Consider the following 132,535-nt stretch of genomic DNA (forward strand, 5'->3'; position numbering starts at 1 on the left):
CCTCTCCTGTGAAGTATTGACGTGCAACATACAACCTAGTTTTCTGAAACGAGACACAAATATACGTTTTTTTTCTCTCTCCCCCAAACAGGGTATGTTGTAGGAAGTCAAACTATGAAGGGATTCCAGAAGCACGGATTCCCCTAAGAGAACAGGATGATAGCGCTTTTCAATTTAGACTATCACCAGTGTGTGTATGTGCATGCACGTCTATACTAGAAGTGCTTCATCCAGGTGATTGTCCTTACTGTAACTGTTATATCATTTTCATTGTAGCAAAAGTAACTACGTGTCATGCAAGTGCAACAGTATAGCTTCCGTCCCTCTCCTCGCCCCTACCTGGGCTTGAACCAGGGACCCTCTGCACACATCGACAACAGCCACCCACAAAGCATCGTTACCCATCGCTCCACAAAAGCCACGGCCCTTGCAGAGCAAGGGGAACAACTACTTCAAGGTCTCAGAGTGAGTGACGTCATCGATTGAAACGCTTTTAGCGCGCACCACCGCTAACTAGCTAGCCATTTCACATCGGTTACACAAGTTTGTACCAATGAGGCCTGTGTCTCAGCACATTCTTACAATGGCCAGTGCAGCAGAGATCAGTATCCAAATAAACTATTGTAATACTTTTACTGTGAAATCCCTTTCTTTCACTGTAAACTGCAGCCACCTATTGATTTAAGCTTAAGCCTACAATAAATACATCAATCATGTCATTGAATAAATAATAAAAAATTGTGATAAACACAATTATCTACTGTAACAGTTTAATCTCCTGTGACATCTTTTCAGTCATCTTCTATTGTGTTGGCAGTTCTCACAGGGACCAATTCAGACTCCGGAAGATTTCCACAGACTGATTAGCATGCTTTGCTATTTGTGATGTGGGAGAGTGAACAGTTGGGGGGGGGGGGGGGGTATGTTTAATCCTGCAGAGCAGACACAAATGCTCCACCACCTGTACCACAAAAGCCTTGTGAAGAGGCAGTAGAACACACACTGTTATAGTTCCCTCTATTTCAAGAATTGTTATTGAAGACAAAGGCTCCACCGTGAACTGTTGAAAGGCAGCGATATCACCAGAATTCCACCGGTCCCACCAAGGTGGACTCAACTTATTACCATGTTATTAGTTTAACATGCAGAAGAGTACATGTAAACATAGTATTGATGGCTTTGACCATTGTTAAGAACCTACAGTAACTAGACATGTCCTCGACTTCTGGACAAGAATTGTCTAGAAACTGAAAGCTGATCCATGTACAGATGTTTGTCATTTGTTGTATTGTGACTTTCCGGTGTTGATTTTCCTGTATTTGCAAGTCAGCAGGTAAACAAAGAGACAACTGCCTCCCGTTAAAGCCAGAGTACTGTTCGTTCATGTTGTTATTTCCTAAACTATGTATTGTGGCTGCTGTTGGGCTTAAACATAGACTCCAGATGCTGAACATTGAACTTGGACCGAACACATCGTTCCCTTAAAGGGGAAAGTTGCTGTTCGAACAATAAAGACACTGATTTGGTCAATAGTTGAAGGATGGGGCTGGAGAAATGTAACCAATTTCAAATGTATAAAGTCATGAATGGTCAATGCTTGCATCCATAGCTATCAAAATTATAGTTTGAACCATGTTTTGTGGTTATACCGTGTTTGTTTACAATTACATTGAATACAAACAAAAGAGTAAAACAATCTTATATTTTGGGTTCTGATGGGGTAAAACAAACATTAGGAACACCTTCCTAATATTAAGTTGCACTTCCCTTTTGTCCTCAGAACAGCCTCAATTCATCGGGGGCATGGACTGTACAAGATGTCTAAAAGCGTTCCACAGGGATGCTGGTCCATGTTGACGCCAATCTTTCCTCACAGTTGTGTCCAGTTGGCTGGATGTCCTTTGGGTGGTGGACCATTATTGATGCACACGGGGAAACTACTGAGCGTGGAAAGACCCAGCACAAACCAGTGTGTCTGGCACCTACTACCAGACCCTGTTCAAAAGCACGTAAATCTCTTGTCTTGGCCATTCACCCCTCTGAATGGCATATACACAAAATGAATGTCTACAATATCTCAAGGCTTAAAAATTATTCTTTCACCTGTCTCCTCCCCTTCATATACAATTGTTGAAGTGGATTTAACAGGTGTCATCAATAAGGGATCATAGCTTCACCTGGTCAGTCTATGTCATGGAAAGAGCAGGTTTTCTTTAATGTGTGTATACTCAGTGTAAGTTATATTCTTCAAGAATCACTGGGTATATACAGTGCCTTCAGAAAGTATTCATACCCCTTGACTTATTCCACGATTTGTGTTACAGCCTGAATTTCAAAATGGATTAGATTTATTCTCTCACCCATCTACACACAATATCCCATCATGACAAAGTGAAAACATGTTTTTTTAGAAATTGTTACAAATTTATTGAAGATGAAAGACAGAAAAATCTAAATTATTTCATTATCAATCATTATCAAATCAGTACTTTGTAAAAGCACCTTTGACAGCAATTGTAGCTGTGAGTCTTTCTGGGTAAGTCTCCAAGAGCTTTCCACACCTGGATTGTGCAATATTTGCCCATTTATTATTTTCAAAATTCTTCAAACTCTGTCCAATTGGTTGTTGATCATTGCTAGACAAACAGTGGCGGTCGGTGCTGTTTAAGATTAGGGAGGATGCAAAACATTTTTATGAGCATGGCCTCATTTCTATTACAGCATATTGGATGACTGTCATTCATATTCCATTCATCCAGCTCAATGTAACGTTTACAGTCGAGAGACAAATTGGAGTAATCAAGACAGTGACACATTCAATACCACCTTGCACACTCTTGCCTGGATCTAGCTGGCCGAGGGTGTAATCATTCGTCCAAACATTTGCTAACAAGAGTTTCTATTGGATAAATTCAGGTAGGTTTATCCCAGTTTTGCTTCCGTTTAAGAAACGTTTTTCAACAAAATCAGCGGAATGAATACACCCCTGATCACCCGCACACACAGTTCAATTTCATAGTAGCATCATCACTTTGGTTGTTGTATATTTACTTTTCGCATCTATGCGGTCTCCTCCTCTCACTTTTTCCCTTCGCTTGTGGACTTCAGTGCACAACACATCAGCTGTCTGTGACCAGGTGAAGGAACCTTTCCAAGCCAAACCTCATGTCATAACCGCTAATCACAGCCTACATCGTTGTCAGCATCTTAGCTAATGTCATAGTCAACAACCCGCTACAATTACGCAGTACAGTGTACAGCTAGCAGTTTAGCAGTTACACCAGCAGGCCCCAGTGGCAATAAATGAATAAAACCGAAAGCTTACCTTGACTTGGAAGAGTTCCAGTGTTGAATAGCCTTAAATAGCCTTCCTCTGTTTGACCCGGGTGTTTAAGTAGGCTAAATTAGCTAGCTGCATTGGTTAAGTAAGTGAAAGTAAACACAATACAATGAAATATAGCCATTTGAACGAATACAGCTCTCTCTCTGCTGCGTCTCATTCATTTTTGAAGAAATTAATTTGTTCAAAATATCTAAAGTGAAACTGACTGTAACGGCTTTCATCCTGGGATGAAGGAGAGGACCAAAATGCAGCGCAGTTAGTGTACAACATGTCCCCAACACAAAACAAGCCACCTATATATGATTCTCAATCAGGGACAACGATTGACAGCTGCCTCTGATTGAGAACCATATTAGGCTGAACGTGACACTGACAGCATTTTAGAAAAATCGAATTGTATTTAAATCTGTTCATATACACCCGCAGGACGAATGACACCTTTTTAACCATTTTCTCACAAGCAAGCAATTAGATATGGTAATTTTCACGTTTTCAAAAATTCTTTAAAATGTTTGGGAATTACGTATACTAAGGCATTTGTGAAAATTATATAGCAATATAGAGTGGGAAATGAATAGACACTGCAGTAAATTAAACCTAATAAAAACATATGTCTCGCCTGAGACCGGAGTCTACGCAGACCGGTGCGCCATAGCAAATCAGAGCTACAGTAGGCCTTTATGCAAACAAGCCATTTGCCACACAGGCCTGCAATCATTCACTTTGAACTGGACTGTGTGTTTACAGGCAGGTGCAACAGCGCAACTTTATATCTTTATAACGCATTCGCCAAAAGCCACCTGAATGGATATCTGCAAATATGTAAATCTCACTCTCCTCTTACATTTGGATACTTTACAGTCCTATTGATCTAACAACCATGAACAGGTAGACTCTCTCCCTCAGTTATACACACCAACAACAACAAGATCAACAAATAATGCTAGCCAGAGCAAGATGAGCTAAAATCGAACTAATTAATATTAGATAAACCCTCAAACTTTTTAAGCTAGTTGCCCATCAAAATTGCACTGATAAACGATGGGGAATTGTAAATGAATTGCCTGATGATGTATTAGTTCTTGTCCAAACCAAGCATCCACGCTAACTGTCAAAGTTGGTAGCAGAGCTGGTTAGGCTGTTTACATGTTATCTAGAGCGTTCTTGACTAACTATTGACTTTTTTTGCCTACGTTTACTGACACCGGTCATATTCAGCAGGTGTTGCGCGTTAGTAAATGCATCAGTTGTTCTGCGCTCTGGCAAACTCAGACGAGAGTGCTCTGAAATCAGAGTAGATAGCCAGAATGAATTTTCGAACACAAGAGACATGCTAACTGGATAACAGACGTTCAAGTTCTTGCTAGCTAACCAAATGATGCCTGAATCCCTAGCTGTGTAGAGCCACCAAAAAACAACGAGGGGAACAAGTCAGTCACTCACCCCCTTCACCAATGACATTACATGACATCCTCCTAGCAACTAGCTAGCTAGCGTTAGGCTCCGTGTTTTAGGTTGCTACATAAGTAGATACGCTAGCCTATAAGCCACATTATGATTGACTTCTGATCATTGCCCTTGCTAGTTTGATTTTATTGACATTCCCAGCCTTAGTTACATTTGTCCATTTCAGTCCAAAATATGTAGTCATTGAAACTGAAACAGTACATCCCGAATGGAGGCAGCAAACAATGTACGAAGCCAACTGTGATTTACAACCTGATAGCAATATTTTTTGGACTACCAAGAAATGTATTGGTGAATTATATTAATCATGCAGTGAACTGCATCCATCTATTCTGCCAACAATGCCTTAGTGTTCATCATGGAATGTTGAGTCAAAGTTAACCTCTTTTTTAAACCTCTTATCAAGTCGGTTTTGTTGCATGAATTGGGGATATTATATTTTTTACTGATATTATGGTTGTCTGTTTCCTAACTGCAACGTATCTGCAAAGTAGTTAAAACACGGTCAGTTCCACTTCTAGCATTCATTCTCATGTCCTTTGATTGGGTGGGCAACATGTCAATTCATACTGCAAGATCTCTGATAAGTTGGAGGATGTTCTCCGGAAAGTCGTCATAATTGGATGGGGGTGGGAACCATGAGCCTCCTAAGTTTTTAACTAACGTTTCACTAATTAATTGTGAAATTCACAGAGTAGGATGGTCCTCCATTGCTAAACAACCATTTTCAGGTTTTTCCATAAATCTTCAAGTAGATTTAAGTCAAAACTGTATCTCGGCCACTCAGGAACATTGGTCTTCTTGGTAAGCAACTCCAGTGTAGATGTGGCCTTGTGTTGTAATTTATTATTCTGCTGAAAGGTGAATTCATCTCCCAGTGTCTGGTGGAAACATTTTTTGTTTTACATTTCATCTTTTCATGTTTTATTAATTCGTGAACATTTCTACAAACATAATTTCACATGGACATTAATGATAAAGTGCTTTCAGAAAGTATTCACACCCTTTGACTTTTTCCACATTTTAAAATGCCAAAATGTATGCAGCAATCGCAGATTGCTCCTTTATTAGATAAAAGCTACTGTGAATTTTAACGTAATCAACATCTGTTTCATTAACATAAAATACCTGTGGTCTTAAAAGCCCTATTCACATGGGACAAGTATTACTAGAACATCGGCTATGTAATTATAACCCCAGCATGTCCGTTTTCCAGTGAACGATTTGGACGGGAATAGTTCTACAAACTGCCCCTGTAATATTTTTCAAAATTGACCGTTTTGACGGAAGCCTGGAGGCCCTTCTAGGTGTGAAGATATTTCAAATGTCTAGGTTTAGTCTAATATTGAGCTAATGACATTCAGTTCACATGTCTAGGGATAGTCTAATATTGACCTAATGACATTCAGTTCACATGTCTAGGGATAGTCTAATATTGACCTAATGCTTCCAGTTCACATGTCTAGGTTTAGTCTAATATTGACCTAATGCTTCCAGTTCACATGTCTAGGTTTAGTCTAATATTGACCTAATGCTTCCAGTTCACATGTCTAGGGATAGTCTAATATTGACCTAATGCTTCCAATTCACATGTCTAGGGATAGTCTAATATTGACCTAATGCTTCCAGTTCACATGTCTAGGGATAGTCTAATATTGACCTAATGACATTCAGTTCACATGTCTAGGTTTAGTCCAATATTAACCTAATGGCCTTCAGTTCACATGTCTAGGGATAGTCTAATACTGACCTAATGACATTCAGTTCAAATGTCTAGGGATAGTCTAATATTGACCTAATGACCTTCAGTTCAAATGTCTAGGGATAGTCTAATATTGACCTAATGACATTCAGTTCAAATGTCTAGGGATAGTCTAATATTGACCTAATGGCCTTCAGTTCTGAGAAAGGCTAAATAATAATGCATATCAGTGAGCACCATGAACTGTAACCTGCAGACATTTAATTACCTGACGGATTTGGCAATTTATCAATTCATTGGCACAATATCGTCCACTTCATGTATGTATGTCACTAGGAAAGTTCATATGTGGAAAAAAACTGTTCATTAATCTGTAGGCAATGTGTATAGCAATTTGTTTTAAGCATCATTTTCTTCCTATGTTTTTACCCAGACTGAGTGTAGGACCTGTTTCACTCTGTAATATCCCTCGAAAAACACAGCTATGACGATTCTAAAGGGTTAAGAATTATCAGAGGACCTGGGAGTTTGCCTGAAAAAACAGTAGGTTTTTACGGCTGGGATAATAACCTTCCTGCCAAGTAAAAAATGACTGACATGGCAGATTCGGACAGGACTAAAATGACAGATGTGGTGATTTGCGCTCTGCACATAATAACATTACCTGAGCTCCCCCAGTAAAACTGATCCAGTCCGAAATAGTGCTTTATTATCTTATAAACATCCTGGAATTAACCAAACCAACGGCTCCCCAATATTATAGTTCTCCAATGAGCCTGACCAAGGCAGATTTAGAGTAGGTTTGGTAAATGCATTACTACATCGTGGTCTCCATACTTAATATGAACAGTCCAAATAGCACAATGCTTTCATTTTGGTTTACAATTTGTTTTCCTCAAAGTGATTAAGGCAGTGATATGATTTTTTTTTGTTGCTATAAGTTGGATTGTCTGGACATGGTGTGGTTATCTAGTAAAAACAATAGCACAATAGTGCCTTAGGAAAGCTGGGTATTGTGCACAGCTTAATTTATTTGGTATTCTAGAATGGTAGTTTTTCGATTTAAAGGAGTGAATGGGGAGCTGTGGCAGACTGACTTGCAATTAATTGAATCAGAAGCTATTGTAGCCTGATCTAATTATCTTCTATTGTAGCCTGATCTAACTCTCTTCTACTGCAGTCTGATCTGTCTTCTATTGTAGCCTGATCTAACTGTCTTCTATTGTAGCCTGATCTAACTGTCTTCTATTGTAGTCCGATCTATCTGTCTTCTATTGTAGTTTGATCTAACTGTCTTCTATTGTAGCCCGATCTAACTGTCTTCTATTGTATTCCGATCTAACTGTCTTCTATTGTAGCCTGATCTAACTGTCTTCTATTGTAGCCTGATCTAACTGTCTTCTATTGTAGCCTGATCTAACTGTCTTCTATTGTAGCCTGATCTAACTGTCTTATATTGTAGCCTGATCTAACTGTCTTCTATTGTAGCCTGATCTATCTGTCTTCTATTGTAGCCTGATCTATCTGTCTTCTATTGTAGTCCGATCTATCTATCTTCTATTGTAGCCCGATATAACTGTCTTCTATTGTAGCCTGATCTAACTGTCTTCTATTGTAGTCTGATGTAACTGTCTTCTATTGTAGCCTGATCTAAACATCTTCGATTGTAGCCTGATCTAAACATCTTCGATTGTAGCCTGATCTAAACATCTTCGATTGTAGCCTGATCTAACTGTCTTCTATCGTAGCCTGATCTAACTGTCTTCTATTGTAGCCTGATCTAACTGTCTTCTATTGTAGCCTGATCTAACTGTCTTCTATTGTAGTCCGATCTATCTGTCTTCTATTGTAGTCCGATCTATCTGTCTTCTATTGTAGTTTGATCTAACTGTCTTCTATTGTAGCCTGATCTAACTGTCTTCGATTGAAGTTTGATCTAAACATCTTCGATTGAAGTTTGATCTAAACATCTTCTATTGTAGCCTGATCTAACTGTCTTCTATTGTAGCCTGATCTAACTATCTTCTATTGTAGCCTGATCTAACTGTCTTCTATTGTAGCCTGATCTAAATATCTTCTATTCTAAACTTCTTTCCTCACCACAAGAAAAGTCTCAGCAAATGAATTGTCATTTCAGCATTATCCATCTCTAACTCTACTGCCAATCTCTACTGTGATCAGAGTTTCAATAGGGGTGGATGACCCTATACATCACAAGGGACCATTCTCCATCTCCTTCTGGTTAGGTAGTTTCATTCCAGTTGTTTAAATGGATCCCTTTTGTGCGGGGTGTGCTTTTGTTACGGGACGAGCAGATGGTTATTGGGAGGACAGCAGGTAGTGAAGCAGAGGGAAGACTTATGCACAGGAGAGGGAAAATCTATCAGAGAGATGACCCGAGGGACCGTGACACATTTCCCAGTCTATTATAATTGTTTTAACTGCCCTTCTATTTCTGATAACAAATCTCAATCTGATCGCCCAGTAGATACATTCCTTGAGAATATACAGAATTCATTGGTCAAAACACAGTAGGAGTTTAAACAGACTATCAGTCAGTAGTATTTGTGCCTGGTTGCCCTTGAGACAAACTGACTGAGTCTTGGTGATCTGTATGTTTCTGGAGTGCAAATGGCAACGTAATGTTACAGATCTGGCAACCCGTACTTCAGATAAATATGAAGTGGATTGTCATATTTTTATCCCATTCGCATGTCTGATTGATATATGCAGCGCTACAAATGTAGTGTACGGATAAACATGACACAGAAAAGATGGATTGCTTCCTGCTGTTCTCAGTGCACCGATGTATTTTTGTGCCACTTCAATTGTACACGGACAAGTGACCATGGGTTGCTATATAAAGCAGGCAGACAGGCATCAAGACATTCAGTTACTGTTCTATTGAACGTTAGTATGGGCAAAACAAGTGACCTAAGCAACTTTTACCATGTTACAAGGCACGCCGGTTCTAGTATCTTAGAAACGTCCGGCCTCCTGGGAATTTCACACACGACAGTGTCTAGGGTTTACCGAGAATGGTGTGACAAACAAAAAATATCCAGTCAGCAGCAGTCCTGTTGGCGAAAACAGCTTGTTGATGATAGGTGGAAGGAGAACGGCAAGAATCGTGCAAGAGTCGTGTGTAGAACGGCGTCTCGGAACGCACAACTCGTCGATCCTTGTCAAGGATGGGCTTTTGCAGCAGATGACCACAACGGGTTCCACTCCTGTCAGCTAAAAACAAGAAGAAGCACGCGATCACCGACATTGGACAATTGAGGAGTGGAAAAACCATTGCCTGGTCGGACGAATTCCAGTTCCTTCTGCGTCATGCTGATGGCAGAGTCAGGAAGTAGCATGAGTCCATGGACCAATCCTCCTGGTTTAAACGGTACAGGCGGTGATGGTGCTGTACTGGTGTGGGGAATGTTTTCCTGGCGCACATTAGGTCCCTTGATACCAATTTGAGCAATGTTTCTATGCGCTGAAGAAGTCAGGCTGTTCTGGAGGCAAATCGGGGGTCCCGACCTGGTACTATATTGGTATACCTTAAGTGTATATCAGGGTAATAATATACAGGGTAATAAATAAAAAAAAGCATGTTTTATTGTCACATACTGGAGAGGTGCAGTAAAATGTCATAGTAGTACAGCACCCCTGGATAAAATTAGGGTAATATCAGGGTAATAATATCAGGGTAATAATATCAGGGTGACTATATTTTAGGGTGATAATATTTTAGGGTGATAATATATCAGGGTGATAATAGCAGGGTGATAATAGCAGGGTGATAATATCAGGGTAATAACATTTTAGGGTAATAACATATCAGGGTAATGTAATATCAGGGTGATAATATTTTAGGGTGATAATATATCAGGGTGATAATATCAGGGTGATAATAGTAGGGTGATAATATCAGGGTAATAACATTTTAGGGTAATAACATATCAGGGTAATGTAATATCAGGGTGATAATATCATGGTGATAATATTTTAGAGTGATAAAATATCAGGGTGATAATATCAGAGTAATAACATGTGAAAGTAATAATATATCAGGGTAATGTAATATCAGGGTAATGATATCAGAGTAATAATTTTTAGGGCGATAATGTATCAGGGTAATGTAATATCAGGGTAATGTAATATCAGGGTAATGTAATATCAGGGTAATATAATATCAGGGTAATGTAATGTCAGGGTAATGTAATGCCAGGGTAATGTAATGTTAGGGTAATGTTAGGGTAATGTAGTATCAGGGTAATAATATCAGGGTAATGTAATGTTAGGGTAATGTTAGGGTAATGTAATATCAGGGTAATAATATCAGGGTAATAATATCAGGGTGACTATATATCAGGGTAATATCAGGGTAATAATATCAGGGTAATAATATCAGGGTGACTATATATCAGGATAATATCAGGGTAATAATATCAGGGTAATAATATCAGGGTGACTATATATCAGGGTAATATCAGGGTAATAATATCAGGGTGATAATATTTTAGGGTGATAATATATCAGGCTGATAATATCAGGGTGATAATATCAGGGTGATAATATCAGGGTAATATAATATCAGGGTGGTAATATCTGGGTGATACTATTTTAGGGTGATAATATATCAGGGTGATAATATCAGAGTAATAACATTTTAAAGTAATAATATATCAGGGTAATGTAATATCAGGGTAATGATATCAGAGTAATAACATTTTAAAGTAATAATATATCAGGGTAATGTAATATCAGGGTAATGATATCAGAGTAATAACATTTTAAAGTAATAATATATCAGGGTAATGTAATATCAGGGTAATGATATCAGAGTAATAACATTTTAAAGTAATAATATATCAGGGTAATGTAATTTCAGGGTAATGATATCAGAGTAATAACATTTTAAAGTAATAATATATCAGGGTAATGTAATATCAGGGTAATGATATCAGAGTAATAATTTTTAGGGCGATAATGTATCAGGGTAATGTCAGGGTAATGTAATGTTAGGGTAATGTAATATCAGGGTGATAATATATCAGGGTAATAATATATCAGGGTAATGTAATGTCAGGGTAATAATATATAAGGGTAATGTCTCAAATTGGAATAATTGCATTCCCTTTTATTGACCAAAATGTTCAGACTGAAAATTTGTTTGGGCGGGATTTCTAGCCAATGGACTAGTTACCATGTCATAACCCATCTCATTCTCTTAATTCACTAGTGTCCATTTGTCAAGTGGCAGGTCTGGAACATATTACATAACTACACTACATGACCAAAAGTATGTGGACACGTGCTCATCAAACACCTCATTCCAAAATCATGGACATTTATATGGAGTCAGTCCCCTCTTTGTTGCTATAACAGCCCCCACTCTTCTGGAATGGCTTTCCGCTAGATGTTGGAATATTCCTGCGGGGACTGATGTTGGGCGATTAGGCCTGGCTCGTAATCGGCGTTCCAATTCATCCCAAAGGTGTTCGGTGGAGTTTAGGTCAGGGCTGTGTGCAAGCCAGTCAAGTTCTTCCACACCGATCTTGACAAACCATTTCTGTATGGATCTCACTTTGTGTACAGGTGGCATTTTCATGCTGAAACAGGAAAGGGCCTTCCCCAAACTGTTGCCACAAAGTTGAAAGCACAGAATCATCTAGAATGTCATTGTATGCTGTAGCGTTAAGATTTCCCTTCACTGGAACTAAGGGGCCTAGCCCGAACCATGAAAAACAGCCCCAGACCAAACTTTACAGTTGGCACTATTTATTGGGGCAAGTAGCATTTTCCTGGCGTCCGCCAAACCCAGATTTGACCGTCAGACTGCCAGATGGTAAATCGTAATTTATCACTCCAGAGAACTGTTCTATAGTCCAATGGCGGCGAGCTTTACACCACTCCAGCTGACACTTGGCATTGCGCATGGTGATCTTAGGCTCGGCCATAGAAACTAATTTCATGAAGTTCCAGACGAACAGTTATTGTGCTGACGTTGCTTCCAGAAGCGATTTGGAACTCAGTAGTGAGTGTTGCGACCGAGAACAGACGCTTTTTAAGCGCTTCAGCACTCGGCGGTCCCATTCTGTGAGCTTGTGTGGCCTACCAGGTCACAGCTGAGCCGTTGTTACTCCTAGACGTTTCCTCTTCACATTTACAGCACTTACATTTGACCAGGCCAGCTCTAGCAGGGCAGAAATTTGGCAAAATGACTTGTTGGAAAGGTGGCATCATATGATGGTGCCATGTTGAAAGTCACTGAGTTTTCAGTAAGGCCATTCTACTGCCAAAGTTTCTCTATGGAGATTGCATGGCTGTTTGCTCGATTTTATACACCTGTCAGCAACGGGTGTGGCTGAAATAGTTGAATGAACTAATTTGAAGGGGTGTCCACATACACTATACAAAAGTATGGGCACTGTCACCCTAATGCACGTGTCAAACTCCACGGAGGGCAGAGTGTCTGCGGATTTGTGTTCCTTCCTTGTACGTGATTGTTGAATTAAGGTCACAAATTAGTAAGGAACTCCCTTCACATGGTTGTCTAGGTCTTAATTGAAAAGAAGAACCGAAAACCAGCAGACACTAGGCGTCCATGGCAAGAGTTTGACACCCCTTTCCCTAATGTCAAGGAGCTTGACATTTGCCAATGAAATATTCATGAAGCTGTCATGACATGATGGGATGACAAATATTTCATGAAGATTATGAATTAGTCTTTATGCTAAGGGTTGACTCATTTTCCCACACTGAAGTGGAATGTGTATACCTAAACATTGTTACAGGCTTTGGGTTCTCTCTCCATTTTGAGGTTGGTTAGCACGTTAGCGTGTGAGCTGAGGCACGGACTGATTGGAGTCATCTCATTAGTCAGGATGTGTTTCACCTGTGCTTGCCCAGCTTGTATTTAAGACCTGCTGTCCCAGTGCACCACTTGGAAAAACAGATGTTAGGAGAGCTACTCCTCAGCGCTTCCACTTTAGGTAGCCAACTAAACCTGAATCTGGTCTTCTCTGTTTAGTTTGATCTGTATTCTTTGTAACTTCTGTGGTGTGTTTCTATTAGTTTGTCTTTTCTAAAGGCAATTCTAGTGGGTATCCACAGTGGGTGTCTTTTAGGTCTTTTACATGTCGTACACGTTGATCCAGAGCATCCCGAACATACTCAATGGGTAACCTGTCTGGTGAGTATGCAGACCATGGAAGAACTGGGACATTTTCAGCTTCCGGGAATTGTGTACAGATCCTTGCGACATGGGGCCGTGCATTATCGTACTGAAACATGAGTTGATACCAGCGGATGAATGGCATGACAATGTGCCTCAGGATCTCATCACGGTATCTGTGCATTCAAATTGCCGTTGATAAAAGCTTAAACCTGCCCATACCATAACCTCACCGCCACCATGGGGCAATCTGTTCACAACGCCCATATGACGCCATAGACGAGGTCTGAGGTTGTGAGGCCGGTTGGACGTACTGCCAAATTCTCTAAAACAATGTTGGAGGCTGCTTATGGTAGAGAAATTAACATTAATTTCTCTGGCAACAGCTCTGGTGGACGTTCCTGCGGTCCGCATACCGATTGTACACTCCCTCAAAACTAGAGACATTAGTGGCATTGTGTTGTGTGACAAATTTTAGTGGCCTTTTATTGTCCTCAGCACAAGGTGCACCTGTGTAATGATCATGCTGATTAATCAGCTTCTTGGTATGCCAAACCTGTCAGGTGGATAGATTATCTTGACAACGGTGAAATACTCACTAACAGGGATGTAAACAAATTTGTGCACACATTTTGAGAGAAATAAGCATTTCGTGTGTATGGAACATTTCTGGGATATTTTATTTCAGCTCATGAATCATGGGACCAACACTTTTACATGTTACGTTTATATTTTGGTTTAGTGTAGTTGCTTTGCCAACATTCAGTGGACATCCCCATGGGTGTTTTTCAGAAACCGTTTGAAACCCCTTCCGTTTTGGTTTGGTTGTCAGTGACTCTTTTGTTAGTTCCCTTTTCTGTTTAGTGACGACATCTAGGTTGGTCTTTAGAGAACATAAAACCACAAACGTATATTATTTAAGAAAAAGGATGCATTTGCATGTAATGGTGAAAGTCATACATACAGAACTATAAAATTACTCTGCAGTTCAGCTCCTGTTTGGTATTGACCTGTAGTACAGGTTTGATTGAATTCCAGCTAACCAGTTAAAACTAAAAGCTCTTCTTCCACCAATTCAGTGTACATTTGAATTGAATCGGGTATTGGTTAGGTCTGCACCTCCTCCTGTTGATAAAACTCCTTATTGGAAAACAGATCCAGCTCAATTTACGGTAAGTACCATGATGTTTTTTCCCCAAAAACTTTCGCAAGAAATCAATGGTGTTAAAACATTAAATCCTCAATTCCCTTGACACAGCTGTAGGTGACAAACAAAACAATTCTGAGACAGCAGAAGTTTTGGCCAATACATTTTTAATGCAGCTGCTCACCTCAACTGAGAAACTCTCTGGAGAGTGAAGTCATTCTATTTTACGGACTGCTGCTCTCAGCTCCTACCTTTTTTTTGTTTTGTTGTTCTTTTCTTTTTTTGAGGTCATTAGGAAGAGCAACATGGCTATGAGGCTGAGGGCACTGTTGCTGTAGCTAATTTGGGGATTTGGTCCTCTTAGGCCCCGGTACCACAGGCTGAAATTATATTTTTTTCCTCTACCTATCAATTTTGAGATTTGTTAGTATTTTGTTCCAATACTATTAGTATTAAAATGAACATGCATCAATAATGTCAAATCTCAATACGTTAAATTACACAATTTAAAAGCACATTTCAAAAAGAGAACGTTAAACTGGACTATATTTAGTATCTTACTTTGAAGAAATGGTGATTGGGTCTAAATTGGCATTTGGTAATCTATATACAGTGTCTTTAAATCAAATCAAATTTTATTTGTCACATGCGCCGAATACAACATGTGTAGACTTTACAGTGAAACGCTAACTTACAAGCCCTTAACAATGCAGTTTTAAGAAGAAAAAAAAAGAAAAAAATTAAAGTAACAAATGATTAAAGAGCAGCAGTAAAATAATAATAGCGAGGCTATATACAGGGTGTTACGGTACAATGTGGAGGCTATATACAAGGTGTTACGGTACAGAGTCAATGTGGAGGCTATATAGAAGGTGTTACGGTACAGAGTCAATGTGGAGGCTATATACAAGGTGTTACGGTACAGAGTCAATGTGGAGGCTATATACAGGGGGTACCGGTACAGAGTCAATGTGGAGGCTATATACAGGGGGTACCGGTACAGAGTCAATGTGGAGGCTAAATACAGGGGGTACCGGTACAGAGTCAATGTGGAGGCTATATACAGGGTGTTACGGTACAGAGTCAATGTGGAGGCTATATACAGGGGGTACCGGTACAGAGTCAATGTGGAGGCTATATACAGGGGGTACCGGTACAGAGTCAATGTGGAGACTATATACAGGGTGTTACGGTACAGAGTCAATGTGGAGGTTATATACAGGGGGTACTGGTACAGAGTCAATGTGGAGACTATATACAGGGGGTACCGGTACAGAGTCAATGTGGAGACTATATACAGGGGGTACCGGTACAGAGTCAATGTGGAGACTATATACAGGGGGTACCGGTACAGAGTCAATGTGGAGGCTATATACAGGGGGAACCGGTACAGAGTCAATGTGGAGGCTATATACAGGGGGAACCGGTACAGAGTCAATGTGGAGGCTATATACAGGGGGAACCGGTACAGAGTCAATGTGGAGGCTATATACAGGGTGTACCGGTACAGAGTCAATGTGGAGGTTATATACAGGGGGTACCGGTACAGAGTCAATGTGGAGGCTATATACAGGGTGTTACGGTACAGAGTCAATGTGGAGGCTATATACAGGGGGTACCGGTACAGAGTCAATGTGGAGGCTATATACACGGGGTACCGGTACAGAGTCAATGTGGAGACTATATACAGGGGGAACCGGTACAGAGTCAATGTGGAGGCTATATACAGGGGGAACCGGTACAGAGTCAATGTGGAGGCTATATACGGGGGAACCGGTACAGAGTCAATGTGGAGGCTATATACAGGGGGTACCGGTACAGAGTCAATGTGGAGGCTATATACAGGGTGTTACGGTACAGAGTCAATGTGGAGGCTATATACAGGGGGTACCGGTACAGAGTCAATGTGGAGGCTATATACACGGGGTACCGGTACAGAGTCAATGTGGAGGCTACATACAGGGGGTACCGGTACAGAGTCAATGTGGAGGCTATATACAGGGTGTACCGGTACAGAGTCAATGTGGAGGCTATATACAAGGTGTTACGGTACAGAGTCAATGTGGAGGCTATATACAAGGTGTTACGGTACAGAGTCAATGTGGAGGCTATATACAGGGGGAACCGGTACAGAGTCAATGTGGAGGATATATACAGGGTGTACCGGTACAGAGTCAATGTGGAGGTTATATACAGGGGATACCGGTACAGAGTCAATGTGGAGGCTATATACAGGGGGTAACGGTACAGAGTCAATGTGGAGGCTATATACAGGGGGTACCGGTACAGAGTCAATGTGGAGGCTATATACAGGGGGTACCGGTACAGAGTCAATGTGGAGGCTATATACAGGGTGTTACGGTACAGAGTCAATGTGGAGGCTATATACAGGGGGTACCGGTACAGAGTCAATGTGGAGGCTATATGCAGGGGGTACCGGTACAGAGTCAATGTGGAGACTATATACAGGGGGAACCGGTACAGAGTCAATGTGGAGGTTATATACAGGGGGTACTGGTACAGAGTCAATGTGGAGACTATATACAGGGGGTACCGGTACAGAGTCAATGTGGAGACTATATACAGGGGGTACCGGTACAGAGTCAATGGGGTGGCTACATACAGGGAGTACCGGTACAGAGTCAATGTGGAGGCTATATACAGGGTACAGAGTCAATGTGGAGGTTATATACAGGGGGTACCGGTACAGAGTCAATGTCGAGGCTATATACAGGGGGTACCGGTACAGAGTCAATGTGGAGGCTATATACACGGGGTACCGGTACAGAGTCAATGTGGAGACTATATACAGGGGGTACCGGTACAGAGTCAATGGGGAGGCTACATACAGGGGGTACCGGTACAGAGTCAATGTGGAGGCTATATACACGGTGTACCGGTACAGAGTCAATGTGGAGGCTATATACAGGGGGTACCAGTACAGAGTCAATGTGGAGGCTATATACAGGGGGTACCAGTACAGAGTCAATGTGGAGGCTATATTCAGGGTGTACCGGTACACAGTCAATGTGGAGGCTATATACAAGGGGTACCGGTACAGAGTCAATGTGGAGGCTATATACGGGGTGTTACGGTACAGAGTCAATGTGGAGGCTATATACAGGGGGTACCGGTACAGAGTCAATGTGGAGACTATATACAGGGGGTACCGGTACAGAGGCAATGTGGAGGCTATATACAGGGTGTTACGGTACAGAGTCAATGTGGAGGTTATATACAGGGGGTACTGGTACAGAGTCAATGTGGAGACTATATACAGGGGGTACCGGTACAGAGTCAATGTGGAGACTATATACAGGGGGTACCAGTACAGAGTCAATGTGGAGGCTACATACAGGGGGTACCGGTACAGAGTCAATGTGGAGGCTACATACAGGGGGTACCGGTACAGAGTCAATGTGCGTGGGCACCAGTTAGTCAAGTTAATTTAGGTAATATGTGCATGTAGGTAGAGTTAATCAAAGTGACTATGCATAGTAGCAGCAGCGTAAAAGAGGATGGGGGCAATGCAATAGTCTGGGAAGCCTTTTGATTAGATGCTTATGAGTCTTATGGCCTGGGGGTAGAAGCTGTTTAGAAGCCTATTGGACCAAGACTTGGCGCTCCGGTACCGCTTGCCTTGCGGTAGCAGAGAGAACCGTCTACGACTTGGGTGACTGGAGTCTTTGACAATTTTTGGGGCCTTCCTCTGTCACCGCCTAGTATATAGGTCCAGGATGGCAGGAAGCTTTGCCCCAGTGATGTACTGGGCCGTACGCAGTACCCTCTGTAGTGCCTTACGGTCGGATGCCGAGCAGTTGCCATACCAGGCGGGGATGCAACTGCTCAGGATGCCCTCGGTGCAGCTATATAACTTTTTGAGGATCTTGGGACCCATGCCAAATCTTTTCAGTCTCCTGAGGGGGAAAAGATGTCATGTCCTATTCACGACTGTCTTGGTGTGTTTGGACCATGATAGTTTGTGGTGACGTGGACACCAAGGAACTTGAAACTCTCGACCCGCTCCACTATAGCCCCGTCGATGTTAATGGGGGCCTGTTTGGCCCTCCTTTTCCTGTAGTCCACGATCAGGTCCTTTGACTTGCTCACATTTTGGGAGAGGTTGTTGTCCTGGCACCACACTGTGCGGTGGACTAAACAGGCTCCCGAGGGGCCCCAGTCTTGAGGATCAGCGTGGTAGATGTGTTGTTGCCTACCCTTACCAACTGGGGGCGGCCGGTCAGGAAGTCCAGGATCCAGTTGCAGAGGGAAACGTTTATTTCCTGGGTCCTTAGCTTAGTGATGAGCTTTGTGGGCACTATGATATTGAATGCTGAGCTGTTGTCAATGAACAGCATTCTCACATAGAGGTTCCTTTTGTCCTTGTGGGAAAGGGCAGTGTGGCGTGCAATTGAGATTGCGTCATCTATGGATCTTTTGGGGCTTTATGTGAATTGGAGTGAGTATAGGGTTTCTGGGATGATGGTGTTGATTTGAGCCATGACCAGCCTTTCAAAGCACTTCATCGCTACCGACGTGAGTGTTACGGGAAGGAAGTCATTTCAGCAGATTACCTTCGCTTTCTTGGGCACAGCAACTATGGATGTCTGCTTGAAACATGTAGGTAGTAGAGACTCGGTCAGGGAGAGGTTGAAAATGTCAGTGAAGACACTTGCCAGTTGGTCCGTGCATGCTCTGAGTAGACGTCCTGGTAATCCATCTGGCCCTGCAGCCTTGTGAATGTTGACCTGTTTAAAGGTCTTGCTCACATCGGCTACGGAGACCGTGATCATACAGTCATCCGGAACAGGTGGTGCTCTCATGGTGGTGGTGCTCTCAGTGTTGTTTGCCTAGGTAAAAATACACTTTATCTAGTCCTTGGCCTATATCCCAATCTGACTTTGGTACAGGTCATGTTCTTCACATTACAGTCTCTTGTAAACACACACTAAATGTAATAAAATCTAAATATATTTGTCACATGCATATGATACAGAAGGTGTAAATGGTACAGTGAAATGTTTATTTGCATAGTAGCAATATCAGAAAGTGAAAGTGTCCAGATAAAAATATTTCATAAGTATTAGATGACGTGTACAGTACCCGACACACTGGTCTAAATGGATGGGTCATGTGATGGAAATGCTACAACCTCCTCCCAGCCACATCTAGCTAAGTGGATGGGTCACTATTGTACAGACATGTACACATGTTCATGAAATACAATAGATGGCTGTAATCACCCCCAGACACACCTGGCTAACTTGATGGGTCATATAATTAGTATTTTGTTTAGGCGTGTAGCTAGCTAGCCAAACAATGAACCGGCATAATCCCAACTCATACTACTACCAATACAAACATTGTCATCGCTGTAGTATGAATCTGCAGGTAGTTAAAGAGATAACCAACTGGGTTCAATGTTCGCTAGCTAACATTGGGTTATAACTAGTAATGCTAGTGGATTTCTGATTAGAATAACATTACTACACAGATCATACACGTAACATTAGCTAGCGGGCCAGCAAGTTAACGTTCGCTACCTAGCGAACAGTACACTTTAACTTGCAATGAAAATGACTTTCTGACAAAATTAGAAACGTATAGTATCTGAAAATGCAGCTAGACTCGTATACACGGATGAATGCTTCCCGACTGACTTGAACCATTTAACTTAGTTTTGTTTGTAGCTACAACCTGTTTGACCAGCGTTGTGTCAAGTCACTCGCATGAAAATTCACACGTTCCAGAAGGCATTTCTGCAACAAAAAATTTGAACCAAATTGTGTTCAAATGCCTCTCCTGTGAAGTAGTGACGTACGACATAATCCTAGTTTCCTGAAACGAGACACATTTGATGTCATCTGCAACAACTCACAGCTTCTTACATGGAAGACTTTTGTTATGACACCGAGAGAACTGTTCAATGTCAGTGCAACTGACCCGTTGCATCTTTAAGACTAACAAGTGGTCATAGCCACAGGTAACAAAGTCCCATTAACTTAAGCAGACGGTGTAAATAACAGTGGTTTGGATTGGAGGAAAATACATGCACTGGTTGTATCTTAAATGGTCAGCAATGGGAGCTGTTACTGTTGGATATGCATTAACCAGGTAGACACACAGGAAGAATATATGGATGATGTGTTATTTGTTATTTGTTAATGGAGTAATTACATGGTTACTAGGTTACTACACAGGTACATGTAACTACTTTTAATAATAGACCATACTTCGCCTGAACCATTTTTTCAGGGGTCTTCCATTTTTCCAGCTAAACCTATTTTAAAATGCAAGACGTTTCATTTGATTCAATAGCTACAGATCATTATAAAGACACTAATGGACATTATTTCACAGAATTGGTGTGCATCTCGGCAGTCCACTTCAAATTACAGCAGCGTTTTATGTCCCAGCGGCGCACCATAATGGGATAATAATGAAAGAACACGGCTTCGGCAGTCCGCCCTGCTCTCCCTCTCATGTGTCTCAATAATTGTGAAAACCCCAATAAAAATGATCTTAAAAAAACAAAATGAAGGAACAGAGAAGGATTTCTTGACATCAACCGGCTTGCATAGTGTTGATGTGGTACATTCAGGAGACTGGAGACCGGTAGACGCAGTATGATTATTCTCTAACTATAGGATTTATGCATTTGTCATACTGCATACTTAACCAACAATAATTATGAAGAAAAACTAGATCCACATCTCTCACTGGGTCATTAGAGTGGGTAGTAGCTCCGGCCATTCACACTGCTCGTAACTCATCTCAATTGCAAACAAATCGCTAACCAAGCGCTGCTCCATGAAGTCAGTTATCATGCTAAATTAATCATTACTGCCTCCCTGGAATGGTTTTTACTTTGACTGTGGCTGGCAGGACAACCTCACTGTGGCTGGCAGGACAACCTCACTGTGGCTGGCAGGACAACCTCACTGTGGCTGGAAGGACAACCTCACTGTGGCTGGCAGGACAACCTCACGGTGGCTGAAGGACAACCTCACTGTGGCTGGCAGGACAACCTCACTGTGGCTGGCAGGACAACCTCACTGTGGCTGGCAGGACAACCTCACTGTGGCTGGCAGGACAACCTCACTGTGGCTGGCAGGACAACCTCACTGTGGCTGGAAGGACAACCTCACTGTGTCTGGAAGGACAACCTCACTGTGGCTGGAAGGACAACCTCACGGTGGCTGAAGGACAACCTCACTGTGGCTGGAAGGACAACCTCACTGTGGCTGGCAGGACAACCTCACGGTGGCTGAAGGACAACCTCACTGTGGCTGGCAGGACAACCTCACTGTGGCTGGCAGGACAACCTCACTGTGGCTGGCAGGACAACCTCACTGTGGCTGGCAGGACAACCTCACTGTGGCTGGCAGGACAACCTCACTGTGGCTGGCAGGACAACCTCACTGTGGCTGGCAGGACAACCTCACTGTGGCTGGCAGGACAACCTCACGGTGTCTAGAAGGACAACCTCACTGTGTCTGGAAGGACAACCTCACTGTTGCTGGCAGGACAACCTCACTGTGGCTGGAAGGACAACCCCCACCTATGGTTCAGACAAAGTTAGAAAACGAGCCTATCATTCATCTTCCTACATCAGCAAAAGATAACCCCATTTTCCTTTTGTAGTCAGATTAATACAATGCTTCTTCAGAGAGAGGACAAACAGATTTGCACTGAAAAGGGACAAACTTGGAGAAACAAGGAGCTTGCTTTAAAATAAATCCAGGGTAGCACGTTTTAAATGCCAATCCCAGGAAATAATAGGCTGGCTGCAAAGTAAAAAATTGGCTATACCAATTTGGGTTAGCAGTGTGGTTAGGTTTAGGTTTAAAATCTGATTTTAGTAACCACTAGTGGTGCTCAGGTCAGATGTTTGTTCACTGGCGCCTGCATGCAATTGCTAATAACCCACCCGTACCTGCCCAACAATACATGATTAAGTGAAAATCTGAGGTCCGCAACAGACTCTAACCCGCTTATATAGAAAATGCGCTGTAGGCTAGTCAGACTGCGGGAAGGATTTGAAGGGGTGCAAGTTTTGGGGGTTTTGTTGCCTGATTTAGATAAGTTTCTGCTTATAATTTCTGACATTTCAGTAGACTACTTTTTTGTCAACTTGTCTATAATTAGGTACATGCAGCTTCATCAAATCAAATGTATTTATATAGCCCTTCGTACATCAGCTGATATCTCAAAGTGCTATACAGAAACCCAGCCTAAAACCCCAAATAGCAAGCAATGCAGGTGTAGAAGCACCTAGAACCACCATTTATGAATATGTTATTCAATGCTTTTCCATGGCCTATAGTAGTAAAGGCCAAAATCAATATTTTATCAAGTAATTGGTTAAATATATATATTTTTTATACCTAAAGGGGTTCTACAATTCTAAATCAAATAGCTAAATGATCCTTGGTATGACCACCTTAAAACAATTCCATATGTTTGCTTAGTAGAATGCAAGGGAAGCCAGCGAGCATTTGGCCTCCAAATATAAAACAATAGCCAATCAGCGTTGAGCTAAACTGAGTGAGCTCAGCTGTGAATGGTCCTGTCGCACCAACAAACAGAAAAATGTCAAGAGAAGCCAGTTTGGATTTGGCTTCAGACCAATCAAATGACATCTTCAGACCAATCAAATTACATTTTTCTGTCATTGACTGAAAAATACTTGAATTGTTGTATCTAGTTGTTGTGTTGTTGTCCTCCGGTGGCTAGCTAGCTAGCTAAAAAAATCATCCCTTTCCTAAATTAGCCATGGAAGGAGATATGGATTTGGCTTTGTAGTTTTACATAATGCTCCGTACTGGCCAATGATTATAACGCCGATTCTGATCCAACCATAAATTCATACATTGTGCCCCTGGCCTGAGAGGATGTAAGTTCAACATGTAGCTAGATGTAGTATGCTAATTTTAACTAGCTGGCCTGGCGTATCTTTGCCTATGAAAGAAAGTTAGGCTAGCGAGCAAGAATTTTAGCCAGGTAGTCTAGGACAACAAAAACTAAAAGCGTGTTTACTGTATGACAGAGTGACAGACCGTTTAGGCAACATGAACGAGAGGAGGATGTCATTGGTGTTTCTCTACAGGTAGGGTGAGTCAACATGTTTTTTCTACTTGCACGCACACAGAAATCAGTATCATGGACAGCCACAGCATATTTAGCCTATGTTGATTGGACTAAATTGTTTTTGGTATCTTTTAGTTGTCACTGTGTTAGACAAAACATAGGTGATTAGATGATATTGAAATGGTGCAGCAATAGTGGAGGCAGCTTTACTTTGCGACTTGTGGTAACTCTCTGTGGTTGTAAATCAATAGCTGTTTAGAAGTCCATTACCTTGCTTGACCATGCTGTAGGTTAGGGTTCCCCACCTGGCGGCTCGTGGGTTTAACTTGCCCCCCCAAGTTTTCTGAGCAAAATGTTTTTTAATAAATTGTTGGACATAAAAGACTGTAAAAACACCATGAAATCAGCTCCAAATTATTTGAATTTAAGAAATCTGTTCCCAAGTATTGGATATTATTGGACCAGTCAGGATCGAGAGAAAGATGAACATAGTAAAGTACAAAGAGATCCTTGATGAAAACCTGCTCCAGAGTACTCAGGACCTGAGACTGGGACGAAGGATCACCTTCAGACAGGACAACGACCCTAAGCACACAGCCAAGACAATGTAGGAGTGTCTTCAGGACAAGTCTCTGAATGTCCTTGAGTGGCCCAGCCAGAGCCCGGACCTGAACCCGATCGCACCCCATCCAACCTGACAGAGCTTGAGAGGATCTGCTGAGAAGAATGGGAGAAACTCTCCAAATACAGGTGTGCCAAGCTTGTAGCGTCATACCCAAGAAGACTCGAGGCTGTAATCGCTGCCAAAGATGCTTCAACAAAATACTGAGTAAAGGGTCTGAATAGTAATGTAAATGTGATATTTCAGTTTTTTTTATATACAATTTGCAAAAATGTCTAAACACCAGTTTCTGCTTTGTCATTATGTGGTATTGTGTGTAGATTGAGTAGGGGAAAAAAATATTCAATCCATTTTAGAATGAGGTTTTAACGTAACAAAATGTGGGAAAAGTCAAGGGGTCTGAATACTTTTCCAATGCACTGTGTCACGATATCAAGGCATATAACCTAACAGGCTAGAGAGCAAACAATGAAATTATTTTCAACACAGGTTACAATATGGCCTTTTTTTCTGGCTTGGCTTTCCCTGTAATTTTACCCACGCACATCTACTGACTCTGCAGAGCTGCCTCCAGAACAAGATTCGTGACAATAAATGCCAACCTGCTCATTTGTCATGTCACGTACTTTATCTCAATATGTTAATTCCTAGATGTATAGATTTACTATACAGATGTATTTAGTAAAAGTACACAGATGAAAACATGAGTCTTTTTAGACAGTCCCCTGTGGATGATCCAAAGATGCCCAATAGATGCTTCTACAAGGAAATGCAGGAAGAAAGAAAATTCCAATATCCCCTTAGTATCACCGGAGTACTAGAGGAGAGAGGCTGGTCTCACTGCAAACTTCCTGTTGCCCCAATGTCTCGCCTGTGAGCTACTACTGCCTATTTGGCATTTAACTTGAGATAAGACCAATTTTTGGAGGCTGCTGAGGGGAGGACGCCTCATGGCATCAAACACAAGGAAACCATATGTTTGATGTATTTTATACCGTTCAACCTGTATAAAAGGTTGAAGCCTTCACCAAAAGCCCATCCTCCCCATTTTAAGGTGCCGCCAACCTCCTGTGATTAGAATGCGTGCACAATGCACTCCGTCATCCTATAAGTGACATGACTGAGTGGATGAAACATGAAGAACACCTTCCTGATGTTTCCTGCGCTACAGATGGCTACTGTATATCGGTCCGCTAATACAGGAGTTCGTAGATTTTTCAGGGACAGCACCTTCGGCACCCCTATTTACCGCGGCTATGAGCACTGGTACTTCCTGTACAGTGGGGAGAACAAGTATTTGATACACTGGTACTTCCTGTACAGTGGGGAGAACAAGTATTTGATACACTGGTACTTCTTGTACAGTGGGGAGAACAAGTATTTGATACACTGGTACTTCCTGTACAGTGGGGAGAACAAGTATTTGATACACTGGTACTTCCTGTACAGTGGGGAGAACAAGTATTTAATACACTGGTATTTCCTGTATAGAGCTCCATTCTTGTGTTGTTTATTTTATTCCTCATTTTACTATTTAAGTCTACACTAGTTTTATTCGGCGCATGTGACAAATACAATTTGACATATGGTCTTAACTATCAGCAAACCATTGACAACAGCCATGCCCTTTTCATAGTGTTTCCGGATGTAATTTGTGATGGCATTCTGGTTGTTGAGCTCCTTCCTGAAGAGCATGATGTAGCACTTGGGAACAAAGTGACAGCAGAGGACGCTGTAATTGGACACCAAGATGGCAGCCGCCTCGATGGCCTGCTGGTACTTCCCCGACATGTTGATGTAAACAGGGATGAAGATGATCCAAACCACCAGGAAAATCATCATGCTGATGGAGACAAAACTGGCGTTCTTATACAAATCTGGCAACTGCTTCCCTTTGAACGCAAACAGGAAGCAGACCACTGCCAGCAGGGCAATGTAATGTGGCACCAAAGAGCATCTTGGAACCTTTGTTGCACTCCAGAAGGATGGTGGCCTCGTCGAACCTGCTGCTGCTTTCGACAATGAACGGTGGAGCGTAGGTTAGCCACATGATAATAATCATGTACTTGTAGGCTAGCCCACAATATGTTGTTTTGAGGAGTATGCAGGATATATTTACATGAGGACGTTTGGCTTTGAATAGAGTTGTGTGAGAAACAGGTGTTGTCTGCCATAATGACACTGTTTGAAGCAGTCCACAGTAACCACACTTATGTAAATGCACTATTTGCTTACAGTCTGTTAAGAATTTACTGTAGATTAATATTGAGTTGCACACCCCGTTTTACACTCAGAACAGCCTCAATTGATCGGTGCATGGACTCTACAAGGTGTCAAAGCGTTCAATAGGGATGCTGGCCCATTTTGACTCCAATGCTTCCCACAGTTGTGTCAAGTTGGCTGGATATCTGTTGGGTGGTGGACCATTCTTGATACACACGGGAAACTGTTGAGCGTGAAAATCTCAGCAGTGTTGCAGTTGTTGACACAAACCGGTGCGCCTGGCACCTACTACCATAACCCGTTCAAAGGGCCTTAAATATTTTGTCTTGTCCATTCATCCTCTGAATGGCACACATACACAATCCTTGTCTCAATGCTTAAAAATCCTTTAACCTGTCTCATCCCCTTCATCTACACTGATTTGAAGTGAGTTTAACAAGTGACATCAATAAGGATCATAGCTTTCACCTGGTCAGTCTATGTCATGGAAAGAGCAGGTGTTCTTAATGTTTTGTACACTCAGTGTATATGCTGGTTGGAAAAACCTTGCATGGAGTTAGATTTTTCCTCAGTCAGAGGTTGTCTGATGAATTTCCCCATTGTTACTGTCATATAGCGTGCCTCTTAATCAGGGAGATTGTGCCTCAATGTGTCAGCATGTGACCATGATGGCCCTGGAGGAATGCTGACAAGGCAGCCACTTGGCAGGAGGGGAACTGAACTATGGCCTTACTGGAGAGACTACAGCCAGGTGGACAAGGATTATTTACCGCTCACACCTTGCGTCCCGTTTGGAAAGTGCAGAGAGGTTACCAAAACGTAATGTATTGTTCACCATACCTAGAGTGACATTTATTATACAACATCTATTTTTCCTATGTCCACCAGAGGGTGGGGAAAAGTTATGTGATGTAGCTACACAAGGTGATTGCCTTCTGCATTATTCCAAACTTGTTTCGGAGTTAAATGCAGTGGTGAGTACACTACGTGGCTTAAGTATGTGGACGTGCCTTCAAATTGCTGAAAGGTATATAAAATCGAGCACAAACCCATGCAATCTCCATAGACAAACATTGGCAGTAGAACGGCCCGTACTGAAGAGCTCAGTGACTTACAACATAGCACCGTCATAGGATGCCACCTCTCCAACACGTCAGTTCGTAAAATTTCTGCCCTGCTAGAGCCGCCACAGGTTAATTGTAAGTGCTGTTGTTCTGAAGTGGAAACGTCTAGGAGCAACAACGGCTCAGCCGCGAAATGGTAGGTCACACAAGCTCACAGAACGGGACCGCCGAGTGCTGAAGCGCGTAAAAATCGTCTGTCCTCGGTTGCAACACTCACTACTGAGTTCCAAACTGCCTCTGGAAGCAACGTCAGCACAAGAACTGGTCGTCGGGAACTTCATGAAATGGGATTCCATGGCTGAGCAGCCGCACACAAGCCTAAGATCACCATGCGCAATAACAAGCGTCGGCTGGATCGGTGTAAAGCTCGCCGCTATTGGACTCTGGAGCAGTGGAAACACGTTCTCTGGAGAAATTAATAGTTCCAGTGAAGGGAAATCTTCACGCTACGGGATACAATGATATTCTAAACGATTCTGTTTTTCAAACTTTGTGGCAACAGTTTGGGGAAGGCCCTTCCTGTTTTAGCATGATAATGCCCCCATGCACAAAGCAATGTCCATACAGAAATGGTTTGTCGAGATTGTTGTGGAAGAACTTGACTGGCCTGCACAGAGCCCTGACCTCAACGTCATCGAAAACCTTTGCGATAAATTGGAACGCCAACTGTGAGCCAGGCCTAATCGCCCAACAGAGGCCCACCCACTGGTGAGCCAGGCCCTGACAGGCCCAACCAATTAGATTGATGTGGTTTAAGCTTTGTTGTGGATATTTTTGTATTTTTTTCAATTAAAAATAATTTTTATAAACATAGGAAAACATAGGATCTTTCCTTCGCTAGGCGGGCCGTTTGGGAACTTTCAGGCAACATTAGAGTATACCCACTTCTCCAGGTACCACTACACCACTGCATAGGGCCGATGGAAAGACAGCAGTCACACACAACATGATGGTAAAGGATAAGCAGTCCATGAACTCGGACATACAGTAATAAGCCAGTAGGTCCCAATCATAAAAAAATACAAAAACACAACTATTTAGCATGGGCGGCAGGGTAGTGGTTAGAGCGTTGGACTAGTAACCGGAAGGTTGCAAGTTCAAATCCCCGAGCTGACAAGGTACAAATCTGTTGTTCTGCCCCCGAACAGGCAGTTAACCCACTGTTCCTAGGCCGTCATTGAAAATAAGAATTTGTTCTTAACTGACTTGCCTAGTTAAATAAAGGTAAAAAAAAAAAAAGCATTTCCCAACCGAAATGTACATCTATTACTTCCCATTGCAAAAAAGATTTCACGTTTAGCACACAGTGACCTAAAGTTTAAAGTGGAACTGACAGCATTTTAAGAGCAGCAATAATTTAATATAGCTGTAATGTGACATTTCCTATAAAAACGAATTACACAATAAAATAGCGTAGCTGGCGACGTAAGGTCCAAACTAATTTAATTGATTAATTGGAGATTTATATAAGATAGGAATGTGTCTCTAAAAGCCAAAGTGTGTGCACATGTATGATAGATATGGATGTTGTTGATAATGATCAATGTCTTTCACAATTCTTCTTTGAAACTGAGAGATGCTATATCTCAACTGTCAGTAGTTATAAAAATGACAACACAGTTTACTTTGGTCTACATTCCAAAATCAATCCATGCATGTTTAAAAAAAATGTTTTTTAACTATATATTATTTTATTACCTGCTAAAGTCTGAATCCATCAAGGCACACCTATCCAGGTGTAAATATAATGTTATAATGACACGCTACAAGGAAATCGTCATATGCACAATATACATATGAATCTGCTGTGCACGAGTGATGGATTTGGTCCTTGTCCAATTCTCAAATTGACATTCAATCTTTGAAAGCCAAGCTGTAATTTATATGTCACTATTCAATTACAAAACTTTCTCGACATTGACTACAGCTTACAAGGATCCCAGAAATTGAGCAGCACTAATTTCCTGAATAGTGGATAACCTTACATTTCAAATATTGATTCTAGGAGGGCACTAGCCTCTGACAATGCTTTTAGGGCCATGTGGCATGTTCTCCAGCTGAAAGCCTCACATTCTATGGCGCTTTCATCTCTGTCCAGACAATATCCTCTGCCCTTTGAGACATTATGGCAGAGAACCGCAACCCAGAGAAACACATTAGCCAAGACATTTATAGTATTTGATAAACCTTAAAGTGCTAGAGAGATGCATTACGCTGCCTAAGTGGAAAGAATCAAAAATGCATAATGATAAAACGCCACGAGGGCAAAACAACAAAAGTGGTAGAACGGAAGACTCAATAGGATTTCAGTAAAAAAACAATAAATCATGTTTAGTAATAGAGATTATGTCAACTGTCAGTGCTGACTCAAGTGTTTAGACCAGCATTAGACAAAGAAGAGTGGCAATGAGAATTCTCTGACCTTGGTACTCAACAAGCCATAAACTGTGCCTCTCACTGTACGGGTCCATATTACGTCAGACGTCCTGTCCTAATATGAACACATATCTTTACAAGTCCTCACTCAATCTTATGGAGTGCTAAAAAAAAAACGCGCAGAAAGGTAGTCGATATTGGAAGGTAATTAGAGAGAAATTGATTTTGGTGTTGCATTGATGAACGTCCTACGCGCTTTTACAGCAAACATAGCATGGGGAACAATAGCCACGATATGCTTTCCGATATGCTTTCCTCATGTTCTGTCAATGACGTTTTCCATCTGTCATTATTGTGAAAAATGTCATTAGTATTTTGGCTCTTTCCACAAATTCGGTGTCCTTTGAGAAATGTAACTTGGTTAAAAAAAAAACGCATTATTTCACCTACATTTTACATTCAGTCATAAATAGGACATTTCCAACTCAATAAAAAACACATTTCCCATCTGAAGGTTAAATAAAAAGTGACTATAGTAACTCCCTATTAAGTGCCAAATAAAGTAACAGGGTTGACCGTAACAGGGTTGACCGTAACAGGGTTGACCGTAACAGGGTTGACCGTAACAGGTTTGGCCGTAACAGGGTTGACCATAATAGGGTTGACCGTATCAGGGTTGACCGTATCAGGGTTTGACCGTATCGGGTTTGACCGTATTGGGGTTGACAGTAACAGGGTTGACAGTAACGGGGTTGACCGTAACAGGGTTGACGTATCAGGGTTGACGTATCAGGGTTGACGTATCAGGGTTGACCGTATCAGGGTTGACCGTATCAGGGTTGACCATAATAGGGTTGACCGTATCAGGGTTGACCATAATAGGGTTGACCATAATAGGGTTGACTGTAACAGGGTTGACCGTAACAGGGTTGACCGTATCAGGGTTGACCGTAACAGGGTTGACCGTAACAGGGTTGACCGTATCGGGGTTGACCGTAACAGGGTTGACCGTATTAGGGTTGACTGTAACAGGGTTGACCGTAACAGGGTTGGCCGTTACAGGGTTGGCCGTATCAGGGTTGACGTTTTCATCTTAAATCAGCCATAAATCCCTTCATGACGAGGGAAATGGAAGCTTGTTGTACGCAACAGGGAGGGGCAATTGAAGCTTCACAAAAAACATTTCTAGCCTGTCTATCTATGGGTAACAGGGTTGACTTGTTATTCTCCACCCGCTCAAAACAACAGAAAATGGCATAAGAGAGTAGAAGCAGCTCACCGGCATTTACACTGTGATTTGACTATTAGATGTTACATTTTTCATATTCACGTAACAGGGTTGACCTTAAAATGACTTTGTCAAAGCAACAAAATAACTATGATGGTGAAAACTTTGAGAAATGTTGGGAGTTAAGTGGGTTTAAATCTTCCTAGAAGTCGAAGGGTGCACGGAGGGACATGTCAAAATGCTGAAATCTGGCACTTTAGCATGTCTTAATTCATTGGGAAAAAAATGGATTTATTGAATTCTCCATGTGGTACATATTAAAGGGCACTTAATTTAATAAAACAGGAATTTAAAATGTAATATTGGTGCACAATCTGTAATTAAAGGAGGGCTGAACGGTTTCAATTATCCTCTTTTTTTTCTCTTCTTGTACTTTCACTCTGCTAAAACGTACAGCTATGAACATAACTACTGTTCCCTGAAGGAGGGAAGGAGGTATAACATACTATGGGGAGTCAACGACCAATCGTATTCACCTGAAAACTGAAATCACGCCCAACGGTCCAATGGATGGCAAAGCCCCGCCTTCCTGCCCCACCTTCCTGTCTATAATACCGGGGCTCACATTAATTTCCTTAATTCTGACTAGGCGGAGCCAAAACATGTTATACCTCATTCCCTTATTCAGGGAACAGTAGTTAAATGAATAACTGTACGTTCCATTTCACTCTGTATAACGTACTATGAGGGACATGCAATCACGCCCCAAGCCGGCTCAGAGGATACCAAACTACAGTAGGAGCCCCACAGCAGCCCAAGCACATACAGGTTCCACCGGCTCCGAAAAGGGGTTAAAGTAGCCACATTTTTCTCAAATAGTTTGCCAAGAAGCTTGAACTGTCTTAGCCTCCTGAGGCCTGAACTGTCAGAACCGCATATAGATGACCAGAACCTGCTGATACTTGGCTATGCGCACTGACACGCTGCAACTGCAGCCCAAATACACTACAAGTATGTGGACATCCGCTCGTTGAAAATTCCAAAATCATGGGCATTAAAATTGGAGTTGGTCCCCCTTTGCTGCTATAACAGCCTCAACTCTTCTGGGAAGGCTTTCCACTAGATGTTGTAAAATGTACAGTATGCTCTTGTGGCTGAATGGAAGCAAGTCCCCGCGGCAGAGGTCAGGTTCGGCGATTAGGCCTGGCTCGCAATCGGCGTCCCAATTCATTCCAAAGGTGTTGATGTCAGGACTCTGTGGAGGCTAGTCAAGTTCTTCTACACCGATCTCGACAAACCATTTCTGTATGGACCTTGCTTTGTGCACGGGGGCATTGTCATACACCACTCCAGCCGACACTTGGCATTGCGCATGGTGATGTTAGGCTTGTGTGCAGCTGCTTAGCCATGGAAACCCATTTCATGAAACTCAATGACGAACAGTTCTTGTGCTGACGTTGCTTCCAGAGGGAGTCTGAATCTCGGTAGTGAGTGTTGCAACCAAGACTGAGGATTTTTACTCGCTTCAGCACTCTGCGGTCCCGTTCTGTGAGCTTGTGTGGCCTACCACTTCATGGCTGAGCCGTTGTTGCTCCAAGACATTTCCACTTCACAATAACAGCACTTAAAGTTGACCGGGGCAGCTCTAGCAGGGAAGAAATTTGACGAATTGACTTGTTGGAAACCCTTGTCCTTTGCTGTCATACCCCAGGGAGAAATGAGTAAGACACTGCTCAGAAAGCGCCCTACCCTGAGCTGGATTAGCGAAACAAAAGCTGGTCATAAACGCAGATATCCTTGGTCCAATCCACTTACAGTAATAGTGAAAAGTTTCTAGGTTTTTCTTTATTTTTTACTATTTTCTACATTGTAGGATAATAGTGAAAACATAAACTCTGAAATACCACATATGGAATCATGTAGTAACCATAAAAAGTGTTAAACAAATCAAAATAGATTTTATATTTGAGGTTCTTCAAAGTAGCCACCCTTTGCCTTGACGACAGCTTTTCACACTCTTGGCATCCTATGGCACGGTTGGAGGTTCAAACTTGGCTGGTTAGCCTTTTTGAATTTACTCTTACCACTGGACACTTATTCTTAATCCTACCCAAGCAAAGAAGCATTAGCTACAGTACTCAAGCAGAGCAGAATGTAATTAGCTTTTAGCAGACACAAAAACCAAGACCCAAAACTTGCAACATCTAGGGGGACTAGTACTCTCTCCCCACTAACAGACACCTAAGTCAGAGTTGATCGTCGTAGTCTTCGTGTGCTTGAAAAGTTTGTAAATTACGTGACACGTTCTTCCTTCAGGCCAGCTGAAGATCAAATAATTTAGAAAATGAATACAAGCCCTGGTATTATAGCCAGGAAGGCAGTGCCTCTGAGGTGGGGCTCAGCATCCGTTGTCCCGTCGGGCGGGATTCGAGTTTTCAGGTGAATATGATTGGTCGTTGACTCCCCATGGTTTGTTATACTGAGTGATCGACTGAAAGGGAACAGTACACAGTTAGTCACTCACCATTCTTGATAACTTGAAACAGTCTAACCAGGTCTTGTGTCTGGAATTAGCCGAGATTAGCTTGCAAGCTAGCCAACATCTTTCGGCAATTAGATTCAGCCGGGCTGGTGTGTATCCGACTTTGAATAGCCCATCTGTGGGTGTAGTTACATGTTTGTGCCATATAATGGTTGAGCAGTTTAACTATTTCCGTCTGTTAGTATCCCAGATAGTGGTCAGTTCTACACCCTTTCCCTCACTTAAGCATGTAACAACAGTGGACAACATGCTCTTTGTATAAAACTGTGTAATAATATATTTATTATTTCGTTACATATCCAATTTCTGTCAGGGCGTGTAGAGTTAAACCATGCCATTTCACAGATGGACTGCCAGTCTTTTTATATAATCCTATAGTTATTTAAGAGTGTCTGGATTTCCACAGAGGACTTCAACCAATGATTTCCCAAACTTTCTTTCAATAGAAAAAACAAACTTTTGTTTTCATTCTATAACAACATTTCTCTGCACGCTACCTCTGTATGTTGGTTTGAGTTGAATGGGGGGGGGGGGGGGGTGGGGGTGATGTGACGCCCATGTAAATAAAGATGGATGCCAGACAGTGATGGTGATCCCTCAATGGGGCTAAGTGGTAGGGGAGCAGCAGCTGGCCTGGTCTCCCTACATTAATTCAGATTTTTAGACTTTAACCAATTTTCTCATATGTAAATTGTCAAACGTGATTGAATTGATGAGGTTCTTTTTTGTACAGCACTCAATAAAGGGATGCACCTCTTATGCTCAATTTCAATCAATATTCATAGACTTGAATGACAGTGTTTTGCCAATCGAAAGAACACTGCCACTGAACTCACGGAGGCCTATTATAGGGCACTTTCATCACAGAGTTGCCATTCGGAGGACCTGAGCCCTGGGACCATACATCGGGACTGCCGGGCGTGGTGGCTCCTTGCTGTCCCCAGTCCGCCTGGCCTTGCTGCTGTTCCGGTTTCAGCTGTTCTGCCTGCTGTTATGGAACCGCCACCTGTCCCAGACCTGTTGTTTTTCAACTCTTAATGATCGACTATGAAAAGCCAACTGAAAATTATTCATGATTATTATTTGACCATGCTTGTCACTTATGAACATTTTTGAACATCTTGGCATAGTTCTGTTATAATCTCCACCCGGCACAGCCAGAAGAGGACTGGCCACCCCTCATAGCCTGGTTCCTCTCTAGGTTTCTTCCTAGGTTTTGGCCTTTCTAGGGAGTTTTTCCTAGCCACCGTGCTTCTACACCTGCATTCTAGCTGTTTGGGGTTTTAGGCTGGGTCTCTGTACAGCACTTTGAGATATTAGCTGATGTACGAAGGGCTATATAAAATAAACTTGATTGATTCAAGGGCAACCAGATCACTGCTCTGTTTCAGACGGACCTGTCAAAAGTATTACATTGTTTTCACATGATCAAGTCAGAGACATTCCCATCACCAATGATCCTCTAAAATGTGTTATATTAGGTGCAGAGATAAGAAGATACTTTTCACATTGCCTTTTGTTTTGCGATTTGAGAAAATAGATACAGGAGATCTAGCTCACAGCATGACACCAGGCTATGATCCCTCGTTGGAGCTAACTTTCCATTTATGGTGTGAATTTTGTGTGTCGTATGAAATCCAAATCATATTCTCAGCCCACGACGGCCTATTTCCACTCACAAGGTTTGTTGACAGATATCTTTATCCACCAAGGGATAAATCAGAGGTGTCCGTATTGTTCTCGTGACCTTGAAGGTCTGGAATTGTTGAAGAAATCTCTGTGGCTGTTGTCTTTCGACAACTGCAAATGGACCTACAGATATAGGATCTTAATTTGACCAGTTTCTCACAGAAGTAAAAATAATCCTGCAGCAATAAAACATTTGAATTGTGTGGATATAGTGTGGATTATAATTGTAAGCGGTGAAACATTTTTCATTAGAGCAAACCAAGATGGGTTATGTTAAAGTGGAAATTACAAACTTTAGACGCCTTTTAAAACCTTGAATATACTACAAGTTTGCATTTTCTGCTGGGCAGAAATCCTGCAACAACAAGGTGATCAAATTAAGATTCTACATCTGTACAGCAAGAGTAAAGGCAGAAAGGAAGAGGCGAAGCGAGAGGTTTCACTTTCGCCAAAAATATGTCAAAAATAAGCCCAATGTGCTTCTATGGGCTTATTTTAAACCTAAGCTTATCGCCTGTCTTCCTGCCTTTGGGACAATGACTCCCATTGCTAGGGCGGAGACATGAGCATCTCATCATTATATACAGATCTCTGGTAACGGTAGACACACAGACAAGAAATGTGTGCAGCTGTGTGATATCCATATTAGGACAGTCACACCTTACTGTACATCTGCATGTGTAATCAGTCAGGTAGCATTTGATTCCAGATTCAATTTGATGATTAAACTACATTTTTCCTTGATCAGTAAGACATCTGCAGGAATCGTGCCTTAAGATTCTTCAGCAATTCAAACAATCGTAATAGACAAAGTAATTGATGCCATTCAATGTCATTTGACGTATTTGCTGCTTGGGTCTTAGCTAACACACTTAGCAATCTCTTTAGTGCCTCTGGATTCAGTGACATAACCGGTAACCAATAACCATAAAACCACACAACCTTTAACCATGTGAGCCATCCCTCCAGATTTCTAATCTATTTCATTCGGGGGATATCTCAAGCAAGCTGCTTGTAAAAGTGGGGAAATACCTGACATGATAAAAAGGGATTTCAGCGACTGAGATGGCAATAAATCAATACAATTCCCTGTTTTCAAGTTATGTAACCTCTATGATGCGTTTTGTATCATATGATGCTGTGTTTTACATCGTAAGATGCTGCGTTTTGTATCAGACGATGCTGTGTTTTGCATCATACGATGCTGTGTTTTGCATCATACGATGCTGTGTTTTGTATCATACGATGTGGCGTTTTGTATCAGACGATGCTGTGTTTTGCATCATACGATGCTGTGTTTTGCATCATACGATGCTGCGTTTTGTATCATACGATGCTGCGTTTTGTATCATACAAGGCTGTGTTTTGCATCATACAATGCTGCGTTTTGTATCATACGATGCTGTGTTTTGTATCAGACGATGCTGTGTTTTGCATCATACGATGCTGCGTTTTGTATCATACGAGGCTGTGTTTTGCATCATACAATGCTGTGTTTTGCATCATACGATGCTGCGTTTTGAATCATACGATGCTGCGTTTTGAATCATACGATGCTGTGTTGTGTATCATACGATGCTGTGTTTTGTATCATACGATGCTGCGTTTTGAATCATACAATGCTGTGTTGTGTATCATACGATGCTGTGTTGTGTATCATACGATGCTGTGTTTTGCATCAGACGATGCTGTGTTTTGTATCATACGATGCTGTGTTGTGTATCATACGATGCTGTGTTTTGTATCATACGATGCTGCGTTTTGAATCATACAATGCTGTGTTGTGTATCATACGATGCTGTGTTGTGTATCATACGATGCTGTGTTTTGCATCAGACGATGCTGTGTTTTGTATCATACGATGCTGCGTTTTGTATCATACGATGCTGTGTTTTGCATCAGACGATGCTGTGTTTTGCATCATACAATGCTGTGTTTTGTATCAGACGATGCTGTGTTTTGTATCAGACGATGCTGTGTTTTGTATCATACGATGCTGTGTTTTGCATCAGACGATGCTGTGTTTTGTATCATACAATGCTGTGTTTTGTATCATATGATGCTGCATTTTGTATCATACGAGGCTGTGTTTTGTATCCTATGATGCTGTGTTTTGTATCATACCTGGGATGATTTCTGTATTGTGTAAGATACATACCTTGAGTGTTGACAAGCAAAACATTTTGGGACTATGTCAACAATGGACTAATGAAACAAATACCAAAAGATAACTTGTGGGTGAAGGTTTCCTTTAAATAACTATCTATGTTATGTAAACATACCAAACGTAACATATCATACTAATTTGAGTGTCCTCGGATTTACATTTATGTTACGTCTATCTATGTTCCGTCATCTATGTTACGTCTAGTCTATGAGACCAGGCTGGGTAGAAACAAAAAACAGAAGTGTTTCGGCCCTCCAGGACCGGAATTGAACAGCCGTGATCTAGAAGTTATTTAAACTGTACCACACAGGAGAGCATGTTACCGTAGAGTATCTTCTCCTCCAGCTGTCTGCACTCTTTTGCCCTAATTTCAATAAACATGTGAATTTCAGGAAGAAGTATAAGGGAGTAAGTAGTATAGTGAATTTTGATTGTCAACTTTATCCGAACTTGATTTATTTCTGCTATCCTTAGCACTACATGGAAGCATCTTTGAGAGGCTGTCAACTTCACATCTGAACTCAGGGGCGCAACTTTGGTTTTAGTAGTGTGGGGGGGGGGGGGGGGGGGGTGAATATATATGGATAAATACTCCAAACAGCCTAACTGACGGCTCCGAGTCATCTGCACGGGCATAAAGCACACCGTTGCCTCGTTTGGTATCACATTCCAATGATAAAACGGGGGGTGGGACAAAAAATGCAATTTCAGAATAGGAGGGAGGACATGTCCCCTGCCCCATCCTCAGTGAAAGATGTCTGAACTATTAGTGCATCTCAAACACACTTCTTCGTTTGTCCAAAGTCTGTTGCTCACGCTCGTCTCCACTGCAAGCAAAATGGCACAGATGTTTCCAATGCTGTGGGGCGTCAGAGTCGCCCGACATTAACAGTGGACACAAAATCAATATCTCTTTAGCTAGAGGAAACGCCTCGGAGCCACTAACCTAGACATTTGTCTCTGTGAACATGTCACTTGGCGTCCTTTTTAATCCGCTTTAAGAACCTGTCCTTTAGTAGTACATGACAAACCCGGCGGTTCTTCTTCCAGGTGTGTCTGTGGTGTCTCCCACTGTACACCAAGTGGTATTTGGAAAAACTGCGTATTTGAATGGTGGCTACATTAGACAGTAATAGATACACACAGTTACACATTACTTGTATGTGTTATAACTATTTGCAGCAGGGCCCAATTTCATGGATTTGCTAAAACATTTAGACATGAGATAACTGGGCAATCTAAAACAGTAATTCTAGGGTAACGGAAGTTTGCGAAAGACTGACTGACTACATAGAACACTTAGACGCAGTGGTGTGAGTCAGCTGAAAAGGGCTCTGGTTGCTCGTGTGCCAAAAATGACCTCTCATGGGTTTTTCTTTCAAGACATTGCTAGTCGTTTATTGACATTTTGTCATTTGAGCCTGGCTGCAGTGCAATCAAATCAAATCAAATGGTATTGGTCACATACACATATTTAGCAGAGGTTATTGCTGGTGTAGTGAAATGCTTGTGTTCCTAGCTCCAACATTGCAGTAGTATCTAACGATTCACAACAATACACAGTAATCTAAAAGTAAAAGAATGGCATTTAGAAATATATAAATATTGATCAATGTCGGAGGAGCATTGACTAAAATACGGAAGAATGGAATATAGTATATACGTATGAGATGAGTAAAGCAGAATGTAAACATTATTAAAGTGACTAGTGTTCCTTACTAAAGTGGCTAGTGATTCCAAATCTATATATAATCTATATATATATATATATATATCAATGCGTATAAAGATTATTCTGTGTTAGAAATGAACAAACTATTTTCATGATGATGCATCATTGCTACAGTTCCATGGCTTTAATTAATAGCTAACTAGCAGAAGAACAAACTCGTCAGCCAGTATTAGGTAAGGGAGTATATGCAGTTTAAATGCTGTATCTACAACTACAAGAAATCTAATCTAACGTGTATCACACATACAGTGGCCATGTCCGAATACACATACTTGCATCCTAATAGTAGGCCGTTTGAGAATGTGGAAAAAATTATAATATGCAACATTTCGAAAATCGAGTATACTTTAAATGCCCGGATGTCATAGTCATTTTGGCTTTGACAACAGCTGATCAATTAGATATTGGGACGTGCTACCGAAATCAACGAATAGCGAAAAACAACGCAATCACGTGTGACAAAAATGAAAACGCAATAGTAACGTTTAGAAAATGGAGTATGGTTTAAATGCCAGGACGTTATACTCGTGTAGGCTGTCCATCTAGTAGGATTCGACGCACACTTTTCCACAATGCATTGGCTGCGAGTGGTAGGCCCTAGTTCTTTTCAAGTAGCCAACAACAAAACTAGGCTACCTAATTGGGAAGACGCCCAAAGCTTCTGCGCTGATGTTCAAATGTAGGCTTAAGTCGTTTTGGTTCTCCTTAAAATGAGCATCGCATCGTAGGCTACATCTTTGAAAATGTATAAATGTTATACCCAAAGTGGATTTCTATTTTTTCACTGAAAAGTGTTTTTTGTTTTTTTGTGGCATTCGTCAGAGCTTTTAAACTAAATAATAAACCATCTGTTGATTTCTGAATGTGTCGGTCCCGGGGACTCGGCATGTGGCTGCATCACTGATGTCATGTTGATCAGGCCTTTTGATTTGAACAGCTTGTTTTAGTTTTTGTAGGCTACTTATTGAATTATTTAATTTATGGGTCAAGCCTTAGCAATCATTCTGATCTTGTTCCCAATGATCAGTGCTTTAGTTGATGTATTAACCACATGCTGTCCGGTGGTTCCACGTTTTTCTGTGCAATAGCCTTTTGATTTGAACATTTGAAAAGTTTTAGTGTGTTTTTATTTTTTATATAATTTATATATGTTACAGCACTTTGGTTTCACTAATAAATATGTTGAAATGGAACCAAATGATATGTTTCTTTCTTCAATCGTTTTTAAATAGGATAGATGGGCTATATGGCAGAGGTGTGGACTCGAGTCACATGACTTGGACTCGAGTCAGACTCGAGTCCAAGTCGACTTTAACTTTAACGACTCTTGACTTTACTTGGACTCGAGCCTTATGACTCGACCTGACTTGATACCCTCCCCAAACCCAAATATAATATTTTAAAAAGTGTGCAGCGCATCAACTCTTCATTTAACTTCTTGTGGCTGCAGGGGCAGTATTGAGTAGCTTGGATGAAAGGTGCACAGAGGTGCCCAGAGTAAATGGCCTGCTCCTCAGTCATAGTTGATAATATATGCATATGATTATTAGTATTGGATAGAAAACACTCTGAAGTTTCTAAAACGGTTTTGAATTATGTCTGTGAGAATAACAGAACTCATATGGCAGGCAAAAACCTGAGAAAAAATCCAAACAGGAAGTGGACATTCTGAGGCTGGTCGATTTTTAACCAAGATCCCATTGAAATCACAGCGAGATATGAATGAGTTTGCACTTCCTACGGCTTCCACTAGATGTCAACAGTCTGTAGAACCTTGTCTGATGCCTCTACTGTGAAGAGGTGCCAAATGAGAGGGGAATTAGTCAGGTCTGCCATGACCTGACCATTCTTTGACCATGTGCGTTCACATAAGAGGGAGCTCTTCCATCGCTCATGTGAAGTCAATGTAACTCTCCGGTTGGAACGTTATTCAAGATTTATGTTAACAACATTCTAAAGATTGATTCAATACATCGTTTGACATGTTTCTACTGACTGTTACTGAACTTTTGGACATTTCGTCAGCTTTTAGGGAACGCGCTTCGTGACTTTGGAATTGTTTACCAAACGCGCTAACAAAAGTAGCTAATTGGACATAAATAACGGACATTATCGAACAAATCAAGCATTTATTGTCGACCTGGGATTCCTGGGAGTGCATTCTGATGAAGATCATCAAAGGTAAGGGAATATTTATAATGTAATTTCTGGTTTCTGTTGACTCCAACATGGCGGCTAATTTGACTATTGTTCAGAGCGCCGTCTCAGATTATTGCATGGTTTGCTTTTTCCGTGAAGTTTAAAAAAAATCTGACACAGCGGTTGCATTAAGGAGAGGTATATCTATAATTCCATGTGTATAACTTGTATTATCATCTACATTTATGATGAGTATTTCTGTTGAATCGATGTGGCTATGCAAAATCACTTGATGTTTTTGGAACTAGTGAACGTAACACGCCAATGTAAACTCCGATTTTTTTATATAAATGTGAACTTTATCAAACAAAAAATACATGTATTGTCTAACGTGAAGTCCTATGAGTGTCATCTGATGAAGATCATCAAAAGTTAGTGATTAATTTTATCTCTATTTGTGCATTTTGTGACTCCTATCTTTGGCTGGAAAAATGGCTGTGTGTTTCTGTGATTTGGCGGTGACCTAACATAATTGTTTGTCGTGCTTTCGCTGAAAATCCTATTTTAAATCGGACACTTTGGTGGGATTAACAACAAGATGACCTTTAAAATGGTATAAGACACATGTATGTTTGAAGAATTTTAATTATGAGATTTCTGTCGTTTGAATTTGGCGCACTGCACTTTCACTGGCTGTTGTCATATCGATCCCGCTACCGGGATTGCAGCCATAATTAACGGATTACAGTTTGAATCGGACAGCAGCCAATCAAATTGTGCCAGCTAAGAAAAAGTTGTGCGTGGCAGTGCAGAGGAACATAGGCGCGTGAATTCAGATGGAGCCCTTGGAAAGATGATACCCAAAATTATTATTTTCGGATACGAAGACGAAGCTGTATCAACAAAACGGATTGCAACTTTCAAAACATGCGGGAAGAAAATTACAGATGGAGACGCAACAATTTCCAACTTTGTTTGACATTTGAAGCTGCACAAAGAACGGTATGTCGTGGCTAATATAGCCGACAGCTATATATTTTATTATTTTACTAGTGCATAATGTAGGCTAACGTAACGTTAAATAAATGAGCCTCCACACAATCAATCAGTGCGGGAACGTGATCATTGCACCCACGATTGAGCTACAACTGGCTAGGCAGTTGGTAGCCTAAATCCTGCCTGATGTTACTGCTGTTCCTAAAACCATTGAAATACGTTAGCTTACTGTAACCACACAGTGTGTGTTTGTGTTAAGGTTGGGCGATTGTGTACAAGCCTACATCGCCCGATTGCGATCCTCGATAGTCATCACTATTAGAGGGGTGTGTCTTTCTCATGGCTACCCATGTATTTCCATGGAAATATAACATTTATTTGGAAAGTAATAAATATATAGATATTTTTAAAAGCATTCATGATTTGTGTAAATGTAATATATTATTACTCTTGTTAAAAATATGAAATGCTATTACATTTGGTGAAGAGCACATTATGACTTGTTTAGGACTCAAAACTCAAAGTTAAGGACTTGAGACTTGAATTGATACTTGACGGTCTTGACTTGAGACTTGACTCGGACTTGAGTGTTAAGACTTGAGACTTACGTGTGACTTGTAAAACAATGACTTGGTCACACCTCTGTTATATCGTCTACTAAGGTATAGGTCTAATGTGAAAGTCTGTCTATAACCAGCCTGAGTAGACCTATCACTCCATTCCTATTATATTCAGAGTTTAAAGAAACTAATCACATTGGAAATGAGCTGTTATCAGGATGGTTAATGTGATGCATGTCTGTTGAATTTGTAAAAATCCACCCTCACTTCGGCCCCGACCCTTCTCCTCAGCCAACCAGGAGCCGCTACTGCATTGCGACTGTGGCACACTGCATACTGTTTACTAAACACTAAATATTATGTGACGACGAGTATATAGTATGCAGTTGAAGTATGTAGTACGCTAGTATGGGTATTCGGACATGGCAAGTGCCTTCAGAAGGTATTCATACCCGTAGATGTTTTTCCAACATTTTGTTGTGTTACAGCCTGAATTTGAACTGGATTCAATTGAGATTTGTGTCACTTGCATACACCCAAATACCCAATAATGTCAAAGTGGAATTATGTTTTTAAGAAATGTTCACAAATTAATTAAAACATTAAATCTAAAATTTCTTGAGTCAATAAGTATTCAACCCCTTTGTTATTGCAAGCCTAAATAAGTTCAGGAGTAAAAATGTAACAAGTTTCAGTAGACATAGTATTGCTGGTATGAGGACATTGTCAATTATATTGCTCTGCTGCATACAAATATTGGTAAATAGATTAGGCTTATAATATTGTGGACGACAATAACGGTTTACTGCAGCTGTCTACTACAACTGTGATATTCAATCATCAACCAACCTCTGGGCCTACAATAAAAGGTCACGTCATGGATATCGCAAAAGGGGAATGACACACACTCTGCAGTGCTGATGTAAACGTTTGTTTGAATGTCAGTTTCATCACCAGACTACTTAGCCATCTCTGACAATTGCAGCTTCCTGCCAAAAAAGGCCAATGTCATTTCAATATACGTTCACATCGGTAGAACAGTTTGTGCTTGCCTTAGCTTGTCCTCATTTCAGTTGATGCTTCTCATGGTCTGTATTCACCGTTTGCTGTGGTGGATAAGAAATAGGGAAACATCTGCTAACAGAAAACAGACATTCTATATGTGAATACGTGTGCCTACTAAACAGTAACCCTTTTACTGCTTTTTCTTTCAAAGTCCCATCTTTGTTGCATTCATGGAATACTTCCAGACTTCCATTTTAAAGACAAATAACCTGTGTGTCTGGGTAAAACAGCCCAGCTACTCTGATGACCAGAGCTTTCAGACATTACAACAGTTGTGTTTGTGTGTTTTGGGGAGCAAACCTGAAGACAAAGTCTCAGATGGACTAATAATGTACTATTCAAGGTGATAAGCATTGTCAAACATGCTTTTTATGTACCTATACCAAACCAACCTCATTTACAACATTTTATGTGGTTCCGCTTCAGCCACGTTTTAGAGTAACAGGGTAGAGAAAAACATAATTGGCAGACGACACTAGTAAATACAGATTACTTTTATACTTGTAGAGAGTTACCTGCTGCGCCAGGTGCGATTGGAATTGAGTTGAGACACTTTCAATTTGATTTGAACAGAGACACTTTGATCAATGATCGCCTCCTAAATAAGATCAAATCAATTGGATTAACAGTGGCACTTGGGGAAGCACTTTTGTCTGGGTCATTACACTGTAACTCTTGGATGACCGCCTTAATGTTTGGCCTTTCTCTCTCTGATCGATCTGATATACACATCTTAATCTGAGAAAAGAGAGAGACGTCCCTCTGAGTGCATTCAGGAAGATCAGATGGATGGGATGAGGAGAAGTGAAAAAGAGAGACGAGAGAGTGAGAGAGAGAAATAGACAGGCAAAGCACATTTTATGCACCTACGAACAATATCAAGTTGTTGAAATTGCGGTAAATTAAAAATGTGTTCAAAACCCTTAAGCTACACAGGTGCGTAGAAAACAGTCATGTGTAACAAATGTTCTGTATGACTGTATGTTTGTGCTGTATGTGTGCCTGTCATATTTGCTGAACAGTGCCTTTTCTGGCATGGCTAACTGATGTGGGAAATATGTTATGACCTAAAACAGGTAAACGTGTCATAACTGATTGTTACAGTGCATCCAGACAGTATTCAGACCCTTCACTTTCCCACATTCTGTTAGGTTACAGCCTTATTCTAAAATTGATTAAATACATTTTGTCATCATTCTACACACAATACCCCACAATGTCAAAGCTGGTTTTTGGAAATTTTTGCACATTTATGACAAATAAAAAACAAAAATACCTTATTTACATAAGTACTCCTTTGCTATGGGACTCGAAATTGACATGTTTCCACAACTTGATTGGAGTCCACCTGTGGTAAATTCAATTGATTGGACATGATTTGGAAAGGCACACACCTGTCTATATCAGATCCAACATGTGACAGTGCATGTCAGAGCAAAAACCAAGCCATGAGGTCGAAGGAATTGTCCCTAGAGCCCCGAGAAAGGATTGTGTTGAGGCACGGATCTGGGGAAGGGTACCAAAAAATGTATGCAGCATTGAAGGTTCCCAAGAACACAGTGGCCTCCATTATTCTTAAATGGAAGAAGTTTGGAACCACAAAGACTCTTCCTAGACCTGGCCGCCCGGCGAAACTCGAGCAATCGGGGGAGAAAGACAACCATCTCTGCAGCACTCCACCAATCAGGCCTTTATGGTAGAGTGGCCGGTTGGAAACCACTTCTCAGTAAAAGGCACATGACAGCCCACTTGGAGTTTGCCAAACGGACCCTAAAGACTCTACAGACCATGAGAAACAAGATTCTCTGGTCTGATGAAACAAAGATTGAACTCGTTGGCCTGAATGGCAACCGTCACGTCTGGAGGAAACCTGGCACCATCCCTACAGTGAAGCATGGTGGTGGCAGCATCATGCTGTGGGGATATTTTTCAGCGGCAGAGACTGGGAGACAAGTCAGGATCCAGGGAAAGATGAACGGAGCAAAGTACAGAGAGATCCTTGATGAAAATCTACTCAGGACCTCAGACTGGTGCTAAGGTTCACCTTCCAACAGGACAATGACCCTAAGCACAGCCAAGACAACGCAGGAGTGGCTTCGGGACAAGTCTCTGAAGTGTCCTTGAGTGGCCCAGCCAGAACCCGGATCTGCAAAGAAGAATGTGAGAAACTCCACAAATAGAGTTGTGCCAAGCTTGAAGCGTCATAGCCAAGAAGACTCAAGGCTGTAATTGCTGCCAAAGGTGCTTCAACAAAGTACTGAGTAAAGGGTCTGAACACTTATGTAAATGCGATATTTCGGTTGTTTTTTATTTATTTGCAAAACTTTAAAAAAAAAACTATTTGCTTTGTCATTATGGGGTATTGTGTGTAGATTGAGGGAAAAAAATCTTTTATAAATTTTAGAATAAAGCTGTAACGTAAGAAAATGTGGAAAAAAGTAAAGGGGTCTGAATACTTTTCGAATGCACTGTATGTGGCACGCCAAAGTAGAGAACTCTGGGTTGATGCGATGGTGTCTTAAAGACGTGATGGTGTCTTAAAGACGAGCCACAGCTGTACAATTTCAAAGGTCATACTTTATATTACTTTATTAAAGCTCATACTTTATTACAGCAATCCCCCTATGCTGACTTTATCCTTAAAGCACACATACAATCGTCTCTTTCAACTATTAGCATAGAACAGAAATGCAGTAGCATGCCATGAAGTACATTTAGCCAGATATTACAAAATGTACTTCTGTTTCAGTCACTTTCTTCTTTCCCACTGGTTGAATCAGCGTTGTTTCAACATCATTTGTCAATGTATTGTGATGTGGAAAATACACTGAACAAAAATATAAACATGTAATGTGTTGGTCCCATGGTTTCATGAGTTGAAATAAAAGATCCCAGAAATGTTCCATACGCACAAAAAGCTTAGGAGTATTTCTGTCTGTAATAAAGCCCTTTTTTGTGGGGGAAAAACTCGTTCTGATTGGCTGGGCCTGGCTCCCCAGTGGGTAAGTTTAATTAAATCTGAGCATACTCATATCATAAATTATGCTATTTAGGTCTATACTGTATAGCATTTGCAAAGTCATTAACCGCAATTGTTTCAATTCAACAGAAAATGTAACTAAAAAATGGACAATACCATTTATTTTTTCATTAGGCAAGTCAGTTAAGAACAAATTCTTATTTTCAAGGATGGCCTAGTGTTTGTAGGCCATCCTTGGCCATTCTGCCCCTGAAATTGTTCAGGGGCAGAAAGACAGCTTTGTACTTTGTCAGCTCGGGGATTCGACCTTGCAACCTTTTGGTTACTAGTCCAACACTCTAACCACTATGCTACCCTGCCGCCCCACAATAGGCTTAAGGTTTCAAGCTCTGGGTGATTTCAAGTGTAATGATATTTAGTGATATTGGATTGTGTTTGGTTGTCAAGGATATTTATCTTCTGCTTGGATGGTTCCATCTGTACCACTGACTTAGTCTGGCTTTAACTCTAGTTTTTCTACAAATGAATAATTGATATGTCGCTTTCACTTCAACCATCTCAACCAAAAATCTAAGGTAAAGAATAGGATTGAATCAAATCAAAGTTACATTTAAAGTTTGATTTGATTTAGTCCTATTCTTTAACTTGGATTGTTGGTTGAGATGGAGACAAGAATCCAACATATCCATTATTCATTTGTAGACAAACTGGAATTAAAGCCAGACTAAACCAGTAGCTCAGAACCATCAGCAGTGGATTATTTTTATCTTTTACTTAACACTTATTTTTCTTAAAACGGCATTGTTGGTTAAGGACTTGTAAGTAAGCATTTCACTGTAAGGTCTACTACACCTGTTGTATTCAGCATTTCACTGTAAGGTCTCCCTACACCTGTTGTATTCAGCATTTCACTGTAAGGTCTCCCTACACCTGTTGTATTCAGCATTTCACTGTAAGGTCTCCCTACACCTGTTGTATTCAGCATTTCACTGTAAGGTCTCCCTACACCTGTTGTATTCAGCATTTCACTGTAAGGTCTACACCTGTTGTATTTGGCGCATGTGACAAATAAGATTTGATTTGAGATAAATCTCCTCCAAATGTTGATATTTGGTTGCGTTCTCAACCAAACACAATTTAATATTTATTTTCTAAGACAGTAAATAGCCTAAAATGATTAAGGCTGTTTTACAAACTAATGTAACATTCAACCTTAAAATGAGTAAAACATCTATGGCCACATTTAGAGGTGACTGTAACTATACATGTCTTCTTATGTAATCATATAAAGCGGCATGTTCAAGATAGCATGCAAAGGTCGCCACAGGTCAGTGGAGAACTCCACATTGCTGTAACAATCTGTCAGAATCTCGAACGTCATTGATCACCATGCAGTCCTGGTTGTTTGGTTCTGCTATTAGATGAAGCACAGTGACAACACATGAATCTGTTGTATAAATAAACAACATATCTGACATTGTTTTCCCATTTTAACTTTGCTGGGCTTTTAAATAGTTGAAAGCGCAGTGATAAACATTTGGGTGACAAATAAACCAAAAACCATACATTGTTTTTCCATTGGAATTTGGTTGTGAATTTAGATGGTTCAAGGCATAGTGATAACACATTGGAAATGCAACACATTTTTGTCTGTCTTTTTTGAGTGGGTGAATATAGTTTGTAATCTCATTGATCAACGTCTCAACCAAAAAGTGACCTAATTATCCATGTTGAAATGACGTGGTGTGCCCAGTGGGTTGTTTCAAACAATGGCTGTTTCGTTCCGTATGATTGGACAAAAAAAAAATATTGATTCAAAAGAAATGTTAACAGAAACTGCTCAACTTCAAAGTAGGTTCTCAAGTCATGGATGAAAAACAGGCCAATTTTTAGGCCTAATGGATCATAGTCTCTAAGGAGGAGAGTGTAGAGAGATCATAGTGTCTAAGGAGGAGAGCGTGAAGAGATACAGCTCACTTTCACCCTGAGAACCATAAAGTGCTTATTGCCATGTCCAGCTTATTTTAAGAAGCCTCAGGTGAAAACAGGGTGGCCCTATTTCACCTCCCTGCTCTCAACTATGGCCACACTGTCAGAAAGACAGCATCCACTGTTCCAGTCACCGACACGGAACCCACAAGGCAAAGGAAACCGTGGGAGACTAAGGAACACCCGGAGAAGATCTGCAGAGATGGAACTACTCATGGAAGGAACAAAAAAATAATAAGATCATTTGTGGATGACCTACAGTATGCTCCTCAATGAGTAAAAAAGGTTTAAGTCGAGTAAGTTAAGTTCTCAAGTGTCCCTCAGGATACAAGTCGTCTCTCCACCCTGGATGCTCGATGCGTCCGTATCTTCCTCACTGCTGACGCTGCTCCTGACAGAGATATTGGTGATGAATGAGTTCATCTTTAAGGTGTACTGGTCGCCGACATTAAAGTATGTTAGACTGGGGTCGGGGATCTTAATGTCGTTATTATTATTGCATTGGTCGGTCTCAGTATTGCTCTGATTGGCATCCATGGCCTTTTGCCTCTGGTAGTACATGGAGAACTTGTTGAAGATAATGGTGATGGGCAGAGCCACCACTAGTATCCCACAGACGATGCATATGGTGGCCACCAGCTTCCCTACAACCGTCACCGGGCAGGTGTCGCCGTAGCCCACTGTTGTCATGCTAATAGTGGCCCACCACCAGCCTACGGGGATGGTCGTTATGTCCGACTCTTCTGACTCCTTCTCCACAAAGTAGATAAGCGCAGAGAAAATGGATATACCCACAGAGAGAAAGAGAATCAGGAGGCCCACCTCGTGGTAGCTGTGCCTTAGCGTGGCACCCAGTGAGCGCAGCCCCACTGAGTGACGCGCCAGCTTGAGGATGCGGAAGATTCGCATCAGTCGCAGGATCTGAACCACCTTGCCCACGTTCTCCAGTTCCTCGTTCTCCTCGTCCACTGTCTCAAAGGCCAGTGTGGCGTAGAAGGGAACGATGGAAACAAAGTCGATGATGTTGAGAGGGTTGCTCATGAATTTACGGGCGCACGGCGCCACTGCCAGCCGCACCAGGAACTCCACAGAGAAGCAGATGACGCACACAGCCTCGAAGATGGCCAGCACCGGGTCTTCAATCTCCTTGTCGTTGAGGTCCACCTGGTGGAACTCGGGCATGCTGTGGACGCACATGGCCACGATGGAGGTCAGCACCACAGCCAGCGAGGCCACGGCGATCCCCTTGGCCAAACACGAGTAGCCCGGGTTCTCCAGGTGCAGCCAGATGTTCTTGCGGACCTCCGAGCACCAGGTACCCTCGAACTTCTCCAGGTCCTTGTCCATAGTTGAGAGCTCCTCCATGGACGAGTCAATGCTCCCAAACTGCTGCTGCTGCTCACCACTCCTCCGGTCCCAGTCCTTGTCCTCTGCAAACTGTCTCTGCTCCTGAAACTTGTTGCTGCAGCAGGAGTCCAGGTGGAGCGCCTTGATGCCCCAGTACTCAATCTCCTGGCTGAAGGAGAAGACGCACAGCTCCTCCATCAGGTGGATCTTGCCCGTGTGGTAGAAGTTCAGGACATTGCGGAAGAAGCACGGGTTGCGGTCAAAGTAGTATTCCCTGTCGGTGGGGCTGAAGTCGTCGCAGAGCTCCAGGATGGCCTCCTCAGAGACGCAGCACAGCAGGCGTCCCAGGCGAGTCCTGGGGAAGCGCTGCAGGATGCTGCGCTCCACGCGCTGCTTAAAGCCGCCCACGTTCAAGTTGAGGAAGCTATCGTCCGGGCCGCGCCTGTGAAGGATCTGGCCGTACTGCATGGTGGAACTGTGGCATGGGTGGTGCCTAACAAGAAGGTAGAGGAGGTCACTGCTCAATGCTGGCTCAGGTCACTTCCCAGCTGAGGATCCATCACCTACACAAGGAAACAGGATGTAGACATCAGTGACCGACACAAATCACAGCATTATTAAACTATATCTGTTTCAAACCGTGATATCAAGATGAAAACAAAATTATTTGCACACTTTTATAAGAAAAGCTACCCTCGTTTGATACATTGTGTGAATGAATACTTCTTGCACAAAAGAGTTTGGTTCTGAAACTCACCAAACAAATAGTACATTATTGGTGTACTGTATCAGAAATAATTGTATCTTATAAAACATTATATACTGAACAAAAATATAAACACATTATGTAAAGTGTTGGTCCCATGTTTCATGAGCTGAAATTAAAGATCTCAGAATTTTTCTCTGAAATGTTGTGTACAAATGTGTTTACATCCCTGTTAGTGAGCCTTTCTCCTATGTCAAGATGTCAAGATAACACATTCACCTGACAGGTGTGGCATATCAAGAAACTGATTAAACAGCATGATCATTACACAGGTGCTGAGGACAATAAAAGGCCACTCTAAAATGTGCAGTTTTGTCACACACAATGCCACAGATGTCTCACGTTTTAAGGGACCATGCAATTGGCATGCTGACTACAAACATGTCCACCAGAGCTGTTGCCAGATAATTTAATGTTAATTTCTCTACCATAAGCCACTTCCAAAGTTGTTTTAGAGAATTTGGCAGTACGTCCAACCTGCCTCACAATCGCAGACCACGTGTAACCATGCCAGCCCAGGACCTCCACATCCGGCTTCTTCATCTGCCGGATCGTCTGAGACCAGCCACCCGGACAGCTGATAAAACTGAGGAGTATTTCTCTCTGTAATAAAGCCCTTTTGTGGGGAAAATGTATTCTGATTGGCTGGGCCTGACTCCCCCGTGGGTGAGCCTATGTCCTCCAAGGCCCACCCATGTATGCGCCCCTGCCCAGTTATGAAATCCATAGATTAGGGCTTAATGAATTTAATTAAATTGACTGATTTGATTATGTGAACTGTAACTCAGTAAAATCATTGAAATTGTTGTATGTTGCGTTTATACTTTTTTTTCAGAATAGTACTGTGTCTTATCATTGAGCTTACATTATCTGTTCCACGGTGTTGGGTTCATTTAAACCCAAATTGAGATATCATGCAACAACAAAAAATGACGATCTGAAACAATAAATATCCCATATTCATGCTACAATAACTGTGCTTCATAAACGCACGCTATCCAACATTTTTTTTTAAATCCGATTTAAAAAGTATAAAAGATCAATTCTTTGAGTTTCTTCATTTATTAATTGTATCTTAAATAATGTATATAACAGACCCAGAGAGAAAATTATAAAAAGCAGTTCAGACCAAGAACGTACCTATATCAATTTAATAATGAACAATTCGAAATATTCAGAAGAGTTGCATCTGAAGTGAATGCGACACAATACAAACTATAATAAAACCAACAGCACAGTTCACTATCTAAGAAAGTTAATGGTAGACTTCCCACAAACAACAAAAACTCAACAGAGTCACATAGCCTACCTGTCTTTATATTAAATGACATTCTTCCAGAGGCAATATATACATTTTGGCAAACTTATTTTGCTGCAAGGCGCTTCAACTCGCGCTCCTGTTTCTTCCATGTCTCATCACACTGTTTCAGCCGGGATGCTCCGGGCGTTTAGAAGAGCAGCTAAGTGATTCAGTGGCCAAGGGCAGGATCAATGCGTCACTCTCTGGTCCATTTTCTAGTGGCGTGCGCGCTGCGTCCCATGAGCCGACGCACGCGGCAAATAAACTGAGTAGAAATCGAAGTGAGATCTCACGGATATAAGGTTTAGATTCAATTTGAAACTCGTAACGTGCAAGATATGCTGAATTTACAACTCCAAAAACAAGACAAAGCATTTTGCACGAGGGCTTGTTATTAGTTGACATTGACAAATCTTTCATGTTTAGGCTACTTATATGTTCGACTGCTTATTCACCCCAAAAACATGACCAATATCATAGTATAGGACAATTATTATGCTGTATAATATTAAATGCTATACCGCTACTAGTTCCTCCTATTTTCCGCATATTTCTTATGACATGAGCCTACCTATGTTTTTATCATAACATTACGATAGAAATATATTCTGTTTATGAGTGAATCGCCTATTATAAACTCATCTGGGGTCTTTCCACAATCTACTGACAGCAAAGCCAGCACTAACCGTGGCAAGACTGGGGATAACTGGCAACTGGGAAAAGTAAACCAATAGAAATGGGATCTTTGGTTGAATCAAGTTTCCAGTTCATTTGTCATGTGTAAAGAACATATTTTTCAAGCTGATAAATAAAGTAGCAAAGTGAACCAGGCCTATGCATCATCAGACTTTCAGTCAGCTAGAATCCACACTGCCTGTGGGTAGAAACTATCTCATGGGCCTTAAAACCTCTTATGGATCCATCCATTTAAAAAAAAACATTTTCGCCTTAAACAACATACCCAAATCTAACTGCCTGTAGCTCAGGACCTGAAGCCTGAAGCTCTTTTGCACACCAGTATCTCTACTTGCACAGTATCATCTGCTCATTTATCACACCCATGTTAATCTGCTAAATTGTAATTACTTTGCTACTATGGCCTATTTATTGCCTTACCTCCTCACGCCATTTGCACACACTGTATATAGACTTTCTTTTTTTCTATTGGGTTATTGACTGTACGCTTGTTTATTCCATGTGTAACTCTGTGTTGTTGTTTGTGTCGCACTGCTTTGCTTTATCTTGGCCAGGTTGCAGTTGTAAATGAGAACTTGTTCTCAACTAGCCTACCTGGTTAAATAAAGGTGAAATAAAAATGTAATAAAAAAAATTATATGTATATTATTGATACCATTTGAAAGGAAACACTTTGAAGTTTGTGAAAATGTGAAATTAATGCAGGAGAAAATAACACATCAGATCTGGTAAAAAGATAATAAAAGGAAAAACATGCATTTAAAAAAAAAAAATTGTACCATCATCTTTGAAATGCAAGAAATAGGCCATAATGTATTATTCCAGCTCTGGCGCAATTTAGACTTTGGCCACTACATAGCAGCAGTGTATGTGCAAAGTTTTAGACTGATCCAATTAACCATTGCATATCTGTTCAAAATGTTGTATCAAAACTGCTCAAATATGCCTAATTGGTTTATTCATACATTTTCAAGTTCATAATTGTGCACTCGCCTCAGAAAATAGCATGGTATCCTTTCACTGTAATAGCTACTGTAAATTGGACAGTGCAGTTAGATTAACAAGAATTTAAGCTTTCTGTCCAGGGATTTTTGTTTTGTTTCTTACAACCTCATGCTAATCACATTAGCCTACGTTAGCTCAACCGTCCCACGGGGGCCGATCCTGTAGGGGTTATTAATTAAAGCTGGAGTTCTTAATGGTGAAAAAGCCACATCCATTTGTGATATTACAATAGCAAAGAAATTACTGCAAACAATGAACACTGTTTCTCCCCAAGGACATCATCGCATGTCAAACAGAAGAGCACAATATGTGCTGCTTCACAACGCGGTTTTATCATGCCGCGAGATGCTCTACAGCTCCGGAACAGAAACCATAACAACGGTAGTGGTGTAAACAAACACTGTATAGCTTCAAAACATGGTTCAAACTATACGTTTTATCTCGTGGATGGCCAGCCTTTGCTTTTAAAAACTCCATCATCTATAAATTTGAGTGGTTACATTTTTCTAGCACTATCCCTCAGCTGTTTACCAAAACAAGTGGCGGGCAGCATGTTTGTTGTCTTCCTATTCGCTAACATCATCTTCTGGTTTGTTGAAAACAGTTATGACCGGGGTCCTTGATAATACAGAGGGTAGGGGTAGAGGGCAGGGCAAGAGCAGTTAGTGTATTGTCCTCTAGAGAAGGCAGCTTCCATAAATTAGCCTCTATCTCCATCTACAGGTTTAACATGGGACATGCAATGGTATCTTCCACAGCCTTCTACAGTCACCAAAAAGACTCTGGTATCCACAAGCGATGGTTGTTTTTAACAGGTGTATCATCTCCCCATCGACGGTAATAATAATACCACAACACTACACCCATACCACACAGTAACAAGATTGTTTATAAGGAGAGATGGTGTCCATTATCTCAGCATGCAAAAGATGCACTATTAAAGTAATTGTCAAGTGAAGATCTCACGTTTAAAAGTTCATATTCTGTTGACTCCTACTCAAATAATGTTGTTGACATCCAATACTCGTGTTTATTACCAAAGCATAAATTGGAGACAAAACACTTTAAAACACACTTCAAATTAGTATCTCAGACTTTTTCAAAAATGCTAGCTACAGTATGTCCTCATATAATTTGACATCACGTTGGCTCATTGGCTGAGCTGGCCAATCAGCTATTTAGTTGAATACTTTTAATGACTGGTATAGCACACTTCTTTTGATTTCTACATGATTCCATGTGTGTTATTTCATAGTTTGTCTTCACTATTATTCTACAATGTAGAACACAGTATAAAGAAAAACTCTTGAATGAGAAGGTGTGTTCAAACTTGACTAGTATTGTATGTATAAATATTTGTTTTTCACTTTTAAAAGTATTTTTGTCTGTGTCATAATGTTATGTTTAACTTACTTGATATTCCATATCTTCTTGTGCTGCATGGGGCAATCATGTTTGATTCTAGCTTTTTGTGTGGTCTCTGTTCTGTGGAATTGAATAAACCTGTTCATATTGTTACCCATGTAAATAATAAATAAAATTTACCCACACAATCAAATATCAATCAACCATATTTTATGCATTTCATGTTTTCCTCATTCGCCACTAGGAGCCTTTTTAAGTGTGTCAAAATACCGTTCAGCTCTGGATCAACCCAGTAGGATAAAGAAAAAGCATATATCTCTCACCAGAAATACTCACGAGATTGATTTCTGCTTTTTGAGACCTGGAGGAAAATGGACTCAACAATTAAAATGACTTGACCTAGTTTTCTACATTAGTGAATATACACTTCAAATATAGGCGGTTCCCCAGGCACCGACGATGTGGATGTCGATTAAGGCAGCCCCCCGCACCTCTCTGATTCAGAGGGGTTGGGTTAAATGTGGAAGACACATTTCAGTTGAATACATTCAGTTGGACAACTGAGTAGGTCCCCTTAATTTTTTTAATGTATTCTCTGTGTGATACCAATTGTGGACCATAGGTGGCAGAAATAGACTGTACACTAGGCAAAGATCCCACTCCTGTTGCCAGCCTGACCTTGATCAACCTGATTTGAAGTTGGCTGTGTTTCCAAGGCAACAAACAAAACAGGGAGGGAGTATCTGTATGAAACAATAATTTTCCATTGCGTGCTTGTTGAAGTTAATTACATGACCAAATCATTTATTTAACTAGGCAAGTCAGTTAAGAACAAATTCTTATTTACAAAGATAGCCTACCGGGGAACAGTGTTTTAACTGCTTTGTTCAGATTTTTAACTTGTCAGCTCGGGGATTCGATCCAGCAACCTTTAAGGTTACTGGCCTTATGCTCTAACCACTAGGCTACCTGCCACCCTAAGCAAAATTTATAAGAAAGTTTGGCAAACTCAGACCAAGCTCATTCCAGGAGATGAAATTCCTTCAACATTGTTTACATCAGTGGTTCATTTCAGTTAGACATTAAGACAATCTCTCTGATTAGCATAGGTGCTGTACCAGCAGGTAAAGGTGGATTTCAAAGTCTCCTGGTAAGTCCAGTATAAACCTCTTTCCAATTAACAAATAAAACATGCAACAAAAGGATTCATGTTATTTCATTTAATATACATTTTCATCAATATAAAAATGACATTCCATGTAATTATGTAAAGACAATATACTAAAATGGGTCCCTTTTTTCAATATTTTGTTCAGTAAAAATGAAGAGTAACAGTTTTATGAAACCAGTTGCACAAAATGTATATGCGTTGACACGTCACAAAAACATTTTAGTTTTTAAATCTTTAAAATTAAGAGAACATCACTGCTTAATAAGAATGTAAAAAAAATATGTGTAATATGTACTGTCAACAAACAAATGTAGCAAACCACATGAACATCAAAAACACCCTGGAAACCTTAGTGCTTAGATAAATGGAAAACAAGATTTAAATAAATTGATCATTATAATAACATTTTGAGTTCTGTATCACTATGTGAAGTATTTAATCTAATAGACAGAGCTCCATCATGTTGACACCCCATGCCAATCCATAATCAATACATTTGTTATGCAAAACAAATGAAGTAATGACTGGACTGGCTGACATGGTGGGTTTCATATTCACAGATCTCCGATAAAATAATAATCTCTGCAATAAGGACGGAATTACAGAGCCTTCAGAAAGTATTCACACCCCTTGACTTTCCCACATTTAGTTGTGCAACAGCTTGCATTTTAAATGGATTAAACTGAGATTGTTTTAGTCACTGGTCTACACAAAATACCCCATGTCAAAGTGGAATTGTGTTTTCGAAATTTTTACAAATCAATAAAAAAAATGAACAGCTGTCTTGAGTCAATAAGTATTCACCCCATTGTTATGGCAAGCCTAAATACGTCCTGGAGAAAAACTTTGCTCAACAAGTCACATAATAAGTTGCATGAACTCACTCTGTGTGCAATAATAGTGTTTAACATGACTTTTGAAAGACTACCTCATCTCTGTACCCCACACATACAGTTATGTGTAAGGTCCATCAGTCGAGCAGGGAATTTCAAACACAGATTCTACCACAAAGACCAGGCACCAAGGGAGGTTTTCCAATGCCTCGCAAAGAAGGGCACCTATTGGTAGATGGTTTAAAATAAAAAAGCAGACATGGAATATCCCATTCAACATGGTGAAGTTATTAATTACACTTTGGATGGTGTATCAATACACCCAGTCACTACAAAGATACAGGCGTCCTTCCTAACTCAGTTGACGGACAGCAAGGAAACTGCTCAAGGATTTCACCATAAGTCCAATGGAGACTTTAAAACAGTTAGTTTATTGACTGTGATAGGAGAAAAGGATGGATCAACAACATGGTAGTTACACCACAATACTAACCTAATTGACGGAGTGTAAAGAAGAAATTCAAATATTCCAAAACATGCATCCTGTTTGCAACAAGGCACTTCACTAATACTGCAAAAAATGTGGCAAAGCAATTAACTTTTTGTCCTGAATACAAAGTGTTATGTTCGGGGCAAATCCAATACAACACATTACTGAGTTCCACTCTCCATATTTTCAAGCATAGTGCTGGCTGCATCAGGTTATGGGTATGCTTGTAATCGTTAAGGACTGGGGAGTTTTTCAGGATAAAAAAGAAACAGAATGGAGCTAAGCACAGGCAAAATCCTAGATGAAAACCTGGTCCAGTCTGCTTTCCAAGAGACACTGGGAGATTAATGAATCTTTCAGCAGGACAATAACCCAAAACACAAGGCCAAATTTAAACGAGAGTTGCTCACCAAGAAGACACTGAATGTTCCTGAGTGGCCGAGGTACAGTTTTGACTTCAATCTACTTGAGAATCTATGGCAAGACCTGAAATTTGTTGTCTAGCAATGATCAACAACCAATTTGACAGAGCTTGAAGAATAAAATAAAAATGTAAAAAATGGCCAAATGTTGCACAGTACCGATGTGGAAAGCTCTTAGAGAGGTACCCAGAAAGACTCACAGCTATAATCACTGCCAAAGGTGCTTCTACAAAATATTGACTCAGGGGTGTGAATACCTATGTAAATGAGATATTTCTGTTTTTCATTTTCAATAAATTAGCAAAAATCTCTAAAAAACAGTTTTCACTTTGTCATTATGTGTGTAGATGTGTGTAGATGGGTGAGAAAAATGTTTTTTAACCCATGTTGACTTCAGACTGTAACAACAAAATGTGGAATAAATCAAGGGATATGAATTCTTTCTGAAGGCACTGTATTTAGTTAGCCTGAGTGTAGTTTGAGCCAATGTATGTGCCGTAGCTGCCCTGTTTTTGGGGCTTATCCTTGGAAACTCAAACGTTTGCAGTACTGATTGACTTAAAGATCTTGGACTTTATGCCAGCGAGCTGTGGCACAGAGGGCAGAAGTTGTGGCTGCCAATCTCGTTTTCCAGTGCACAGTGCTTACACACGCTGCACATCCAGAACTGGTACTCTGAGATGGTCCAGCCGGTCACAATGCAGGTGGGCAGCTTCACCTCAGCCCTGGAAGAGAACAGAATGATGGTTGGAGAAGATGAAGCTTTACTAACTACAGGCCTGTCACGTGGAACAGTGGACGTTTTGCTAATACTTTGTTTTACCGGTTAAAGCTGGTACCTTCCTGGTATGTATATAGTACTAACTAAGAAACTATGTGGCAACAATAAATACTATCTGGTACTTACCTGAAAGGATTCAACTCAATCAGTATCTACATAGTACCAATTGTTACCCGGGGATGCTTGTGTCACTGAAGCTCAAATTAAACCCAAGTGTAGAATGATCAGGTAATTACCATTTAACTAAGTAAGTATTACAATAAGACAGCCGTAGTCCTGTTATATTACATAGACAGAGCAATTACACAAGCCACAGTTGGAACCTGCGTAGGGCTTTTTCCAACATGGGGAAATGACCACAATGTATATTAGTAATCCCTGATGATCAGCAGCGAGAGAAAATGAGAGACGGAGAGAGAGAAAAGGAGAGCGTAACTGATAAAGAGAGAGAAAAGGAGAGTGTAACTGTAGCTATCAGTGGTACAACAGTCCAGACCAGGGTACAAGGACAGGGTTTAGCAGTCCAGACCAGGGTACAAGAAGGACAGAGTTTAGCAGTCCAGACCAGGGTACAAGAAGGACAGAGTTTAGCAGTCCAGACCAGGGTACAAGAAGGACAGGGTTTAGCAGTCCAGACCAGGGTACAAGAAGGACAGAGTTTAGCAGTCCAGACCAGGGTACAAGAAGGACAGAGTTTAGCAGTCCAGACCAGGGTACAAGAAGGACAGGGTTTAGCAGTCCAGACCAGGGTACAAGAAGGACAGGGTTTAGCAGTCCAGACCAGGGTACAAGAAGGACAGGGTTTAGCAGTCCAGACCAGGGTACAAGAAGGACAGGGTTTAGCAGTCCAGACCAGGGTACAAGAAGGACAGGGTTTAGCAGTCCAGACCAGGGTACAAGAAGGACAGGGTTTAGCAGTCCAGACCAGGGTACAAGAAGGACAGGGTTTAGCAGTCCAGACCAGGGTACAAGAAGGACAGGGTTTAGCAGTCCAGACCAGGGTACAAGAAGGACAGGGTTTAACAGTCCAGACCAGGGTACAAGAAGGACAGGGTTTAGCAGTCCAGACCAGGGTACAAGAAGGACAGGGTTTAGCAGTCCAGACCAGGGTACAAGAAGGACAGGGTTTAGCAGTCCAGACCAGGGTACAAGGACAGGGTTTAGCAGTCCAGACCAGGGTACAAGAAGGACAGGGTTTAGCAGTCCAGACCAGGGTACAAGAAGGACAGGGTTTAACAGTCCAGACCAGGGTACAAGAAGGACAGGGTTTAGCAGTCCAGACCAGGGTACAAGAAGGACAGGGTTTAGCAGTCCAGACCAGGGTACAAGATGGACAGGGTTTAGCAGTCCAGACCAGGGTACAAGAAGGACAGGGTTTAGCAGTCCAGACCAGGGTACAAGAAGGACAGGGTTTAGCAGTCCAGACCAGGGTACAAGAAGGACAGGGTTTAGCAGTCCAGACCAGGGTACAAGAAGGACAGGGTTTAGCAGTCCAGACCAGGGTACAAGAAGGACAGGATTTAGCAGTCCAGACCAGGGTACAAGAAGGACAGGGTTTAGCAGTCCAGACCAGGGTACAAGAAGGACAGGGTTTAGCAGTCCAGACCAGGGTACAAGAAGGACAGAGTTTAACAGTCCAGACCAGGGTACAAGAAGGACAGGGTTTAACAGTCCAGACCAGGGTACAAGAAGGACAGGGTTTAACAGTCCAGACCAGGGTACAAGAAGGACAGGGTTTAGCAGTCCAGACCAGGGTACAAGAAGGACAGGGTTTAGCAGTCCAGACCAGGGTACAAGAAGGACAGGGTTTAGCAGTCCAGACCAGGGTACAAGAAGGACAGGGTTTAGCAGTCCAGACCAGGGTACAAGAAGGACAGAGTTTAACAGTCCAGACCAGGGTACAAGAAGGACAGGGTTTAACAGTCCAGACCAGGGTACAAGAAGGACAGGGTTTAACAGTCCAGACCAGGGTACAAGAAGGACAGGGTTTAGCAGTCCAGACCAGGGTACAAGAAGGACAGGGTTTAACAGTCCAGACCAGAGTACAAGAAGGACAGGGTTTAACAGTCCAGACCAGGGTACAAGGACAGGGTTTAGCAGTCCAGACCAGGGTACAAGAAGGACAGGGTTTAACAGTCCAGACCAGGGTACAAGAAGGACAGGGTTTAGCAGTCCAGACCAGGGTACAAGAAGGACAGGGTTTAGCAGTCCAGACCAGGGTACAAGAAGGACAGGGTTTAGCAGTCCAGACCAGGGTACAAGAAGGACAGGGTTTAGCAGTCCAGACCAGGGTACAAGAAGGACAGAGTTTAACAGTCCAGACCAGGGTACAAGAAGGACAGGGTTTAACAGTCCAGACCAGGGTACAAGAAGGACAGGGTTTAACAGTCCAGACCAGGGTACAAGAAGGACAGGGTTTAGCAGTCCAGACCAGGGTACAAGAAGGACAGGGTTTAACAGTCCAGACCAGAGTACAAGAAGGACAGGGTTTAACAGTCCAGACCAGGGTACAAGGACAGGGTTTAGCAGTCCAGACCAGGGTACAAGAAGGACAGGGTTTAGCAGTCCAGACCAGGGTACAAGAAGGACAGGGTTTAGTACTCAACCATTAAGCCAGCCGGCAGGCAAGCTCAATCAAGCACAGCTAAAATATTCATAAAAATTATATATATCCTATTTGAACCCAGGCCTGTAATGCAGTGGTCATGGCCCTCACCCCTCAGGAGCGTTGTCCTGTCCAGACATGTGGTTGTTCTTGGGGCTGTGTTTGGTGAAGATCTCCAGGGCCAGGTCTTCGTAGAGCTGTCTCTGCTCAGGGCTCAGGCTCTCCAGGGACTCCAGCTTGATGAAGGCTCTGGAACACGTACTGAAAGCCCGGTTGGCTGACGAGCAGATGGCCAGCAGGGAGTAGATCTCAACCACTGGGATGATGTCCTCATAGTCCCGTAGGTGGAGAGCTGGTAAGGAGTGGAGATTGGTTGAGTAGAGGTTTATTATTATTATTATTGCTAAAAGGTACTGCATAGGTGTAAACATACTTTTTTTTTTAGAAAGAGACAGCACTTGTACAGCCTAAAAAAGTAGCAGAAATGTGCAGAAAGTAGTTTTTAATGCATTTTATTGAAGGGAAACAATAACAGTCTTGAACTTTTTTGGCAACATAGTGATATATTCTTCTACAATGAGGAATTCAACTACAAAATACTAGTCTTCTCCCATTTTATGAACCATTGCCCCCACCCACATGGTGTATAAACAACAACAATAAATAAGAATAAAATAAGATAATAGATACAAAACAAAAACGTGAAGACAATAAATCAATCCACTCTAATTAGCACATATAGAACAATTTGCAAGTGTGTGTGCATGGACTTTGCAGATGTATTTCTCACATGTGTAGCACATAGTATTTGTTTTACAGTCCTTTGAGTGGAAGAATTGGCATCAGCTGCAGCCTCAGGTGGATCAGGACAAGATTCAGCCTCCTGAACAGCTTTCACAAGCGCTGCAGAGGCTGCTGTGCAGGGGAGGCGCTCCCTTCTTTGAATGTGTGGGGTTACAAGTGCCTTTCCCAGCTGTTCCAGGAACACCCTCCTCTTGTTCCGCTTTTCAGGCATCCAGGTAGGGTTGATCTTGTTCCATATCATGAAGGCATTGTATGAGGACACATCAATGATGTTATGGAAGCTGACCAGGGGCCAGCGGGCAGTCATCCTCCTGCAGCTGTAAGTTCCAATCACCTTGTCCATGTTGTCCACGCCTTCTTTCTTGTGGATGTAGTCCAGGATGATGTCTGGCTTCCTGTCCTCACGATCAACGATCTCAGCGGTTTTGTGCAGTATGCTCAGGAGGACCACATTCTTGTTCCTCTTTGAGAGGTAAGAAACTAGAGTAGTGGTGGGGGTGCAGGGGGGAGCTCAGGGTACAAATGATCTTTGTACCCTGGTGGTGTACAGCTTTCATGGAAATATGAACAAAGGAGATGTTTCACTTTTTCTAATGTTGGGGTCACTCTAGGAAAAGTCATCAATTTTTTTGTTGAAAAAATATAATTTAGGGGGATTTCTCTGCTGTTAAACATAGTGGCGGGTCATGTTTGACCCTTAAGACAACACAAGGGTTAAGGTCAGTGCTGGTCAAACATTGTACAAGCGATTTATAAATGAATAGGTAACCTACATTTCTACAACACATCTATTTTCCAAGAAACTGACATGTGACCACATTCCGCAAACACCCTTAGAATACAGATACCTGTTCAGTTAAACCAAGCTAATCACACCCTGAATACAGTTACCTGTTCAGTTAAACCAAGCTAATCACACCCTGAATACAGTTACCTGTTCAGCTAAACCAAGCTAATCACACCCTGAATACAGTTACCTGTTCAGTTAAACCAAGCTAATCACACCCTGAATACATACAGCTGTTCAGTTAAACCAAGCTAATCACACCCTGAATACAGTTACCTGTTCAGTTAAACCAAGCTAATCACACCCTGAATACAGTTACCTGTTCAGTTAAACCAAGCTAATCACACCCTGAATACAGTTACCTGTTCAGTTAAACCAAGCTAATCACACCCTGAATACAGTTACCTGTTCAGTTAAACCAAGCTAATCACACCCTGAATACAGTTACCTGTTCAGTTAAACCAAGCTAATCACACCCTGAATACAGCTACCTGTTCAGTTAAACCAAGCTAATCACACCCTGAATACAGTTACCTGTTCAGTTAAACCAAGCTAATCACACCCTGAATACAGTTACCTGTTCAGTTAAACCAAGCTAATCACACCCTGAATACAGCTACCTGTTCAGTTAAACCAAGCTAATCACACCCTGAATACAGTTACCTGTTCAGTTAAACCGAGCTAATCACACCCTGAATACAGTTACCTGTTCAGTTAAACCGAGCTAATCACACCCTGAATACAGTTACCTGTTCAGTTAAACCGAGCTAATCACACCCTGAATACAGTTACCTGTTCAGCTAAACCAAGCTAATCACACCCTGAATACAGTTACCTGTTCAGCTAAACCAAGCTAATCACACCCTGAATACAGTTACCTGTTCAGCTAAACCAAGCTAATCACACCCTGAATACAGTTACCTGTTCAGTTAAACCAAGCTAATCACACCCTGAATACAGCTACCTGTTCAGTTAAACCAAGCTAATCACACCCTGAATACAGTTACCTGTTCAGTTAAACCAAGCTAATCACACCCTGAATACAGTTACCTGTTCAGTTAAACCAAGCTAATCACACCCTGAATACAGTTACCTGTTCAGTTAAACCAAGCTAATCACACCCTGAATACATATAGCTGTTCAGTTAAACCAAGCTAATCACACCCTGAATACAGTTACCTGTTCAGTTAAACCAAGCTAATCACACCCTGAATACAGTTACCTGTTCAGTTAAACCAAGCTAATCACACCCTGAATACAGTTACCTGTTCAGTTAAACCAAGCTAATCACACCCTGAATACATACAGCTGTTCAGTTAAACCAAGCTAATCACACCCTGAATACAGTTACCTGTTCAGTTAAACCGAGCTAATCACACCCTGAATACAGTTACCTGTTCAGTTAAACCGAGCTAATCACACCCTGAATACAGTTACCTGTTCAGTTAAACCGAGCTAATCACACCCTGAATACAGTTACCTGTTCAGCTAAACCAAGCTAATCACACCCTGAATACAGTTACCTGTTCAGCTAAACCAAGCTAATCACACCCTGAATACAGTTACCTGTTCAGTTAAACCAAGCTAATCACACCCTGAATACAGTTACCTGTTCAGTTAAACCAAGCTAATCACACCCTGAATACAGCTACCTGTTCAGTTAAACCAAGCTAATCACACCCTGAATACAGCTACCTGTTCAGTTAAACCAAGCTAATCACACCCTGAATACAGTTACCTGTTCAGTTAAACCAAGCTAATCACACCCTGAATACAGTTACCTGTTCAGTTAAACCAAGCTAATCACACCCTGAATACAGTTACCTGTTCAGTTAAACCAAGCTAATCACACCCTGAATACATATAGCTGTTCAGTTAAACCAAGCTAATCACACCCTGAATACAGTTCCTTCAGAAAGTATTCACACCATTTGACTTTTTCAAAATTGTCATGTGTTACAGCCTGAATTTAAAATGAATTCAATTGACATTTTGTGTCACTGGCCTATGCACAATATCCCATAATGTCAAAGTGGAATGATGTTTTTTAAAAGTTTTTACAAATGAATTACAAATAAAAATCTGAAATGTATTGAGTCAATAAGTATTCAACCCCTTTGTTATGGCATGTCTAAATAAGTTCAGGAGTAAAAATGTGCTTAAGTCACATAATGAGTTGCACATGACTTTTGAATGACTACCTCATCTCTGTAACCTCACATACAAGTATCTGTAAGGTCCCTCAGTCGAGCAGTTAATTTCAAACACAGATTTAATCACAATCTCTTCATTTTAGCTCAATCTCTTCATTCAAAGACTCAAATCATGGACTCTTCCTGACAGTTGTGGCTGCTTTGCGTGATGTATTGTTGTCTCTACCTTCTTGCCCTCTGTGCTGTTGTCTGTGCCCAACAATGTTTGTACCATGTTTTGTGCTGCTGCCATGTTGTGTTGCTACCATGTTGTTGATTTCATCTTGTGTTGCTACCATGTTGTTGATTTCATCTTGTGTTGCTACCATGTTGTGTTGTCATGTGTTGCTGCCTTGCTATGTTGTTGTCTTAGGTCTCTCTTTATGTAGCGTTGTCTCTCGTCATGATGTGTGTTTTGTCCTATATTTATATATATTTTTATTTTTAATCCCAGCCCGCGTCCCCGCAAGAGGCCTTTTGTTAGGCCGTCATTGTAAATAAGAATTTGTTCTTGTTACGTTCCCCAGTTTCTGTGTTGTTGTGGGTTTGTATGTGTGTGTATTTCAGGAAATGGTTTCCTGGATTCCTGAAGCAGCTGATTGGTCAGCCCATTGCTGATTGGAGCTCTGACCCTTCCCTCTCGTCAGGGGATACAGCGGTCTCTGCAATTACCAACTCCTTCTCCAGCTGGATAAAAGCCAGTGTTCCTTCCCCAGGGAAAATAGCTTATTTTTATGTCCTGTGTTGATTCTTGTGGCGGTCAGTAAAAGTTTTGTGGCTATTATTTTGTAGCCGCTCTTTCTGAGGTATGTGTATGCCAATAGGACTTAATGTTTTTGGTTAATTGAAATTGTTAATGTAAATTATTGGTAATTATTCTGTTTCATTTGTTCCCAGGGGGGGAAAGGGAATGCACCTTGTGAGTGTTTAGGTGAGAGGCCTACATCACCAGTAGTATTTAATCTGTCTATGCACACTAGGTAAGACCTGGGCGGACCACCCCCTGTATTTAGGTTAGAGCGCCAGGTGGTGCTAAAGGTTAGGTGGGAAGGTAGGAGAGGGGACTCCTTTACTTTTTACTTTCTTTGCTTTGGTTCCGTCCATTCCTTTTTCTCCACTTTACTGTGTGAAGGAATAATAAATTCCCTGTAAACTGTATTTTTCTCTGCCTCTGTCGTCATTCCCCGCACCTACGGTCACATACTTTTTCACTCCACGGGGAGTTGAGATATAACAGGGTGTTGCGTTCCCTCCTCCAAGAGGTGTACGTAACAGTTCTTAACTGACTTGCCTAGTTAAATAAACAAAGACCAGGGAGGTTTTCCAAAGCCTTGCACCTATTGGTAGGGAATACAGGAACCTGTTCAGTTAAACCAAGCTCATAAAAAAAAAGAAACCTTTCAAGGTGGTCTTGATAAATATAGACATTTACTCCGGTATAGGCTCTCCATTGAGATTTTGTTTGCTAATTCTGTGTGCTTTCAGAAAGAGTGGAGATAAACAATCTAATAATAATATGATGTATCATTTAACAGACGCTTTAATACAAAGCATTTTACGTACGGGTGGTCGCGGGAATCGAACCCCCTTATCCTGGCGTTGCACGCACCACGCTCTACCAACTGAGCTACAGCGGACCAGTTCATTTGATGGTGCTACAGAGTGATTTAATAGTTTGAATGTATGAACAGAGGGCTAGTAAAAAATAAATAAAAAAGAACCTCAAGGATGAATGAGAATGGTTTACGTGCACATTCATACCTCAGAGAAGGCATAGGCCTACATTCTTTTAACAAGCGTCTATTAAAGTGTGAGGACTCTCTTTGATATTTGCTGTGTCTTTTCATACCTGGTGAAGCGAGAAGGTTGTCAGGAACAGCAGAGAGAAGTATAGAAAATGTAACAAAGAGAGGGGGGTACCTGTCTTCATGGCTTTCACCATGTAGCCTTCGTACAGCTGCCTCTGAGCCAGCAGGAAGAAGTGGTAGGCCTCGGCCCCACGCCAGGCGCTGTCCACCATGCGGTTGTCTGACGAGGTGGCGTCCTCCTCCAGCAGGCCAGCTAGAGCAGATGTAGCCTGAAGGAAGAGAAGGGAGTAGCTGACAGGTTCAAAAGACATGGGAATGAATTCACTGAGAATTAACACTGTTGTACACCTGTTATTAGAGGGGAATTAAACACCAAGATATAGTATCAGTACATCTGTTATTAGAGGGGAATTAAACACCAAGATATAGTATCAGTACATCTGTTATCAGAGGGGAATTAAACACCAAGCTATGGTATCAGTACATCTTAACAGAGGGGAATTAAACACCAAGCTATGGTATCAGTACATCTATTATTAGAGGGGAATTAAACACCAAGCTATGGTATCAGTACATCTTAACAGAGGGGAATTAAACACCAAGCTATGGTATCAGTACATCTTATCAGAGGGGAATTAAACACCAAACTATGGTATCAGTACACCTGTTATCAGAGGGGAATTAAACACCAAGCTATGGTATCAGTACATCTGTTATTAGAAGGGAATTAAAGACCAAACTATGGTATCAGTACATCTGTTATCAGAGGGGAATTAAACACCAAACTATGGTATCAGTACACCTGTTATCAGAGGGGAATTAAACACCAAAGTATTGATATGCTTAATCTGTATTCCCTTTAGGAAAATAACAAGTGCTCCCTTTGCACTGGTGTAAACACTATATATATATCAGATCCTTGTAGCCAACAACTCCAACACATTGTAAATGACAGAACTGTTAGCATTAAATAGCTTTTTTTTTTACTTTGCATTATTGGAAAAGCAACCGTAAGTGAGCCTTTCACTGTTAGTCTACACCTGTTGTTTACAATGCGTGTGACAAATAACATTTGATTTGATAGCAGCCAACAAACCACAATGACATATAGGACCTAAAGGATTGCATGTCTTAACGATTGTGTGGGTTGTGTACCTCTGACGTCTTCCCCTTGGCCTTGTTCTGCTGGGAGATCTTCACTTGGCTGTGGTAGTTCTCCACTAGCAGGGCTGCAAGCACATAAAGCTTCTTCACCCTCAATGGGCGGGTCCTCCTCTTAGCCTCCTCATCCGCTATCTGACAAGTTAACAGAGCAGACGACAGATGTGTCTCTGACACCAGTGTACTGGAGAATAATAAGAGCTCAGCCAGGGGTCTTTGTCTAATCCGGTCCGAGGCACAATGTAGTTGAATACCTCTGAAGGTTATTAGCTAAGGACTGAATTGAATGATAAGTATTAGATTTTACTGTAGTGGGGAAGTGTGGTATTTACTGAAGTGGGGAAGAGTGGTATTTACTGAAGTGGGGAAGTGTGGTATTTACTGAAGTGGTGAAGTGTGGTATTTACTGTAGTGGTGAAGTGTGGTATTTACTGTAGTGGTGAAGTGTGGTATTTACTGTAGTGGTGAAGTGTGGTATTTACTGTAGTGGTGAAGCGTGGTATTTACTGTAGTGGTGAAGTGTGGTATTTACTGTAGTGGGGAAGTGTGGTATTTACTGAAGTGGGGAAGTGTGGTATTTAGTGAAGTGGGGCAGTGTGGTATTTACTGTAGTGGGGAAGTGTGGTATTTACTCTAGTGGTGAAGTGTGGTATTTACTGAAGTGGTGAAGTGTTGTATTTACTGAAGTGGTGACGTGTGGTATTTGGTGAAGTGTGGAATTTACTGTAGTGGTGAAATGTGGTATTTGGTGAAGTGTGGTATTTACTGTAGTGAGGAAGTGTGGTATTTACTGTGGTATTTACTGTAGTGGGGAAGTGTGGTACTTACTGTAGTGGTGAAGTGTGGTATTTACTGTAGTGGGGAAGTGTGGTATTTACTGTAGTGGGGAAGTGTGGTATTTACTGTAGTGGTGAAATGTGGTATTTGGTGAAGTGTGGTATTTACTGTAGTGGGGAAGTGTGGTATTTACTGTAGTGGGGAAGTGTGGTATTTACTTTAGTGGTGAAGTGTGGTATTTACTGTAGTGGGGAAGTGTGATATTTACTGTAGTGGTGAAATGTGGTATTTGGTGAAGTGGGGAAGTGTGGTATTTGGTGAAGTGGGGAAGTGTGGTATTTACTGTAGTGTGGTATTTACTGTAGTGGGGAAGTGTGGTATTTACTGTAGTGGTGGAGTGTGGTATTTACTGTAGTGGGGAAGTGTGGTATTTGGTGAAGTGTGGTATTTACTGTAGTGGGGAAGTGTGGTATTTACTGTAGTGGGGAAGTGTGGTATTTACTGTAGTGTGGTATTTACTGTAGTGGGGAAGTGTGGTATTTACTGTAGTGGTGGAGTGTGGTATTTACTGTAGTGGGAAAGTGTGGTATTTGGTGAAGTGTGGTATTTACTGTAGTGGGGAAGTGTGGTATTTACTGTAGTGGGGAAGTGTGGTATTTACTGAAGTGGGGAAGTGTGATATTTACTGTAGTGGGGAAGTGTGGTATTTGGTGAAGTGGGGAAGTGTGGTATTTGGTGAAGTGTGGTATTTACTGTAGTGGTGAAGTGTGGTATTTACTGTAGTGGTGAAGTGTGGTATTTACTGTAGTGGTGAAGTGTGGTATTTACTGTAGTGGTGAAGTGTGGTATTTACTGTAGTGGGAAAGTGTGGTATTTACTGTAGTGGTGAAGTGTGGTATTTACTGTAGTGGTGGAGTGTGGTATTTACTGTAGTGGGGAAGTGTAGTATTTGGTGAAGTGTGGTATTTACTGTAGTGGGGAAGTGTGGTATTTACTGTAGTGGTGAAGTGTGGTATTTACTGTAGTGGTGAAGTGTGGTATTTACTGTAGTGGGAAAGTGTGGTATTTACTGTAGTGGTGAAGTGTGGTATTTACTGTAGTGGTGGAGTGTGGTATTTACTGTAGTGGGGAAGTGTGGTATTTACTGTAGTAGTGAAGTGTGGTATTTATTATTGGAAGTGTTGCAGAATACACTGCAGATTTTTCTATTGGTTGATCATGTCCCCTTATGTGTGCCCTACCAATTACATTCCAACATTTGCCTTCTTTAGCCAGAAGCCACTTCAAAACAAGAATGTGACTTTACATGGTGTTAAGGCATAATCGTTGGCAGTACCTTGAACATGAGTTTAGCTGCTTCTAGGAAATGGTGGGCTTTACGGTACAACTCCACGGCCTCCAAAGGCTTGTTCTTCTCCAGCAGATGAGAGGCATACTTGGCCAGAAGAGAGTTGATCTCTTTCATGTTATGGTTTTTGGCCAGCTCCACAGCTTTGTTCCACTGTAAAAAAGCAAAAACAGTTATGAACTAATAAAATGCACCTGATATGAATGTATAAGTGTGAGACGGAACAATGTTGTGTCTTTGTGTTTACATGGTGTGTGGAAAGTAGTGTTTTGTTGTTAGGTAATTGTGATATGTTGGTATGTTTTGTGAATAAATAATTGTGTAATATACAGTACCCGTCAAAAGTTTGGACACGCCTGCCAAGAGTGTGCAAAGCTGTCATCAAGGCAAAGGGTGGCTACTTTGAAGAATCTCAAATATAAAATATATTTTGATTTGTTTAACACTTTTTTGGTTAGTACATGATTCCATATGTGTTATTTCATAGTTTTGATGTCTTCACTATTATTCTACAATGTAAAAAATAAAGAAAAACCCTGGAATGAGTAGGTGTGTCCAAACTTTTGACTGGTACTGTATATTTTCTTATATATTTGAAAATATAGAAATTAGATTGAAAAAAACAATATGTTAGGGCTTTGGAAAAAATAACCAGTCGAAAGATAATTTAAAAGCTATTGGTGTGAGCCTAATGCTGGAGGTCCTGGCCATATGTGGTTTTCAGCACAACAGGAAATGGGAGAAAAGTATCATGATTAAAGCACGTGTATCAGGAAAACTGTGGCCACAATAACATGCTTTTAATAGACTGCCTTGAGCTAAATGATCTATCACATACCCTAACACTTCTCTCCTGGTCACATTTACATCGGGCAATTCTGGTATGATGCCAAGCTTCAGTTACACTCAAAATCAGCAAAGTAGTACGATGCCTCAAAAGAAACGTGGCACATTAAAGAAAATAGTGTTGCTCATGTCTGTTGTGCTCATGCCAAAGACATCTGAAAAAACACACTTCAATAGTAAAAACCATTCACAGTGCAGTGACAAAACCATTCACAGTGCAATGACAAAAGAATTGACAGTGCAATCCTCAGAACAGAAAGTCCTACTGTGGTCTGCCACTGGTGCAGTGATATCATCTGGTGTAGTGATGTCAAAACCTAGTTGGTGGAGGACAGTGGGGACTGCCAGTTTCCACTTTCCAATTTGGAATCAGCACTGAATAGATAAAACTGTCCTAAGCTCAGAACCACAACTCCTCTGGAGGTCTCTGACCGTCTCGTTTGTCCGTCTCTCACCTGGTTTAGATGAACGCAGGCGTCGACAGCAGCTTTGGGCTGGTTGCACTTCAGGTAGGCGTTCACCGTCTGCTCACACATGCCTACGGTGACAAACATCTGGCCGATGTCCTACGACGTGCAAACATAAAAGATAGATGAGGAGAAAGGTTTTCTTTGTTCACGTGGAAATGGCTGAATGGGGGAAATTACCAATTGAAGCCTTTAAAGTTAAGGTGATATTTATGGATTTGAGTCCATTTAGTCAAGAAGTGAAATTCAATTCATCAATTGAAAATTGCCCATTGTTCTCCTTTTAATTTCATGAAGTGAATTTCAGGTATCACTTCCTGAATTGATTGGGTTGAAAATGAAAACCAAATTGACCCCAACCGTGGTAGAAACCTACTAAACACAGCCAGACGGACGGGTAGGAGAGGTGAGTCAGAGAAAGTGGAGAAGCAACACAAAACACTAGCTCAGGGGTGGCAGACAGACATTTACAGTCTCTTCACTCTATCCAGCTCGTTAACAATCAGAGAAACTTCAAAAATTCCCCAAAACAATTAAACAATGGATAGAGGACTATGTTTTGCACATTTTGATGGCGACGAAATATCACCAATTTTCAGTGCGGCCCTCCAGACCTCATTGAATACCGACGACAAGAAGTGGCCCCTGCACTAGCTTTTTAACTGTCACGTAGGTATAAAAGCACTACTGGACACTTATCTCATGTCCTCTCTTTTCTACAGGGCAGCCCTCACCGGTAGCAGTTTGTGGTTCTCAGGTAGAGAACTAGCCAGTCGTTCCAGTCCATCGTAATCCTCCAGCATGTAGTAACACTCTGCCAGCCTCTCCTGGTTGCGCCCCTGAAGGTAGTATTGGACCGCATTCACCCTGGAGAGGAACATTGGCAACAAAGCATTTGCAGACTACAATACTAGTACACTCACACGATTTTATGAAACCACAAGTGTCAAATTTTAAATGTCAACATGAGAGACAAAATGCTGAGGGAAAGGATCCTGGCAGACCACTGGACTATGGTCTGTTGTCTAGAATCACACGTGCAAGGATGGCCTCCCGAGTGGTGCAGCGTTCTGAGGCACTGCATCGCAGTGCTTGAAGCGTCACTACAGACCCGGGTTGGATCCCAGGCTGTGTCACAACCGGCCGTGACCGGGAGTCCCATAGGGCGTTGCACAATTGTCTCAGCGTCGTCCGGGTTAGGGGAGGGTTTGACCGGGGTGGCTTTACTTAGCTCATTGTGTTCTAGTGAATCCTTGTGGCGACGCCGGGCGCCTGCAGGCTGACCTAGGTCGTCAGTTGAACAGTATTTCCCCCAAAAGATGGCTTCCAGGTTAAGCGAGCGGGTGTTAAGAAATGCAGTTTGGCGGGTCATGTTTCGGAGGACGCATGACCCAACCTTCGTCTCTCCAGAGGCCCGTTGGGGAGTTGCAGCGATGAGACAAGATCGCAATTGGATATCATGAAATTTGGGAGAAAAAGGGGGTAAAATACTATTCACCATCTTGAAATATAAATACTGAAAGACCCGTACCACTTCTGTCGGTCTGCAAAGTAGTCCCCGATGGCATTGTACGCCTGCTCCAGCAGTGCATCATCACAGTCACCTGATCCCGTCTTCAGGAGTTGCAGGACACGGAACCAGTCCCCCAGCTTAATCCTCAGGCTGATAGCCAGGTCCCTAAAGAGAGAGAGATGTTATCTGTCGTTAGCTGTAAAGGTACGGCATCCATATTAGGACAGCATCACACGTCCATGGAAGTTAAGTCAATAGTGGAAAAACTTCAACACCATTTTACCAACTTGTGAACATTGCGTTAACATTCTAAAACATAACAAAAAGTAACAGCAAAACAAGGGTATCCTTTATTGTTTAGTGTCTTCAATACTTAGCATAAGCCATACAGGTAAAGCACAACATCCTACATGACATCCAACACCTTACCTGCGATCCATGTCCAGGTACATTCTCTCGGCCTCCTCGAACCTGCCGAAGTAGGCCGCCACCTCGGCCTGTTTCATGGCTTCGCTTTGCAGGTTGCCCAGGCTCTTGACGAACTCGATGCCCTGGTAGTCCTTACAGCGGACAAAAGCCTGCTCAGCCGTCTTCAGGTCCAGCTTCTGGAGGGCCGCCTCGGCCAACAGGCGCCTGGGAGCAGATCAATAGCAGGGTCAAGACTATAATTTTGTGAAATGTCTCTTGAGAAGGTTTACAACATTTATACAGGCTCACTATATGTGATTAGGGTTGTAAAATTCAGTAACTCACCCAAAATCCACATGTTTACCAGAAATAGCGGTTAGAGGAATCCGAATTCGCTCCTGATTCTGGGAATCTTCCAACCACGATTACTGTAATTTTGCAACCCTACATGCAAATGCAATACAATCATAACCTGTGGTATACCAACAAAACCCCTCCTGAAAAAACACACATTTTGAAAATAGTCCACACTTTAGTGTTGTCACACAGTTGAAGTCGGAAGTTTACATACACCTTAGCCAAATACATTTAAACTCTGTTTTTCACATTTCCTGACATTTACTCATAGTAATAATTCCTTGTCTTAGGTCAGTTAGGATCACCACTTTTTTTTTAGAATGTGAAATGTCAGAATAATAGTAGAGAGAATGATTTATTTCAGCTTTTATTTCTTTCATCACATTCCCAGTGGGTCAGAAGTTTACATACACTCAATTAGTATTTGGTAGCATTGCCTTTAAATTGTTTAACTTGGGGTCAAATGGTTCGGGTTGCCTTCCACAAGCTTCCACAATAAGTTGGGTGAATTTTGGCCCAATCCTCCTGACAGAGAGTCAGGTTTGTAGGCTCCTTGCTCGCACACGCTTTCTCCGTTTTGCCGACAAATTTTCTATAGGATGAGGTCAGAGCTTTGTGATGGCCACTCCAATACCTTGACTTTGTTGTCCTTAAGCCATTTTGCAACAACTTTGGAAGTATGCTTGGGGTCATTGTGGATTTGGAAAACCCATTTGTGACCAAGCATTAACTTCCTGACTGAAGTCTTGAGATGTTGCTTCAATATATCCACATATTTTTCCTTTCTCGTGATGCCATCTATTTTGTGAAGTGCACCAGTCCCTCCTGCAGCAAATCACCCCCACAACATGATGCTGCCACCCCCGTGTTTCACGGTTGGGATGGTGTTCTTCGGCTTGCAAGCGTCCCCTTTTTCCTCCAAACTTAACGATGGTCATTATGGCCAAACAGTTCTATTTTTGTTTCAACAGAGGACATTTCTCCAAAAAGTATGATATTTGTCCCCATGTGAAGTTGCAAACCGTAGTCTGGCTTTTTTATGGTGGTTTTGGAGCAGTGGCTTCTTCCTTGCTGAGCGGCCTTTCAGGTTATGTCGATATAGGACTTGTTTTACTGTGGATATAGATACTTTTGTACCTGTTTCCTTCAGCATCTTCACAAGGTCCTTTGCTGTTGTTCTGGGATTGATTTTCACTTTTCGCACCAAAGTACGTTCATCTCTAGGAGATAGAACGCGTCTCCTTCCTGAGCGGTATGACGGCTGCGTGGTCCCATGGTACTTGCATACTATTGTTTGTACAGATGAACGTGGTACCTTCAGGCGTTTGGAAATTGCTCCCAAGGATGAACCAGACTTGTGGAGGTCTACAATTTTTCTGAGGTCTTGGCTGATTTCTTTTGATTTTCTCATGATGTCAAGCAAAGAGGCACAGAGTTTGAAGGTAGGCCTTGAAATACATCCACAGGTACACCTCCAATTGACTCAAATTATGTCAATTAGCCTATCAGAAGCTTCTAAAGCCATGACATAATTTTCGGTAATTTTCCAATCTGTTTAAAGGCACAGTCAACTTAGTGTATGTAAACTTCGGACCCACTGGAATTGTGATACAGTGAATTAGAAGTGAAATAATCTGTTTGTAAACAATTGTTGGAAAAATTACTTGTGTCATGCACAAAGTAGATGTCCTAACTGACTTGCCAAAACTAGTTTGTTAACAAGAAATTTGTGGAGTGGTTGAAAAACTAGTTTTAATGACTCCAATCTAACTGTATGTAAACTTCCGAATTCAACTGTATGTCACAATAAGACTCTAGCTCCAGAGTGGCGTAGCTGTCTAACACGGAACCAAAACCAGCTGCGCACGTGTGCCATCATGCGTCATCGTGCATAAATTTATTTTGTCCCCTACACCAAATGTGATCACGACACGCAGGTTAAAATATCAAAACAAACTCTGAAACAATGACATTAATTTTGGGACAGGTCGAAAAGCATTAAACATGTATGGCAATTTAGCTAGTTAGCTTGCACTTGCTAGCTAATTTGTCCTATTTAGCTAGCTTACTGTTGCTAGCTAATTTGTCCTGGGATATAAACATTGAGTTGTTATTTTACCAGAAATGCACAAGGTATTCTACTCCGACAATTAATCCACACATAAAACGGCCAAACGAATCGTTTCTAGTCATCTCTTCTCCTTCCAGGCTTTTTCATCTTTGAACTTATATGGTGATTGGCATCTACACTTTTACCACGACAACCGGCAAAACATTTCGACTTTCAATCACCCACGTGGGTATAACCAATGAGGAGATGGCACGTGGGTACCTGCTTCTATAAACCAATGAGGAGATGGGAGAGGCAGGACTTTCAGCGCGATAGAAAGGAGTTCTATTTTAGCCCTTGGCATCGCAGGCGCTCGTTGGCGCGCACAAGCAGTGTGGGTGCAATAATTGAATAACATGGATTTCTAAATTTATTTTGCGTTGCTCGCACACGTGACGTGTCCAGTCTGGTCAGCATGTAAGGCACTGAATCTCAGTACTAGAGGCATCACACCTGGTTCGATTCCAGGCTGTATAATAACCGTCCGTGATTGGGAGTCCCATAGGGCGGCGCACAATTGGCCCAGCATCGTCCGGGTTTGGCCGGTGTAGGCCGTCATTGTAAATAAGAATTTGTACTTAACTGACTTGCCTAGTTAAATAAATGTAAAATTAAAATAAAAAATGACAATGGTGGAAAATGGTGGAGTGTCCTGAATCAGACTGGGGGTGTTGGGGTGGAGTGTTCTGAATCAGACTGGAGTGTCAGGGTGGAGTGTTCTGAATCAGACTGGGGATATTGGGGTGAAGTGTTTTGAATCAGACTGGGGTGTCGGGGTGGAGTGTTCTGAATCAGACTGGGGTGGAGTGTTGTGAATCAGACTGGGGTGGAGTGTTCTGAATCAGACTGGGGTGGAGTGTTCTGAATCAGACTGGGGTGGAGTGTTCTGAATCAGACTGGGGTGGAGTGTTCTGAATCAGACTGGGGTGGAGTGTTGTGAATCAGACTGGGGATATTGGGGTGGAGTGTTCTGAATCAGACTGGAGTGTTGGGGTGGAGTGTTCTGAATCAGACTGGAGTGTCGGGGTGGAGTGTTCTGAATCAGACTGGGGTGGAGTGTTGTGAATCAGACTGGAGTGTCGGGGTGGAGTGTTCTGAATCAGACTGGGGTGGAGTGTTGTGAATCAGACTGGGGATATTGGGGTGGAGTGTTCTTAATCAGACTGGGGATATTGGGGTGGAGTGTTCTGAATCAGACTGGGGATATTGGGGTGGAGAGTTCTGAATCAGACTGGGGATATTGGGGTGGAGTGTTCTGAATCAGACTGGGGTGGAGTGTTGTGAATCAGACTGGGGTGGAGTGTTCTGAATCAGACTGGGGTGGAGTGTTCTGAATCAGACTGGGGTGGAGTGTTCTGAATCAGACTGGGGTGTCGGGGTGGAGTGTTCTGAATCAGACTGGGGTGTCGGGGTGGAGTGTTCTGAATCAGACTGGGGTGTCGGGGTGGAGTGTTCTGAATCAGACTGGGGTGTCGGGGTGGAGTGTTCTGAATCAGACTGGGGTGGAGTGTTGTGAATCAGACTGGGGTGGAGTGTTCTGAATCAGACTGGGGTGGAGTGTTCTGAATCAGACTGGGGTGGAGTGTTCTGAATTAGACTGGGGTGGAGTGTTGTGAATCAGACTGGGGTGGAGTGTTGTGAATCAGACTGGGGTGGAGTGTTGTGAATCAGACTGGGGTGGAGTGTTGTGAATCAGACTGGGGTGGAGTGTTGTGAATCAGAATGGGGTGGAGTGTTGTGAATCAGAATGGGGTGGAGTGTTGTGAATCAGAATGGGGTGGAGTGTTGTGAATCAGAATGGGGTGGAGTGTTGTGAATCAGAATGGGGTGGAGTGTTCTGAATCAGACAGGGATGAAGTGTTGTGAATCAGACTGGGGATATTGGGGTGCAGTGTTCTGAATCAGACTGGGGGTGTCGGGGTGGGATTTTTTTTTTGTGCGTGTGTGTGTGTGTGCGTGCGTGCGTGCGCGTGCGTGCGCGTGCGTGTGAGTGACAAAGGTTATTCTTACAACTTTTGCTACACCTGAACTTCTGATCCTGAAAATGACTAGCTACCTTTGGTATCCGTCTTGTACACGGAGCACCTTAGAAATGGAACATTTGCGGGCAATACAGGCATGTCAAAATATCTGTGGCACATCAGGTCTCTACCACTACACCTTGTTCAGTCAATCAAAGGGACTTCTCACCCCTGACAGGTTGGTTTCAGCACCAAGGGGCGGAAAGGGACATTTCTTCCCCAAAGTTCCCAAATTCCTCGAGTCGGTGTGAAAAATGACACGGGGAGCCGAAGTCCTCTTTCAACCAGAATCCTTTTAGCTGAGTACTACCAAAACAGCGAGATAAATCAACCATACTCCGTCGCGCCAGCGTGGGGATTCTCCCACATAACCAGATGAATATTAGCCTTTGATAAAATAGGACAGTGATGCTTTCAACCTGTATCAGGGATGGAAAGCCCAGGCTCACCTCAAATGATGTTCTTCAAATACGAGCATACAACTAAACTGAAAATGTGACTAGGACTGATATTTTAAGGATAGGCCAAATCTCCTTCTGTAAAATCTCTGTGTTGTAAGACATTCCACATGCCACAGTTTCTCCTCTGTTTGTTCTTTGAGGAGAACATCATTAAAGAGACCATAAACTTGTAAAAAGCATTGAGTTCCCACCTTCTGACGTCACTAGGTCCTGCAAATATATTTTGACCCCCGACCCAACCGTCTTTGTGGCACGTTTTCTGAGCAAACTGATGCTTGCTGGGTGTGAGCGCCTACTGGAAAGGCTGCAAAGGCTCAGGGTAGACATTGATGTCAATACAAGAGTCCATTTAAACTGGGTAAGAATGGAGGACTGACTGACAGAATAGATTCTTGAAAGGCCTTAAAAAGACAGTTCACTCCAATATCAAATGATAAGTCATTTTCAGAGTTTAAAAGTAGTCTAATGTCAAGAAGAATCACAAGCCAAAAATCGTGTAGATCGAGCTGCATGCCTCAGAAACAAATTAAACACATTAAAAAAACTGGATATTGTGTTTATCTTTTCCATCCATTTTGGATTGAGGCATATAGCTGGATGTACACATCAGATGGCCAGGTCAGCATATAGCTGGATGTACACATCAAATGGCCAGGTCAGCATATAGCTGGATGTACACATCAAATGGCCAGGTCTGCATATAGCTGGATGTACACATCAAATGGCCAGGTCAGCATATAGCTGGATGTACACATCAAATGGCCAGGTCAGCATATAGCTGGATGTACACATCAGATGGCCAGGTCAGCATATAGCTGGATGTACACATCAGATGGCCAGGTCAGCATATAGCTGGATGTACACATCAGATGGCCAGGTCAGCATATAGCTGGATGTACACATCAGATGGCCAGGGACCTGGACTTATCTCAACAGAAGACAACTTATGAGGTGTTCTGAAAGCATCTGACAAACTATCATTTTGGAGTGAACTGTCCCTTTAAGTGGCTCATTGACATGCAGGGTTACTGTCTATGTAACCTTGTCCGCAGGCTTTTGCCCAAAGGGGGCCGGGAACAAGATGACTGTCCCATGTATTTACCAGAGTCTGGGGTGAGGGTTGTCTTCGATGAACTGGGAGGCGTCCTCGATGCCCACTTTCTCGATCAGCGCGCGGCTGTCGCGGAGGGAGCGGATCTCAAAGTTGATGAGGTAATCCTTGTTCGGCCTCTCCGGATCCTAAGAGGAAATCTGGGATCACTCCACATTCCCATTGCATCATGGGTATTCCGGACATTTTGGCATCCGACTCCATTAAGCAAAGTATACTTTACATAACTAACAGAAATAGACACGTCTTTGCTGTTGTTGTGCACATTCATTTCTGTTCTGCTGGGAGCCTGTATGTATTCCAATAGCAATAGTAAACATATGTTCCCATACAGCTAACTGCCTAACTTTGTTTGCTGTCATATTACCGGTATTACGAAAAGTGTGACTTTTGCATATGAAGAAAAGAAGTTTACCTTCATGATTTCATCTAGCAGGACCGATTTGATTTCCAGGTCTTCAAAGTTGCAAATGTATCCAGATGTTTGAATGGGTTCCTGATAAATATGGAATATTAAAATTATGAGAAATTGTATGTCAAAAAAACAAACACAGCAGAGTGAAGGAAAAGCAGCCAACAAATGCTCAGCCTATGTGGGAACTCCTTCAAGACTGTTGGAAAAGCATTCCAGGTGAAGCAGGTTGTGTGCAAAGCTTTCATCAAGACAAAGGGTGGTTATTTTGACAAATCTCAAATGTAAAATATATTTTGATTTGTTTAACACTTTTTTGGTTACTACATGATTCCATATGTGTTATTTCATAGTTTTGATGTCTTCTACAAATGTAGAAAATAGTAAAAATAAAGAAAAACCCCTGGAATGAGTAGGTGTGTCCAAACTTTTGACTGGTACTGTATGTCAGAGGGACACACCTCTGGGTCCAGGTTCCTGAACACGTACATCCTGGTCTTTTCCATCATGGCAAACAGATCAGGGTTGTCATTGGCCCACTGCATGTCCCAGACGTCCTTACGCTCAAACTTGGAGGGGTCGCCTGTCCCCGCCTGGCTTCCAGAGTCATCATCCGAAGACGAACGCACCTCCAGGTCCAAAAACGTCAGCACTCCCGAAATGTCAATAATCGCCAGGCGGCTAAAGAAAAACATGGGTTTTTATCAATACAAGATTTTACAATATTATTATTTTTTTTATTTTTTTTAAATAACGTCACTTTGTTTCTGCATGAAGTTCACCAAACAGCTTTCAGACCAGGTAATAACTGTTCAGATGGTTCATAGCAATACTATGTCGGTTGTACTTCTGTACTGAAAGCAATAAGCTTCATTGTTATAAACTCTTATCAAGATCTGCTACTGAAACACCACGTATGGTGTAATATTACAGTAACCAGCCAACAGTTCTGACCTGGAGGTACAGTTGAGTGAGAGCTGGTAGGCCCGGTAGTTTAAGGTGTATTTCTGCACCAGAGCGACGTTAGGGAGGCTGTATTTGTGGATGGTACCAGACTCACGGCCCTTTGATCACAAACAGACAAACACGGTAAAAAAAAAAACATTTCCAAACTGAACTTTTCTGACCCTTGATAGACTGATGAACTTAATACTCATTTAAAATCCTGAGAGAAATACCTACCACAATCAGTGTCTTGTCTGTTGCTGTGGTGCAACAAATGGGGTCTCGTGTTGCCTAAAACAGAAAAGGAAAATATACGAGGCAATGGGATAAGAATTAACGATTTCCATGCAACTTTATTGAATGTATTTTTGATAGCTCTATCTTGGAGTTTTAACAGGCATTGTAACCGAGAGTGACATATTCAGCTTGTGTTAACAAAGTGGGTGTTGTGTGCTTCTAAAAATGCAACTCACAGTGAAGGCCTTGGCAAAGTCCAGGGGGCCCTCAGTGGTCCCAGATGGACTATCATCAATATGATAAACCCTACAGAGAGAGACAGAGAAAATCCCCTGTATTAACATTAACAGCAGACAAATACAAATAAATTTCTTCAGTGAAAACAATGTACTGAGCAAATGTCAAATTGGCTTTTTAACAAATTATCGTACGACAGACCACGTATTCACCCTGCACACCCTAATTAACAAACAAACAAACCAAAACAAAGGCAACGTCTTCTCATGCTTTGTTGATTTCAAAAAAGCCAAATCAATTTGGCATGAGGGTCTGCTATACAAATTGATGGAAAGTGGTGTTGGGGGTAAAACATACGACATTATAAAAGCCGTGTGGGGTTAAAATTGGGAAAAAACACATTTTTTCACCAGGGCCATGGGGTGAGACAGAGATGCAGCTTAAGCCCCACCCCTTCAACATATATATCAACGAATTGGCGATGGCACTAGAACAGTCTTTACCACCCGGCCTCAACCTACTAGAATCTGAAGTGAAATGTGTACTGTTTGCTGATGATCTGGTGCTTCTGTCACCAACCAAGGACGGCCTACAGCAGCAGCTAGATCTTCTGCACAGATTCTGACAGACCTGGGCCCTGACAGTAAATCTCAGTAAGACCAAAATAATGGTGTTCCAAAAAAAGTCCAGTCGCCAGGACCACAAATACAAATTCCATCTAGACACCATTGCCCTAGAGCACACAAAAAACTATACATACCTTGGCTTAAACATCAGCGCCACAGGTAACTTCCACAAAGCTGTGAACAATCTGAGAGGCAAAAAGGCCATTCTATGCCATCAAAAGGAACATAAAATTGAACATACCAATTAGGATCTGGCTAAAAATACTTGAATCAGTTATAGAACCCATTGCCCTTTATGGTTGTAAGGTCTGGGGTCCGCTCACCAACCAAGAAATCACAAAATGGGACAAACACCAAATTGAGACTCTGCATGCAAAAATATCCTCTGCGTACAACGTAAAACCCCAAATAATGCATGTAGAGCAGAATTAGGCCGATATCTGCTAATGATCAAAATCCAGAAAAGAGATGTTAAATTCTACAACCACCTAAAAAGAAGTGATTCCCAAACCTTCCATAACAAAGCCATCACCTACAGAGAGATGAACCCGGAGAAGAGTACCCTAAGCAAGCTGGTCCTGGGGCTCTGTTCACAAACACAAACTGACCCCACAGAGCCCCAGGACAGAAACACAATTAGACTCAACCAAATCATGAAAAAACAAAAAGATAATTACTTGACACATTGGAAAAAATTTACAAAAAAAACTGAGCAAACTAGAATGCTATTTGGCCCTAAACAGAGACTACACAGTGGCAGAATACCTGACCACTGTGACTGACCCAAACGTAAGGAAAGCTTTGACTATGTACAGACTCAGTGAGCATAGCCTTGCTATTGAGAAAGGCTGCCGTAGGCAGACCTGAGGTGGAAACTGAGTTGCACTTCCTAACCGCCTGCCAAATGTATGACTATATCAGAGACACATATTTCCTTCAGATTACACAGATCCACAAAGAACTTGAAAACTAACCCAATTTTGATAAACTCCCATATCTACTGGGTGAAATACCACAGTGTGCCATCACAGCAGCAAGATGTGTGACCTGTTGCCACAAGAAAAGGGCAACCAGTGAAGGACAAGCACCGTTGTAAATACAACCCATATATAGGTTTATTTATTGTCCCTTTTGTCTTTAACCATTTGCACATCGTTACAACACTGTATATACATAATATGACATTTATAATGTCTTTATTATTTTGTAACTTCTGTGAGTGTAATGTTTACCATTCATTTTTATTGTTTATTTCACTTTTGCATATTATCTACTTCACTTGCTTTGGCAATGTTAACATATGCCAATAAAGCCCCTTGAATTTAATTGACAGACAGACATGTTGAGAAAGAGACAGACAGACAGACAGACAGACAGACAGACAGACAGACAGACAGACAGAGTGAGAGAGAGAGAGACAGGGAGAGACCAACAGAAAGGGAGAGAAAGAGAGACAGACAGGAAGAGAAAGACAGACAAAGAAAGACAGCTAGACAGACAGACAGGGAGAGACAGAGACAGACAGGATGCAAAAGAGACTGCCAGACAGACATAGACAGAGATGGGGAGGGTCAGAGAGACAGACAGACAGGGAGAGAAAGAGAGAAACAGCCAAACAGAAATGGGCGGGGCGGGTTCAGGAAGATATTGTGGTGCAGAGAGATGGGAGAGAGGGCATTGGGTGGGCAGAGACAGACAGCAAGAGAGAGAGACAGAGAGTGAGAGAGAGAGAGCATATTCGACTTTCCTTCAAGCTGATGTGTTGGCATGCAGACAGGAACAACCCTGGCAGGACAGTAGGTCCTATTCTTGCCTGTCTGTCTGAGGTCAGTATCACTGACTCACTGGTCAACCCGCTGTCTACTGGTTCAGGCAGATGAATGGACATTTTTCATATCAATGTCAACACCTTGCACAGGATCAAACAAGCCAGAGACTAGGGCGGCAGGTAGCCTAGCGGTTAGAGAGGGGAGCCAGCAACCGGAGGGTTACCAGTTCGAATCCCGGGTCTGACCAGAAAAATCTGTCGGGAAGTGAGCTGGAAATCCAAGATGTCATTGCCTGCCGTGCAAAGGTACTTAACCTCCACAACAAGTTCTTCATGAGTGCACAGTCCGGCAGTCCTCCACTCCGACCTGTACAGAGCCTTGCAAAAGTATTCATCCCCCTTGGCGTTTTTCCTATTTTGTTGCATTACAACCTGTAACTTAAATTGATTTTTATTTGGATTTCATGTAATGGACATCCACAAAATAGTCCAAAGTGATGAAGTGAAATGGAAAAAATTACTTGTTTAAATAAAAAAATAAAAATATGTCATACGGAAAAGTGGTGGGTGCATATGTATTCACCCCCTTTGCTATGAAGCCCCTAAATAAGATATGGTGCAACCAATTAGCTTCAGAAGTCACATAATTAGTTAAATAAAGTCCACCTGTGTGCAATCTAAGTGTCACATGATCTGTCACATGATCTCAGTATATATACACCTGTCCTGAAAGGCCCCAGAGTCTGCAACAACACTAAGCAAGGGGTACCATGAAGACCAAGGAGCTCTCCAAACAGGTCAGGGACAAAGTTGTGGAGAAGTACAGATCAGGGTTGGGTTATAAAATATCAGAAACGTTGAACATCCCACGGAGCACCATTAAATCCATTATTAAAAAATTGAAAGAATATTGCACCACAACAAACCTGCCAAGAGAGGGCCACCCACCAAAACTCACAGACCAGGCAAGGAGAGCATTAATCAGAGGCAACAAAGAGACCAAAGATAACCCTGAAGGAACTGCAAAGCTCCACAGCGGAGATTGGAGTATCTATCCATAGGACCACTTTAAACACTACACTCCACAGAGCTGGGCTTTACAGAAGAGTGGCTAGAAAAAAAGCCATTGCTTAAAGAAAAAAAATGTGGTGTTCGCCAAAGGGCATGTGGGAGACACTCCAAACATATACTCTACTCTGGAACAAGGTACTCTGGTCAAGTGAGACCAAAATGTAGCTTTTTGGCCATCAATGAAAACGCTATGTCTGGCGCAAACTCAACTCCTTATCACCCCGAGAACACTATCCCACAGTGGAGCATGGTGGTGGCAGCAACATGCTATGGGGATGTTTTTCATCGGCAGGGACTGGGAAACTGGTCAGAATTTAAGGACATGGATGGCACTAAATACAGGGACATTCTTGAGGGAAACCTGTTTCAGTCTTCTAGAGATTTGAGACTGGGACGGAGGTTCACCTTCCAGCAGGACAATGACCCTAAGAATACTGCTAAAGCATCACTCGAGTTGTTTAAGGGGAAACATTTAAATGTATTTGATTGGCCTATTCAAAGCCCAGACCTCAATCCAATTGAGAATCTGTGGTATGACTTAAAGATTGCTGCACGCCAGCAGAACCCATCCAACTTGAAGAAGCTAGAGCAGTTTTGCCTTGAAGAATGCGCAAAAATCCCAGTGGCTAGATGTGCCAAGCTTATTGTGTAAATCATGTTGTATAAATCAAATGATACAAACCCCTAAAAAAAATCTATTTTAATTCCAGGTTGTAAAGCAACAAAATAGGAAAAAGGTCAAGGGGGATGAATACGTTTGCAAGACACTGTATGTCTTTCAGAGGGGTTGGGATTAAGCAGAAGTCAAAATTTGGTTGGACCTTGTGTACAATTCACAAATAAAGTGATTTTCTACACCTGCATTGCTTGCTGTTTGGGGTTTTAGGCTGGGTTTCTGTACAGCATTTTGTGACATCAGCTGATGTAAGAAGGGCTTTATAAATACATTTGATGGATTGATCTTAATCTTAAACATCATCTGACCCCGGCAAAAACCTGCAAAACTCACTTGTTTCATGATATTAGTGCCACAGGCCAAATCAACAGTTCAGAATAACGTCATGTCGAGGGGTGGTTCCGTTCAGTTTATTTGGTTTCATTCTGGATATTTTCTCATAAATGACAGAAGATCTTATTCTGGTTTGTTGCTCTTGTGCAAGGTGTCTGAACTGTGCCACCTGGACTTCCTGGATAGAAACAGAATCAATAGAGCTGACATGATTCCATAATCTATCCTCTGAACAGGCCCGCTACCGGCAGCACTCACCTCTCCCTACCCTCCTTCCTGGGTCTAGACACCTGGTTGATCTCCATGGCAGTTAGCTTCTTGGCCACGCGGTACTGCCAGGTGTAGAAAGCCTCCTTGGACGCAGCGATCACATGGGTCTTAGTCATGGTCACGAACAGAGGATCTGTCGAGGTGACATGGTCCAAGGTTATTTTCAGTAAACTAAGGATCCTAAATTCAATCAAAATCTGTAACCGAGGTCGTGTTCAGTGGGACACACCGGAGCAAAACGTAGCAACAGAAACCAAAAATGTAATTATATCATTCATAAAATCAGTGATACAAGGAAAAACTTCACAGCTAAAATAATATTCTGACTAAAATAAACAATGACATTATAATTTTCAGAAACTAAAACAGTGACAGGCACATTCTTTCAATGCAACGCTCCAGGCCCACGAAGAGGTCTACTCAGGTCACAGTGAGGAGGATACACCACAAAGAGGAAGTATACATCATTCACTGTTGATTCAGCATGCTCTGACACGTGGATCTCATTTAGGCTCTCCCAGCCCTCTCAGGTGACAGACTTTGAACTGCCTCCGCTATGGTCTTGGGTAAACGTTTGGCCAGTAGCACAGACTTGGCTTGCAACGCGGCAGAAGGAATATTACAGAATGTGTAGGAAACCTATAGATGGGGGGGAATCTTCAGGGTGTATGTCATGAACAAGCCCATGAAAGGGAAGGATTGTTGGTGGGTAGAACCGCAGACGAGACAGCAGCTCTTTGAAACTGGGTGACAGATCAGCGGTAGGAAGTGTTGGGCTTTCTCATTCCAGAGGAATCTGGTACAAAGCCTGCCAAAGTGTTTAAAGTATTCACATGATCCAAAACGGCAAGGTGTCTCTCCACTGATGTGCACTTCAAGACATTTCTGACGTCTCCACTTTTGAAGTGTTATTAGGGAAATTGAACGAAACTATCGTTGATACATTGCGAAACAACACACTGTTCCAGTTTATTAAAACCTGCTTTAAACAGAATATTCTCATATCTTTCTAAAAAATGACTCACCAATGTCAATGTATTTTGAATCCAGCGGGGTCCCAATGGAGTTACAGAGAACCAGCACATACTGGGAAAACAAGACAAATGGTGTATTTTACCATCCAGGGTCATATTCAGAGGGTGTACATTACCATAGAAGGTGTACATTACCACACAGGGGCATATTCAGAGGGTGTACATTACCATAGAAGGTGTACATTACCACACAGGGTCATATTCAGAGGGTGTACATTACCATAGAAGGTGCACATTACCACACAGGGTCATATTCAGAGGGTGTATATTACCATAGAAGGTGTACATTACCACACAGGGTCATATTCAGAGGGTGTACATTACCATAGAAGGTGTACATTACCACACAGGGTCATATTCAGAGGGTGTACATTGACATACAGTCATATTCAGAGGGTGTATTTTACCATCCAGGGTCATATTCAGAGGGTGTACATTACCATGGCATTATTTCCCGACTCTACGTCAGCATCCTCCTTTGTGGCAATGAATTTGAAAACAAGAGAAGGCATGACACGCAGAGAGATACTGACATGAGACTGATCAAGCTACAAAGTTGTTTCTTACAGTACTTCCAAGTTCTACTTTCTCTTACTGCTTGTCACATTTGAGTAACACTTTACTTGGAACTGTTAAACAGTGTGATGCTTTGAACATAAATGTGGATGTTTGGTCAAGCCAAGTTCAATATGACGTGTCATTCAAGTAAAGTATTAGGCCTCTCCTATATCAACAACTACTCCCTTTGAAAATGTAGTCTTGATTCCATTCGACATAGTTGTAGTCAGTGCTTGGCGACCCGGCGAGGCTGCCGGTCCTTCTGCCTGTGTCAGTGTGTGTACCAGGTCTGTGTGTGTACATGTGTATGTGTAACTTTTATTTAACTAGGCAAGTCCGTTGAGAACAAATTCTTATTTACAATGACGGCCTACACCGGCCAAACCCAGACGACGCTGGGCCAATTGTGCGCCGCCTTATGGGACTCCCAATCACGGCTTGTTGTGATACAGCCTGGATTCGAAACAGGGTGTCTGTAGTGACGCCTCTAGCACTGAGATGCAGTGCCTTAGACCGCTGTGCCACTCGGGAGCCCTGTACCAGTGTGTACCTGTGTATGTGCCTGCCTGCCTGTGTGTGTGTGTGTGTGTCAGACAGTGTGTGTACCTGTGGATGTGTGTGTGTACCAGTACCAGTGTGTGTACCAGACAGTGTGTGTACCAGTGTGTGTACCTGGATGTGTGTGTACCAGTGTGTGTACCTGGATGTGTGTGTACCTGGATGTGTGTGTGTGTGTGTGTGTGTGTGTGTGTGTGTGTGTGTGTGTGTGTGTGTGTGTGTGTGTGTGTGTGTGTGTGTGTGTGTGTGTGTGTGTGTGTGTGTGTGTGTGTGTGTGTGTGTGTGTGTGTGTGTGTGTGTGTGTGTGTGTGTGTGTACCAGTACTAGTGTGTGTACCAGTGTATGTACCTGTGGGTGTGTGTCATCTGCCTTGGTGGCCAGGATGCAGAAGTCTCCGGACGTGGTGATGGACATGAGGCTCTTGACGTACTTGACAAACTTCTCGTTGTTCTTGGTGTCCCAGAACACCACACAGTACTCCATCCGGTCAGGCTTGGTGTAGGCATACACCACTGTGTTGGAGCAGTAGCCCCACTGTTGAGAGAGAGAAAGAGACAGAAAGAGATGAGATAGAGAGTAAATCAGTGGTGTGTATTCATGAATGCCAATGGAAGCCAGGCTTTCCCCAAACACTTGTCCAATAAAACAAATATATATTTATTTTTTAAATGATCTTTCGTCTTTCTGTGTTTTCATTATTTTCATGATTTCGCTGAATCTACAGTATCTCGCTGTAGAAATCATTCAAGAGAGGGAAACAGCACCTCTCTGTCTCAGTATGTGTAGACCATGTATCTGATGCTGTCTGGACAGGGAAACAGCACCTCTCTGTCTCAGTATGTGTAGACCATGTATCTGATGCTGTCTGGACAGGGAAACAGCACCTCTCTGTCTCAGTATGTGTAGACCATGTATCTGATGCTGTCTGGACAGGGAAACAGCACCTCTCTGTCTCAGTATGTGTAGACCATGTATCTGATGCTGTCTGGACAGGGAAACAGCACATCTCTGTCTCAGTATGTGTAGACCATGTATCTGATGCTGTCTGGACAGGGAAACAGCACCTCTCTGTCTCAGTATGTGTAGACCATGTATCTGATGCTGTCTGGACAGGGAAACAGCACCTCTCTGTCTCAGTATGTGTAGACCATGTATCTGATGCTGTCTGGACAGTGAAACAGCACCTCTCTGTCTCAGTATGTGTAGACCATGTATCTGATGCTGTCTGGACAGTGAAACAGCACCTCTCTGTCTCAGTATGTGTAGACCATGTATCTGATGCTGTCTGGACAGTGAAACAGCACCTCTCTGTCTCAGTATGTGTAGACCATGTATCTGATGCTGTCTGGACAGTGAAACAGCACCTCTCTGTCTCAGTATGTGTAGACCATGTATCTGATGCTGTCTGGACAGTGAAACAGCACCTCTCTGTCTCAGTATGTGTAGACCATGTATCTGATGCTGTCTGGACAGTGAAACAGCACCTCTCTGTCTCAGTATGTGTAGACTATGTATCTGATGCTGTCTGGACAGTGAAACAGCACCTCTCTGTCTCAGTATGTGTAGACCATGTATCTGATGCTGTCTGGACAGTGAAACAGCAGCTCTCTGTCTCAGTATGTGTAGACCATGTATCTGATGCTGTCTGGACAGGGAAACAGCACCTCTCTGTCTCAGTATGTGTAGACCATGTATCTGATGCTGTCTGGACAGTGAAACAGCACCTCTCTGTCTCAGTATGTGTAGACCATGTATCTGATGCTGTCTGGACAGTGAAACAGCACCTCTCTGTCTCAGTATGTGTAGACCATGTATCTGATGCTGTCTGGACAGTGAAACAGCAGCTCTCTGTCTCAGTATGTGTAGACCATGTATCTGATGCTGTCTGGACAGGGAAACAGCACCTCTCTGTCTCAGTATGTGTAGACCATGTATCTGATGCTGTCTGGACAGTGAAACAGCACCTCTCTGTCTCAGTATGTGTAGACCATGTATCTGATGCTGTCTGGACAGGGAAACAGCACCTCTCTGTCTCAGTATGTGTAGACCATGTATCTGATGCTGTCTGGACAGGGAAACAGCACCTCTCTGTCTCAGTATGTGTAGACTATGTATCTGATGCTGTCTGGACAGTAACACAGCACCTCTCTGTCTCAGTATGTGTAGACCATGTATCTGATGCTGTCTGGACAGTAACACAGCACCTCTCTGTCTCAGTATGTGTAGACCATGTACCTGATGCTGTCTGGATAGTGAAACAGCACCTCTCTGTCTCAGTATGTGTAGACCATGTATCTGATGCTGTCTGGACAGTGAAACAGCACCTCTCTGTCTCAGTATGTGTAGACCATGTATCTGATGCTGTCTGGACAGTGAAACAGCACCTCTCTGTCTCAGTATGTGTAGACCATGTATCTGATGCTGTCTGGACAGTGAAACAGCAGCTCTCTGTCTCAGTATGTGTAGACCATATATCTGATGCTGTCTGGACAGTGAAACAGCACCTCTCTGTCTCAGTATGTGTAGACCATGTATCTGATGCTGTCTGGACAGTGAAACAGCACCTCTCTGTCTCAGTATGTGTAGACCATGTATCTGATGCTGTCTGGACAGTGAAACAGCAGCTCTCTGTCTCAGTATGTGTAGACCATGTATCTGATGCTGTCTGGACAGTGAAACAGCACCTCTCTGTCTCAGTATGTGTAGACCATGTATCTGATGCTGTCTGGACAGTGAAACAGCACCTCTCTGTCTCAGTATGTGTAGACCATGTATCTGATGCTGTCTGGACAGTGAAACAGCACCTCTCTGTCTCAGTATGTGTAGACCATGTATCTGATGCTGTCTGGACAGTGAAACAGCACCTCTCTGTCTCAGTATGTGTAGACCATGTATCTGATGCTGTCTGGACAGTGAAACAGCACCTCTCTGTCTCAGTATGTGTAGACCATGTATCTGATGCTGTCTGGACAGGGAAACAGCACCTCTCTGTCTCAGTATGTGTAGACCATATATCTGATGCTGTCTGGACAGGGAAACAGCACCTCTCTGTCTCAGTATGTGTAGACCATATATCTGATGCTGTCTGGACAGGGAAACAGCACCTCTCTGTCTCAGTATGTGTAGACCATGTATCTGATGCTGTCTGGACAGGGAAACAGCACCTCTCTGTCTCAGTATGTGTAGACCATGTATCTGATGCTGTCTGGACAAAAAAGATTATGACATGTTGCCGTCGTCAAATTTGATTGATGCCAGCGAGCATTTGACCTCCCTTGACATTGAAATAAATAAATAAATAGCTCAACTGTGGTTAGCCTGGTGATGCAAAACACCCCCGAGGGAGGCCATTTTGGATTTGGAGTCACACCAACTGTAGGAGCCAAATAGATCATATTGTATATTTGCATGTTTCCAATTCATGATGCATTCCTGTTGTATGTGTGTATGTTTGCCATTGATCCCCTCTTCAGGCCAATAGAGAATACAGTTAAAAGGCATACCTGCTCCAAGGCCTACTGGAAGTGACTGGAATGGCAGCACAGTCTTTTCACCATACAAGATCATGTTTACCATGCTGTTTGTTTCTTTAGTTTAATGATAAGAATTTGTTTTGGTAGAATTCTATAAATGTTTTGTATCCAGAAGAACAACCAATAGATGTATTATTATTTTAAACTTGAATCCAACTCTGGATATTGGATACGTCTGCGTCAAGACAAACATTTCACCACTCTCCATTGTGGCTAAAGGTTCAGAACGGAAATTGTATTGGGACAATTGTATTGGACAATTTAACCACTACACCAACCAAATCACATCAAAAGCAAAACGTAATTGTTTCTGGTGTGCTTGTGTTGATGTTCTGCAGTAGCTAGCTAGCTAAATGGTCCCTTTCCTAAGCCATGTACGGAGACGGGGATTTGGACTTCATTCTCCATACAGGCCAATGATTATAAAGGTGATTCTGATCTAACTATAAATTAATATATTGTGCCACTGGCCTGAGACGATTGAAGTTCAATATGTAGCCTAGTAGACTCACGTTAACTAGCTAGCTAAATTAGCTGGTTCATTGTTGCCCATGCAAGGAAGCTAGGCTAGTAGGCATATTATCCAGGGAGCCTATCACAACAAAAAGTAAAAGCGTGTACTACTGAGTTTAGACGAGACTGACTTTATGACCTAAATTATCCTATTTACACTTTGTAGTCAACTAGAATTACTTTTTCCTGACTCATATCGATGCCACATAGCCCATTTTCAAAGGGATTCATTGCTTTTTAAAGGCAGTCACTCTTTAACCTGGGGCAACAGGTAGCCTAGTGGTTATAGCATTGGGCCAGTAACCGAACTGATAGGGTAAAAATCTGTCTTTCTGCCACTGAACAAGGTAGTTAACCCACTGTTCCCCGGTAGGCCTTCATTGTAAATAAGAATTTGTTCTTAACTGACTTGCCTAGTTAAATAAAGGTTAAATAAAGGATTAAAAAAATGTAATAATGTTTGAAGTTGAAACGGTGCTGGAGGTAGTGCTCCTGTTGTCTTTGTGCTGACTTGCAATAACTCTCTGGGGTTGTAAATCAGTTGTTTAACTGATTTAACAGAAACGTTCACTTGCTTGCCCATGCTGCAGGTCATGCAACTGTTTGTTACATGCTATAGTTGCTTTGTGGACCGGACTCTCCGGTTTTGTGATGAAACAAATGTATGTGTGGTTGAATTTATTCTGCCGCTGTGTAACTGTTGTCTTTTTGTTGTCTCTGCCTCATTGTACACTGCTCAAAAAAATAAAGGGAACACTTAAACAACACAATGTAACTCCAAGTCAATCACACTTCTGTGAAATCAAACTGTCCACTTAGGAAGCAACACTGATTGACAATAAATTTCACATGCTGTTGTACAAATGGAATAGGCAAAAGGTGGAAATTATAGGCAATTAGCAAGACACCCCCAATAAAGGAATGGTTCTGCAGGTGGTGACCACAGACCACTTCTCAGTTCCTATGCATCCTGGCTGATGTTTTGGTCACTTTTGAATGCTGGCGGTGCTTTCACTCTAGTGGTAGCATGAGACGGAGTCTACAACCCACACAAGTGGCTCAGGTAGTGCAGCTCATCCAGGATGGCACATCAATGCGAGCTGTGGCGAGAAGGTTTGCTGTGTCTGTCAGCGTAGTGTCCAGAGCATGGAGGCGCTACCAGGAGACAGGCCAGTACATCAGGAGACGCGGAGGAGGCCGTAGGAGGGCAACAACCCAGCAGCAGGACCGCTACCTCCGCCTTTGTGCAAGGAGTAGCACTGCCAGGGCCCTGCAAAATGACCTCCAGCAGGCCACAAATGTGCATGTGTCAGCATATGGTCTCACAAGGGCTCTGAGGATCTCATCTCGGTACCTAATGGCAGTCAGGCTACCTCTGGCGAGCACATGGAGGGCTGTGCGGCCCCACAAAGAAATGCCACACCACACCATGACTGACCCACCGCCAAACCGGTCATGCTGGAGAATGTTGCAGGCAGCAGAACGTTCTCCACGGCGTCTCCAGACTCTGTCATATGTGCTCATGTGCTCAGTGTGAACCTGCTTTCATCTGTGAAGAGCACAGGGCGCCAGTGGCGAATTTGCCAATCTTGGTGTTCTCTGGCAAATGCCAAATGTACTGCACGGTGTTGGGCTGTAAGCACAACCCCCACCTGTGGACGTACCACCCTCATGGAGTCTGTTTCTGACCATTTGAGCAGACACATGCACATTTGTGGCCTGCTGGAGGTCATTTTGCAGGGCTCTGGCAGTGCTACTCCTTGCACAAAGGTGGAGGTAGCGGTCCTGCTGCTGGGTTGTTGCCCTCCTACGACCTCCTCCACGTCTCCTGATGTACTGGCCTGTCTCCTGGTAGTGCCTCCATGCTCTGGACACTACGCTGACAGACAAAGCAAACCTTCTTGCCACAGCTCGCATTGATGTGCCATCATGGATGAACTGCACTACCTGAGCCACTTGTGTGGGTTGTAGACTCTGTCTCATGCAACCACTAGAGTGAGAGCACCGCCAGCATTCAAAAGTGACCAAAACATCAGCCAGGAAGCATAGGAACTGAGAAGTGGTCTGTGGTCACCACCTGCAGAATCACTCCTTTATTGGGGGTGTCTTGCTAATTGCCTATAATTTCCACCTGTTGTCTATTCCATTTGCACAACAGCATGTGAAATTTATTGTCAATCAGTGTTGCTTCCTAAGTGGACAGTTTGATTTCACAGAAGTGTGATTGACTTGGAGTTACATTGTGTTGTTTAAGTGTTCCCTTTATTTTTTTGAGCAGTGTATATCATAATGTATATCGCGGCAGGGTGGCCTAGTGGTTAGTGCGTTGGACTAGTAACCGAAAGGTTGCAAGTTCAAATCCCAGAGCTGACAATCCAACGCGCTACCCTGCCGCCCCAATACGCCACCGTGATATACAATGAGGCCGAGTTCTGCCACTGAACAAGGCAGTTAACCCACTGTTCCTAGGCCGTCATTGAAAATAAGAATTTGTTCTTAACTGACTTGCCTAGTTAAATAAAGGTAAAAAAATAAAAATTAACGAACGGGTTATAGAACAAACAACACAATTATCACAACACAGGTTGCAATATGGCTTGGTTTCCCCAGTGATTGTACCCATGCACTGCTACTGGACAGAATGAAAGCATTTTTAATCAAATACTACAGTAGGTACAGTAAGTACTGCTACAACAGAGCTGTGTCATCTCTGCTAGTGTTCATTTTGTTGGGGTCTCTAACAGGTCGATAGCTACAAGCAGCTCGCAGACCACCTATGAGTAGCTCCCCAAACAATTCTGAAACTACATGCAATTTTCATTTGTTCCACCGCAAACAACAAATCAACAAATCCCGCAAGCTCTCAGCTACTAACTAATCAACACAACATTGACATTATCCCACCCCTGGTTAGCAACTATTGGCTTAAAAAGCAAAACCTAATACAATATTTGCCAATTCATTTCCAGCAATATTTCCCATTTCTGTCTGTGTGGTGTGGGCGTTTCTCTATCATTCTGTGTGTAGACTGTTGTGTTTGGCTAGAGGTGTTCCTGTAAATGCCAACCGGATTGATGCAAATAATCATGATATGATTCCGACATGAAGGCTTTTTTTTTTTAGTTAACATTTAATTGAGAAGGTTTTCATGAAAGCCTTTCCATCTACCAGAAGACATTATCGTTAGATAGCAGTATGAGGGCTACGAGAGCGAACCGCAAACACATTCTCATGGCATGTTCGTTGCTTCCTCAATTGTATCAAATACTAAATCACTGATGCATTCTGTTCATGTATTATGAGAAACTTAAATAAAATGTTGCAATAAGTTTAATAAATGTTTTAAACAGCCACACTATGTTCTAAGCATCAAACGGTTTAACTGGTGAATTCTGTTTCAATGTCTGTATTCCGTGATTCCGTCTGCATTCTCCGCATCGCAGATTTTATGAGGCCCTAAATGGCTTACCTCTCACACTAAAATCATTTTCATTTCATATTAATCTCCATTTACAAACAGCTTGTGTTAACAGTTTTTAAACACAGAGAATTTAACAAAAATACAAGAAACCCCGTTACCCCTTCAAGCGGAGACGATTATTCCCCCAGATGGTTGTTTTACCTTGTAATCAGGCCTTATGTTGGCAAAGTAAATGTAGGAGTCCACAGCCAGTCCAATCCTCAGTCCTCCCCCTTCCCAAGCAACCTCTGTCATCTGCTTGCCAGGTACCTTCAAAGTTCGCAAATGCTATGCAAAAGGGAGTAAAAATTGCTTTGGTCAAATGCCATATAGCCTAATGACAATATTGTGTACTCTGTTGGGGCCCGAATCCTAACTGGAGATCTATGCAACTGGAGTCACATAAAATCCTTTTGACATCAATGGCGATCTGCCACAACTTTGTATCCATACAACTTATTAAATAACTTTTTATTTACACAAACTTCATTTATTTCGGTTAGTATTATTCAGTCTAACTCAGAAAGCCGGTTGACTGAAACTAAAAAACAAGTCATGTTTGCCTGCAACTTTCCACATTGACAGGGAACATCTGAAAGCTATGCTATGAGAGGTAGGTCGTCTGGGATGTCCTGGCTCTCTCACCTCTCCGAATGGGGTGTAGAACTGCACCACGTTGACCTCCTTCTCCATGCCCCTCAGGGAGCCTGCCACAGCCAGCACGCTGCCACACTGGTTCCACTGGATACTGGCCACGTTCATCAGTGTGTCTATGAACACTGGGCCTGGAGATGGACAGGAGAAAGGGTTACACGGGAAGAGGAATTGGCGGTAGAGCAAGGACCTTCATTGTCATTATCACGATATTACCCCAAACTTACTCAAATGTAACCAACTTAGCCAGGGGTTTCCACCCAGCAGGCAAAACTGATTGGAATGATGTTCAAATGAAAACATGTAAATATCTCTTTTACTGTTTAGACCTTGAGGTTCTGGCATAATTTGGCAATAAGACATTACAGCAGACATTTAACATTTAGGATTGTGCAATCTCCACAAAGCCCCATTTTCTCCAGCCGCATTCCGCTTCCCATTCCGCTCGCTCCCCATTCCGCTCCCTCCCCATTCCGCTCACCCCTTTCTAACTCCCCATTCCACAACCCCCCCATTCCGCTCGGTCCCCATTCCACCCCCCCATTCCACTCGCTCCCCATTCCACACCCCCACACCCCTTTCTAACTCCCCATTCCACCCCATCTTTTCAGCCTCCTGAGGGGGAAGAGGCATTGTCGTGCCTTCTTCACGACTGTGTTGGTGTGTGTAGACCATGTTAATTCCTTAATGATGTGGAACTTAAAAGTTCTCAAAATCGCTCTACTACGGCTTCGTCGATGTGGATGGGGGCGTGCTCGGCACGCCGTTTACTGCAGTCCACGATCAGCTCCTTTGTCTTGCTGACGTTGAGGGAGAGGTTGTTGTCCTGGCACCACACTGCCATGTACTACTGACCTCCTCCCTATTGGCTGTCTCATCGTCGTCAGGGATCAGGCCTACCACCGTCATGTCATCAGTGAACTTAATGATGGTGTTGGGGTCGTACATATTCGCTTATACATGCAGTTTAGGGTGAACAGGGAGTACAGGAGGGGACTAAGCACACACCCCTAATGGGCCCCCGTGTTGAGGGTCAGCGTGGCGGATGTGTCGTTGCTTACCCTTACCACCTGGGGGCGGCCCATCAGGAAGTGCAGGATCCAGTTGCAGAGGTAGGTATTTAGTCCCAGGGTCCTGAGCTTTATGATAAGCTTGGAGGGCACTATGGTGTTGAACTGAACTGTAGTCAATGAACAGCATTCTCACATAGATGTTCCTCTTATCCAGGTGGGAGAAGGCAGTGTGGAGTGCAATAGAGATAGTGTTATGTTGGGGCGTTATGCGAATTGGAGTGGATCCAGGGTGTCTGGGATGATGGTGTTGATGTGAGCCATGACCAGCCTTTCAAAGCATTTCATGGCTATAGATGTGAGTACTACAGGGCGATTTAGACAGGTTACCTTGGCGTTCTTGGGCACAGGGACTATGGTGGTCTGCTTGAAACACTAAGCGCAAACCAGATGGGATGGAGTATCCCACACCATCACACCTCCTCCATGCTTCACTGTGGAAACCACACATGCGAAGATCATCCATTCACCTACTCTGTATCTCACAAAGACATGTCGGTTGGAACCGAAAATCTCAACAGTTGGACTCAACAGACCAAAGGACAGATTTCCACCAGTATAATGTCCATTGCTCGTGTTTCTTGGCCGAAGCAAGTCTCTTCTTCTTATTGGTGTCCTTTAGTAGTGGTTTCTTTGCAGAAATTTGACCATGAAGGCCTGATTCATGCAGTCTCCACTGAACAGTTGATGTTGAGATATGTCTGTACTTACAAAACACCACTCAACGCCAACAGTGAAGAGGCGACTCCGGGATGCTGGCCTTCTAGGCAGAGTTCAGTGGCTGTGTTCTTTTGCCCATCTTAATCTTTTTCGCTGTTTCTGGCCATTTTGAGCCTGTAATCAAACCCACATATGCTGATGCTCCAGATACTCAACTAGTCTAAAGAAGGCCAGTTTTATTGCTTCTTTAATCAGCACAACAGTTTTCAGCTGTGCTCACATAATTGCAAAAGGGTTTTCTAATGATCAATTAGCCTTTTAAATGATAAACTTGGATTAGCTAACACAACGTGCCATTGGAACACAGGAGTGATGGTTGCTGATAATGGGCCTCTGTACGCCTATGTAGATATTCCATTAAAAAATCTGCCATTTCCAGCTACAATAGTCATTTACAACATTAACAATGTCTACACTGTATATCTGATGAATTTGACAAAAAATTGTTTTTCTTCAAAAAACAAGGACATTTCTAAGTTACCCCATCATGCTGTGGAGATGTTTTTCAGCGGCAGGGACTGGAAGACTAGTCAGGATAGAGGGAAAGATAAACAGAGCAAAATACAGAGAGATCCTTGATGAAAACCTGCTCAGGACCTCAGACTGGGGCAAAGGTTCACCTTCCAACAGGACAATGACCCTAAGCACACTGAATGTCCTTGAGTGGCCCAGCCAGAGCCCGGACTTGAACCCGATCAAACAACTCTGGAGAGACCTGAAAATAGCTGTGCTGCGACGCTCCCCACCTGACAGAGCTTGAGAGGATCTGCAGAGAAGAATGTGTGAATCCCCAAATACAGGTGTGCCAAGCATGTAACGTCATACCCAAGAAAACTTGAAGATGCAATCGCTGCCAAAGGTGCTTCAAAAAAGTACTGAGTAATGGGTCTGAATACTTATGTACATGTCATATTCTAGTTTTTATTTTTAATACATTTTCAAAAAATTCTAAAAACCTGTTTTTGCTTTGTCATTATGAAGTATTGTGTGTAGATTGATGAGGGGGAAAAACTATTGAATCCATTTTCGACTGTAACATAACAAAATGTGGAAAAGGTCAAGTGGTCTGAAAACCTTCCGAATGCACTGTATATAAACTCAACAAAAAAAGGAACATCCCTTTTTCAGGACCCTGTCTTTCAAAAATAATTTGTAAAAATCCAAATAACTTCACAGATCTTCATTGTAAAGTGTTTAAACACTGTTTCCCATGCTTGTTCAATGAACCATAAACAATTAATGAACATGCACCTGTGGAAAGGTCGTTAAGACACTAACACAGACTGTAGGCAATTAAGGTCACAGTTATGAAAACTTAGGACCATAAAGAGGCCTTTCTACCGACTCTGAAAAACACCAAAAGAAAGATGCACAGGGTCCCTGCTCATCTGCGTGAACATGCCTTAGACATGCTGCAAGGAGGCATGAGGACTGCAGATGTGGCCAGGGCAATAAATTGCAATGTCCGTACTGTGAGACGCCTAAGACAGTGCTACATGGAGACAGGACGGACAGCTGATCGTCCTCGCAGTGGCAGACCACGTGTAACAACACCTGCACAGGATCGGTACATCCGAACATCACACCTGCGGGACAGGTACAGGATGGCAACAACAACTGCCCGAGTTATACCAGGAACGAACAATCCCTCCATCAGTGCTCAGACTGTCTGCAATAGGCTGAGAGAGGCTTGACTGAGGGCTTGTAGGCCTGTTGTAAGGCAGGTCCTCACCAGACATCACCGGCAACAACGTCGCCTATGGGCACAAACCCACCGTCGCTGGACCAGACAAGACTGGCAAAAAGTGCTCTCCACTGACGAGTCGCGGTTTTGTCTCACCAGGGGTGATGGTCGGATTCGCGTTTATGCGGGAAGGAATGAGTGTTACACCGAGGCCTGTACTCTAGAGCGGGATCGATTTGGAGGTGGAGGGTCCGTCATGGTCTGGTGTGTCACAACATCATCGGACTGAGCTTGTTGTTATTGCAGGCAATCTCAATGCTGTGCGTTACAGGGAAGACATCCTCCTCCCTCATGTGGTACACTTCCTGCAGGCTCATCCTGACATGACCCTCCAGCATGACAATGCCACCAGCCATACTGCTCGTTCTGTGCGTGATTTACTGCTCGTTCTGTGCGTGAAGGAATGTCAGTGTTCTGCCATGGCCAGCGAAGAGCCCGGATCTCAATCCCATTGAGCACGTCAGGGACCTGTTGGATCGGAGAGTGAGGGCTAGGGCCAGTCCCCCCAGAAATGTCTGGGAACTTGCAGGTGCCTTGGTGGAAGAGTGGGGTAACATCTCACAGCAAATCTGGTGCAGTCCATGAGGAGGAGATACACTGCAGTACTTAATGCAGCTGGTGGCCACACCAGATACTGACTGTTACTTTGGATTTTGACCCCCCTTTGTTCAGGGACACATTATTCCATTTCTGTTAGTCACATGTCTGTGGAACTTGTTCAGTTCATGTCTCAGTTGTTGAATCTTGTTATATTCAAACAAATATGTAGACATGTTAAGTTAGCTGAAAATAAACACAGTTGACAGTGAGTGGACGTTTATTTTTCTGCTCAGTTTATATACATACAGTTGAAATCGGAAGTTTACATACACCTTAGCCAATACACTTAAACTCCGTTTTTCTCAATACCTGATATTAAATCACAGTAAGAATTCCCTGTCTTATGTCAGTTAGGATCACCACTTTATTTGAAGAATGTGAAATGTCAGAATAATAGTACAGTCGTGGCCAAAAGTTTTGAGAACGACACAAATATTAATTTTCTAAGTCTGCTGCCTCAGTTTGTATGATGGCAATTTGCATATACTCTAGAATGTTATGAAGAGTGATCAGATGAATTACAATTAATTGCAAAGTCGCTCTATGCCATCCAAATGAACTGAATCCCCCAAAAAAACATTTCCACTGCATTTCAGCCCTGCCACAAAAGGACCAACAGACACCATGTCAGTGATTCTCTCGTTAACACAGGTGTGAGTGTTGACGAGGACAAGGCTGGAGATCCCTCTGTCATGCTGCTGGAGATCCCTCTGTCATGCTGATTGAGTTCGAATAACAGAATGGAAGCTTCAAGAGGAGGGTGGTGCTTGGAATCATTGTTCATCCTCTGTCAACCATGGTTACTCGCAAGGAAACACATGCCGTCATCATTGCTTTGCACAAAAGTCTTCACAGGCAAGGATATTGCTGCCAGTAAGATTGCACCTAAATCAACCATTTATCGGATCATCAAGAACTTCAAGGAGAGCGGATCAATTGTTGTGAAGAAGGCTTCAGGGCGCCCAAGAAAGTCCAGCAAGCTCCAGGACCGTCTCCTAAAGTTGATTCAGCTGCGGGATCGGGGCACCACCAGTACAGAGCTTGCTCAGGAATGGCAGCAGGCAGGTGTGAGTGCATCTGCACGCACAGTGAGGCAAAGACTTTTAGGGGATGGCCTGGTGTCAAGAAGGGCAGCAAAGAAGCCACTTCTCTCCAGGAAAAACATCAGGGACAGACTGATAATCTGCAAAAGGTACAGGGATTGGACTGCTGAGGACTGGGGTACAGTCATTTTCTCTGATGAATCCCCTTTCAGATTGTTTGGGGCATCCGGAAAAAAGCTTGTCCGGAGAAGACAAGCTGAGCGCTACCATCAGTCCTGTGTCATGCCAACAGTAAAGCATCCTGAGACCATTCATGTGTGGGGTTGCTTCTCAGCCAAGGGAGTGGACTCACTCACAATTTTGCCTAAGAACACAGCCATGAATAAAGAATAATACCAACACATCCCCCGAGAGCAACTTCTCCCAATCATCCAGGAACAGTTTGGTGACGAACAATGCCTTTTCCAGCATGATGGAGCACCTTGCCATAAGGCAAAAGTGATAACTAAGTGGCTCGGGGAACAAAACATCGATATTTTGGGTCCATGGCCAGGAAACTCCTCAGACCTTAATCCCATTGAGAACTTGTGGTCAATCCTCAAGAAGCGGGTGGACAAACAAAAAAACACAAATTCTGACAAACTCCAAGCATTGATTATGCAAGAATGGGCTGCCATCAGTCAGGATGTGTCCCAGAAGTTAATTGACAGCATGCCAGGGCGGATTGCAGAGGTCTTGAAAAAGAAGGGTCAACACTGCAAATATTGACTCTTTGCATCAACTTCATGTAATTGTCAATAAAAGCCTTTGACACTTATGAAATGCTTGTAATTATACTTCAGTATTCCATAGTAACATCTGACAAAAATATCTAAAGACACTGAAGCAGCAAACTTTGTGGAAATTAATATTTGTGTCATTCTCAAATCTTTTGGCCACAACTGTAGAGAGAATGATTTATTTTAGCTTTTATTTCTTTCATCACATTCCCAATGGGTCAGAAGTTTACATACATTCAATTCGTATTTGGTATCATTGCCTTTAAATTTTTTTACTCGGGTCAAACGTTTCGGGTAGCCTGCGACAAGCTTCCCACAAAAAGTCGAGTGAATTTTCGCCCATTGCTCCTGACAGAGCTGGTGTAACCAAGTCAGGTTTTTAGGCCTCCTTGCTCGCACACGCTTTTTCAGTTCTGCCGACAAATTTTCTAAAGGATTGAGGTCAGGGCTTTGTGATGGCCACTCCAATACCTTGACTTTGTTGTCCTTAAGCCATTTTGCCACAGCTTTGGAAGTATGCTTGGGGTCATTGTCCATTTGGAAGAGCCATTTGCGATCAAGCTTTAACTTCCTGACTGATGTCTTGAGATGTTGCTTCAATATATTCACATACTTTTCCTTTCTCATGATGCCATCTATTTTGTGAAGTGCACCAGTCCCTCCTGCAGCAAAGCACTCCCACAACATGATGCTGCCACCCCCGTGCTTCACGGTTGGGATGGTGTTCTTCGGCTTGCAAGCCTCCCCCCTTTTCCTACAAACATAACGATGGTCATTATGGCCAAACAGTTGTATTTTTGTTTCATCAGACCAGAGGACATTTCTCAAATATGTACGATATTTGTCCCCATGTGCATGTGGAAAGCATTGTCTGGCTTTTTTATGGCGGTTTTGGAGCAGTGGCTTTTTCCTTGCTGTGCGGCCTTTCAGGTTATGTCGATATAGGACTCGATTTACTGTAGATATAGATACTTTTGTACCCGTTTCCTCCAGCATCTTCACAAGGTCCTTTGCTGTTGTTCTGGGATTGATTTTCACTTTTCGCACCAAAGTACGTTCATCTCTAGGAGACAGAACGCGTCTCCTTCCTGAGCGGTATGACGGCTGCGTGGTCCCATGGACCATTGTTTGTACAGATGAACGTGGTACCTTCAGGCATTTGGAAATTTCTCCCAAGGATGAACCAGACTTGTGGAGGTCTACAATTTTTCTGAGGTCTTGGCTGATTTCTTTTGATTTTCTCATGATGTCAAGCAAAGAGGCAGAGTTTGAAGGTAGGCCTTGAAATACATCCACAGGTACACCTCCAATTGACTCAAATTATGTCAATTAGCCTATCAGAAGCTTCTAAAGCCATGACATCATTTTCTGGAATTTTCCAAGCTGTTTAAAGGCACAGTCAACTTAGTGTATGTAAACTTCTGACCCACTGGAATTGTGATACAGTGAATTAGAAGTGAAATAATCTGTCTGTAAACAATTGTTGTAAAAATTACTTGTGTCATGCACAAAGTAGATGTCATAACCGACTTGCCAAAACTATCGTTTGTTAACAAGAAATTTGTGGAGTGGTTGAAAAACGAGTTTTAATGACTCCAACCTAAGTGTATGTAAACTTCCGACTTCAACTGTACATACACACATACATATATCTTTTTTAAACTTATTTATTATATTTTCCACAAACTTAACCACCCTTCTACTAATTGGAACAAACGAATGAACAACAACACCCAGGCTTCTACTTCCAGCTTATACATACTATATACATTTTATGAACACAACCCATTTTACAATAGTTCTATTTCGTCCTTCCTCTACCCTCAACCTCACCCATCTTTTTCTGATGTTCCATCCAGTTTGATTTCTATTTGCCATATATTTTTAAGTGTGCTGTTTCACAAAAGTTCTGAATGAATTCACTCACTTTCATCACTCTCGTATCGCATGACCTGACACCGTCCGTTATCGAAGCAGATGGCCAGGCAGGGGCAGTCTGGCTCCACGTAGCCCTCTGACCCTGCGTACCAGTGGATCCCTGCGATACTGATGGCTCCAGTCACGTTATGCAGACAGCTGACAGTCATCTTCATCTGCAACATAATGATTATCTCAAAGTCTCCTAGAACTAAGTTATCCACTCTTCAGAGGTGGAGTTGCATTAAACACTCTAAAACAATTGAAACGTGCACCTTTACTAAGTGTACAAAAAGTGCGATCCATTGTTACTTTTGGGGTGTTGCTATCTTTTTCAAAGGCTACCAGACTTACAATGAAGTTTCCCTGATTGTCGTAGATGTGGATTTCCCCATTGGCCATCCCAAAAAGGAGGATCTTGCTATCTGGCGACCAGGCCACGTGAGCGAGCTGAATTCCCTTGAGCTCCTTCCCCCAGATTCGGTTACCTAAAAAGACAAAAAACACATCCATTATAAAACAACCACGTGGCATATTCGTCATGATGCTTTTCTCATTACCATTACACTATACAACGGGTGTGAGAAATCAATAGCAATGCAATGACAACTTGTTCTGACTGTTAAAAACTGAAATAACCCGATGGACCCAGTGAATGAATTAGAAAAACAATTCTTAGGGCATCCTCTTTTGGAAGTGTTTCTTAGCCCAAGACTAGGCTTAATCTCTGTTCGGGAAAACGAACCAAACTGTCCAGACAGACGTGTTAAAGAGAGGAGCACTTACCATCTACAGATCCAACAATGACTGCCCCGTCCTCGTAAACAATACAAATCTTCTGGCCATCTGCATTCCAACTCATGCTCCTCACCACGGACTTGTTCCTGTTGTTAATCATCTCCTCGTACCAGCAGCCTATTCACACACCATATCATTATAATCATCACATAGTCCCACACCATATCATTATAATCATCACCTAGTCCCACACCATATAATTATAATCATCACCTATTCACACACCATATCATTATAATCATCACATAGTCACACACCATATCATTATAATCATCACCTAGTCCCACACCATATCATTATAATCATCACATAGTCCCACACCATATCATTATAATCATCACATAGTCCCACACCATATCATTATAATCATCACATAGTCCCACACCATATCATTATAATCATCACATAGTCCCACACCATATCATTATAATCATCACATAGTCCCACACCATATCATTATAATCATCACATAGTCCCACACCATATCATTATAATCATCACCTAGTCCCACACCATATAATTATAATCATCACATAGTCACACACCATATCATTATAATCATCACATAGTCACACACCATATCATTATAATCATCACCTAGTCCCACACCATATCATTATAATCATCACATAGTCACACACCATATCATTATAATCATCACCTAGTCCCACACCATATCATTATAATCATCACCTAGTCCCACACCATATCATTATAATCATCACCTAGTCCCACACCATATCATTATAATCATCACAGTCACACACCATATCATTATAATCATCACATAGTCCCACACCATATCATTATGTCATACATTAAATAGTCAACAGAAATGGACAACGCTTCAAGATGGCTGAAGTGTTTCTCTGACTTGACATATCCTTCAAGTGTAATACGCCTACAGTCTTTCTGACCACAGGCATCCTGATGGATCCTGTGTTTTACCAACCCCCCCCACATACATTATTATCAGTACATGTGACTATACAGTGTAGCCTACCTTTGTAGAGCATCCACACAATAATGAGACCATTCTGGTCACTCGTGGTAAGCTTCTGGTACTGCTCATTCCACGTCACAACCTGGACTGCACCTGTGTCATACCAAACAACAAACAGAGTTCAGAGGTCTCACTGGCTCCCAGAAAGAGGCATAATAGCACTTTACTTACCACTGTGGCCTTCAAGTGTCTGATTCATTGACAAATTGCTGGGTGCTGCAAGTCCTTTGAGTTTGGCATCGTCTGTTGAAAGTTCACAGCGCCAAAGAGAACAAGAGGTCATGTTTTTTTTGTGTGTGTTTTTACAATTACAGCGGCAACACTATTGTTTAGGCTACTTACATATATAGGACACTCCTAATTTCTTTATAGGATACTAGTACAGTAATTCCTAACACTAAGTCATTATTCCTTAAGTTTTTTTTTTTCTCTGGATACAAAAAGTGCCAATTTTTGCATGATTTGAAATGCTCAAGCCTAAACCAAGCCAATCTCGTCCATATATTTATATATCCAATCCATATATTTATATATTCTTAATTCCATTCCTTTACTTAGATGTGTGTGCATTAGGTATTTGTCGTGAAATTGTTAGATATTACTGCACTGTCGGAACTAGAAGCACAAGCATTTCGCTACACCCACAATAACATCTGCTAAACACGTGTATGTGACCAATAACATTTGATTTGATTATCTAGCCTATAGTGAGTTAAATAAGCCTGTCAACATCACAAGCTTCTTGAATCATATCATAGCTCTAAAGTAGCCTAATACAGAGAAGCCCGAGCAAATAGGTCCCTGACACCATTATACTGCACTTCCACCTAAGACGTACCCCACACCAGTGTTTTATGTTAATGTAGGCTCTAGTGTAATTGTGTTTCCATCGGGAGTGTGACACTAGAGACTTGGGGTGAGCAGAATCAACAGCCTCTGCATCATCAAGACAGTTGCTTTGTGACAAGGTGTTACAAGTCCACAGTTAGCCATTGTTCTGTAAATGCCAGCTGAAAAGTACCGGTGGCCAGGCCTTAGCCCCAAGTCAGAGCAAGTCCGCCGTGGCCATGGTCCCGTGAGACATGAGTGCCAATGGAAACAGAAAAGTCTGAGCCCTTTAGGTAACACACTGGGGTAAAGCTCAGATAGAAACTCACCATCCTACTTTCTAATTGACATAATACTGCTGGCAGAATATGTCTACTGTTGCCAAGCTGATTTTGGTTTTAAACTGTTTTTCACATACAATTAGCTACTCTAGTTTCACAAACATTTGGAATTAGGGAGGCAGGTAGCATCACGGTTAAGAGAGTTGAGCCACTAAACCTAATTGCTCCTGTAAGTCACTCTGGATAAAAGTGTCTGCTAAATAACTACAATTAATCTGAATCAAATGGGTTTGGAAACATTGCATAACATAGCTCAGATGGTACTCTCAGCAAATCTCAACTTAACAAGAGTTAACAAGAGTTCTCAACAAGAGGTAATTTGTGTTGGAAAGCCAGTCCACCTGTCTGTGTCTCCAGCTTCAGGACTTTGAGAAGACCCTCATCCCCTCCACAGGCTATAAAGCCTTGGTCTTTGTTCCATGACACACACTTCAGCCGTATGTTGTTGGGGATAGCTATCTGAGAGGGGAAGAGGATTGTGCATTTAGATCATATTGATTATAACTGGTTGTTACTGTTGTAGGTAAAAGGGACATTTCTTGTATTGCTTATGCCAACAGGCTCTGAAAAATGTGCCTGCTGTCCCAGTTAGTAACATGCACAGTATGACTAACGTTAGTTTACAGGTCTCACAACTAGCTAGCTAGCAAGCAGTAAATGGCTGGCTCAAGCAAGCAAGAGACTGTGTGCATGATGGTGATGAATACAATATTAGCCTAATCATAATGACATGTTGATGCGGCTCTCGTCTTGATAGGCAACAAGTGAGAGACTTATGGAAGCTTCACGCGTATCAACAAAACTATCTGACAGCTAAATGTATGCCTACCTTCTTACTGAGATAAATAAACATCGTTGCTGCCAAGTGACCCAACACACGTTCACTAGAATTTGCTTGCTAAGGCTAACATTAGCCAGCTAGCGATGTTAGAGAGCTAACGCAAGCAACTTGCTAGCTAGCTTATGGAAGTAACGTTAGCTAGCTGGAGATTCAGTCACCGTTGTCAAACAGTTTACAAACAAACTATTCTAGAATATAGCTAGCTAACTCCGCGCAAGATACATTCATAGTTGAGAATTTATTTCATCTCATAACTATGGGTTTCCTTCATAAACTAAATTCACAAGCCAGATTTTTTTGCAGCACTTCGACGTCGCTTTCATCGGTATCCCTGGTAACCACACACCGGAAAGCTCTTTGTCGAGGCTTCCGCTCTCAACATTGTGGTAATTGTAGTCCATCATTATTTATATCTGTGCTGTGTTGTAGTCCTTGTTCGTTGCACTCCCTTCTGCATGTTTGTCTCTTTACTCCAAGTTTATTATCTCCATGTGTAACAGTTTATCTTTACGTCCGTCCCCTCGTCCATACCCGCTAACTAGCTAGCCATTTCACATCCGTTACACATGCACTGTTCCCATTTGTGTATGTAAACACTTCTGAAATGGGAAATGCCAGAGCCATGTATTAGAATATCTACAGTATGGCTCAGTCTGGGAAATGTTTGGCAACATTATGTGCATACTTTTTATCATTAGGGCTAGTCTGTAAAATTCCTTGGTCATGTATGGCTCTCAGTTGGTAGGTCATGGTGCTTGCAACACCAGGGTTGAGGGTTTGATTCACACGACCACCCATACATGAAAATGTATTTACAACTGTATTCACTTTGGATGTAAGTATGCAAGCATGACCTAAAGTTGTTTTGGATTAAAGTGTCTGCGAAATGGCATATATGAACTTGACAATCCCTTTTCAATCTCTCCTTTTTTTAGGGGGGTTAATTATTCTCGATACAAATTGTTAAGTAGCTGGTGGACTTGGAGACAGCCAGCAAAGGTATTGCTTATGTTTTTTTTATATTGTGCTTGACGTATATACAGTATATGCATGTAGCACTTTAATCTTTATGACAAAAAAATATGGACAGAAACAATGTTAATATGAGATTTGTTCAAAATATGTATTTAATGTGTACATTTGTACAAATATCCAAAATAGAACACTAGAAAATAGAACAATAGAACACCATATATTGACAGAAATTACATTCCGTGTGTCTGTCATTTATCTTGCACCACAATAAGGAAACAAATCACTTGTCAGTGATGGAGCCTGTATTGCTTCCTCTTTATTATAGGTGATGTGGTGGAAGATGGAATGTTGTTAAAATGGAAAGGTGCCACCACGGGGAGACAAATATTGTGCAAAAAAAAGTCAACTTTGGTCTTTGTTCCTAGTTTTAAAAATGAAATGGGGGACATCTGTTGTGAGCAAATGAAACATTATTGGCCATGTCATTCAATGGTAAATACATTGTTTTAGATCTAAAAACACATATATTGAAGGAGGGTATACAGTACGATAACTCCAAAATGGACTGTTGTCAATAATGACGGTCGCTAAAAATAGGAAAACTATACAGCCATTTTAGATTGAGGTTAACTGGGTGAGCTCTGAATGGTCTCTCTGCAGCGTCCTCTTCTTTAGAATCAACGCCTGCCTCCAAACTGGGTCACTTTCCTCGATAGGTCATCAAGTGGAAATAACAGTCAAGGAAATGACTTGTCTTCTTCAATGCACATACTGAAGTGTAACAGTTCAAAGTAGACTAATATACACATGGCCATACAATATTGCAGCTGGTGGTAGTGGCTTTGAGATCTTGTGTAAAGCCCTACATAAATACGACCCTTACCCATTATAAAAACGACCGGTGAGGTTAAAAGGATATGTTTGTTGGTCAGCTGCTTTATGGTGGATTGCATCTTCATCTGGAACGCAATCTGAGCCTCACACATACAGGCGTCTTCACTCAGCTCATTCCCACTCATCTCATTCGCGTCCTCTGAAAAAGACATCAATGGCAATAATGAATAAATGCTACATTTTTTATGAAAAACCTGACATTAAGTTACTGCAGTTACCAATAAACAACTTATCTGTTAACTTTTCCTGTATTATTTTGGTTGTCTAAATATGATAGGCTACTCAGTATTACGCACAGGAGGTTGGTTGAGTAGGATGGGCTCGTGGTAATGGCTGGAGCTGGATAGGTGGAATGGTATCAAATAGAGCAAACACATAGTTTCCATAGTTTCCATGTGTTTGATGCCGTTCCATTCACTCCATTCCAGCCATTATTATGAGCCGTCCTCCCCTCAGCAGCCCCCTGTGTTACACAGTAGCTAGAAACATAAAGTGTCACTTCTTTCACACCTAGGGATCTATTAAAATCATTTAGGAAGGAAACGAATAGGAAACGAATTGTGTAGTTACAAATTGCACAATGCAATCAAATATTACATTTCCCTGTTACTATGAGGTTATTGGAGCAACGTAATGTAAAGTGTTACAACTAGTTCACTTAATGTAAAGTCAAAACTTCCAATACAGACAATGCATACAGTCAAGTGATGCCAAGTAGTTAGTCAAAGATCAGGTGAAGTTTTTTTAGATCATCGAGGGGAAGTCAATGGTAAATCAATTGGGTTTGGCAAAAGGTTAACAATCACTTCAAGGCAGTAGGGCCAGCCATTAATTCAAGCATTAACCAAGGCAGTAGGTCAGCCATTCATTCAAGCTTTAATCAAGGCAGTAGGTCAGCCATTAATTCAAGCTTTAACCAAGGCAGTAGGTCAGTCATTCATTCAAGCTTTAATCAAGGCAGTAGGTCAGCCATTCATTCAAGCTTTAACCAAGGCAGTAGGTCAGCCATTCATTCAAGCTTTAACCAAGGCAGTAGGTCAGCCATTCATTCAAGCTTTAACCAAGGCACTAGACAAGCCCCTTCATTCAAGCACTTGTTAACACAAACCCATCATGTATACTTTGATTTTTCAAGGTCTCCCGTAGATGTGAAACAAACCACAGGTGACTGCATGCAATTTGAAATACCCAGGCATCAGTCCAACAAACGTATGAGGCCAAACACAAGTCAGTCGACCAGGCTCCTCCTTTGGGTCCTTCTCCTGGATCTAGTTGTTGTTCCCCTAGCGGCTAGCTCATGCTGCACCTTCCCATGCGTATCCATTTCCTTCTTCCTTACAGTGGCAGAACTCGCTCTTTATGGAGTCCACGGTGCTAAAGTCAGCCGAGTGAACGTAATGCTGGTTGTGGGGCTCAGAGGCAATCTCCAGGAGCTCGCTCTCCTCCGTTTAACCCATCGCGTACATCTCCACACCTGAGGAAGGAGAGAAGGAAGACAGGACAGGACAAAGGTCACTCTTTAGACAAACTCAAAATTGTGATAGGGTGCATGATATACATCGGGTTGGATGTTTAATTATTACACAGCTACGGTAGGAGGAAACATACATTCATATAATGAACTCAAAAAATGTACTGGATGAACAAACAAAAAAAGTGAGTCATTTTAGAGTTTGGAGTTGTCATCTTACAATTTCAGATATGTTCAACTCAATAAAATGGTGTTACATTATACTTTTAAGAAAAAGGTCTCTCACCTTGCTCTTTAAGGTTCCAGGCATGCCCCGAGATGTCGTTTTGCAACTGTCCATCCGTCAGCACGATGGCCACCCGGAGCACTTTGGCCGGTGCCTTCTCCCTGTGTGAAGCTCCTGTCCAGCAGGTGGAGCAGGACCAACACGGAGCCCATGTACTGAACACCTCTCACTGCCTTCTTCAAAGCCTTGGTGGTGGTTTAAGGTGAACTAGGTCCGGACTGAGCTGGTGTACTGGATCAGGCCAAACTGGACAGTGCCAGCGCCGACTCATCACCAGCTCAAAGTTGTCCAGACGGACGCTCTTGGAACCGTCGATAACCAAGGCAGGTCGAGAGCTCTAGCCCTGCAGCCCGGGCTACTCTGCAGCTCTGTGGGTTTTAATGCTAAATAAGCCACGCCGACGCATCACAACAAACTCACCATGTATTAGCCGTATAAGGTGAAGAGGGGACAAAGCAATGTTAGCTAGCAAAGATGGCGTAAACGCATTGGATAGTGGCATGCACAGTGCTTGACTTTGGCAGGAACACACAGGGACTGAGTTCCGGGGGCACCTTAAATGTTCGACATCATGAGTTTCTCCACCTCTTGTAGAATAATAAATATAACAGTACCAGCAGACAGAATGACTGTGGCATCTATTTCAGTCCACTTCAAGCACTGGGCATGCATACCATAACAGCAGCACTTAGGATTTCTAGCCTATGAATTCTGAAATAAAGGTGCACCAACCGTTGGAACCTGATCCATTTTGGTTTGGGTTTTGGTTCTGGTTCTGGTTTTGGTTCTGGTTCTGGTTTTGGTTTTGGTTTTGCAAAGAACCTGCTGCCAAGTGTAAACATAAGACAAAATCTTTCACATTAATATTGACCTTTGCCCCTAAATACGAGGCTTGTTTTGTTACCCTCCCATTTCTGTACTACACAATAAATACAGTAAAAATGTCCCCTACACACAAAAACATTCCGGTAACACTTTGTTTGAAGGCTACCTACATAAGTACTTCATAATACATTCATAACTCATACATGACATAACACCTTCATAAGCAGTACATGAGCATTTCATAAATACTTATGTCAACAATCGTTGAAATCTGCAGTATAAGTATCACAAAAATCAACCTGTGGTTGTTGGGAAATGCTTGCTTATATATGGGTTATTCATGGGTTATGAATGTGTTATGAAGTCCTTATGTAGGTACCTATCGAACAAAGTGCTATCCACATTCCCGATAGAGGCTTGTGGTCCTTACGTGAGCATGTTTTCTTGTCTGCATTCAGTGTATAGCCTTCTCGACACTTGCAGGCGTACGCGTTGTTGTTGTTGTTGTTGACACATATGTGGTCGCAGTCGTGTCCCAGGGCACAGGCGTCCACACCTGTAAACAAACATCCTCACAGCTGATTGGTTTAGTCTGACAACATCATCACCTTGAACAGGATTAATCAGGTTAGTATTAATTCAGGTAAATTATTAATTACTTTCCAATTGGTTAATTGAGGGTTATCATACGGAATCTATTTTTATTTTTTTTATCACTGTTTCACATTAAATGTTGAAATAATTATTACTATTAGTCAATGTTTTTTGGGTACAGGTGCACAACACCAGTCCTCAAGAGCTGCATCTGCTGGTTTCCATTCTTGATTTTTAAACAAAAGCTAGTTTAGACCTGGGAAACCAACAACTAGTTTAGACCTGGGAAACCAACAACTAGTTTAGACCTGGGAAACCAACAACTAGTTTAGACCTGGGAAACCAACAACTAGTTTAGACCTGGGAAACCAACAACTAGTGTATACCTGGGAAACCAACAACTAGTTTAGATCTGGGAATCCAAAAGATAGTTTAGACCTGGGAAACCAACAACTAGTTTAGACCTGGGAAACCAACAACTAGGTTAGACCTGGGAATCCTACAACTAGTTTAGAACTGAACTGGGAATCCAACAACTAGTTTAGACCTGGGAAACCAACAACTAGGTTAGACCTGGGAATCCTACAACTAGTTTAGAACTGAACTGGGAATCCTACAACTAGTTTAGACCTGGGAAACCAACAACTAGTTTAGACCTGGGAAACCAACAACTAGTTTAGACCTGGGAAACCAACAACTAGTTTAGACCTGGGAATCCAACAACTAGTTTAGACCTGGGAAACCAACAACTAGTTTAGACCTGGGAATCCTACAACTAGTTTAGACCTGGGATTCCAACAACTAGTATAGACCTGGGAATCCTACAACTAGTATAGACCTGGGAATCCTACAACTAGTTTAGACCTGGGAATCCAACAACTAGTATAGACCTGGGAATCCTACAACTAGTATAGACCTGGGAATCCTACAACTAGTTTAGACCTGGGAATCCAACAACCAGTATAGACCTGGGAATCCTACAACTAGTTTAGAACTGAACTGGGAATCGAACAGCTAGTTTAGACCTGGGAAACCAGGTATGTTTCCTGGGTGGTCAGTAACATTAGTAGGTGTCAAGGACTGAAAGAAACTAAAACCAGCAGGACTGAGGCTCTTATTCAATTGTGCACCGCTATTATAGGAGGACTTGCAAACATGACTTATCTCTCACCTAAGCCTGAGCACTAGCCTCATTCTCTTACCACACAGCGTTTCCCTGAACTTGGACGTGAGCTTCTCGATGACGCCGTAGGTCTCCACGTAGAACACGTGTTCATCCAATGGCAGACTGGCCATGAGACGCAGGGACTTCATGTCCGCCCTGTCCACCCCGACTGCGTAGATCTCGATGCCTGCCGCCCTCGCCGCCGCGGCAACCTCCTCCACCGTGTCCTGGGGCCGCCCGTCCGTCACGATGATGGCCACCTTGGCGATGTTCTTGTTGGTTAGCCGGGCGCCCGATCCCTCGGTGAAGGTCTCCTCCATGGCCGTCTTGATGGCTAGCCCCGTCATGGTGCCAGCCGCTAAGGATTCGATGCGCGCCAACGCTGCTTTCAGGCCCGGCTTGTCGAAGTGCGTCTTGAGCAGGAACTCAATCTTCACTGTGCTAGCGTAGTTCACAACGGCAACACGTGTGGCGTCTGCGCCAATCTCGAGGGTGTCGACCATGTCAGCCAAGAAGATTTTGACCTTCTCAAATTCTTGGGGGCGTACGCTACGGGAGCTGTCGATGATGAACACCAGATCTAGGGGGCGGCTTTTGCAGTGGGTTTCTGCGAGGGAAAAGAACGTGACATAAGTTTTTACCACAGAGGGTGAAATGGTTTGCTCTACACACTTTGACAGGGAACTGCTAGCCAGACATCCTCTGTCATATACACTGAGTGTACAAAACATTAGGCAAAACTTCCTAATATCGAGTTGCACCACCCTTAAAACAGGCTCAATTCATCGGGGTATGGACTCTACAAGGTGTTGAAAGTGTTCCACAGGGATGCTGGCCTATGTTGACTCCAATGCTTCCCACAGTTGTGTCAAGTTGGCTGGATGTCCTTTGGGTGGTGGACCATTCTTGATACACACTGGAAACTTTTGAGCATGGAAAAACCCAGCAACGTTGCAGTTCTTGACACACTCAACCCGGTGCGCCTGGCACCAACTACCATACCCTGTTCAAAGGCACTTAAATATTTTGTCTTGCCCATTCACCCTCTCAATGGCACACACACAATCCATATCTCAATTGTCTCAAGTCTTCATCTACACTGATTGAAGTGGGTTTAACAAGTGACATCAATAAGGATGTATAGCTTTCACCTGGATTCACCTGGTCAGTCTGTGTTATGGAAAGAGCAGGTGTTCCTAATGTTTTGTACATTCAGTATATATATCAAACACATTCAGGCTTCACATTCAGGCCTGGAGTTGCTTAAGGTTTTAGCAAGTCACCTTATTAACATGTGCTACTATTTAAAAAAAGATTGGATGGGAACGTTAGTTTTTAAGCGGGTGATCGTGCATGCTTCTTTACACACAGCAACGATATGCTACCAAAAAAAAGCTGTAAAAATAAAAGTCTGCAGAGGACATTAAAAAAACAATAGTGACTTTTACCACAGCACCTGCTGTTGAACAAGATAAGAGACTGGAAAAAGAAAGGGGTAAGAGCACCAACAGAAGGGAGGGGTGTCAGATTTCTTCCCAGCAATCAATCAGTCCTTGGGGGGTTCATTAAAAATTAATTTTGTTCTTCTTATACCTGTGACAGCACTGATGATGGGGTGGGGGTGCAGGTCGAAGGGGTGGTGCGGTGAGCTGGAGGTACATGACTGGTGGCCATTTCCTGTGTGGCTGCTAGTACTAGTGATTATTGCCATATGCTTTGGGCCACCACGAGGGAGGAAGATGCAGTAGAGCAATGGTTATTGTTTTTGGTCCAGCGCCTATGGCTTACATGGTGATGACGTGAAGTACAAAAAAACGCGTATAGCCTTAAGCATCAGTAAGAGGCTGGCTGCTAGCCTTAAGAATCGGTCCTGTCTGCTGGCAATTAAGTACAGATGCAAAAAACCTGATTAAAAATGTTAAATAAAGATTAAAAATAACATTTCTACAGTAGTAATCGACATCATACAGTATCTTGTTTTCCATTTCTCACAATGTAACGTTAATGGGTTCTGAACTTTTAACTTTTAAATATAATAGCCGGAAGGTTTAATTTAGCCCAAAGGATTACATTCAAAACTGTAATGCACATCATACATGGACGTCAATGGCAAATTATTAATTTAAATATATTATCATCTCAAATATAATTTAATATAATAGCAGTCTGCGCTGACTATTCCAAATATCGGCTACCGCTGTCTGCGCACTATAGACAGAAAACATTGGCCTCTCTACAATAAATAATGGACAATGTATGAAAATGAACCAGCCTCCCAAATCAATAGTTCTTTGATTCTGAGATAACTGAGCTGGTTGCTGAACATTCCAAATGTGTTGCTGACCTTGCTGAACACTCTGAAATGGCTGTTGCTGTTGGAAGTTCCGCTGAAACGTTTGCCGTGGCACGATGGGGCTGTCTGCCTGATGCTGCCGAGGATGGTATTCTCCATAAAGTCGGTATGTTGCTTGGACTTCCAGGGCAAGGAAGGAAATGCAAAAGACGAGTCCTCCGATTAACGATGTCATCCTGTGGCAGGCAGTTGGTTCTTTTAATAGGTCCGTATCAAGAGGCAATTCATAATACTAAACCACGAGTACAATCATTTGCTCTCTGGGGACATATTTAAGTATCTCCGGCCGGCACACGTGGGAGAAAGTTGTCCAATCGAAAATTAGACGTGGGAAGAAAAGATCACAGTTCGGTGTTGGTTCGGGGCAAGTGTGTGACCTGCTTTACGCACACTAGGCTAGGCAAACGATGTGATGGGGTTGGAGAGGATGCAATTTTGTTTGCCATTGTTCATGTAATGTGCGACCCCGAGCGTCACATACAATCACATGCAAGTTTATTCGTGAGATCAGTTTTATTCTCAATTTGATATGCATAAATTATTTTTAGTAGAACAAATAAAACTAAAACACATTTAGTATAGCTACAATTGATGTATAATAATATTCGTTTGGGTATATTGTTCTTTCAGCTTTATTACAGGTTATTAAAACCGACAGTTGTAATTAAAAACTGAAATACTTTGCCGTTACAATAAAAAAAACGTTTATTTCTAAAACGCTATAAATGTATTTGCTGACATTTTTCGATTGTTAATGAATATTATTAGTGAAAATCATGAACAAACTTCTTCACAAAAATAGAAGCCACTGGAATTTGGTTAAATTGGTAAAAGAATTAAGAGTAAAATCATTAGTTGGACATAAAACATTTATTCTGGACAAAACTGTACCTCTGAAATGCTTGTGCTCATATTAAAACAACTGTATAATTTTACTTTGTTTATGGAAAATCCTGAAACAAATTCCAATAATCTTTCCATAATGCATATTATTATTTTAGCAGAAAGCAAGACGGTAGAGGTGTGCAGGGATGAGGATCGTAGGGAGGACAAGGCTGCTACAAGGCTGCTCTTGAATTATTATTGAAATGTGTTGTGCTTTCTGGCACTGCCATAGTATCATCTACTGGCTGACTAGCTGGCTGCAACCTGGTCTCTGAGAATTTCGTATTATTCTTTACGTAAATCTGGGAAAATCAATTTATTTAGTATGTTATGTTTCATATGGTATGTATTAATTTGTTGTTTTCCATCACCAATTTCTTATGATATGTTAATAATTATGATTCGTCTTATATGTTAAGAATTTGAAAAACATACAATATGTTACGAATTCTAGCTAGGTGGCTTGTGTTAGCTAGCTGGCTAAGGGTTAGGGGTTAAGTAGTTAATAAGTTGATAATCAGCTGAAATGCTAAAGTTGTCCGTGATGAGATTGGAACTCACAAAGTTTGGGTTGCTAATTAGCTAAAATGCTAAAGTTGTCTGTGATGAGATTCAAACTCACAGCCTTTGGGTTGCTAGACATTCGCATTATACACCTACCCATCTACCCCAACCAAACCACTCTTCTTTCATTTTTGCCTTAAATAACCATCTGTCTTATGTAACCATACCTGTCACGATCGTCTTTGGGTGAGAGAGAGGACCAAGGAGCAGAGTGTGAAAGATACATCTTCTCTCTTTATTTAGAAGAAGAAAAACCGAAACAACAAATAGACGAACGTGAAGCTATAAACGACTAAGTGCAAACATGCAACATAGACATAGACAACTACCCACAAAAGCCTACTGCCTATGGCTGCCTTAAATATGGCTCCCAATCAGAGACAATGAATGACAGCTGTCTCTGATTGAGAACCAATCTAGGCAGCCATAGACATAACTAGACAACTACACTCTACTCTGCCCCATACACATACAACACCCCTAGACACTACAAAACACATACATTCCCCATGTCACACCCTGACCTAACTAAAAAACATAAAGAAAACAAAGAATACTAAGGCCAGGTCGTGACAATACCAAACATAACATATCATACTAATTTGAGTGTCCCAGATATACATTTACTATGTTACGTCAAGTCTATGAGACCAGGCTGCCCAAGTGGTCGCATTTGAGCCCTGCAGGTCTGATCTGTGTTCATACAGGGAGGAAGTGTATCAGTGGTGACACAATGTGAACCAACTGGTTCCTACACCTCGACTCTCACACAGTGCGCCGAACAAGGAAGAAGGTGGGCAGAGCCAAGCACAAGGAAACCAGATTCTATTGGCCTGTTTCAGCATGTATTTGCATATTTCCCTTACGGAATGGCTACTCTCTGAAGTTAACTCGGATTATCCTTTTTAACAACTTCATTTTTAGAAAGGTTGGCAATGAGTCAAATGTCCCAAACTTGGTGTACTCAGTTGGAAACAGATGGAGGATGGAGACAAGATAGAGAGCAGACCTCAACACAGAGGGTGCAAATAGATCACAACTGTAAAATTGTGTGTTTGTGTGTGTGTGTGTGTGTGTGTGTGTGCGTGCGTGCGTGCGTGCGTGCGTGTACACGTGTGATAGGTGCTGGTGTGTGTGTCTGTTTGTGTAACACCAGAGTAATACAGTATATCCATGTGCTTTACTTACATAGAACGCTTAAATTAGAAAGGGAATTAAGAGGTCAGATTTACTGTACTTGAGTTAAGGTTTGACTGACAACCAGACAGGGTTGGGTTGTCTATTCTGGAGACACACAATCACATTGAACAATGTTTCCTTCAGATAAAAATCTCTTATAGAAAAGTCTTAATTTGTCAGTAACTGTTTAAAAGAATGACTAAATGTTAAGAACAAAGGCAGGTAGATAATATGATGAAGTCAGTCCCTCCAGGAATTTTCTGAATCTTTTTGTTATAGTTAGGGGCAAAAATGCTTGATTTTGTGGCAACAATTCTTACATTTTGCAAAGATTTTTGTCAAATTTGTACAGTAATAGTGCTTGGAATTGTAATGTATTTCCCAGTCCATCTAGGGCTTTTCTATAAATGGAATGGATAGAATGTAGACCAGCATGTTGCTAGGCTGCTGTGTTCTAGAGAATAGAATGGGTAGAATGTAGACCAGCATGTTGCTAGGCTGCTGTGTTCTAGAGAATAGAATGGGTAGAATGTAGACCAGCATGTTGCTAGGCTGCTGTGTTCTAGAGAATAGAATGGGTAGAATGTAGACCAGCATGTTGCTAGGCTGCTGTGTTCTAGAGAATAGAATGGGTAGAATGTAGACCAGCACGTTGCTAGGCTGCTGTGTTCTAGAGAATAGAATGGGTAGAATGTAGACCAGCACATTGCTAGGCTGCTGTGTTCTAGAGAATAGAATGGGTAGAATGTAGACCAGCACGTTGCTAGGCTGCTGTGTTCTAGAGAATAGAATGGGTAGAATGTAGACCAGCATGTTGCTAGGCTGCTGTGTTCTAGAGAGTAGAATGGGTAGAGTGTAGACCAGCACGTTGCTAGGCTGCTGTGTTCTAGAGAATAGAATGGGTAGAATGTAGACCAGCATGTTGCTAGGCTGCTGTGTTCTAGAGAATAGAATGGGTAGAATGTAGACCAGCACGTTGCTAGGCTGCTGTGTTCTAGAGAATAGAATGGGTAGAATGTAGACCAGCATGTTGCTAGGCTGCTGTGTTCTAGAGAGTAGAATGGGTAGAGTGTAGACCAGCACATTGCTAGGCTGCTGTGTTCTAGAGAATAGAATGGGTAGAATGTAGACCAGCACGTTGCTAGGCTGCTGTGTTCTAGAGAATAGAATGGGTAGAATGTAGACCAACACGTTGCTAGGCTGCTGTGTTCTAGAGAATAGAATGGGTAGAATGTAGACCAGCATGTTGCTAGGCTGCTGTGTTCTAGAGAATAGAATGGGTAGAATGTAGACCAGCATGTTGCTAGGCTGCTGTGTTCTAAAGAATAGAATGGGTAGAATGTAGACCAACATGTTGCTAGGCTGCTGTGTTCTAGAGAATAGAATGGGTAGAATGTAGACCAGCATGTTGCTAGGCTGCTGTGTTCTAGAGAATAGAATGGGTAGAATGTAGACCAGCACATTGCTAGGCTGCTGTGTTCTAGAGAGTAGAATGGGTAGAATGTAGACCAGCACGTTGCTAGGCTGCTGTGTTCTAGAGAGACAGAGAGAGAGACAGAGAGAGAGGGAGGAAATACATTTTGTGAAGTTGGCTAATCTGACATTTACACAACAATAGCACACAACAATAGCACACTAAAAAGGATGTTCCTACTTTTACAGTTGATATTTATTACTTATTTTGCTTCCTTCTGCATATTTATTCTGTGCAGGCTACTAAAATAAGAGAGAGGAGGGGACTACTGCCTTTTAAATTTGTCTCTCTGTGAAGGGGACCACTGCCTCTAAAATGGGTGTCTTTGGGGACAGAGAGGAGGGGACCACTGCCTCTAAAATGGGTGTCTTTGGGGACAGAGAGGAGGGGACCACTGCCTCTAAAATGGGTGTCTTTGGGGAAAGAGAGGAGGGGACCACTGCCTCTAAAATGGGTGTCTTTGGGGACAGAGAGGAGGGGACCACTGCCTCTAAAATGGGTGTCTTTGGGGACAGAGAGGAGGGGACCACTGCCTCTAAAATGGGTGTCTTTGGGGAGAGAGAGGAGGGGACCACTGCCTCTAAAATGGGTGTCTTTGGGGACAGAGAGGAGGGGACCACTGCCTCTAAAATTAGTGTCTTTGGGGAGAGAGAGGAGGGGACCACTGCCTCTAAAATGGGTGTCTTTGGGGACAGAGAGGAGGGGACCACTGCCTCTAAAATGGGTGTCTTTGGGGACAGAGAGGAGGGGACCACTGCCTCTAAAATGGGTGTCTTTGGGGAAAGAGAGGAGGGGACCACTGCCTCTAAAATGGGTGTCTTTGGGGACAGAGAGGAGGGGACCACTGCCTCTAAAATGGGTGTCTTTGGGGACAGAGAGGAGGGGACCACTGCCTCTAAAATTAGTGTCTTTGGGGAGAGAGAGGAGGGGACCACTGCCTCTAAAATTTGTGTCTTTGGGGAAAGAGAGGGGACCACTGCCTCTAAAATTAGTGTCTTTGGGGACAGAGAGGAGGGGACCACCTCCTCTAAAACGACCTACACATTGAAGCTGTGGGATGAGAGATTTCTATTGTATTGTTAGGCAATTTCCTGTGCTGAAATGTATACACTTAAAGTGCTCAGCCAATTTGCCTCAATGGGGAACAAATCAGTGATCAAAGGTGTTTGGGTGTTGAAGCAGAAATCCACCAGGAGAGACCAGACTCCCCTGTACCCAGAGACCAGACTCCCCTGTACCCAGAGACCAGACTCCCCTGTACCCAGCTGACCAGACTCCCCTGTACCCAGAGACCAGACTCCCATGTACCCAGATACCAGACTCCCCTGTACCCAGCTGACCAGACTCCCCTGTACCCAGAGACCAGACTCCCCTTTACCCAGCTGACCAGACTCCCCTGTACCCAGAGACCAGACTCCCCTGTACCCAGAGACCAGACTCCCCTGTACCCAGAGACCAGACTCCCCTGTACCCAGCTGACCAGACTCCCCTGTACCCAGAGACCAGACTCCCATGTACCCAGAGACCAGACTCCCATGTACCCAGAGACCAGACTCCACCTGTACCCAGCTGACCAGACTCCCCTGTACCCAGCTGACCAGACTCCCCTGTACCCAGAGACCAGACTCCCCTGTACCCAGCTGACCAGACTCCCTGATGTTGCATGGTAAGAACTTGGTCTTACTGAAAATAAAAAGCACCGTCAAAGAAAAACAACACAGAATTAAAACTGAAAGAGCGACTTTGGTATTTTATTATCCCCGTTAGCTGTTGCAAAAGCAGCAGCTACTCTTCCTGGGGTCCACACAAAACATGAAACATAATACAGAATGACATAATACAGAACAACATTAGACAAGAACAAATCAAATCAAATTGTATTGGTCACATACACATGGTTAGCAGATGTTAATGCAAGTGTAGCTAAATTGTCACGTTCTGACCATAGTTCTTGTGTGTTTTACTTGTTTTAGTGTTGGTCAGGACGTGAGCTGGGTGGGCATTCTATGTTGTGTGTCTAGTTTGTCTGTTTCTATGTTTGGCCTAATATGGTTCTCAATCAGAGGCAGGTGTTTTGTGTTGTCTCTGATTGGGAATCATATTTAGGTGGCTTGTTTTGTGTTGGGGTTTGTGGGTGGTTGTTTCCTGTCTTGTGTTCATTCAGACGAAGAGGAGGAAGGCTGCCGTTACATAAATGCTTGTGCTTCTAGTTCCAACCATGCAGTAATATGTAACAAGTAATCTAACAATTTCACAACAACAAAGGAATGAATAAGAATATGTACATATAAATATATGGATGAGCGGCCGGCATAGGCAAGATGCAGTAGATGGCATAGAGTACAGTATATACATGTGAGATGAGTAATGTAAACGTTATATAAAGTGGCATTGTTTAAAGTGACTAGTGATACATTTATTACATCCATTTTTGTGTTATTAAAGTGGCTAGAGATTTGCGTCAGTATGTTGGCAGCAGCCACTCAATGTTAGTGATGGCTGTTAAACAGTCTGATGGCCTTGAGATAGAAGCTGTTTTCAGTCTCTCGGTCCCAGCTTTGATGCACAGACACAAGAGCCCAGACTCCCCTGTACCCAGCTGTCTGTTGATGAAGTGTGAACAGTCTTTGGGAAAACCAATAAACATCAGAAAGGGAGACTTCTCTACTAAACAGAAGTATTGTGTCATTGTTCTGGGGTGGAAGCTGGTTAGTCAGTTGTAGTCAAATTATTTTTCTTACAGAGACCAACAGGAGAGATCAGAAGCAGATATTTCCAGCGGTCAGTCTTCCCAAAGTCATACAACAGACCTGGACTCGATATTCCTCATGGGGCGGCAGGTAGCCTAGTGAACTAGTAACTGAAAGGTTGCAAGATCGAATCCTGGAGCTGACAAGGTAAAAAAAATCTGTCGTTCTGCCCCTGAACAAGGCAGTTAACCCACTGTTCCTAGGTCATCATTGAAAATAAGAATTTGTTCTTAACTGACTTGCCTAGCTAAATAAAGGTAAAATAAAAAATTCACGGTGAGCTGTCTTACATAAAAAAATATTTGATCTGAAATCTGAATGGGTTTCCCTAAATGTAAAAACGGTTGAAAAGAAGGCCAAATATGATTTTAATTAACATTTGTTGTATTGGTTGGTTTCAGTTGCTTGTGCAGAATGAATTACACCTAAATGTTTAAAATAATGAACACTTATCTTAACATCTCTTTCTCAGTCACTTGAAGACTGTCATCACTTTAGTGAAGAAAGAACTGAAGAGTTTCAAGAGGATTCTGAGTCCAGATTTCCCAGAATGCTTAGAGAGTCAGAGAGAGGATGCTGAAGATGAGAAGCAGGAGAGCAGGGCCAGAGAGGGGGCTCTGAAGATCACACTTCACTTCCTGAGGAACATGAAACAGAAGTCTGTTTATTGATGTTTTACACACGGTTTTGTCTTTAGATGTGCTTCTTGACAACATAAACTTAAATCCAACCTGAAGAAGAAGTTTCAGTGTGTGTTTGAAGGAATAGCTGTCCTAGGAAACCCAAGTCTTCTCAATAAGATCTTTACAGAGCTGTACATCCCAGAGGTGAGACAGATTGAGATGGCATGCAAAAACCAAACTACGCAAAAGACTCGAATCAAATGCAATGACACCTTCAAGCCTTTACCTGGACAAGATAAACCTATCAGAACTGTGCTGACAAAGGGAATCGCTGGCATTGGAAAAACAGTCTCTGCGCAGAAGTTCATTCTGGACTGGGCCGAAGGAAGAGCTAATCAGGATATCCACTTCATATTTCCACTTCCTGTTCGGGAGCTGAACATGATGATAGAGAAAAAAACACAGTTTGATTCAAGTTGTGGAAAACTGTTTTGTGTATGTGAAGCATTCTGGAATCTCAAACTTTGACAAGTACAAAGTTATGTTTGTCCTTGATGGTCTGGATGAGTGTCGACTGCCCCTAGACTTCAAGAAAAACGATAGCTGCTGTGATGTCACACAGTCAACCTCAGTGGACATGTTGCTGACAAACCTCATCAAGGGGAATCTGCTCCCCTCTGCTCTCCTCTGCATAACTTCCTGACCTGCAGCAGCCAATCAGATCCCTTCTGAGTATTTGGACCAGGTGACAGAGGTACGAGGTTTCAACGACCCACAGAAGGAGGAGTACTTCAAGAATAGAATCAGTGATGAGAACCTGGCCAGCAGAATCATCACACACATTAAGTCATCAAGGAGCCTCCACATCATGTGCCACATACCAGACTTCAGTTGGATTTTAGCCAGTGTTCTAGAGAAACTGTTGGTTGAAGCAGAGGGTGGAGAGATGCTCAAGACTCTAACACAAATGTACTCACACCTCCTGGTATTTCAGCCCAAACAGAGGAGTAAAGTAAAGTTTTACTGTATCTTGTTCAACACTGTACACAAAGTCAGAACCATAGGATAAATAAAGGGGGCATAAAAGCAGACAATGAAAGCTGTTACAATATTCAATGATTACATTTCTCTAAAACAGGCTATGGGCTACATATGCACCAGTAAGTCAGAACAGTAGGCTAAGTTAGGAGAGGAAAAGGGACAAAATTATTAGGGTGAGGCACATGGGCTACTAACAGCTTACTACACAACATACACCTACATTTACATTTAAGTCATTTAGCAGACGCTCTTATCCAGAGCCACTTAGTATCACTTTCTTAGCTACAGTATACATATCTCCCTGGCATATTACATCATTTATGCAGCAGCTTCCAAGACATTTTTGGACTCACCTGTGCTCACTTGAACAGGAAGGTGGGAAAGTGTTGTCATCAAACTTTGTCATCAAAGTCTGGCATTCTCTGGATTTTTGGTGCTTTCAAGACAACTGGGAACTCGGGAAAAACATGGTTGAATCATGACGTCATTGATCTTCAGTTTGGAGCTCTAGGAGGAGGCCTGAGTTCCCAACTTGGAATTCCGAGTTGAATAACTGTTCAAAATGTATTTTCCCAGTTGGAGCTCGTTTTTTCCCGACTTCACAGTTGTCTTGAACTTCACTGAAGTCACGTTTTCGCAGTTCTGAGTTAACAGTTGTTTTGAGCGCTGCACAAATCATGCTTCATTGACAGCATGGCCAATGTTGAATGTTTAATATTTAAAACTTGGAAAAGAACCCCTTAAAACCTCTACGGGATCGGTGTCCCCTCCCAAGGGACGGTTAACGTGCGCTAATGTGATTAGCATGACATTGTAAGTAACTGTAAGGGCTGTCGTTCTCCTCTTCCTCAGATGAGGAGAGGAGAGAAGGATCAGTGGACCAATACGCAGCATTAGGGAAATAAGCCATCTCTTTATTTGTAACGACGATGGCAACGCGAAAAACAAAACACTTTCAAAATTACAAAACAAGAAAACGACGTAGACGAAAAAACCTGAACATGAACTTACATAACTAACGTAAAACTCACGGACAGGAACAGACTACATCAAAACGAAACGAACAGCCAAACAGTCCCGTATGGTACATACATTCGACGACACAGGAGACAATCACCCACAAACAAACAGTGAGAACACCCTACCTAAATATGACTCTCAATTAGAGGAAAACGCAAAACACCTGCCTCTAATTAAGAGCCATACCAGGCAACCCAAAACCAACATAGAAACAGAAAACATAGACTGCCCACCCAAAACACACGCCCTGACCATAAACACATACAAAAACAACATAAAACAGGTCAGGAACGTTACAGAACCCCCCCCCTCAAGGTGCGAACGCCGGGCGCACCAGCACAAAGTCCAGGGGAGGGTCTGGGTGGGCAGTTGACCACGGTGGTGGCTCAGGCTCTGGACGCTGTCCCCACACCACCATAGTCACTCCCCGCTTCTGTCTTCCCCTCCCAATGACCACCCTCAAACTAACATCCCCTAAATGAACAGCCAACACCGGGATAAAGGGCAGCACCGGGACAAGGGGCAGCACCGGGACAAGGGGCGGCACCGGGACAAGGGGCGGCACCGGGACAAGGGGCGGCACCGGGACAAGGGGCGGCACCGGGACAAGGGGCGGCACCGGGACAAGGGGCGGCACCGGGATAAGGGGCGGCACCGGGATAAGGGGCGGCACCGGGATAAGGGGCGGCACCGGGACAAGGGGCGGCAGGTCCCGGCTGAGAGACTCTGGCAGATCCCGGCTGAGGGGCTCTGGCAGGTCCCGGCTGAGGGGCTCTGGCAGGTCCCGGCTGAGGGGCTCTGGCAGGTCCCGGCTGAGGGGCTCTGGCAGGTCCCGGCTGAGGGGCTCTGGCAGGTCCCGGCTGAGGGGCTCTGGCAGGTCCCGGCTGGACGGCTCTGGCAGGTCCCGGCTGGACGGCTCTGGCAGGTCCCGGCTGGACGGCTCTGGCAGGTCCCGGCTGGACGGCTCTGGCAGGTCCCGGCTGGACGGCTCTGGCAGGTCCCGGCTGGACGGCTCTGGCAGGTCCCGGCTGGACGGCTCTGGCAGGTCCCGGCTGGACGGCTCTGGCAGGTCCCGGCTGGACGGCTCTGGCAGGTCCCGGCTGGACGGCTCTGGCAGGTCCCGGCTGGACGGCTCTGGCAGGTCCCGGCTGGACGGCTCTGGCAGGTCCCGGCAGGACGGCTCTGGCAGGTCATGGCAGGACGGCTCTGGCAGGTCATGGCAGGACGGCTCTGGCAGGTCATGGCAGGACGGCTCTGGCTGGTCATGGCAGGACGGCTCTGGCTGGTCATGGCAGGACGGCTCTGTAGGGAGGAGAAGGAGAGACAGCCTGGTGCGTGGTCTAGGCACTGGCTGCGCTGGAGAGGAGGAAACAGCTGGAGAGAGAACCCGGAAAGACAGCCAGGTACGGGGGGCTGCCACCGGAGGACTGGTACATGGAGGTGGCACCGGGTATACCGGACCGTGAAGGAGGACACGTGCTCTTGAGCACCGAGCCTGCCCAACCTTACCAGGTTGAATGGTGCCCGTAGCCCTGCCAGTGCGGCGAGGTGGAATAGCCCGCACTGGGCTATACTGGCAAACCGGGGACACCACTCGTAAGGCTGGTGCCATGTATGCCGGCCCGAGGAGACGCACTGGTGGCCAGATGCGTTGGGCCGGCTTCATGACATCCAGCTCGATGCCCAACTTAGCCCTCCCAGTGCGGCAAGGTGGAATAGCCCGCACTGGGCTAAGCACGCATACTGGGGACACCGTGCGCTTTACCGCATAACACGGTGTCTTACCAGTACGACGCCTTCTACCTCCACGGTAAGCACGGGGAGTTGGCTCGGGTATCCTACCCGGCTTTGCCACACTCCTCGTGTCCCCCCCCCAAGAAATTTTTGGGTCTGACTCACGGGCTCCCAACCGCGTCGCCGCGCTGCCTCCTCATACCAGCGCCTCTCAGCCTTCGCTGCTTCCAACTCCTCCTTGGGACGGCGATATTCCCCTGGCTGAGCCCAGGGTACTCTACCGTCCAGGATTCCCAAGTCCAGGAGTCCTTGTTGCTCTGTTGAGCACTCCCTTGCCGCTTGGTCCTAGTTTGGTGGGTGATTCTGTAAGGGCTGTCGTTCTCCTCTTCCTCAGATGAGGAGAGGAGAGAAGGATCAGTGGACCAATACGCAGCATTAGGGAAATAAGCCATCTCTTTATTTGTAACGACGATGGCAACACGAAAAACAAAACACTTTCAAAATTACAAAACAAGAAAACGACGTAGACGAAAAAACCTGAACATGAACTTACATAACTAACGTAAAACTCACGGACAGAAACAGACTACATCAAAACGAAACGAACAGCCAAACAGTCCCGTATGGTACATACATTCGACGACACGGGAGACAATCACCCACAAACAAACAGTGAGAACACCCTACCTAAATATGACTCTCAATTAGAGGAAAACGCAAAACACCTGCCTCTAATTAAGAGCCATACCAGGCAACCCAAAACCAACATAGAAACAGAAAACATAGACTGCCCACCCAAAACACACGCCCTGACCATAAACACATACAAAAACAACATAAAACAGGTCAGGAACGTTACAGTAACAAGAACAATTCCCAGGACATAGACATGTCTTATATGGGCAGAAAGCTTAAATTCTTGTTAAACTAACTGCACTGTCCAATTTACAGTAGCTATTACACAGTGGTGGAAAAAGTACCTAATTGTCATACTTGAGTAAAAGTAAAGCTACCTTAATAGAAAATGACTCAAGTGAAAGTCACCCAGTAAAATACTACTTGAATAAAAGTCTAAAAGTATTTGGTTTTAAATATACTTAAGTATCAAAAATAAAAGTAGAAATAATTTCAAATTCCTTAAAGCAGACGGCACCATTTTCCTATTTTTTTATTTTACGCATTGCCAGGGGCTATCGCCAACACTCAGACATAATTTACAGATCAGAGGCAGTAGGGATGACCAGAGATGTTCTGTTAAGTGTTTGAATCAGACCATTTTACTGTCCTGCTAAGCATTCAAAATATAACAAGTACTTTTGTGTGCCAGGGAAAATGTATGGAGTAAAAAGGTACATAATTTTCTTTAGGAATGTAGTGAAGTAAAAGTAAAAGTAGTCAAAAATATAAATAGTAAAGTACAGATACCCAAAAGAAACGACTTAAGTAGTACTTTAAAGTATTTTTACTTAACTAAATTACATTTAAAAAATGTTTTACATTGTTTGCAAACTAATACATGACACATATTAATGACAAAATAACATGCAAAACAGGCAAGCCACAGCCCCCAAAAAAACATTTAGAAAAAAATTATCTGTAAAAAATGTGGGGCTCAAAACAGAGCCAGAGCAAATGACAGGTCGCCACTGATGATAATGCACGGCTCCATGTCACAAGAATTTGTACACAAGCTGAAAGCTGGAAATGTGTCAGTTCTTCCATCGCCTGCGTACTCACAAGACATGTCAGCCATTGAACATGTTTGGGATGCTCTGGATCGACGTGTACGTCAACCTGTTCCAGTTCCTGCCAATATCCAGCAATTTTGTGCTGAATGAGGCAAATGATGGTCACACCAGATACTGACTGGTCTTCTGTTCCACTCCCCCCTACTTTTTTTTAAAGGTACCTGTGACCAACAGATGCATATCTGTATTCATGTGAAATCCATAGATTAGGGCCTATTTATGTAAATTAACTGATTTCCTTATACAAACTGTAACTCAGTCAAATCTTTGAAATTGTCGCATGTTGCGTTTATATTTTTGTTCAGTATATATTATTAGGAAAAATCTGTTATTAACAAACTCTTGTGCAAGAAAACAAACAATAGAAGCCACTGGAATTTGGTTATATGCAGGGAATGCAGGGAAATTTAAACTTAATACAGGGAAACTTAAATCACTTCTACCAAATGTCTATCAACATGTTGAATGTGCAACCAGAGGAAAAAAAATTCTAGATCACCTGTACTCCACACACAGAGCTCTCCCTCGCCCTCCATTTGGTAAATCCGACCACAACTCTATCCTCCTGATTCCTGCTTACAAGCAAAAATTAAAGCTGGAAGCACCAGTGACTCAGTTTATAAAAAAAGTGGTCAGATGAAGCAGATGCTAAACTACAGGACTGTTTTGGCACAGACTGGAACATGTTCAACATCAGTCACTGGCTTTATCAATAAGGGCATCGAGGACATCGTCCCCACAGTGACTGTACTTACATACCCCAACCAGAAGCCATGGATTACAGGCAACATTCGCACTGAGCTAAAGGGCAGAGATGCCGCGTTCAAGGTGCGGGACTCTAACCCGGAAGCTTACAAGAAATCCTGCTATGCCCTGCGACGAACCATCAAACAGGCAAGCGTCAATACAGGGCTAAGATTGAATCATACTACACCGGCTCCGACGCTCGTCTTATGTGGCAGGGCTTGCAAACTATTACAGACTAAGGGAAGCACAGCCGCGAGCTGCCCAGTGACACGAGCCTACAAGACGAGCTAAATCACTTCTATGCTCGCTTCGAGGCAAGCAACACTGAGGCATGCATGAGAGCTTCAGCTGTTCCGGACGACTGTGTGATCACGCTCTCCTTAGCCGACGTAAGACCTTTAAACACGTCAACATACACAAGGCTGCGGGACCAGACAGATTACCAGGACCTGTGCTCCGGGCATGTGCTGACCAACTGGCAGGTGCCTTCACTGACATTTTCAACATGTCCCTGATTGAGTCTGTAATACCAACATGTTTCAAGCAGACCACCATAGTCCCTGTGCCCAAGAACACAATGGCAACCTGCCTAAATGACTACAGACCCGTAGCACTCACGTCCGTAGCCATGAAGTACTTTGAAAGGCTGGTAATGACTCACATCAACACCATTATCCCAGAAACGCTAGACCCACTACAATTTGCATACCACCCATACAGATCCACAGATGATGCAATCTCTATTGCACTCCACACTGCCCTTTTCCACCTGGACAAAAGGAACAATTATGTGAGAATGTTATTCATTGACTACAGCTCACCGTTCAACACCATAGTGCCCTCAAAGCTCATCACTAAGTTAAGGATCCTGGGACTAAACACTTCCCTCTGCAACTGGATCCTGAACTTCCTGACGGGCCGCCCCCAGGTGATGAGGGTTGGTAGCAACACATCTGCCATGCTGATCCTCAACACTGGAGCCCCCCAGGGGTGCGTGCTCAGTTCCCTCCTGTACTCCCTGTTCACCCACGACTGCATGGCCAGGCACAACTCCAACACCATCATTAAGTTTGGCAGATGACACAACAGTGGTAGGCCTGATCACCGACAACGATGAGACAGCCTATAGGGAGGAGGTCAGAGACCTGGCCGTGTGGTGCCAGAATAACAACCTATCCCTCAACGTAACCAAGACTAAGGAGATGATTGTGGACTACAGGAAAAGGAGGAACGAGTAAGCCCCCATTCTCATCGACGGGGCTGTAGCGGAGCAGGTTGAGAGATTCAAGTTCCTTGGTGTCCACATCACCAACAAACTAGAATGATCCAAACAC

At 42.6% G+C, this 132,535-nt stretch overlaps 3 protein-coding genes across 7 annotated transcripts; all 3 read right to left on the bottom strand.

The window, feature by feature from the left end:
* Positions 1–46,965: 46,965 nt before the first annotated feature.
* Positions 46,966–51,252, bottom strand: LOC129811378 (potassium voltage-gated channel subfamily S member 3-like). Its single transcript, XM_055862627.1, has one exon. The coding sequence runs from the start codon at positions 51,165–51,167 to the stop codon at positions 49,662–49,664; it is 1,506 nt and encodes a 501-aa protein (XP_055718602.1). The 5' UTR covers positions 51,168–51,252; the 3' UTR covers positions 46,966–49,661.
* Positions 51,253–57,036: 5,784 nt separating this feature from the next.
* On the bottom strand, positions 57,037–109,236 carry wdr35 (WD repeat domain 35). 3 transcript variants are annotated; one of them, XM_055862630.1, is made up of 28 exons: positions 108,862–109,236; positions 108,374–108,491; positions 107,035–107,106; positions 106,864–106,956; positions 105,849–105,977; positions 105,417–105,550; positions 105,073–105,238; positions 97,181–97,320; positions 96,698–96,823; positions 89,378–89,563; positions 88,354–88,386; positions 87,905–87,965; positions 86,868–87,012; positions 82,135–82,204; positions 81,899–81,952; positions 81,671–81,780; positions 81,178–81,397; positions 80,720–80,800; positions 80,296–80,432; positions 74,266–74,469; positions 73,855–74,001; positions 73,058–73,190; positions 72,312–72,422; positions 70,999–71,163; positions 68,880–69,020; positions 67,837–67,993; positions 62,245–62,485; positions 57,037–59,472 (listed from the first exon to the last, which is right to left on the bottom strand). In XM_055862630.1, the coding sequence occupies exons 1-28, from the start codon at positions 108,883–108,885 to the stop codon at positions 59,322–59,324; spliced, it is 3,549 nt and encodes a 1,182-aa protein (XP_055718605.1). In that variant the 5' UTR covers positions 108,886–109,236; the 3' UTR covers positions 57,037–59,321. The 3 variants fall into 3 exon arrangements, with proteins under 3 accessions (XP_055718605.1, XP_055718604.1, XP_055718606.1); XM_055862629.1 differs by having other exon boundaries at positions 88,354–88,389; XM_055862631.1 differs by lacking the exon at positions 88,354–88,386.
* Positions 109,237–109,977: 741 nt separating this feature from the next.
* LOC129811382 (matrilin-3-like) lies at positions 109,978–117,842 on the bottom strand. Of its 3 annotated transcripts, XM_055862634.1 has the most exons (6): positions 117,428–117,842; positions 115,121–115,690; positions 113,755–113,880; positions 113,232–113,324; positions 110,768–110,881; positions 109,978–110,572 (listed from the first exon to the last, which is right to left on the bottom strand). In XM_055862634.1, exons 1-6 carry the CDS (start codon positions 117,609–117,611, stop codon positions 110,526–110,528), a joined length of 1,134 nt encoding a protein of 377 aa, XP_055718609.1. In that variant the 5' UTR covers positions 117,612–117,842; the 3' UTR covers positions 109,978–110,525. The 3 variants fall into 3 exon arrangements, 2 of the variants coding, with proteins under 2 accessions (XP_055718609.1, XP_055718610.1); XM_055862635.1 differs by lacking the exon at positions 113,232–113,324; XR_008752871.1 differs by lacking the exons at positions 109,978–110,572; positions 110,768–110,881 and adding an exon at positions 111,940–112,216 and having other exon boundaries at positions 112,500–113,324.
* Positions 117,843–132,535: the final 14,693 nt, after the last annotated feature.

The sequence above is a fragment of the Salvelinus fontinalis genome, chromosome 15 (assembly GCF_029448725.1).
Source record: "Salvelinus fontinalis isolate EN_2023a chromosome 15, ASM2944872v1, whole genome shotgun sequence".
Taxonomy (NCBI): Eukaryota; Metazoa; Chordata; class Actinopteri; order Salmoniformes; family Salmonidae; genus Salvelinus; species Salvelinus fontinalis.

Coding starts and splice junctions, on each gene's coding strand:
- LOC129811378 (XM_055862627.1), bottom strand. CDS start 51,167: ATGCAGTACGGCCAGATCCTTCACAGGCGCGGCCCGGACGATAGCTTC.
- wdr35 (XM_055862629.1), bottom strand. CDS start 108,885: ATGTTTATTTATCTCAGTAAGAAG. Junction 88,390..89,377: donor CAGATGACACACACCCACAG/GTACATACACTG, acceptor ATTGCCACAAAG/GAGGATGCTGACGTAGAGTC. Junction 82,205..86,867: donor AGGAAGGAGGGTAGGGAGAG/GTGAGTGCTGCC, acceptor CTCTCTCTGTAG/GGTTTATCATATTGATGATA.
- LOC129811382 (XM_055862634.1), bottom strand. CDS start 117,611: ATGACATCGTTAATCGGAGGACTCGTCTTTTGCATTTCCTTCCTTGCC. Junction 115,691..117,427: donor ATTTCAGAGTGTTCAGCAAG/GTCAGCAACACA, acceptor TTTCCCTCGCAG/AAACCCACTGCAAAAGCCGC. Junction 113,325..113,754: donor AGACAAGAAAACATGCTCAC/GTAAGGACCACA, acceptor TACACTTGGCAG/CAGGTTCTTTGCAAAACCAA.